The sequence below is a fragment of the Elaeis guineensis genome, chromosome 10 (assembly GCF_000442705.2).
Source record: "Elaeis guineensis isolate ETL-2024a chromosome 10, EG11, whole genome shotgun sequence".
Classification (NCBI taxonomy): Eukaryota; Viridiplantae; Streptophyta; class Magnoliopsida; order Arecales; family Arecaceae; genus Elaeis; species Elaeis guineensis.
The window spans coordinates 25406013-25533103 of NC_026002.2; the positions used below are offsets into that span (position 1 = coordinate 25406013).

A 127091-nucleotide genomic window follows, 5' to 3' on the forward strand; every position below is an offset into this window, starting at 1 on the left:
TAACATGATGAGCAAGGGGCTCCTAGTGGCTGCAAAAAAAACCAGAAAAGGATATTATATACTGTACTTCACCAGTGTTGCCATTAATCAGTTTCCAGGAATCACTTTAACCTTGCAACATCTATTTCTGTTAAGATCTAAAGCAGCCTCAAATTAATGAAATATGCTCATATTCAAAATGAAAGTATATTTTTTGTAATCAGAAAGAAAGGGAATGCAATTTGTTGGAAAGTAAAGAATCACAAAGGAAATTCCAATGAAGGTTCCTTGGAACCAACCAAGGTTAAGTACCATCATCATGAATCCCATAAGTTACCTCAGCGGAGCATGTAAGTAAAAACAAAATGATCATCAAGTATACAACTGGTGTAGCAGTCATACTAACTTAGATGGTATGGGCTTGTAAAATGAAAATCTGAAAGGCTCCAGAAAGGAAAAGTGCTTGAAATTTTTTTGCTTGATCCTGTGTTGAATGATGTAGGAAGAACAGATATAAGGATTCAAATTGCTTTGGGTTCCTGAGCACCAAAACCTATTGAATCTTGGTTTCTATATCTGCTTGGAAATGTATCAATCATGATCAATAATACTGTGCAACCCAGTTTACTCAGTAATGTCCATCATACAAGCTCTCAAAAGAATATATAAGAAACCATCCCTTTTTATAGACAGATGAATCGGCTCAATAAGCAATACTCCCCTTTTCATCATGATCTTCTTCTTCCTTTTTTTTTTTTTTTTTTTTGAATCTGAAAAGGAGGCTGTAATAACAGCCACCTGGCATTTATTCAGGAGTAAGATATTTACAAGAGTTGGCATGGGGAGAGATTAAGGAGGGATCTCACCGCCCGGACAATAGGGAAAACGGGAATAAAATATAGAGATGGGTTTCATCCACAGGATCATGCAGTAACAATCAAAAAACAGAGGACAGAGGTGAGCTTCAGAACTTGTTTGACACTTCTCAAAAGGACGTAAGACCTTGGGTTGCAGAACCATGATGGGTGCTCTTTTTGATGCGGTCATATTCCATTCAGAGCTTCCAGGAACGCCTTCATATGTCACCAAATTTTTCCATGCTCAACCATCATATTTGCATGACAGAGGATAGAACATTGATTGAAGAGCTGAATTTCTTCCGGAAGAGATGGAGGCTCGTTTGTTGAGAAATATTCTTACATCCCTCTGCTTCCAACGGGACCACGTTAACACTCCTATTAGCATAAGGATCACAGGTCCTGTGCTCTTCATGAAGTCCCTTTTTGTCCAATCCAAACACAATCCCTCAAAACATGCATGTAAATTTAGAACTCCCATCATAGAACAGGCTGTCTTCCAAATGGTGCCAAAGAATCTGCACTCTTAGAACAAGTGATCAACATTTTTGTTCAACTTCCGAGACTATATATCCCAGGTATCACTTGACTTTCAGCGAGATGCAGAGTCCCCACAAAAGATTGGCAACCTGCATTTGATTCCTCTAGTGTTAAGAAAACTATACATGGAGGAGCAAGTGAAGCGCGGCTACTCTTAGCCACTTTCCACGCCACCCTGCCTTCCACTCTGTCAAATGAAACCAAGGTAAGCAAGGAGAGCAGCTGGTTCAGTTGTTCCCTAGTTTCAGCGAGTGCCTCCAAGAAGGTCTCAATTTCCATTGTATCGTACGTTGCATCACGAGCAGTAGTGATATGCAAGAAAAAAGATCAGGGGCGTACGTTGCATCATTCTTCCCACTCCCTAAGCAACCGATCGAGCACCTCCACGGCGCCACCAAACCCATTTCCCTCCTCCTCAATGCACTTCAAAGCAGCATCCAGCTTCCGGGCCTCGTCGATCCGGGCCTCCCGCAGCATTCCCCGATACACCGCCTCCCTCAAATCGGCCCCCGGAGAGACCCCATCCCCCACCATCTCCTTCACCGCCCGCAGAGCCTCCGCCATCCTCCCGAGCCGACAAAACCCTCTGATCGTAATCCGGTAGACCTCGGGATCCGGCCGGCAGGGGGAGTCGGGCCGGCAGAGCCAAGAAAAGACCTTGGCGGCTTCCTTCGGGCGGCGCTTCTCGAAGAAGACGGAGAGGAGAGGGGAGCAGAAGGGGAGGGGGGAGGGGCGTCGGGGGTGATGCTTGAGGGCGGTGAGGAGGGCCATGGTGGGGGTGAGGTCGGGGTGGGAGGCGAGGCGGTCGACGAGGGCGGGGATGGGGAGGGCGGCGAGGGGAGGGCTTGCGAGGAGGCAGGCGTCGAGGAGGCGGACGGCGTCGGCGTGGCGGCCGGCGTCGCAGAGGCGGGGTACGAGCCGGTGGACCTCGGCGAGCTCCTTCTCGGTGAGGGAAGCCGAAGGGTTCTGAGGGGGAGGACAGGAAGCAGTGGAGAGGTAAAAAGGGAATGGTTTGGAGAAGGGGGATCGGAGGAAGAGGGGAGGCGCCAACGCTCTTCTCATTTTTATTTCTTTGATTCCAGAGAGAGGAGAGAGTGAGGGAGCGGACTATCGGCAACCATGGGCAGGAAAAAGGGTTAAAAAGAGCGGATTTCGATCCTGTCTGGATGGGTCGAGCCAGAAAATTTTTTGTATTGGGGCTTTGGCCCCTCGACTGGAGTTTTCCGCTTAGGATCAAGACCGGGTCGTATTGTTTAGCCTAGATTTTAAATTAGGGTGGCAATTATAACCGATCCATCGGAATATTAATCCGATCTAATCCAAATAAAATAAATTTTATCCAACCTATATAAACTTCAAATTAAATATAAATTTTAAATAAAATTATTCAAAATAAATTTGAACCAGATATTGATAATGCTATACCTCACTGTAAATTCAATCCGACATAATTTTAATTTTATTCTGTCATTCAAAATTATAATTATTTTATAATATTTGCATCATGAATTCCTACCCAACCCGTTCTGACCGCTCCAATTTATCTTGTCTGTCCAATTCAATTTGATCCAACTTGAAATGCATGCAAAATAAGTATGGATACGAGATTTTTAAATGATAGACTAGCACTTGTATTGGCCAAATAACCAAATTCAACCTATGACTATCCCTATTTTAAATTAAGTTAAGCATGGATCAGAACTTTGATTGGGCTTGGATCATGATGGTTAGGTTGAACTGAATCATTACTTCAGATAAGCATCTTATGAGTATTTGATTTTTTAATCATAATTTTCTAGTTTGCCTTAAGAATAATTTACTAAGAGTTGTAAAGCTTGAATTAGGTAGCCTAGGTCAAGTGGAGCAAGTATGGGGCCTTGTAAGTTAGCCCATGTTCTGTGTGAAATGACTCAATTAGTCATGAAGGTCAAGTCTGGTTGGAAATGGGTCTAGAGATGTCAACCCGATGTTGGATTGGTCAAATATGGATCATTAAGAGATAGAGAACAAGGCGAAGTAAGATAATTTTCTTTTTTTTTGTTAAAAAAGATGGAAACATATACCGGGAAGACATACTGAAGAATTTATCAAAGGCCAACTCTAAAAGTTTGCATCGTAACAATCATAGGGACACAAATGGGTCGAGTCAAGCCCATGAGTCAGCTGAGCTCCCGACTCAGTTAGATCCAACCCAATCTATAGTTGAAGACCCACACGAGCTGAGTCACGTTCAAAAATTGGACCCAAAGGTCAGTCTGTCCCCCTCTTTATTTTTTTTAATGCAACCCAGCCCATAAATCAGTTGGATCGAAAAGTAGCCTGATCCGACCCAAAACCTCATTGGACCAAACTCAAAAAAATCATATAAACCTTCTCCTCCTTCGCTCTCAATATGTTTCCCCATTCATTGAGTGAACTCAAATTTAAACTGATCAATTCATACAATTTAATTTCATCAAGATCTACTTAGAATTAAAGAAATGGTGACGCAGAAAGTTTGGAATAACAAGCACCACAACTGTGAGTAGATCTAGGTTGGTTTTACAGAGGTTTGTTGTTGATCTTTAAAAATTTCTAATGTTCAATGACTTTCGCGAGCAAACCGAAAGAAGAAAAAAACAACAGAATGTTCAAGCTGTCGCAGCCTCCTTCCGTTTCCGGCCCCACCTTGGTGTGGTCTCGATAAGCTGATGAGGAACAAGCTGCCTCTCCCGCCTCGTCAACTTCTTGAAGTTGCTGACCCTCAGCTTAGCAATCTTTGCCTCCTCTTCAGCTGTGATCTCCCTCACCACCACTGTCAGCCGGCATTTGGGTCTCACCATGATCCCACTCCTCCCTTTGGCATGGTATGACAGCCTCTTCAGATAAATCCCTTTTCCAACAAAGGCTTCATCTATAGAAGGAAAAGGTAATTACAAAAGAAAATTTTAATTGAAAGGCACGTAGCTATCCATTTTTGCCCCTCCACTGGTATAAGAACATTCGCTTACCAACAATGAGACGATCAGGGTCCAATCCATGATTATGTGCTGCATTGGCACGGGCTGAGTGGATTACCTGTAGTGGTTTAGATGGATGATTATAACTAGCTGAGATATCATATGCTTTCCCAGTTCAGTGGGAGAAACAAATTACAATCATAAACACTGGAGAAATATGAGTCAAAATCTTTCATGAACAAAATATTATGCAAGTACATAGCACCTGATAGACTGTCTTTGCAGCTCTTTTTACAGTTACTTGCAGCTGCAAAAGAGCATCTTCAACCTGCATTCCACGAACCAGTTTGGCCACCAGATTGACCTTCTTGGGACTCTGACACCGCCATGCATAAAAATATGTTAGAGATGGAAATGTAATAGAAAACCAATAGCCGAAGGCAGAACAGGATAGGCATGTAGTCTCAACCTCCAGAACTCATGACTGTGTCAATACTGTCATCATCTACACAAAAACTTCACCTTTCAATAGAGGCATGCATAAAGAAGCATCTGAAATTAACTAGCCGTGCAAGCAGGTTCAAAACAATCTTAAATATCGAGCTAGCTGTATGGGGTTAGCTTAATGGATCATGGTGATTTATCAAAGCTTGAGAATGATTTACAGCTGCCTCCTGAGTTGATGGCAACACAAAATGATTGATGCCAAATTCCTGACCAAGGCAACTCTGGGGAAAAGAGGAACCGACAAAGAAACCTAGGCGGCCGAGTGTGAATACGTACCTCCTTATTGGTCCTATAATTTTAGATCATGCACCCATGAGACTGACTTTCTAAGGTTACCCTAAACTGGAAATTGTCTCGATTTTTTCGCTTAAAAGCAAGGTCTTATGTAGGAATTGGCATCTACATTTGAGGTGCAAATTACAAGCTAACAAGATAACAAAAACACAACTCCCAATGGGCAAGTTCTAAGCAATCTCCAACAAAAAGGATGCATGACAAAGCAATTGATAGCATCCAAAACTGCAGCCATGGAATGGGACTTGACATGGTGCATATCAAGGCATACATCATGAGGCAAGCAAATGATGTCATGCGAAACTACAGCAGAACATAGGAACTGATATGGCATGCATCAAAACTCAACATTTAAAGGGCACTATATACTGACAATTTAAAACAACTGGCTTCTTAAAACAGTTATCCTTCATGCACTGCTCTGAGAATAACTCTAAGACAGCCTTCTGATTCAGTGAGGAAGCTAAAAATGACTGAGTAAAAATGGTATTGCTATATAATCATAGACTTTATTCTTCAAAACAGTCAGGTGTTTTTTCTCCCTATCCCAGAATAACAGCAAATGTCAGTCCCCACTCCCAGCAAACGCAAATAAGACTGGTTTATGAATAACAATTCTGCTTGGGAATATAAATATCTATTTCAGGTTTAGTGTCAGCCACCCAAATGGGACCTCAAAATCATAACTCATTTAACTACCTGGTAGCATGAAAACCGAGAGAGAGAGAGAGAGAGAGAGAGCAGGGTAAAAGGTGAAGATGAGGCTGAAGAAAGTGAAAGAGAATGATTATTCGGCCTGGCTTTGAAAAATAACTTGGAACACAAAACATTATGTTACGAAAATTGTCTATAGCTTACAACATCAAAGGCCACTGAAACTCTAATGGTGAAGCATTATATTTGTAAATACTAAGAAGATGGGGAAGAAAGAAGATGAAGGATATGATGAGAGAGAAAGATAGAGAGAGAGAGAATGGAAGAAGAGGAGAATTACCATGATAATAATAAAGAATCCCACTGATTTTGAGTGGGCATGGCTTTTGACAAGTCTTCTGTTAGGACTATTTTAGGTTATGCAAGCTTTGATATGAACTCTTCTGATTGGGAATGCTTTCTAGGTCATCTAAGTAGAACATTCAAATGAATATTTTAAAAAGCTGGAATTTAAATTAAAGAGTTATGCTAGAATTTTTGCTTCAACTAAAAGCTGGTCTTAAGGTGCTGCCTCCTATAAAATAAAAATAATAATAATAAAAAACTTATTGCTACAAACCCTTCCATCTTAGACCCTAGAACTTTGATACCATAACCTTCTTAACCATCCCAAAGCCATAAAATCTCAACAAATAGTCAGTCTTCCTCTCAAGTTAGAGTGAATCACAAAGAATTCTACCTAATATATGTGTGTCTGTGTGGGTGACACACACAGAGAGATAGATGGATAGAGAGATGAAGTCTCATATTCCAAAAACCTAAAAAGCATGATCCACCCACAGATCACATCAGAAACCATCAAGAATAGTTTTAAAAGCAAACCTTGCTATTCAAAGTAGTAATTCCAATTTTGGTGATTATTATAGACATCATCATGAGAGCATCTTAAGGGTGCAAGTGATCATCCATTATATGTGACTGAGCAAAAATTTTGCAAAAGAGCAAGATTTTTTTAAACAAATATTTTTGCTGCATTCAGTAAGACATGCTAACAATATGCTGTTAAGATGATGTCCACTAAATATGGAACTGATCTTTAACAGGCGAGGAAAATTGTTCCACCACAGCTAGGAAAGGAATAAAACACAAGCAAAAGACCAAAGAGTTAAAGCAAATTTCTTCAACAATTAAAGGATGAGAAAATGTAATATATTGTTAACATGAGGATATTCCTACTAGATCCTCATCAATTCGACAGGCATTTACTTTATCTGCTCCACACAATGAACAGAAAACAAATAATCCCAGTTTGCATAGTTGAAAATATCAACAATTGTGTAAATCATAGGGTGCCGTTTAAAAATTTTAGATGCTCAAGCATTTGCAGTACAAAGAGCAGAGTTGTTTACTGCACCCAAGTATTGTACTAAATTTGATCCTGGCCAAGTTTGAATCTTGAGATTGACTTGTTCCTTGCAATCAAGTAATGATTTCCACTCCAAACTTTACTCATGGACATGAAAAGAAATGACCAGAAGACCATTAAGACCATCAAGAATCTAAACGAATTTTTCACTGATCCACATCTTAAGCAAGAAAAGCGGACTCATGCAATACAGGTGTGCATCAATCACATCTCTGCAGCCTACAAATATGAGGTTTTTTTTTTTGTACTTGTTTTTTTATCAAACTCCTGTAATACTCCCAACCCCCTTTCTTGATGGTTTCTGATGCACTGACATGCAACTGTAAAACAATCCAAAATGCATTAACCTATGATATTAGTTCTTCAACTGAAAGATATTGCATCATCTAACAATTTCTTTAACCTCAAAGCAAAACACTTATAGTACAAACAATTAATTAGGCTAAACAGCACAAGCAATGAACCTCAAATGTATCACACTTTGTGTCAAATCAAACTGATGGAAAGTCAAGCTAGTATGCAGCAATTAATTCTTTTTTCTCCAGGCCAAAAATTCCATTAATTTTAAATTGCAAAGCACTTTAAAGATAAACACTAACAATCCCTGAAACTGCTATTGCACAATGTTACTTGGACACGTGACATGGATGTCAATTATCCAAGTGTCTAGAAGAATCCAATACATGAATCCTATAAATCATTCAAGTGGACACATCTGTATCTCATATATGTATGTGTAAATATGTATTGATGTATGCATCTAATGAATAATAAGCTAAACAGATTATTTAAGTAAATAAAATTTGATAAAATGATCAGTAATTGTTAGGTTAGAATTAACAGCTTTTGTATACAAGTGTGAAACGAAGACACATAATGATGACAATATCATAACTTGATAGAATGAAGTGTCAAGGAGTGTCATGAAATGTCGCAAGTGTCTCAAGTGTCCAAGTTCCTAACACATCAAAAAATCTAAAATTTGGAGTGTCCAGGCAACACTGCTCTTGGGCAGTAAGAAAGTTAGGTCCCATGCTCTCTAAAAGTAAATACAAAGCCAAGGCCTCCTGTACATAGTGCAAATTCCATGCATTCAGCAATAAATGGCTAAGGGATCATGATGAGAGTGCAAAAGACCACATTCCATGTTATGTTAGCACTGATCGCACCTGTCTGATATCCTTCTTAACAGCCTGTACCCTCAAGGGTTTAGAAGCCACAGTCTTTTTTTCTGTTTTCCCTCCATCTCCCATGACTGGTGTCAGAGGGGAGGAAATAGGCACCATGCTTGCATCTTCTTCAGCCAACAAATTCTTTGAACTGAATATTCCCTGCAAAAGCATAACATGAGACCAAACTTACAGGATTAATAATTATATTCCACACAACTATGATTTCTGAAAGTAAATGAGGGCACAACTACTGAGAGCACCTGGCAAGGCAACTGTATTGCAGAAGGAAAATAAAATCAAACACAATTTGTGTGATATGCAGGATTCTATAATAGCACTACCATCATAAGAAGGAGACACAAAAGAAAAAGACTAAAATTCCCATGCCAGATTAGTATGAAAAAGCCACAAGTCATGAGTCAATACTCAAAATTAGGAAACGTAAGGTATCATGGTTGATCTCCCAATGCATCCAAAGAGATGACGGACAAACTGAAAAAATCCCACATGGGTCTTGACTAAGTGTGGAAGGGCCATAACCCATGAATCATCCTCAAAATCAAGAAACATGTAGTGTAATTTATAATGCTTCTAAAGAGATGATTATGCAGACTAAAGGAAACCTATGCATAAGTAGGAAAGCACATTTGTATAATAATTAAATTCCCAAAATGTCAAAATGCCTGGGAAAAAAGTTTATGAGGTTCATTGGACGTGATAGATGAAAAATAACCAGGTCTTCTATTTGCCAATACCCAACTATATGCGTCAAACTGCCCCAACTATTTGGAAACTGAAAGCAGCATGTGAATTGTTTTGCACAAAGAATAATTAAAGGCATAAGATGATTACTGAGTGTTGCACAAATTGATAGAAAGGTGTGGTTCTTCTGGTAGAAAGATCAGATGCTCTCCACAGATGTTTACATTGGCCTGCAATGATTTTGTATGTCACATTTGGTAGAATTAATTCTCATCAGAATGAAATGCATCGGACAGAAAGCAGCTGCACTAAGAAACTATCTTTAAAAGCAGCTAAAAAAATAAAATAGGAAACAGAACAATACTATAAAACATCCTAAAAAGTATATCGGGTTAGTAGCAAAAAGTGTAGAACTATACATCCAAGCGTCAGTGCATGACAGAAAGATTTAGATAGATAGGAAAATGCGTACCTCTGAAACTAACTACTAGAACAGTAACTTAAATGTGGAAAGTAAAAAGGGCTATATATAGATACTGTTATAAGTGAATGCAAATTTGTCAGATTCAAAAAAAAAAAAAAAAAATGCTGCCCTCAATGTTAATGCTCCAGACTTCAGAACTGAGAGGTTCTTAGAAAGTTGAAATTGGCTGTCACAAATGAACTGTCTATCGAAAGGTCAATATATGTATTACTTCAGACTTTACTTATAGCTTCACCCTTTGGATGTGCAATGACAAAAAATTATACTAACAGAATCATTCGCTACAGCAGAAGCTTCGAAGACCCCTTCTTTTACTAATATTTCTTCAGAAAGATCAGAAAATGACAGGTCAAAATCATTCAATAAGATTAATTTTAGGATTATGGGATGAAAATAGGTGATTTATGAGGCAAGGTCAGAGGCCTGAAGCATTTTATATATTGCAGAATAAATGGCTTGGCTAAAAGTTAGCTTGAATTTCTAACCAAAAAAAAGTTAGTTCAAATTATTATAAATTATAATCATAATAATCAAATCTTGTCTTTGTACCTATGGAATAAAGAAAGTTTTAAAGATGAGTTAAAAGAAAATGCTATGCAGAATATCGAACATTACCCAGTAATGGAGAAGGCTTTGAACAGGTGCTATATAGAAAAGCAGATGATCCACGATTTTGCTCCACCATGGTGGCAGCATGGCGAAGGACAGAGCGCAGACACCTTTGCCATCCCACCATGACTACAAAACCTGGGCAGGTTTGTCCAATCAATTTTCTATAAGATTCACTTGCTCAATTGTATCAGCATACAAGATACAAGAAAAGAACCAATTGCAGCAGCCTATTTCACATATATTAATACCAAATATGCATCGGAAAACAACCACATGTTCATCCCCCAAAGATATCATATGACCTTAGGAGATCACATAAGATGTTAATATTCAAAATAAGATCAAATATGATCATTCAAATACTTTGGAGACTATAAGTGCTGGAATGTGAAGGGCATATTATTTTTACAACATATCCATCAAGTCCTAAGCCCTCAAGATAGTAATAGCATTAATAAACGTGCATAATTTTCACAAGTTATCTGTACTTTATGGTGATGATAAATCTATATACTTCAAAAATTCACAAAACAACATTATACATCAAATTCAAAAACTTGTTACCTAACCACGTAAAAATAACAGAAAATGCATTTGGATTTATGTAAACAAAAGTTACTTGTTTTAGTGGTACCAGCAGATATGCTCAGATTTATTCACAAAAAGACAACATCTTAAGAAGGAAAAAAAAAAAAAAACACAAAAACTCATTCCCAAAATTTAGAACATCACTACGAATGCATTTAAATTTGCGTAACTAAAGGTGCCTTACATGGACTGATTCACGTGAGAAAATCTTTTAAAAAACCGATGCTGATGTCTTTCCGAAATTACTTCAAAACTTTCACAAACTAAAGCAACTGAGTCGACAGTTGCAGCCGCAAAAAACCTCGAGATGTCATAATTCAAAAAATTTAAAAAAGTCGAGCTCCTCCGTCCATCTACATCATTACCGGTACAAGAAAACAATGTAAATCTATTATCTTTATGAATCCTATATATTGGATAATTTTCCCACCTACAAACCTCAACAGAGAGTATCTCGATCTCAAAATCCCAAATAGAAAATAAGGAGTAGAGAAAAACTCAAAAAAAAGTGTGCGCGCGTGACCCCAGAGAGGTGAACGAGAGATAAGGAGAAAGAGGGGGGAAGAGAGAGAACCACTCGGTGGCGAGCGGACGACGGACGGCGGCGCTTCCCAAGCCGGGCGGTGGCGGGTTAAGAAGAGGAGCCGGAGTTCTGCCCTCGGGTTGAGACCTAGGGGCGCGGTGAAGGATTTTGGTAATCGTGCCAGTTAGGCCGGGTTAACCCCAACCCAATCCACCCGAGCGGACCTGTAAATTTGGATGAGCTGAGCCTGTTGGGCCTTGACCCGAACTGAAGCCGGGGTGATCCTACCGAACCTGTGTCTCCCCATACTCCTGGGTTCTTTTTTATGGAATAAGAACTCATCATTTTACCATGTAATCTAATCTAGAATTGAGCTACAATATTATGAATATATTGCTACATACTACCACAGAAAGTACGCCAAAGTTGATGTTGCTTTTTCTCACATTTGTAATCATTCCATGATTCAAAATCAGCATTTGCCAAAGATCTCCCAAAGCTCATCTGGTGTCTCATGTCATCTTCATAACAATTGTCATCATTATTGTTATAGCAATTATGATAGCAATTATCATAACCAACAAAAGAATGATCACTGTTGTAGCATCGAAGGGGATACATTATACGATTGATTATCGCATAAAACAAAATAACATATGATTATTGAAAGGCGTGAGATGAAGAACTAATAGTATAATTAATTGCGAACACCTAAGTAAACTATAGAGTTAGTTAGACCTTCCCACTTGGGGGGAGAAATAAAATTGAAAGATACATAATCCTTTTCCATATCAATGTTGACATCGGCCGTCTGTGAGTGTAGAGTGTGTGAGAATCTGAATAAAATTTTCTTTTTTTTTTCTCCTTTTATGATCGAAAATAATATTTATTTACAGCAATAACTTTTGTTTTTTTGGATAGTTTGTTGCCATGAGAACCTCATCTTGATAGTTTCAAGCAATTCTCAGTATATCTATTTTTATAATTAATTATTTATATATAGCCGGTCATACGAGTGACAAGTGACCAATCACAATCTCTCTAATTGTCTATATGCAACTCAATAAATCTTGGTCAATGCATTTTATTTACCGTAGTTGTCACTAATTGGTAATTTTGGATAGAAGCACCTAAGCCCAATTCAATTCTAACTAATTTCTTGCGTACCTAACCCTACCCAAATTCGACGGTTTTGTTCCAACCACCCAATCGAGAGGATACCTAGCCAGTACGTTGCCTGTTTGATGCATGGGAAATTTTTGCAATGCTTTTATAAGCACCGGTAGCTAAAAAAACTTCTGAATCAAGTATGCTAAACTAAATCAAGCATAATCACATGTTTTATAGTGTTATAAAAGTTGATTTAATCTAACTAAATATTAACTACTTATTAATTCCAAACATGGCCTATCATCTAGTGGTTAAGCAGTTAAAAGAGTTCTTTACGTTCTAGTAAGAGTTGGCTACCTCCCTTTTGTAGCATCATATTTGTCTGTAAATATTATTCACAAAAAATTTATAGAAATCTCTCTCTCATACTACAAATATAAATAGAAAAAGAAAAAAAATCATCCCTTGCATCACTTATAGATAATTGTAGTTTATGAAGTTAGTTCTCCATGTGGTGGTCCACAAACATACAGTGCATGTCATGAATTATATGAGTATATAAAAGCATTTCTTATTTACATGTTAAATGCAAGATGTTTGATGCATGCACATAGACGTTCATATTTATTGTTTTGGTTCCTAAACCTAGAACAATGGAAGCAGAAGCATGGTATAGAGGGCAGTACTTGTTGTCAAGGATAAGTTGCAAGCATCAGAGAGCTAACAGTAGCTATGCATATTACTTCAAAATCTCAAAATTACATTGAACAAAGTAATTTTTTACAAAATTTTCATTTTTACGTTATTTATTTTCCACTAGTGCCATACTTGAGTTGAGAACTAAGTAATATAGTTCTGAACTTGTAATATATATTAGCTTTGACTAGATGCCATCATTGAAGTTCTTTAATGAGGATACCCAACAAATGGAAGATAGTTTTTCAAAGTAATAAAAGCTAGTTTGGAAAGAGCTTCATGCAAGCTTTACATGGGTAATGTTCCCAACGAAGCTTCTTGTTATAGTCATCTACTAGATTTCATTGCACCATTTATTCCAAATGTTAAGGTATGGATTTTCCATCCAACTTATTCATCTGATTTCAAATCTCCAGATTAGCATCAAGTCAATTGTAATTTCTTTTCTTTTTTTTTTTTACAAAAAAGTTGTATCCCAATCAAATTATGTAAGCCTATCTGCTAATTTAAGTAGCCCATCTAGATGGCGTAGGTTTACCAGTTACACTGCTTTTGACTGAACAAACCATGATCAGAGTAAAAACTTATGACTTTATCACTTTTCCTAGAGAAAATTGATTCTAGCATTTGTTTTATAAGATGGCTATGCAGTTGGAAATAAGCAGAAAGCTTTTCACCAGGCAGAACAGATTGATACTTTCATGTGTCATGACATTCTTTAAAGGCTATGATGCCTGTTCCTTCTTATTCTCAAAAAAAAAAAATTGATCACAAAAGAAGTTGGAACTTAGATTTTCTATTTCCTCCTAGAAGTCCCTTTTAACCTTTTGCGCTAGTACAAACACTTGTTAGACATTGGCCTAAGTTTTTCAATAAGCACTTTTTTGCTTTAAAGTAACAAAAATACTTTTAAGGCCCAATATATATATATTTTTTGGTGTTGTTTCCTAGATTTCATGGTTGTAGCTTAGCACATGTAAGATTATAATAGGTGCACATTGGGTGTGTGCGAGGATGCTTAATAGTAGTAGGTTCATGCAATGCATGATAGGAGATCTAAGAGTAACACCTTCTTGAGCATTCATCTCATCAAACTTTGGACATTGAGACCAAACTTTGGCTCCTAATTTTACTATTGAAGAGCTAAGCACAATAAGTGAATGTCAATTTAGAAATCAAACATTCTTGGTTCCACATTTATATCCTTGGCTGCCTTTCCTTGACCAAAATCCTCGTTCCACGGCTGCATTCAATTTTCAATATTTGAGTTTGGTGATTTCTTGGAGTAAATTTTTGGCAAGCCTTTGAAGCAAATTTAGGACCCCACTGTATACTTGGATTTCATGTATCAAAACAAAGTACCTATTATTCATATGCACACAACTTTTACATGAGACAAACAGCAATACGTCACATTTGTTCTAACGATGGTAATTTTACATCAAGCATGTTTTTCTCGTGTCGTTTGTAAATTTTCCAACCATATGACATTTTACAAGAAAAATCTTTCATGCATAAGGAAAGGATCTGTGACTACTTTGATTCTTGAAAACTTGTGGCCACAATCTAAACCACTCTCAAGAGAACTTCTATAATTCACATTTGAATTTACATCTAAATCTTTTCCCTGCAAAATAGATCAGCCTGTCAAAACCTAGGATTTTGAAAATGTAAAATAAAATGAACACCCGACGATTATCCGAAAAATTGAAGAATTTGCCTTATTATGCTGTTGAATCTGGTCTTAGAGGTTGGCTCTCATTGTGCTGATTGTCTAATGGCATGTACTGGGACATGATAGCCATGATCTCAGAATCCATGTAAGACTGCAAAAAAGGCAATAATCAGACAGTCAAAGAAATCATAAGGAACATTGTTATGATACATGATACCTCCATATTTTTCTTATAGAAATTTTATGGCCAATTTAGTTGTCGATTTTGAGATCAACAAACATACCCTGAGCCTGTATTTGTAGAATATGTAACCTGCTACTCCAGCACCAACCACACATGCTAGAACCAAAACCATCAAAAGCAAACCAAACCTTGACATATTCTTGGCTGCATTAGAATACAAATTATATTCAAGCTCATAATATATGGACAACACTATTCTGATGCATCAAAAGAGAATTATAAATTACATGGCAATGGCATTAAAAGTAAAAAGATTTTCATTTGTAATTTGGTTTCTAAAAATCTGGGGCAGCTGGAAAATATAGTTCATGCTTACACATCCTCATGCATCTACTTTTGTGTGATTGTAGTACTAAGCACCAATTATATTCTGAAACACCACAAGCAAAATTCAATCCTTATAAAGGTTCATTCCTAAAGTAAAAGTTGAATCCAACCATATAATAATTGACAACAGACTATATATATATTTTTTTGAAGATACAGGTGACATGGAACTCAGAGAAGGAATTTACTAATACATATTTATTGTGAATATTATGTCTCTCTCTTATTATTGATATAGTATCCTTACCAATGCATGTGTCCTCTGCTTTTATGTACAAAAGATTTCCCTTGCATTTGCAGTCATATCCTCCCCATGTGTTCTTGCAGGAGCAATCAGGACAGTTGCATACAAGCTTTTCCTTGCACTCATTAGTGTCTAACGCATTCATATAAAATTTATGGTCATCTTTTAACATGTAACAGTAGGACTCAAAACATAAATATAGGTCTAAGAAAAGTTTATTGATAATGAAATGTGATCAGAAATTATTACCTTCACATTTATAACCATCACCATGAAATCCAAATGGACAGCGACACCCTCTCAACTCTAATTCCTTGATGCAACAAGAAACATTTATTAGTACAAAATCATCTTCTAGAGAGGTAACATGAATATATATTCAATAGTAGAGAAAGTAACGTGACGGAACTGAGCAGGCGGAAAATGTTTTCCCGTTCCTTGTTTCTGACCAACAACCTCCATTGTTCACTGTACACCTTCCTGGTCCCACAGCTGCAAGCAATATAAAGTGTAAGAACTTAAAAACCTTCATTTTTTAGTACTTCAGGTTATCAAAAAGGCAATAGTGCGGAAAATTCAGATTAAATGGTACTACGACATTGGTGAATAAGCTTAAGAGAGTTTGCATATATTGTGAAAGTATGATGCTCGAAAAGTCCATCTAAACAAATTTGATATTGATTACATGAAGAATCATGGAAACATGAGTGGGATTTAAATCCAAGGCAAACAATAGAAGTAAATCTTGGAGCCCTTAGGCATCAGAGGTAATTAGAAATGGAGCATCATCATTTTGAGTATAGAGAAGCTTTGGAGTTCATGATCAAGTCGAAGTCATCTTTCATCATTTACGAGTTGTACTCATATGCTTTCCGAAAAAAATTATGGTTTCTCATTTTTCATATTATTAGACCACCACTTTTCTTGAAGCACAATAACTTAGGGGATTATGTGAGATCTTATTATGTAATCCTGATAGATGTTAACTAATCAAGGGAGGCTTGCATTTTAGGGGTTAATATGTTTTCCGCGCTTCAAAATTAAGAAGATGCACTTGCATAATGTATGAAAGAAAACATATGAATGCTGCATTCAAGGCTGAGAGTTGTAAAGCAGAGATATTCCTAAGCTATTCTTCGATAATGATGTATAATTAAAAAACAATGTAGCCATCCGGAAGCTTAAAAGAGGACAGGAAACAGAAAACTATGTCATGGCTTTTAAATGAAGATAAACTTGGATAACAAATCAGGCAAACCAATAGTAATAAGGACGACAATTTTCAAATTAACCCATATATAATGCAAATTTGTGCAATAGAGTAATTAAAATTTATGAAAACTAGATATTTATAGTTATCTAGACCGGAAAAGTTGTTTGATTATACTAGTCTAGATGGTTTTGCACTATTGAGAATGACATCAGCTCGAAAATGCCAAAAAACCTTACAACCATATATAAATATCACAAATTATCTTGCTTTTGTTAGATGAATTTAAATTATTTAATAATCATAAATAATTTTTTAGATTTTTAATGGTTTTAAAGGGTTTTTATTTGGTGTTTGCCACTTGGCAAAATATTGGATCTAATTGCAAAATCTCAAACGTTAAAGGGACTCAGGAATCTTCATTGATCTATTATTTGATCCTACATTGAATATGTTAATATAAGTCTAGTTGCATTCATGCCATCTCTAGCTAGTTGGGGTTGTGGATTTTTGGATAAACACCACATGTGCACTCGGCTCGGCTCAATGCGCACAACCATGCCATGCACATGCATGAATATAGTGCAAGCCAACAAGGTGTGCATGTACATGATGTGCTTGTGGTTTACTTTTGACCTAAATTCTATATTTAACATAATCGCCAAGCTTTAATAGGTATCCATATGTCTCCGACTAGCCATTGGAGCCTTAACTTCAAGGGGGGATTACTAGACCTAGGCATCTATAAATAAAGCCTAATACCCAAAGGTCTAGCATTACCTGAGATATCAAATATTCTCTAACCATTGTTCCCTTGCTCTCGTTCCTTTAAAGATTTCCTTTCTTCCGGTTTTCCCCATTTTCCTTACATATTTTTTTCACTATTTTAGAATCCGGTTCTCACTTTTTTCCATTAATTTATTTTAGGCATTGAAGAAGTCATCAAGACTCTACCTTCATATGCTCATACAATGCTTGGAGGCTATTTAGATGAAGCCAAGATTTATTGTACCTTGAGAGCATCCTCACTGATCACTCGCATGAGAGGAGAGATCTTCCTCTTAGAATAGTGCCCAGCACACCTCTCACCTAGGCATGTCTACTATTCTTACTAATTTCTAGTTTTTCAGGAATTTCAAAAGGTATATATTAATTTTCAAACACAATTTCAAAGAGATTTCATGTTCATGGGAATTTGCTGCCGAAAATTAAAAGCAAGACCAGATTTTAATTTTCAAAACCATATATCTGGTTTTTGAAAAAGAGTGTTAGCATTTGTTGTCTTGAATTAGATGCAATTCTTATTGGTTTCTAGTCTTTCAAGAATTTCAAAGGTCTTTATATCATTTTTCAAGCACAATTTTCGAAGGTTTTTTTGGATTAATGGTAGTTTTCCACCAACAGATTTTATTGTTTAATTATGGATAATATTAGAAGAATCAAAACTTGAGATTTTTTTTTTTTTAATTTACTTTGACAAGATTGGTGGAATTATTCAATTTATCCTCCAAACTTAGTAACATGGCTGCAACTATTAGTGTACCCGAATTAATCTACTATGTCTTTCAACACCATTAAACTATTAGTGATGGCCTTGGGATTTATGCCTCCACCAACTGGTTGTCTTATGCCCCTTCACACACGACCCCCACCTCCATCACCACCAAAAGTTAAAAAAAGGAATGAAACGTGATTTTATTAATGTTGTCAGACTGTATGTTAAGCAAATTTATTTGAATAACCTACTAAATACTCTAACATGAACCAAGAGTATTCTATGGACTTCATTAAATCTCTAGTACCATTGTGCATTAGCTTACACTTGATTAAATCTGGAAATGTAAAACTAATGGCAGGTGATACAATCATCTTAAATGAAATTGATCGAGTCAAATTCATCCACTTAGCCAAGGAACTGTTGGTTTTAAAGTAAAAATCCAACAAAAGCTCCTGATCGTCATCTCATGTTATTCTCAAAGCACCATTGATTGTTTTAGTATAATCATTTGGGAGCCAACCAAACTTATAACCATTACGTTGGGCATGAACCTGTGCACCAACCATCCTAATGTCAGCTTTGTAAATCTTTATTTATGAACATTCTTATTGATGCAAGCTATTTTATATTCCTTCTTACATTACCCATCATTTTTCTTTCCTCCTTCCTCTTTGTTGGCTTATCCTCTTTCATAATTCTTTAATACAAAATTGACAACCTATGGTTGCCATCTAAAACATAAAAGTTGGCTTTTATCACTTTAGCCTCAATTGGGACCTCTCCTACTACTTTATTAGGCCTTGCTAGCTTTACCTGATGTCTTTCTCAATATTCTCATCTCTATAATACTCATCTTGTTTGCTTAGGTTGTGTTCATGTCCAACATTTAGAGCCATGTAGTGCCACGCTCTGTCATTTTTGCACTTCATTCTCCGGGGCATGTACCGGTCACCATGTGACAAAGCACTTCTCATATGTAGTTAGTAACTAAAATCCAAGAAATAATCAAGATATTCATAAATTGTATAATCTTCTCAAATGATTGCTCTTCATGTTAGCTGTTCATTCTCTCAAGGACAACAAAATAGCGAATCTACGTGATTAAAAATGAAAATACACTTAAAAATATGATTCAACTAATTAGTATGTGAGGACTCTTATAGTTGTGTCTATCCTATATCGATTATGCACTAAATAGACTTTGGATATCTATATAGACCAAGAAATCCACGTAACACTTTCCAGCTAATCTTTTTGAATGAGATTCCGAATTATTATAAATGATATCAAAGCAGACCTAGCTTGTAACTTATATGAACTATGGGACACTATAGCACAGGCCTATTTAGGTTGATCATGGGCTAATTGTGGTATTTATGATTGAATTTGAATAGATTTAGACCCTTAGCCTAACAAAGACGCTAAGGCTTAGAGGAGAGAATATGTAAGGATCGTGCTAGGATGTTTTTAGTCTCATTTCAACTATTCATTGGATAGATCTTGGACACTAGTACAGGACCAAAGAACCTAAGTACATTGTTACATGGTAAGTCTGCCTTTTTTTTCCATAACATATATTGGTGCTCGATGATCTTGGGTACATTGTTGGAATGACCAGGCCTTCTTTATTTTGTGTCAACATGCTCATAACAAAAAATTCGTTATGTTCTAGTAAAAAACAAAAGCAGAGTGCTTATTTCCTCTGGTTGTTTTATGGGTCAATCAGCACAATATTCTATTTCTACATATGAACAAATAGGCAAGGATGGTTAGATAAAGTTGCCCTTTAAGATACGAGAGGTTTTGATGGCTTTATCAGTGTATTGGTTGCACTAACGTTCACATTCAATTAACTCTCGGCCATTGCTTCATTGAAACACACCTGGTCGTAAATTAAGTCTCATATTTATATTCATAAAGGTGTATTTTTTCAGATGAAGAAATTCAATGGTATTTACAGTAAAATGAAAAAAAGTTCATATGTTGTATTTTGGAGATGGCCATGTCATATATCGCTTTCCATATATTTCTCCAACGTATAGCTAATATGTTGCTTAATGCTTTTCCAGTACGTATGAAGTTTCAGAGTTTGTAACAACAAACATCACTGAACCATGTAAATTATGAAAATTCATCCTTTTCTTGTTCCTTGACATGGAAGTCATAGAAATATATACACTAGAAAAGGCTCATCAAGTTCACTTGAAAACTAATAGACTCTTATTTGATTCTTTACGAAGACTACAACATCTGATGTTTTAAAGACTACAAAAAAATGATAAATAATGGTCTGCTAAAACTAAAGAATGATAGTAACAGAAGATTGTGGAGGAACAGATAAGAAGTACCTTGACAGGAAGTGTAGCCATCACCCTCGTACCGAACACCATTGACTGTAGGACATTTACAGATCCTGCCTCTAAAAGTGTCCTATAGACAGAGAAAGAGACATTATTACAGCTTAATCAAAGGCTTAACAAATTGCTTATTGATAGATACTCGTCATGTATATGTGGACTAGTTACAGGGTAGTTACTCATAAAGCATTGAATGCTGTACAAGTAAGCACAAGAAAATACCTTGCAAGAAGTTATGTTTAATCGTAAGTCCTGCCAACATCCACCATTGGATTCAAGGCACTCATTGGTCTCAATATCTGGGGGAAGAAGTAAACAAGAAACAGGCTTATAAGTATACCAGGGTAAAGATTTGCTTAGACAATGTTCACTAGAAGGACAGTAGGCCTAATGTTAACCTCCACTCAAGCAAACAGGAGGCTCCGTCGACTCTTTAAAACCTGCACATATTGCCTTCAGAACAGCAGTTCTCTCCAATATTCCTTCAGCAGAAGGGAAAAAAAAATACCATGAGGAGAAGATGAGAGTTCTTAATATGAAGCAGACTGCCGAAACACATGAAGTAGCTGACTGTGAAAGAAAGTTGAAAAAAAACTAGAAACAGAAACAGAAAATTACAGTATAATTTGGAGATAGTTAATTGCAACTTTTTCTTTTGCATGATTGCACATTCAAGTCATATATATCTGCCACTAGATTATATAAGGGGAAAAAATGGAGGAAACCATTTATCGGCTATCAATGATAAGTAATCCAATTTCGCAGAACTTATGCATGTACCAAACACTTTATGCTTTGTTTGATTTAAGAATAGAATTTCCATAAAAAGCTGCATTGTTATTCTCTTTTTAACATATTGGTGAGAAAACATAAAACATTAAGTGGACTGTATAGCCACAGTACTTGAACCTTGACAGAGTCATAGTAGACTGAACAATGGATTTTGTAACAAACCTCGATACTGAACATTGTTTATAACCAGAGTAGGCAAGATGGTCACATCTCCACGAGTGCCACGACCGACCTAGAACAAAAAATTGTTTAGAATTGCAGCAATGCTTGCAGATATTTCAATCATGATCATATAATAAGTTCTAAGTTCTGAACACCTCTTATTGCTAGAAATATATACTAATAAAATTTTCAATTTAAAGTACCTGGACTTCTTGTTCTCTCTTGAGGAATTCATTCTCAGCATCGGCTTCAGGATCACCCATGCATTTTGAAATCTTGTCCAGAGGCAATCCTGATGCATCACAATGAAACCATATAGAATAAGGAAAAATATCCATAGAAGGATCAATGGCCTTTTTGATCAATGCTTACCAAGAGATTTAACAACTTTCTCGCCACAGTCCCTGCTATATTTCTTCTCCTTCATCGAACATCTGACATGATAATCTGTCACAAAATCCCACCAAACCCATGGCCGACCACTCTCATTCGCTACTCTATGAACACAAAGCTGCCTCAAGTTCTCAATCACAACATCCTTGCCATCATATCCCTCACCAAAGTCTTGCTCTGGGTCAGGAGCACAATACCTCCCATTGTTTATGCACTGAGACTTGCATTGCTTGCTAAGTATGAAGGCCTCAGGGCAAAACCACGTTATGTAGTGAGGTGTAAACTGAGTGAAGCCTCCCTTCTCAAGGAGCTGAGCATGACCCTTGAAGTTTTTAACAAAGTCCATCTGTTCTTCGCAGCGAGGGCCACACTCATCATTGCTGTTAGTCCAAAACTCATATTCCACCCTGTTGTCAGGGTGAGGCATGGACTCTCTCCAGTCCAGCTTAACCACGACCTCCTCATTCCCCTTCGCCAAGGCCTTCTTAAGGGTCTCACCGAAGGCTCGGTTGACAAGGGCAGAGGGAATGGTGATCTTTTCGACATACTCGGAGTCTCGGCTCTCTTCGGGGTTGTCCATGGTTATCAGAGGCTCATCAATGTTGTCGGCAACAAGGACAGCAGCAGCACCAGCATTCTGCCCATTCCATGCCTTCAAAGCAAAGTAGCAATCTAGAGAAGGTGACAAGGGTGTTAAGGCCCACTTCTCAATGCTTGAAATAGAAGGAAATTTGGCTTGTTAATCAAACTATGAGTTCCATCAAGGAAAAGGAAAGAAGAGCTACCCCATCTAATCCAGTTCATCTCCATTGATATAGCTAAAATGACACAAAGCACTGCACAACATTGGTGAAAGATTTCTTTCCTCCCGTAGATTTAGGGGGAAAAAAAATCTATATAGTTAAATTGAAAGATGAAACATGATACTCTTATTTGTATTTCTGAAATCAAGCCAAAGAAGAAAGCATTCAGTTATCGAGATTTAACAATTTAGAGACACATATTCCAAATTTCACAGATTTTAATCCTATGCATAACTTCTTCTTGTTCCATTTACATGCAACCATTAAAAAAGTGAACGCTAACAATGAATACTAGATCTAAACTACCCAATATGACGTATTTGTCATCTTCTTCTTTAAAACTGAGCTATTATAAGAGCAAAACTATTATATGAAAAGGAGAGAGAAGAATAGTACAAATCATATCAACCAACAACCATTAAAACTAAGACTGCCAAATATTAGATGCGCTCCTAATTCATCTACTAAATATTAAATAGAGCTCCTATAAAAGAAATAGACAGAGAGAAAGAAAGAAGAACAATTTGATTACCACCACGGTCAAGGAGGAGAAACACTGGCCTTCTAGTCCGGGACTTGAAGGGTCCACTGTTGAAGGGCTCGCAGCCTGTTGTCCCCTTGTCGGGGTAGGCGATAACGCCGGTCATGGTTCCACCATAGTCTGGCACGCCGAAGTTGGCGATGGCGGCATCGTGGTGGCTCCGGATATGCTCTGGCGACAGCACTCTGATATTGCTCCTCTCGACAATGAATCGGCTTGATACCGATCCTATTGCCGTAGCCAAGAGGACTAAAAAGGTGGCGAGCTGGAGGCTCGCCATTTTTTCTGCCAGTGTTTTTTGCTTCTTTGGCTATGGAAGAAGGTGAAAGAGAGGGAGACTTAGATGAGATGGTAGAAGAAGAGGTTGAGGAGAAGACCCAACGCAGGTTGGGTTGTTAAAAAATAGTCTTCCCAACGGTCTACTGGTGGAATCACAGAGAGAGATTGCTTAGTTTCTACAATTTGCTGTTATATATTCGTTCCTTGCCACATGATGATCTTATTATATGCTGATTCTTTATCTAACGTAAAATAGACGATAACAATGAGAGGCGCGAGGAACCAGACGGAAGGGTGCAAGAAAGAGGTTGGAGGATGAAAGGGACCGTTAAAAAGTCTACGGTTGGACTAATTTGGCCTTGCTCTTTCCACTAACACCATACATATCCTTTCTTGTTTGTTGGATGCAACCTCGCGGACTCTGGATTTTTTTTTTTTTTGGATAAATTTAGAGAGAAACATTGCGATCCCGTGAGGTGCAGCACTATGACAAAAACATGCTCAAACTATTGGATACATGAGTGCTGGTCTTTTGTTATCCCCTTATTTCTCTCTCGAGTGAGAGCCAAATTATTGGAATATATTTTTATTTAAGAAAATATATACTTATAAAATATTTTGTGGATGGATAAATGCTGGTGTTTTAGTATCAATATGGTTCCAGGAACCATGCAAAAGACTAAGTACTTTGCATTATAAAAATCAGGATATTAAGTTACTGATTTGAAAAATATCAAACAAAAATTAGCAATTCAGCTTCGACACCGTTTACTAAGTTTTCAAATATCTCTGTTAAGTCATCCTATAACATCACCCATATAGGATATATTCTTAATTTATAAACTTATTCTCTATTTGAATAGCAATGTTCTATCCTATGACATTGAAAGTGCTCGTAATTGATAATTTTTCTTGTTGAGAAAATCATTAGGCAAAATCTTTAACACATCTTTGTTAAGGTACAATGATTACTATTATATGTATGAAAACCATTATCCAAACCACCACAATTTGTTGCGAAAAAAAATGTAATAAAACCATGTTGACTTAAATAGTTTAAAAACCCTTCCAGAGTTATATTATGAGTTGATAGTAGTTGTCCCTTTAGTTGCTAGAGTGATATATTTGATTAATATATATTTGAGCAATTTTATTCCATATCTAATATTAAACATATAAATTTTGTCTATAAATATAAAGCTAGAGATAATGAAAATGTCAAATAGTGTATGTTATAGCCAGCTGTGTTATTATATTTACAATGCATAATAAACATGTACTTATATGGGCTACAGCCTAATTATCTCTATTGTATATATACTATGACAAATGTTAGTATTAGTTATTTCTAATTACTTTGATATGGTAAAGCATGTGTATTTCTTTGGTGTATGAAGTGATAAGGTGTCACTGTAAATGTTGCATTTACGGACTGATCAGCTATAGCAATTATGATATATTAATGGAAAAACCATGAAGTTGAAAAACAAATATAGTTATCTTTGAAAGAAAATATTATGAAATAAATAATTATAAATCTTGGAAGAACTTTCTTAAAAAAGTTTATAGCATTAGAGCTAGAAAATTTGGTGTTAACTAAACCAATTCGATTATTTTCTAAAGTTTAGTCAACCAGCTAAGTGATTGTTTAAACATATAAAGGATAAAAAATAGAGCAATTACTCATGGATATCCAGTTATACCTTTCGTACAAAAGAATTACACCTTTCAAAGCATGATGTGATTTATACCGCAACTGGAACGATGAGATTGAAGTGCTGTGAAAGCCATGCAATGCTTAATACAATGTTTGACATTCGGAGAGGAGATCAATCATTCTTTCATACCAAATATACAATCCAAATCCATTACTCATATATAACTCCTTAATTATCTAATTTAGGCTTGCATTAACGCAAAGAAACATCAGCTGAGTTGGCCTTTCAATTTTAGGAGTGAATGACCAAGAGGAATCCAAACGGGTCCACCAATAAGATTATGAATAATAACTCTTTTTAGGTATAATAATAAATATACCATCGAGTATGTGGTTATTTTGGTCATTTTGAGACCCGCCGATCTTCCTGCGGAGAAGGTAAGCAGCTACACCCGTTTCTTTCAAACGTTGACGGTAGGATGCTCCGAGGAGCATTGTAAAGTTTTATTTATTTATTTATTTTGTTTGGTAGAAAGAGCATTGTAAAGTTGTAACAACAATCTGTGCCCTACTGCGGTCCACAAGCATGACAAACGATCCGAACCGTCCACTGCATGGAGAATGTCATCCAATTTATTAAGAAGCTTTACCGCTTTGGATGATCACTCGTATTCCATTCGTATCGACCATCAATCAACCATCCAAATTCATAAAAAACGGTATCAGGCGATTTAATAGATATGGTGGCAGGATATCCAAAAAAAAAAAAAGGGGAAATGGGCACTGTATATTTTTTTTAAAAAAAAAATCCAAGGCTTGATGGCACAAATGATGGTTACTACATAAGTCATTATAATGATATAGTGGTGTTATTTAAACCATGTTTTTTGTCGCTCTCATCATTTTCTCATCTGATCATATGATCGAGAAAAATAGGTTGAGATAACATAAACCAGTTGGTGGGAATATAATATAAGCATAGTTATAAAGTTATATAGGCTCACCAAAAAGGGTGGTAGGAGCAGGTAACAAATGAATATTTTAGCTTTTCTTTTGATTAATGCAACCACTAGGTCAAACAAAATGCTAATTATTTCTTAAATACTGTCCCAGCTCATATGGATGTAATCCCAATTATAAAAATATAATTATTGCTAATCTTGCTGAGAGGACGGATTAGTTCATAGTTCATGGATACAAGAGCCATCAAATTATGCCATGCCACCAAAGAAGTAGACTTGTATATATTTTATGGAGATGGTGTATATTTATTTCTTTCTTTAAGCAATGCTCTACTGGATTACAGACTGTAAAAGTCAACTGAAGAGGAGCAATTCTTAGGTAGAGGTAGCAGTGGTTGAACTTTAAGGTTCAATTTATTATTTTATCAACCATATTATGACTCGTTGGGTTTTCTAGTCAAGATCTGATACCTAATTAATTTTATAGATGGTTATTCTAGTTTTTTTTTTTTTGGTAGAAAAATGATTATTCTAGTTATCAGCAAAGTTGGCACAGCAACATCGGTCCATGGAATTAAAATCATTAAAATACTAATACACAAAAAAGGGAATACTAATACTAAACCCATTAATAATTTGGACTTTGTGCGGTAAGTAAATTATAGCATCTAAATGCATGATCCGCAAACATGGAGAAAAAAATATGTTCATAAAGAATTCGAAACATTCTGACCATTTCTAAATGGATTGATACACAATAATCTAAAACTAATAAATCCCAAGAGTGCCGATAAAAACGTCCAATGGTTATATATTTAGTTAAAATATGACAAACATGACAGCCGCTTTAATACAACAAAAAACATATCAGTATTATCATCAATGGATGAAGGATTAGAAGCAAATTTGGAATCTAAAGCTGCACGCTGGCTGTAAGAGTATAGCTCATATTTGTGGCCTTTCCATGCCTACTCAACACATTAGGAGTCGCACAATCCAGGCTCCCACATTCTTTTTGTTCCCCTTTTTTTTCTCTTATGGCACAAGTTCTTTTTCTCTATCAGCACCGATAGATATACTGAACCATAAAATACAGATGTTCCCTCCCAACCAAGTATGCAGTTTTTTTTTTTTTTCTTGCTTTCTTTTTTTATTTGTTTTCATGATCATTAGCATAATCTAATTCTTTCTTTCTTTCTTTCTTTATTTGTTTTCATGATCATTAGCATAATCTAACGAAATGGATCGAGAAAAATATTGTTGCTGCATGAAAGCTATCCTACATGACTTTTACTAACATCAACTTATTCTTGCTTAGTTAATTAAATTAGATAAACTATGTTTAATTAGAACTCAAACTAATTCAGGCATCTCTTATTTTTCAAGCATTTAGTAGGCAAGGCATGTAACGGTATATTACGAATGTAAATTAGATGCAGCAATCATGTCATATAAATACTTCGATAGACACTAATTTATTATGTAAATTTTAGACTTAAACCAGATAATGCTAAGATAGGAATAGAATGGCACCAGAAGAGACACTCCATGAACTGAGAAATAAAAATAGTGAACTTCTGCCGCCTCCTAAAATGTTCAATCGTGAGATAAAAAATACTTACATCCAATCACAAATCAGGACATGAGCTATAGTGCTCAGGCCCACCATATTAAAAAATTTCAGGCTAATTTAGACAACATTAACCTAGACTTAGCACATAGCAGTTGGGAAGTAAATTGGCTAATGGAAGTATTATAATATGCAATGGGGTTTTAATATGTTCAGCTTTAAATCTCAGATGAGATTGTCCATATTTTTTGTTAGATAACATAAGATTCTTCTAGTTGGACCCTCATGCTGTTGTCTTCACCCTTTTTTTTAGATAAAACAGCATAATTATACAACACTGAAATAAACACAACAACCAACATCTGCATGTAATCGAACTTGTGTATAGATCTTTCCTCCTTCCCTACAGGCCAGGACTAACAAATTATTTCTGCCTCATATATCAACCACGGGACTGCCATATATATATCTAAACAGTAAAAATGATATAAAGAAAACACATCAAGGAGACTAAAAACAACAGAGAGAACATCCGAAAAGAAAGCTACAAATAAACTGGAAAATGCTGTAGGAAGTCTACTTCAACATGGGTACTGATTACTCAAGTTCACTGAAATGGTATTTAAAAAAGCACCATCTTTTGCTCCCCAAGGCTAATAAAAGGATCATTAAATTAACAGACGAGCCAAAAATCGCTAACCACATAATAAAGGATTCCCCTTTCACCATCAGAAGTTCTATTTATATATTGCGTTTCCTGATCTTTCCTTTCCCTTTACCACGTTTCTTCCCTTTCTTCAGTTTTAATTTCTTCTTTATCTTATTCTTACTTATACCACCAACAGGCTTCAAGAGTGATTTGGATTGATCACCTTGAGAACTTCCTCCATCAGCCATTTCCACATCTGTTTAGAAACAATGGAAAAAGGTACATCAAAGACAAACAATCAGTGAAATATGAAACTATACAAGACTACATATAAATAGAGAGAAAGGTAATCACAGGTATTCTTATTAGAGGTATATTAGCAAAGTTTTTTCACATCTAATTTAGCTTGGAAGGCGATCACTGAATACAAACTGGTGAAAAGGGAAATTTTTTATGGGAGCCTGAATGTAGCTAGAGCCAGGTTGAAAGGCCAATCTCAGCCTCCAAATCGGATGAGGGTACACAAAAAACCAACTAGCAGAAAGGATAACTCCCATATTGACGCTAGTAATTGTTCAGCCTTCAAAAGAAATACTTGAATACACAGACCATGTAAATGCTAGAGTCAATCAAATTTCAAATTATTCAAATTTAAACTGTCAGATTCTCGGACATAAATACCATGTATTTGTTCACTTGTTCTTATTGTTTGTCATGCACAGAATATTCATTGTAGCCTTCGACTATGCCCCGCTGGAAGAATTCACCTTCATGGGATACGCTATACAGGATACGCTTACATATGGCAAAAAGAAGAGACAAGCTTCACCTAGTTCATTGAGGAACTGCAAGTGTACAAAGGACTAAGCACAAGGCTTAGGAGTTTTTTCTGGACCACCTCTTAATACAATTTTGTCGCAACTAATACTGGTGCTCTCATATTACCTACCACCAACCACTAGCACAATCAAGAAGGCAGTGAGATTCTTATTTGGTTTCATGATCTCATCCAAGTCTCCGTAGGTTTTAGATGTCCAAAGACTCCAACTTTCCTATAGTTTTCCATACTTCCTCGAACGTGCTCATTTCTTACTCTATACTTTCAAATATGTAACTCAACACATTCACCTAAAAATCTTTACTTTGCCATGATCGGCTTCCCACTAATTCTATATCGCTGCTGGTTTTCTGAATTAAGCTTCCTTTTTTCATAATTAATTCTATCGAGTCCTTGTTAACAGCCCATCCTTCAACAATATTTAACAATAAAAATTCAATGTTTACAACTAATTTCTCACATGCAGTTCCCAATCTTTTTTACAATCAATTTGGGGATATGGATGTTACTTTTGTTGCCTGAGCTCAAGAATCCACACCGCTGGGGTTAAGCAAAGAGCTCATTCAAAGACATATAAGCGCGAACAGCCATGGAATCGACGAAAGGAATTCTAAATTCAGAAACATATGAGCTAACGAAGAGAAACAGAGGGAGAGGGAGAGGGATCGCTCACCCATGGCGATGGAGGACTCGGTGGCGGCGGGAGGGCCGCGGACGGCAAGCTTGGGGGCGGCGAGGGCGGCCTCCTGGGCGGCGAGCTTGGCTGCCTCCTTCTTGTCGTAGAAAGGCTCGGCGATCTCCCTCCTTAGCGTCCTGAGCCTCTTCTTCTTCTTCGACCGCAGCGACTTCGCCATCCCTCGAGCTCTCTCTGGCTCTCTTCGAGCGCCTGATACAGAAGCTTGGGGTCTAGGGTTTGGGAGAAGAATCCCATGCGAAGTCAATGAGGGCTGCTTTATGTAGTCGGATGGTCCGATTCAACCGGGTCCGTTACTGGGCAGGGGTTCGGTGATCCAACGGTTGAGATAACCTGATTTATTTTGACCGGTTAGGATTAAAATCAAATCGAATACAGATCAGATATTTGTATATCCATATCTATATTTATTTTATTTGATAAATATAAATATAAATATAAATATAAAAAATTATATCTATATTTATTTTAATGGTTATAAGTATAAATTGAATATTAAAAATATAGATACAGATATAAATATAAGTCGGATAATTAAATTTTATGAGTATAGTATCAATGATATTATTAAGTGAATGTTAAGTTAAATTAGTAGCATATTAATATAGTTATATTTTTTAAAAAAAATTAATGAATAATATATAAATTTAGATAGTATTATAAATAGAATCAAATATTCAGATACAAATCAGATAGTTGTCTATCCATATTTATATCTATTTTTTTTTAAATATAAACATGAAAATGAATATTAGTTCGATGCTCAAAATCTCTATTCATATCAAAGATGCATTTGGATATGAAAACAGACCTAGATGGATATTATTTGATCGACTTTCACCCTTACGATAAGTGCAAGGAGCAAAAAGTATTGTGGATGGCCATTAATTTTTTTCATGATTTTTTTTTTTGATAAAACAAAGAATTCATGCATATCTAGTATGAATATAACTAAAAAGATTCGCAAACAAAATATCATAGAGAGGCATCAGAACTGCCCCCATGTTAGTCCACAAAACATCGTCTGAGTGGTCAACGTCAAAGAAGATGATCCAATTGGTAACACTATTCATCTCACAATAAATAAGCTTAATATTTAGGACATTGCACCCTTACAGCAATCTTCGGATGTCACGGATGAGCAAGAGATTCCCACTTTATTTTAGATTGATAAATGCTTCCCACTTTTGACTATCTTGAAGATTTACTTGATAAAATATTACGTATTTAGGACCTATTGGCATCACATATTTTTGCTTTTACTTTTGAAAAAAAAATAAAAATAAGAAAACCCATGAAATAACCACTAGGTGCAACTTCTTTTATTTTTGCTTTTAAACCTCTTATTATATATTAAAAAGGTAAAAGCAAGAAAATTCTACTTTCATATTTTAAGAAATAAAAAGTTTAAGTTTTTAAGTAGAAATCCCTCTCCATCTCCTTGATATCCTTTTTACTACTGCCAACACTTATCTCGTTACTTGCAAGATTACCAATGCCTCTATTGACAGAGCCACCACCACTACCATCATTATGATATAGAGCTCAAAACAAGCTAGGTTAGGTCTGACTTACCCCTTGCCCAAGTCCAGTTTAAGAAAATATTTCCAACTTTGAGTCGAGCTTAAGCATAAAGAGTCAAAATTTGGCTCAAATTTGGGTGAAAGCCCAAATAAGCTTGAACGAATCTAAAAAAAGCCTACCTAGGGGGTGTATATGGGAGAGAAGGAAGGGAGGAGGAAGCGGGGGTGGGGGGTTATGGGGTGGAGAGATCTTCGATGGTGACAAAAAAAAGATGAGGATGATTGGGCATCCATGTTGAGTGGGTGGATGGGTGGGGTGGGGGAGAAGTGGGTGAGGAGGAGGATCAAGTTGCAATGATGGCAACTGATAAGGATGCTATAAGAAGAGGATCTAGCAATGGAGGGATCATCATGGAGATTGGGAGTGGGGATGCCAACATATTGCTATGGGAGGAAATGAGGGGCTCATTTGAATCCACATCCTGACCTACACCTCACTCAAGTATAATAGGACAGTATTCGAAGAGCCATAGTCTAGATATTTGGTTTTGGCATAGGGCTTCAAGCTTGAAGGTAAGCCCAAGATTTTGATCAAATTTTGATGGGATCAAAACCTAAAATTTAGTTGATGTTTGTTTTACAATCCTAAGCTTAAAACGAGACATTCTCAGATTAGGCACTATACGTAAGAGTCAACTCGGTTTGATAAATTTTGAGCTAATCTAAACCTATTTCTAGTCCTATTGTCATTACCACCATTGCATCCATCATGGTCATCATCATTACTGCTATCCTAACCACCATTACCAATATCAATGCCACCACTGCCATCATTAAGAAATGCTAGAAGATAGGTTGTTTTTCTTCATTTTCGTAAAAATTAAAATAATTGACTATAACAAATATATAGATATTCTTTAAAAGTTAAAAAATATGTAAAAAAAATATTTTTTATTTTGAAATACAAGTGAAGTGATGCCAAACACAAGCTTATTTACTATTTTGCATCTAATGATTATTCTAAAAAAGCACCACATACTCATAATTGATCTTATTATAGTAGTAGATTGATATTATCATGTTGATCCAAGTGATTTAAAGCCAGCAATACAAGAATAACATAGAGTTATCAAAATTAAGATCGAAATTTATCGGTTAATGATTGGATATCAATATATTTATATCCACATTAATTTTGTTTGATAAATATATATATGGATATGGTAAAACTTCATATCCATATTTATTTTAAACGGATATGAATACAAATCAGATACTAAAAGTATGGATACAAATATAAACATAAGTTAGCTAATTAAATTTTATGAGCATGGAATAAAAAATATTACTAAGTAGATGTTGAGTAAAATGAATAGCATGTTAATATGGTTATATTTTTCTTAAAACCTCTTAAGTGATATACTTAAGTGATATATAAATTTAAATAGAATTACAAATAGAATTGGATATTTGGATACAGATCGAATAATTATTTTTTCATATCTATATCTATTTTTCTTTGATAAATATAGATATGGTATTAGTCGAATGTTCAAATTTCTATATATATCTAGATAGATCCAGATATATAATGGATCCAGATGGATATTATTCTGTTCATTTTCACCCTTAATCAAAATTATAGATCACAAAAGTCAGAGCATTAAAAGATACACAAAATATATAATTTTATGAAAATCTGTATGACTTTGTTCCAAATGTTAGTAATTAAAGAATTACATAAATCTATTCTTGTATTTTTTTTTCTTCTTTTGTACCAATAATTGGATATTGACACGAGTCTTAATATTCTTTTGGAGAAAATGCATAAATTTGAATATTCAAGAATTTTTACAAATTTTACCATGACAATTTCAAAAATAAATAAATTATTCATCTTGGCAAGATCATTGGCTATTTATATTTTATCAAATTTTCAAAAATATATTAAATATTTATCAAACTCAAGCTAAGTTTCAAGTCAAATAATATAATATTTAATATATTGCTAGGAATTATTCACAAGCAGTAAAATTTTATATGATTTGATTTGAAACGTAGGTTGAGTCTGATTTGGTAAGGAAATTGAGCTAAAGCAAGGTTTATCCCATATAAGCTTGACACAATTTAAGTTGGAATATAAATATTCAAATTACACACTTCTTCTAAAATAATATATATTAAAAAAAAATTATATTTATTTATTAAAAATTAATATAATTTATAAATAATAGAGTATATTTTAACTATAAAATAAAATATAATTGAAAAATCAGTCCAAGAGGTATGAGTGAAAGTCTTCAAAGCCTTGAAGCTTTCATTAAACCCTTAAATGACCTATTCGAGAATCCCTTGCTTCCAACTTGAAGCTAAACAAATGGCTTAAGCTCAAATTGATTGTAAAAAAAAAAAAAAAAAAAAAAGTTAAATTTGGGCAAGGCCTTTCCCTCATGATTGGCTCGCCTACAATATATAATAAGGTAATAAGACAATAATAATGTACAGATTACCAGTATATTTAAAGGTCTTATATGAATTTTGCAGGCACACTTTTCCAAACAAATGAATTTGATTCGACAAGATATTGACCATCAATAATTTTCAAAGAAATCAAATATTATATTTATAGCACTTCTGAAAAAAAAAAAAAAAATTAGGGGTTTATTTACCAACTACAGAGTCATATCCACCAATGTTTATTGCATAAAGCAAAACTCGTCTTGGCAGAACTGTGTGCTGTGCCTCTGCCTCCCCGTCCTATCACGTTTCCATCGCACGGAAATGGGCAGTACCATCGCCACCATTCCTACCCCATCCGCCCTCGCTCAATAGCCTCAGCGATGCAATCCTCCTTCCTCCTCCCAACCCCCATCGCGAATTCGAATTCCCCGCCATCTCTCTCCCTCCGTTTACCGCCACCGAGCACCCGGACCTTCTCCTTCCCTACCGGCCTTGGTCTCTTCTCTGTCGGTGGCCGAACGAGGAGGCAGCTCTCCTCCCTGAGGGCCAAACCCAAGATGGATTTATCGGGCGGCAGAGGCCACCGGACCCTTTTGGAGTACGCCGGGAAGGGAGGAGCCGACGTGGGCGACGACCTCGCCGTCCTCCTCGCCCACATCCAGCACGCCTGCAAGCGGATCGCCGCAGTGGTCGCTTCTCCCTTCAATGCTGAGCTCGGCCGGCACGGCGGCGGCGGCGGAGATGGGTCGTTGTCTTCAGGGAGGGACGCTCCCAAGCCTCTCGATATAGTTTCGGTACTTTGATTCTGATATCCTTTTTCTATAATTTTGCAGAAATCGGTCTCTCAAGCTGCTCCATATAGTTTTTTTTTTGGTAATTCCAATTCTTATCTTTTCGTCAATGTTTTGTCTATCGAGTTTCTTATTTTTTGGCGGTGTTTTTGTTGATTTTTCTTTCCCGGGTTCTTGTTCTCAGACAATTTTAGGACGTGGGCATGTTTCATGTCAGTATTTTTGGGTAGATGGAGTTGTGCTTTGTGAGCTTTAGTTGGCGTCCATAGAGAATTTCTGCTAAAAGAGGTGGTCCTGAGGACCGACTTAAAATTCTGTTTTAGTTGGCATTTATGATGCTTGATAAAAGCAAGGTTATTTGATGGAATCATTGCCTGAGACACCTGATATAGTTTTGGCATTTCAATTCTTAACATTATGGGTTCTTTTTTGAATAATTCTACGAAATGGTTTGTTGTGATTAGTTTCTTTAAGCAGCTAAAGTCTCATAGTTTGTAAATTTCATATATTTCTTCAGTAATAACTGTTATGCTAGTTCTTTGAACAAGAAAATTGCTAAGCAATGATCTCAGTTTCTAAGGATGTAGTTATTGCATTGTAAATGAGGGGCAGAGGGAGAGGATGCATCACTTAGAAAGATGGAATATTGGGAAATTCAGGAGTTGGAAGAGGTGGATGTGTCATTTAGAGAAGTGGCTACCGGGACTGTGGGTGGGAAAGTTGGTTTGTGGATGAGGGTAGTCATAGGATACATTATAAAGGCCAAATTTTGGGATTTGAGGTGAAGAACGTAGTAGAGAGAAGGGCTTTTTAAGTAACATGATGAGTTCACAAGAGTCTAGAATTTACCTTTTGAAAGTGTGTGGATCATTAAGGGCTACTTGTTCCTTTGTTTTCTGTTATAACTTGATGCTGCCTCTAACTCGATGACATGGTTACAACTGTAGGAGGTGGGTGTTAGGGATGGATCTTTGGGCAAGTTATAAGAACAGACTTGTTCTACAGAGAAAATGAAGAAATGTCTTTCTTTCCCCTTTTTTCCAATTCTTGTTGTGGTTAAGAGGAGTGATGATTACCATCCTTTGGGTTGGGATCTATTTGGTTCCTGTCATCTTAGAATTCTATATCGGCCTTTTAAATCGTTGAACATACTGTGGTAGGCATGGTAGGGGTGGTGGAATCTACTTTCTTCAAACCAAATTTTTGGTGGTGTGGTTATTTTGCTTCTGACAACATAGTTTGGAGTGTACTAACACAATCCAAGGATGAGAACAGTATCACAGGCTCTTGAAGTTTACACGTGCTGCCAAGATCTGAATATGGAAAATTTGAAAGGTTTTATAGAAATTAGAAAATGGGAAAGAGGAATTTTCGGGTTATGAGGCTTGGAGAAAGACTAAGAAGCCGATGATAATGATGGATTTTGAACTCACCTTAATGCGACAGTTAAAAGTTTTTTTTTTTTTGTAAAAAAAAAAAATCATATTCAAAGTCAGACCTTTATGTTGTGGTTGGTTTGGAATTTTCTTTTTTTAATATCTGAATTTCATGAGGAGTAGGCTACAAAGCCATTGCTATTTGAGTTGTGCTGACAAACTGAATCTGCAACCTGGACCACTTTTTTACATCTTGGAGAAGAAAAGAAGATAAGAAAATTTTCTATTAATTGTCATAAAGTTTTTCTTTTGTTGTGCAATAGTATTAAGAATACTCGAAATATAGGCCATTTGAAATTAAGTCTGGGCAAGTTGCTCACATTTGGCACATAATTTTGCAATCATAGTCTTTTTTTTTTTCTTTTTTATCTAAAATGAGTAAAAATTGTTGATAGACCTCAATAAGATGGAATTTAACACTCTAGGGCCTGTTTGGGTGTCTAGGCCCAAAATCCCATGAGATTCGTGGGTTGGGTCAAGACAACCAATTAAGTCAGACTAGATTTGGCGTATATTTACAAGAACCCACAAAACTAGTGGAGTGGGCCGGCCTGAATCCCATAGAGAGAAAAAAAAGACCTCAACAGGTCATTTTTTTCTCCCTTTGGGAATCGGATTGGCTTGCTCTAATGGTTCTTATAAGAATAGTCCTAGTCCAATCAAATTTAGCTGGTTGTCTTGGCTCAACCCATAAATCCTATGGGATTTTGGGCCCAGACATCCAAACAGGCCCGTAGTAGGGATTAACCTTGGAGGATGATTGTTGAATTTACAAAAGAAACATAGTATGTTATTGATTTTTTTGAGATATGGAACTATCATGGAATTCATTGACTGGCTGACTATTCTGTTGACAAAAATGCAATCAACCATTGTGATATGCAGATGAATCATTAATTAATATATGACTATATCATGCCATTGGATTATGTTTCCCTTGGTTAGTCTCGTGCCTTACATGCTCTTTCTTAATGACGATTAAGTTTGCACCTCATTTGGATATATACTTCCATTGAAATAGATTAACACCTGCCTCAAATTGTTTGACCTCAATACTCCATGAATCAAAGCTTGCCCAAATGTTTTAGGGTTTATTGATGAGGATAAAGGTTTTGGTTGGGATCTTGAGGTTTTCCTATTATTCTATAATCATAACTAGGATTGGTTTTTTGGTTGGGTTAAGATTTTGCTCGCTTCCACCACAAGTAACGGTGTATTTGTCTTCATGGAGAGCTGCGTATTAAAATTTATATGATATAAAACAAAGATTTAACTGTATTTTCCAAATTATTTTCTCCTATTGCCCCTGTTTTTCCCTTCTTCCTCTTCTTCAGGCAATCTATGACCTCTTTTACATAACTACATTTTCGTCTATGCTTTCTGAGTTCCAAACATCCAAGATACTAACAAGCTGGATTTGAGTCCAGATGGCGTTTGAATATATTGTACTTGTAGCCAACCTTATTTCCACCCAAAATAAGCAAAAAAAATTACAAACAAAGTAATTATTTTCAAATGGATTTATGACTCCAGACAGCATGTGGATCAAGTGCACTTGCAGATGACCTTATTTCCATCCCAAATTGATAAAACATTTTGCAAAATCAGTAATTTCTTTACACGAGAGTTGTAAATTTCGAGCATTTTGAATTTTACACTTAGGAAATTTCTCCTGTGATGTAGGATGCTAGGTTTAGGGCTGCCTACATGTGAGGGTGGACTTTGAGGCAAAGGATTAGGTTTCTGAAGGACTTTGTTGTGCACTGTCAAGATTCTGAGGTTAGGACTGTCAGTAAGAAAACTTGAAATTTCGGGCACTATCTGTTCAAAAAAATATATATATATATCTGGGTGTCCTATAATGGGAGGATAAATCAATTCACAATCTGAAGCTCGCTTAAACAGTCAAATATGAATCTTTAATAAGATTACGTCTGATAATGCACACATTATATATGCAGCAATGGATTTGGTTTCTTTTTGAAAAATCAAAATACAGAAGTAATTTCAGACCCTTGATGATATATATAATAGAGAACTTAGCGCATCAAAGCAATAGATTAATGTAGCAAATAAATCTTAATAAAACTATTTAAAGAAACCGATATCTGTTGATAATCCAGTATTGCAAGCAGCAAACAGTAAGTAGAATAAGATGTAAAGAGAATTGGACTAGTAGAGAAAGAAAAGAGAACAATAAAGATAGGAAGAAGTACGCATGCACGCACAAGAGAGAGAGACTGCTGAACATGCCTTTCTTTTTTCTTCAAAATCCAGGATCCATGATCCTTGGATTGCTGGCTGTAGGGCTTTATTTAAAGCCCTTTTGATTTCCTTTCCAAGTAAGGTTCTAGCTATTTTAGGACTCGAACCAATTTGGAAATAAATCCCCTACAATTACACTAATTAACTAACTGGTTTAAACTCTGGAACTCTTAATAATCTATGATACTGTAGCATGTACTGTCCACACTACAATGGTGTGAAGGGTAACTGACCTCTAATTTTAAGCCAAAACAAATCTATAAACTTGACTAAACAAATAAAAAATCAATCATTGATAAATTGGATGCCGTTGGATTTTTGTTGACCACTCTATGGACCCAAAGGATGCTCCTGCATCATATGCTTCTGTTGCATGTATCTCATGTGCAAGACTTCATGATGTCACTTATAAGCTTGATCTCCTGCTGAATCTCCAAGAGCTGATGATGAAGGCCCACATAAATTTTTTTTGCAGTCACACCATCGATTGGTTGAGAACCAGCAAGCTGTGGATTTTTTGTTGGTGACAATTTTGGTTGAATCCAGCCAATCAATGAGGAAGGAATCTTCATATTGCTCAATCTCCATCATTGCCTCCAGGACTATGACTTGGTCTTGTGATGCATGCTCTATGTGTGGATCTTGTTTCTTTGATTTTCTACCTTGAATGCTAAATGAACCATTCTCTACAAGGTTCTCAGCTGGTTGATCTTCAATGATAGCTTATTTGCATGATGGTTTCCAATTTTTTCCCTCCTCACATGGGAAAGATTTAATCTCAGGCTCTTCCTGAAATAGTTCTTTAGCTTCTTCATAGTTAAGATCCTTGATTTGTAGTTCGACAAAAAAAAAAAAAAAATGCCAAAGGCTCCTGCAATTGCTTTCAGTGTAGCATTGATTGACATCACATCATTGTTGATAGATGTCAGTTTGGTGCCATATTGATCAAAGTTCTCATATTTGACTTGATGAAGATCACTGATCTTGAACTCAGCTCGCTGTTTAATAGCATGGTAAAAGGGGAAAAGAAACAAAAATAACAGAAGGAATCAAGAAAGGAATGAAAAATAGAATAGGATCCTTTAGCTTTGATACTATGCATTCATGCGGGCATTGCTTAATTTTCTTTTTTCTGGTTGTTTATTGACTAGTTATTGGTTGTAAGATGTTTTAAACCACAGTAGATCATACCTTGATCTTTGGAGCCAACTGTTTATTTTTGGGATAAGGCATGCTGATTATTATTATTATTTTTTTTGAGTTGTTTGACACTTAAAATTCATTAATAATGTATTGGAGAATAATCTGCACCAACAGGGACCTATATTTGAATTTACTATAAAAAATATATGATGGTAGCATATAATCTGTTTCAAAAAAAAAAAAAAAAAAAAAAGCAAATGCTTCATGAATTAACTGTCGCTGCACTCTATTTCAGCCACTGATGCACACTGGAGTCTACATTAATCCTTTGCAAGCTACAATAAGCTTATTTGAACCATCATATAACATCTGGCCTTATGCAAACCAGAAGACCTTGGAAAAAGAGTTATGGAAAAAGAGTTTGCTTGTGTACTTTGGCTGCATCCTCCAGGGGTTTTACACCATCAGTCCTCTAAACCAACTTTGTGATCCTAATACCATACTCTATGAGCCAAAATTAATCAGTTCTGTGTGGGCAACTGACTTAAGATACTGATGCTTCGGTTTGATCATAGGCCAGTTATTGCATTTCTTATGGGCTACAATTTCTTACCATGCAGAATGACATTTTATTCTCCTCACTCCAAAGCTCTGGAAAAGTTGCAGTTATGGCATCGGAAGAAGATGATGTTCCCATTTGGATAACTGATGGTGGCCCATTTGTCGTTGTTACTGATCCTCTAGATGGTTCCCGAAATATCGATGTCTCCATTCCAACCGGAACCATTTTTGGGATCTATAATAGGCTTGCAGAATTGGACCATCTGCCTGTGGAAGAGAAGGCACAGCTCAATTCTCTTCAAAGTGGTAATCGGCTTGTTGCTGCTGGCTATGTGTTATATTCATCTGCTACAGTATTATGCATTAGCTTTGGGTCTGGGACTCATGCATTCACCTTGGATCGCTCAACTGGAGAATTTGTTCTTACACATCCCAGCATACAAATTCCTCGTCGGGGTAAGAGATAATCTCCTTGTATGGGTTTGTAGTCTTACCTGATCATAAACATCATGCTTTTCAGGTGGAGAATGCAGTTTCTGGTATGGGGTAAACTAGCCCAATCTTGATTAGATGAATTATTTTCTTTAAAGCTTTACCTAGAAAAGGTCAACTGTGTCTTTAACTTCATCTAATTATTCTTATTCTGCTCTGCCAATGTCAGGACAGATATATTCTGTAAATGATGCACGATACTTCGACTGGCCAGATGGTTTAAGGCAATATATTGATACTATCAGACAAGGCAAGGGACAGTTCCCAAAGAAATATTCGGCTCGCTATGTCTGTTCGCTGGTTGCTGATTTTCACCGGACTCTTATTTATGGTGGGGTGGTAATGAATCCAAGAGATCATCTTCGCCTAGTTTATGAGGCGAATCCTCTTAGTTTCCTCGTGGAGCATGCTGGAGGCAGAGGTTCTGATGGTAAATCTAGGATTCTTTCAATCCAGCCAGTTGAGCTGCATCAAAGGCTGCCCCTGTTTTTGGGAAGTCTGGAGGATATGCAAGAATTAGAGAGCTATGACAATGTCCAACAGAAGATTAATCCTGGATATGAAGTCTGATGCTGATAAATCCGTTGTGACCATTACAAGTGATGTTTGTTACATGAGGTGGCTTGCTTACTTTTGCTATCTTCAAAAGATTATGAGTGAAAACTCCTAAAGTTATAAGTATCTGTAGTCTGCAATTCAACATTTGTTTCTTCATTATTCTCGATTTCGTAGCTTTCCAGTTTATGCAAATGTATGATTGTACATATGTCAGATTAAATTTTAACCTCCTTATGATAAGTGTGTTCGGAAAATTTTGAGTAGCTGTTTCTTAATACCCTGCCTTCTGTTTTTAAGTCATATAATCAGGGTCTGCTGATTTGTTGGTTCTCGTAACTGTGAACATCCACCATGTTGGAACAGTTGGAACATCAAACAAACAATTCAAAGCAATGATTATTCTTCCCTGTTACTAGCGTGAACGACAAATACCCACCTCATTGTTCATAAAGGATTAACTATACTTAAAGAAATGAGTGTGAGAAGAAAGTTGCAAGGTAATTACAGTCGTTTGCTTCATAGTTCTGGTATGTGCTGAATGTTGGGAAAAAGCAAGTAAATATTCCTTGGAAAAGAGAGGTATCCAGTCGTAAGTTGCATGCTTCCACTGCTTTGTGAAATCATCTGGCTTACCTGGGCATTTTACTTTTTCTTTGGTATATTATGAATAACATTGAATTTAATTTGAAGCATCACTGACTTTTCTTTAGATACAGCCTGCCTGTTTTGATGCTCAGAGGTGCTAGTTACTGTTAATGTACAACTCAAGGAAAATTTTCTCCATAATTACTCGATGATTAGATATCACATTTGCTTATGTGGGTTTAATTATCAACCAATTCTGTCACCAAGCATACTTCTTTGGCTTTGCAAAGGGCAACTTTATAACTTATTTGGACATTCAAAAGAGCAACTTTGTTGCTAATTGTATTTTAGAATCATTATGGAAGAGGGTAGGTACTTCAGAGATGATTTCTTTTTCGTTTTTATGATGTATATCTAACGTACTTATTGGAAGAAAAACCTCCTTTGTTTCTAAACAAATGTATGGTATTAACAAATTGTCTGCATTATACTTTTTCGAGTGAGAACCTCATATATTCTGAAACAAGTCCTCATGTTGTAATGCTTCTTAAGAAGAAAATCCACACCTTCTTATGTTACATGTAGCAATGTAGATTTGCAAAAATTTAGAAGTATAGGAAGTACCTGATCACTTGCTAAAGTTGTCTTGATAGAATTATTGTATTAACTTGGTGCATGATATTCTGAGATTAGGTCCTAGAAGCTGCATTTGTGGTCATCCAGATGCGCTTGGTTTATGATAAACCAATATCGATGAGCTGTTGCCTGATGAGTCACCAATCGAAGAATAACATTAATTTTGGAGTGTCTTTTTGCATATTAGTAGCTTAAATACTAGATATTTTGTTCATCTCATATGTACTTTAAATTAAATTATAAGATATGCATCTTTACAGCTTATGTTTGTAGTTGTTCATTTGATAATTGGTAGATTTGTTTTCTGCATTAGCATGCCTGAAATCGAGCTCAGTTTTATAGAAATATTATTTTTTAAGGTTAACATTTTTGTTTTGGAGCGAACTTGAGGTAAACATGTTATGTGTTATGATATAGGCTCTCGAATAAGTGCGAAATTTTGTATCTGCATTTTTCTTTATTTTCCCCTGAATTTTACTTATTTACTTAGTTTTATCTATTTTAAGCATTTTTAAAAAAAAAAAAAAATTTAAATCACAATTGTATATGTCCCTGCATATTGATACGCACTATGCAGTATATCAGCTGCTTACAGGCAACAGTTGCATTTTAGAGCCTTGATTATGTAGACTGGTAATATTTAGAACTATAAATGCCAAAATGGAAGTTCATCAATACTCATAAAATAATTCACAGAGTTGTCTTCATGGAATTATATTTAACATTTTGCTTCTAGAGAAAGAGGAGTTCCAGAAAATATATTTAAGCATGGGATAGAACTTGGGACTGGCTGTAGCATCTTAAAGAGAAGTGGGGCTACAATGCAGCTAAGGCGCAGATCAAGTTTGATTCCATTTTCTACCAACCAATGAAAATCCTAATATTGTAACTCATTTTTCTCGTGTAGAACATATAAAAGTTCCAGAAATTTTACTTGGATTTATTGATTCACTCCTACTGTAATATGCTACCCTAGAAATATACATAGCACTCTTTATTTCGCTATCTGAGAGAGGGTGGATGGTGTGATGGCGTTCTCACTATGGCATGTTTAATATTGTACCAGTGTAGCAAATTCTGTGAATCGTTTCTGGAGGCTTGCGGCTGCCAATCAAAGAAGACAAGTAAATTGGAAGCTTGAAGCAAGAAACTAAAAGCAGGTAGCAGTTGTGGCATTAGTGGCAATTTAAGCAGATGTTTGCTGGAAGCAGGGAGATAAACTTCCACCTAAGCTTGATGGTTTATTAATGGCAGATGCTTATGGGTCTCAGGGTCTGGTTTTGTAGGGGCTTGAGTTTTTGAGTTTTTTCCCTTTGAATGTACCAAAAGAAAAAAAGGTAGGTAGCACTCATAAGCTTCATAATGCTTGGTTTAACACCTTTCAATTTATCTAGATGGGTATATAAATCTGTTATTAACTTGTTGCAACATTTGTTTTATTATGACAAATGGGTTCTAATGCTAAATCATTGGATGTACAAAACATGATTTTCTGATGATACTCTAGCAAAATTTTAGGACCACATTTTCTGATGGCCAACATCCCTTTATCGAAGCTTCACAACATAACAAAATCCAATACATAACTTGAAAACTGTTATTGCTACAAAATAAACCCTAATGATTCATCCAACATGCTTGGATAATTAATATCTGGCATTCTATTATATCTTTTTTTATGATAATTCTTTCATGTCTTTCACTTCCCTATCTTGTCTTTTTCTTTTCTTTGACAAGAAAAAGGGCAGAAGCTGTATTAAAAGGAAGTTAAACAATGCTTAATAGAGGAAGACAAAAAACCCAAAATGGAGTTACAGTCGACCAGTGAAACAAAATGAAGCCCAAACCTAAAGATACAAGAAAGGAATACACACCAGTTAGTATGAAAATAACAAAAGATAAAGTAACAAAGGGCCAGGAAACATAACTCAACAATAATAGGCAATAGAGTCAATAATACATATATGAACCAAAAAACAGCCTGCAGTCAAAGATTCCCTGGATATGGACCTAATCTACCTTGCACAGAAACATGTGATCATATGACATAGAAATAATGAGCCGCCTTGACTTCAGTATAACAGAAGATCCTAAAAAAGGTGGCTTTGCAGTATTAAGCAGAAAAGAGATGCTATGAAGAAAGAAGTAAATACACTGGAACAACCACAACCATTGTATATTCCACAGGAGCCATATTTGAGGTAGAGCTGTGATGCTTTGACCTTGGAACATTATAGTAATAATGCTCTAGAAATAGAATATAGGTGAATGAAGATTAACTCCCTTAGCAATAAGTATGAGAGAAACCATCAGTAGGATATATAAGAAGCAGAGAACTGGACCGCATATATAAAGCGGAGAATAAGCAGTAGCCTCATTAAGCTGAAGAAGTAGCCATTTGTAAATCAGCTAATAAGCATTGTGCCTGACATCTTCATATTGTAGGAGAGCTTAAGAAGAGCTCTTTGTTGAGAAATAGTTATGAGAGCTGGTGAACCAATGATGGTGAACTGAAGAAGAAGGCCATTAAAGAACATTGAGATCTCTACTTGGAGGATGGCCATTGAAGAGGTTGCGAATCCCCTAAGGAAACAGTTACATAACCTTGAGAAATACCTCTATATACAGATATTGAGCAGCTTAACATTGAACAGATAGCTTGAACAGACCGCAGTGCAGCAAACGGATAGAACCAGGTAGTTGAATCCCTTATAAAATGTGAGAAGAGAATATATAAAAGTGGAACAATTCAATAACAAGGCTAATGAAAGAAATAATGGACAAAAGAGAGAACCATTTTAAAGAAGAAGAAATAGAAAAAAATAAAGGGGACAAACAAGACAGAGACGTTTACGGAAATAGAGGGAAAAGGAAATAAGAATCTGAGAAGGAAACTCCAAAAGCAGCAGCAACTCTTCGTCACGTAGGAACGGCAGGGTTCCCTATATTGCCTTTAACATCGAGAATTAATACATATTCTTCATGGATGTTTGTAGAGGGTGATCACTGGTGCAACGAAAGGTCAATGATCCAACATATAGAAACAACATCTTTGTACCTGCGGATAAGGCTGCATATAACTGACGCTTCCTAGATCCTACTGATAGAAATCTGATGCAATGGGATACCCTTTTTCTTGACAGATATTCATAGAGAAAAGTCCCATGTTTGCTGAAGCTATGCCCCATTTACTCTCCATTACCTCCCGAAGTAAGGGTATTTGATCTTCGGGTAGGATGAGGAAAATTGTTTTCCCACTATTTCTACCATAAGCATTATTTTTCTGGGTCTTGAAGCACTAGTACGATTCATCACTATGCCATCAATACTGCAGTTTGAATATGGGATTCTGTCCTTAGTTTTAATTCATACAACAAAATCCCTTCCATGTCAATAAAAGACAATTGTGCATCACTAACAATAAACTGGTTTTTCACTCTGTGTCCACCGGATCTTCCATCATCTTAGTTTCAACATTCGAGCTCTAAGATGGCAACCTTGGAAGTAGAGGAGTTTGACACAGCCATGCTTATCTTTTTGCTCATTGCTCAAAAAACCGCTTTTATTTGTAGATTGTCATTCCCAGAGATCATTACCAATGTGATCCTTATCGTCTCCGGTCTTCATTAGGCAGTATTTCAATATTTCTGCGATGTACGCTTTGGTTCGAATTTTTCATATGAATGTGTATTGAGGAATGTATATTTTGACAAATAGAGTCTGAAGTAAAGCATCTTTGCCAAGGGGGTGTAGCTCATATGGTAGAGCGCTCGCTTCGCATGCGAGAGGCACGGGGTTCGATTCCCCGCACCTCCAATTGCTTATTTTACAATTAATAATCCAGACCCATTTAATTAAATTAAATAATTTAATAACTATACTTTACTTTTCTTCCGGTCCCCTATAATTAATTAATTATTTCTTTATTTTCCCACTCCCAGGTAATTAATGAATTGTTTCTTTAATATATATTCCCCGTCCATGAGATTAATTAATTATTTTATAGGTGGTAAAAAACTGCCTCTCGGGGAAAGAACGGAAAGGCCCTGCACTCCCACCAACCCATCTTATCCCGTACCGCTCCGTTGCCGTTTCCAGTAACTCCAATTAATGTAGCAATTTTCCACCCCTTTCTTCTCAGCTTTTCCCTCTCTCTCTCTCTCTCTCTGTGTGATGATACCCCTTCTGGCCTTGGAGTCTTTGCCTGTCCATCCTTCTCCAGTCTCTTTTTTTGGGACCACTCAGCTTTGAGGCCTCGCAAAGAGAGCCTCTCTTTCTCCCCCCCCCCTCTACTGGGTTTTCTCATAGAAAACCCGGTTGGGAGGGCTTCGAGCCATGGAATCCATCTTCTCAGGTCTGTTCCCACCTAATCCCTCTCTTCCGCTGACAATGCCGCTGATTTCTCTCCCACATTCTTCCATTCCGCTCTATATTCCGCACATTTCCCTCTTTCTAGCTTCAAGACATGATTTTTGTTGCACGAAAGATGGTACATTGCTGCTTTTGTTTGCGTTGTTTTGATGAAAAAGAGGCAGCTTTGTGCTTTTTGTGCGCCTTTCAATTTTAGTACCTTTTGGTTAAGAATGGGTACGATTTCCCGATTTTTTTTTTTTTTTGAACAGCGTAATGCATGTAATATATTGCAGAGTTTGTGTACTGTTCTTTAATGGGGGCATGAAGATCTGCATTTTTTGGGTGTGATTTTGGTCTGAATGATTACCTACTCTCAAGAGTACTAATTTTGTTTATAAAGTTGAGTTGAAGGTTGCTAGAGAAATTTAAAAGAGAAGCCTGCCTTGCCGGTCCTTTGAAGTAAGCATAAAATTCCAACAATGCTGTTGGATCTGCATGAGAAATTTTCAAACACGACAATGCTATTACAACGTTTTCAGCTCTGAGTCTGGTTATAGAAATTTTGGCTTCTTTGGCTCTGGTGAAGAATCCATATGCAAGTTTTTGCGATGGAACGATAGATGCTTGAATATGGGTAATGAAAATCAAAGCTTTCCGGACAAAAAAAGGGATATTCAGTAAGTTAAATATTTTAAAACTTCTTAGCTAGTTTGGTAGGCCATGTTCTTCGATTGGCTAATTTAATCAGCAGAAATATGTCTTATTGGTCATGGCTGCCTGTGAGAGTTCCTTATATTCCGTAGTCATTAATAGAGGAGCCCCAATAGAGCCCATGTGTTGGGTGGTGCTAAGTGAATGTATTGGTGCGTTGGCACAGTGAATGTCAATAGTTTAGGGTGTTAATTTGGGATTTTTAATTTTCCAGTTACCATTTCAGAAGAGCTTATTCGTGGAAATATGATTTCTTATCTATATAATGATATGGGTCTAGTTTACATCTTAGAAGGGTTAGTGCTAAATGGATAAGAAAAGATTTTAAATAGCACATTTTCTTTATGGTGGGTGATCAAGATCCCCTTATGTCAGTTTAAAGTTTATATGCTTAAAAGTATGCTTTGGTATGCAAAGATTTTGGCCTAGTGTACATTTGAGAAAGCTGAGTCTTGAAAACAAAATTCTAATCTTGAGCGACTTTTTTTTCAAAGGTGGACGAGCAAGATCCCTCATAATTACTGTTACCTGAAAGCATGTTGAAGTGACATCCCAAAGTGAGTGAATTGGGAAGCCCAGGCCATTTGAGGTTTAGAGAGGCTGTTAGAAATCATTACTGGTAAATTGCTATTCCATTGGCTGTAAAACTTCACAGAAACAGAAGCCAGATGAAGCTATTTTCCAGTGAACAGCCATGATCATTTCGTTACAGCTTTGTGATGAATTAATTGACTATGCTTATCTGTTATTTGGTCTAAACTCTAATGAAGAAGGTGATTTGATGAAACACACAGTTTATTTGAAAATGAAAAATCTCATCTCCACTTTAACCAAAAATGCTTTATTCATTTAATTCAGTAAAGCCAATCTTGGTTCTTTCTCAAAGAAAGACCTTAATTTGAACCGATCAATGTTGTGTATCACAATATCCAAAGTGTTTCCATGTGTTTATATCTGAAGCAAATTAAGGACAAAGCAACATATTGACATAACATATGGGCATAAAAGAGACTAAGAATCATTAATAAGAATGGACGTTACAGTGCACATGTTGGAGTGCTATGTAGGTTATGTGAGCATTATAACCTCCACCATCTTTCTTAATGGTGCCTAAACACTTAGTTGCAGCATACACGTTTAACTAATTCTTGACTAGTTGTTTCTTTTATCCGTGTTAGCTTTACCATCTGGTAGAATGGCATGTTGCATTAATTGAATCATTGAGTATCCTTTTTGGAAGAACAATTTTTATTATTGTATAGCTTGGGGGTAGTTGCAGTTTTACTTCTTAACATGTCATGTTAACTAGGTCCTCAGGTTCATGAGAAAGTGCAAGTGGCATGTTGCATTAATTTGAATCATTGAGCATCCTTTTTGGAAGAACAATTTTTTTATTGTATAGCTTGGGGGAAGTTGCAGTTATTACTTCTTAACATGTTTTGTTAACTAGGTCCTCAGGTTAATGACAAAGTGTTTTGTAATTACATTTTTTTTCTTTCGTTTTCTTCTAGTTATTTTATAACTTTCAAGTTAATGTTAACTATTTGCAAGTTTTAATTAATTCATTTGACGATGAGCACAATTCATCTAGGTGTTTGCTTAAGTGCTCACCTGTCTTCCAAGGTGATGCGCAGTCCTCGACAACCTGTATACTACAATCACATCTTAACCCACTACTAAATTAACCACATTTGCTTCTTCTGATCAAGGTTGTAAATCCCGTGGGACGGAGGTGTCTTGATATCTCCATATAACAGGATGCCCCACTGTCCCGTCCTGTCCCGGTCGTGCATCCCGATAGATATTCTCCATCTCTCTTCCTTCTTTTTTTTTTCTTTATTTTTTTATTTCCTTTCTTCTTTTCTTTCTTTTTCTTCTACCTTCATTTCATTCCTTTTTTCCTTTCTTTTTGCCATCGCTTCCTTTCTTTCTTTCATTTTTTTTTCTTTTTTCTTCTTTCTCTTTCCTTCTTCTTCCTTTCCTTCTTTTCTTTTTATTCACCCTTGCCTTCTTTTTTCTTTCGTTCTTCTTCTTCTTCTTTTCTTTCACTTTTTTCTTTTTTCATCTTCCTTTCTTTTTTTCTTCTTTCTTCTTCTTTCTTTGTATGGATGGGTTTCGGAGTTCCGACCCCATCTTGATTCTGTTTTCTTATAGGAACGGGATGGGATGGCCAGGACGCCTAGGATGCCTCCTGCCCCGTTGGGATGTAAAACCTTGCTCCTGATATATATAGACTCAACTGTCTATTATCCTAGCATGCCTCTGTTGCTACTAGAACTGCTTAGCCATCACCAATACCTTTTATACTTCATCTCCACTAATGGTTTGCTATTTTATGTTATGCATTAAGCTTACCTTTTGTGCCCTAAATGTTTTAATGTTTTGAAAAGTTTTTGGTGGATGATAATTTGTAAACCAATTTACATATCTTCATTATATAATAAAATTATTTCTTTTTGTGAAGTGCATTCAATATTTCTAAACTCATTGAAAGTGGTCATCCTTTATTACGTGAACCATCTTAATTTCTTAAACTTCAATTCTATTTGTCCATATTAGGAGTGCCTTCTTCTTTATGTTCTTCCTTTGCCTTCCAAGCTTTCCTAGACTTGATTGTCTAACATTGCTAAAGTTTCACTCATTCCTCCTCTTTAACTCTTTGCACAGGATGTAAACTAGTAGCCTTTTGATTCTCATACTATTGTCCCATATGTTTATTTTAGCTGAATAGAATTCTCTTATTTTCTTACTTTGGTTTGTGTTGAATCTGGTAAGAAAAGGAGGGGAAGACCCAAGGTGCCATCAATGGAGGTTGTGATAAAGGATATGGATAAATGTGGAATAATATCAAAGTTAGCCCCAAATAGGAATATTTGGTGAATGAAAAGATCCATAAAATTGACCTTAATAGTTGAGAAAAGGCTAGATGGTTGTGGTTTCTTCATGTATATTTCAGTTTGGATCAACTCAAAGAGAATTTTATTTGAGGGCCATTTACTTCACATACATGGGAACTTGTTGGTGGGGGCCATTTGCCTTTTGTTGGGTAAGTTGCATTTATTAGGAGGAGAAACTTCAACACAATTGTAGTGTTGAAATTTACTCAGCCCTATTGGGTACCCGACGTAGCCTGACCTTAATGGGGCAAGTTCTACCCAGCCTTCAACAGATTTGGGATGGGTACTAGTAATGATAAAATCTGCCCTGAACCTGACTTGGATATATATAGCTCTTCATAAATGTCCTCCTTGAGGCAAAAAATAAATTGATTCGTATGCAAAAAATTGATTTTAATATTTTTACTTGACCTAATTTGTTCAACCCACCTTAACTCTACCTGCCCTGCCCCACCTCGAGAGTTTACCTACCTTGCCTTAGCTGGAGGCAAGTATGGGGTAGGTATGGATAATGGTCTACTTGACCCATACTTGACCTATTGCCATCTCTAAATGATAATAGACTCCGTAGAAATTTGACATGTGAAAATCTTTGATTAGACATTTACGTAAGTCCAGACCACCCAAAAATTTCTCATTTGCAACCAATATTTGTATAGGCATGCTTGGGTGCAGTACATATCTAGGTGCAACCCGAGTGACTTGCCTCCTTCAACGTGAGGCAACTTTGTTGAGGTGTTTCAAAAATAGGCCTTACATATGCCTCATTAATATGCTGAGGTGCAAAAAACACACATTTGAGGCTATGTGTGCTTTGTATGTGAATGTGCGTGGCTGAACGCAAATGTCTGCTATGATGATTGTGTGTCCATTTCTTTGTGAGTTTGTTGTATATATGTGCATTGTGATTTGTGTGTGGTAATTCTAGGTGTGGCTGAAATTATTCAGGTGTTGTGTTTCTTGTGCTAATTTTATTGTCATATATGTTTAACTTCATGAATATGTCATCTATATTATATGCATAGACAAATGCACATCATTATGTATGTATATGTGTACACACATACACACATACACACACGTATGTATGTGTCACACACATACATACATACAAATGCACACACCAAGGGTTCTAATCTCATGCTTACAAGCCTTGTATTGCTTGCATGGGATATACTACCCATGAACATGAACTGGTAGGATAAGGGCTGGTATGTATTGGTATTTGCCAAACTAGGCCCTTGTTGCACCATGTTGGGGGATCCAACCCAGTACTAATGTGCTACCACTTGGTGCACTTTCTTGTATTTTTTTATTGGGACAATATCACCCTTAGATTGAGGATTGCGTCATACCATCAGAGTATCAGACCATGAGATATGGTACCGATCCTAGATATCTGGATCCTCGATATATATGCATATATGTATTTATTCTTGTACATGTATATATGTATATGCACATATATGTTTGTGTATGTGTACACACATAGACACTTGTATATGTACGTATAGCAACTTTTTTCCAAATGCCACTTCCTTTCTCCTTCATCATTCTAAGTTGTTCAAGAGTTACGTCATCCATTGTTCTTGATTTTCCTTTACATGCACGGTTAAAAATAGTAGGATTTTATGTTCATCTGGCTCATCTGTAGCCATGCACCCGAGTGAAGCAAATGGAAACCTAGGCTATTGTAACATATGATAGGATTGTTCATACCCTAGGCTACAATCAAGGATTTAGGTCCTGGCGGGATGTCCCGTGGGACACCGAGACGGGGTGCCATCCCATGTGTTGGGACAGGGCATCCCACTAATGTCCTAGCATCCCAATCGGGACATCTTGGGACATCTCCTGTCCCAAGTATCGGAACGTGATGGGATGGCCGCTTATCTCATTCCATGAAAAAATTGAGATAGCCTTATCCTATGAGATTTAAAACTTTGGCTACAATCTCGTTACTTCTTCTAGGACAACATTTTACTTGTTTTAGTGTAAGGAATGAGGATTCATTCATTACTTTTTTTAACTCTTCCACTTATATATTTTAAAATTCTAGCGTTGCTTGTGTAGTCTAATTTACTCTAATATGTACATCTCTCCATTCCCTCCTAAAATGGTGGTTATGTCATATATATTGATGAGTTGTCATGCTTTATGTCACAATCTCATTTGCTACAAGTTTCCTTGATATTTAGAGTTTTGTGAGCATGGCCATTTTTACATACACATCAATAGATTTGCTAAGTGCAAGCATTGCCATATTCATGAGATGTCTTGTCTTGTCCTAAACTCTTATTTAATAATGGTTTACATTGTCAGCTGTTCACTCTCCAACGTCACTGAAAAGTTGTCCAACAACATTGTTCTTGGCTTCTTTATGTAGAAATTCAGGTTTTGATTGTCTACTTTGTCCTTCCACATATAGAGCGAATTAAATATAAGATGTGCCTGGTATCCTACTACCAGGTAACCATGAGTCTTGTTTGAACTTTTTTTTTGGAGTTGACATAGTCGGGATGGGTTTGACATACTGCACAGATATCAAAGTGATTTCGGATCTCTTTGAAAATATCATCTCAAGTTCACACTGGATCCATGGAAGATAGAGAGAGAGAAACCCTAGAGAGAGAACCCTTCTTACTCTTTTTCTTTTTATGTTTGCCATTTGTGTGGGGTTTTAAGCTGTCTTCGTGATGCGTTGGTTCAATGGGCTAGGCCATCACAGGCTGGTTCGGCACCAAACTATTTGGAACAATTCGGTTCGGAGCAGTTCAGGCCCTGTTTCGATTTTCAGGGCCGAACCAACCCGATTCTGTGCCGGTTTGGCTTGGTATAAGCCGGATTGGGTGGTTTGGTCTGGTTCGATGAATCATGATTATACTTTATCTTGCCACATAGCACTCACGAATATCTGAAATAGGTCTGCTTTATTCTTGATAAAACTATCAACTGTAATATATTGCATGGCAAAGTGGGTGATTGTTGGCCTCATTATCTCACCCCTAATGTGCTTTCTCTTCAAAGCCAAGACACTTGCATGGTTATATATCTTTAATAGTAGCCTAGGTTGTCTCTACCACCTACTTCACCCTCTGGATTCTACCAATGTTTATCAGTATTAGGTCCATGTAGTGGATGGCACATGGGATCCTGGAAATATACAACCTCTTGATCATCAAAATATAGCCAAAATCAAGATCAGGATGTACTGGGCATCATGCACCTTGTTAAAAGCATTAACCGACTTATGAAAGAATGCTTTCTTATCATAATATATTAAAAAATTGATGATGCTTCAATTTTTGGACCTTGTCAAACCATCACACATCAAGATCACACCATAAATGTCCCACTTGCTCTGGTATGAGGCTATCTATCTCTCTGGCTCTTTCTTATTATCATCAAGCAACTCATCATAGATATTTGTCAGTCCAAGAGGATCAACACCCTGATTGCCTTTTAGGATGGAGCTGATAGCAGAAAGATAGTAGGTGTTATTTGCGATATTTGCATGGATGTGATTGTAGTAGAATCGTGAAGTAATAGTTCTTCACATGTATATTTTCCTCTCCTTGAAAAGCATCGAATCAATCTTTTACTACTTTGAGTCTTTACTGGGCTATAAAGCACGGGTACTCCTATTCCAGGCATGTACCAGCATCGGGTATGTTTTTCAATGTGGATACGTTTTTGGTACGGCACCGGTACTCCTATCTCTGTATTCTTGAGATTGCAATTTTGTCCCTTGATGAACCAGATGTGGAGAAGAAGCTTTTTGCTGATGATGCAGAGAATGAAGTAGCTGAAACTATTATCACTTGATTATCAAGACTTACTATTTTGATTTCTTCTACTTATTTAGATTGCTAGTTTTTTTCTTTTCATTAATTGTAAGTGTTTGTTTATTTTTTATGATGATACTTATAAATTTAATTGCGATTTGAGAATTTAATTTTATTAATATTTGAATATTATATATATGATTCAATTTTTTTATATATTTTTATTAATATTAAAATATTATATATATTCAAATATTAATAAAAATATAAAATATCTAACCGTATCCATATCGTGATTTTTTCAATTTTTGCCATATCGGCATATCCATACCACATATCGATATCTATGCTTTCTAGTTACTGGGGCAGGCACGTGAATCCAAGACATGAATGATGGCCCTCGTTATATCTTTGGGCTTCTTTCCCTTCTTACCAACAAAAACTCCAAATATAGATGCTATCTGGCTGCGAACTTTTACCTAACAACCTCTCTCACTAACTAGCTGCTCTTGTAGCTTAGATCTGTCTTGGCGGATCCAAAATCGGATCACCCCTCGTACTTTGAGGACACAAATTATGCCCCATTTTTGGCAAACTTCTCCCTTTGCCATTGATCATTCAAACTATCCTTTATGCCAGCTTGCATCTAAGCCTCCTCCATGTTATCTAAATCTAATGCCTTAAAGTCCTGTAGATTCTTGTGGTCTATGGTGGATTATTTGCTTGAAGATTAATCTTTGCTTAATTTTTAACACTTTTTATTGCTCTCTCTAAAATCATGGAAGTGCTCTTCATTAACTGTCCCACCTCTTATAGATATCTTTTACGTATAGCCATATGAGGATAATTGTCAGCCAAATGCTGCTTCAATCTTGTCAACCCACTCTCTCCACTCCACATCGTACCCTTGCACCTCCAATGGTACTAGTCCAAAGTTATTACACCATTTTCTCAATCTACATCAATATCTTGATCCTTCTTTCTTTTTGAATCCATTTCCGCAAACTACAAGTTTTACAAGTACATGTCATACATCATCTTATTCATCACCATAAATTACATAAAGTGGATCTATAGTTTTGAGACATAAATTAAGTTTTAAATATTTTTGGATGAATTGGTGGTTTTTATGATTTAATTTGAATAATATATGTGATAATTTATAAAATTATGTAAAAGATATGCATGTTGTCTTAGAAAAACTGCCCTAACTAGTGACGCACATTACCGTATTTTTAATGATTTTTAGTTGAATTAATAGTTATTTAAATAATTAAATACTTAAAATTAGATAATTTATATTGTAGTGCAAAAATGACTCAATTACTTCAGAAAGTACTTCTACATTATCTATATAGAATACTAACTTTTCATAATTTATGATTTTTAAATATTTGTCATTAATATTTAAATAAAAATAAAATCTATTAAAAAATTGATTTCATTTTGGATTAAAGTAAAACCCTACCATGTACAATATATCTTAATCCACACTCTTGAAGTTGTTTGAACTTGGTTTTGGTAGCCATAACTATGCCCAATTTAAATAAATTGCTGTCAGTATAAGCTAGCAAGTAGTGTGCATACCCTAAATATGCTACCATTTTTTTAAATATTATTTTATTTAATAATAATTTAACTAAAATATATTTTAATCTAAAAAAATTGCATGATAAATGAAAAGTCATGATTTCTTCTTCAATGCTTTATCACTCTTAGATCTTTAACATTCATGAAATCATGCTAAATTACAAAAAATTTGCCATTATTTTCATTGCTTTTACCAATTTTTGGTCTATTTTAGTCATTAAAAAAAAGAGAAGAATGAAGAGGGAGTGGCAGGGGATTATACCTAATTTGGCTCGGATTTGGGCTCAAATGACAAACCATCTGCTTCCCCTATTTTTCCTCACAAAACCTATCATTAGAAACTCCCTTTTTGCAGAAAAGAGATGAGTCATGAGGTGGCCGAAACAGCTCTGAACTGAGCAAAATCATGCGGTTATGCTCGGTTCAGAGTAGTTAGAGCCAATTTGGGTCACTTACTGACTAGAACGGCCATAGCAACTTGGTTCAACATTGGTTTGGGTCTGTGTGCGCCAAACTATGTTGTTCCGGTTGGTTCGGATACCATGTTATTTTACATTGTCTATACATCTTACAAGATTGCACGAGATTCCTTTATGTCAATGTTGTTCCGCCTCTTTCTAGAGAATTTTTCATCAAACCCATGATGAGATCTATGATATATGTCAGGTACTAATTGAGAGTTACTTTCTTTCTCCACTGCTTTCTTAGTGTTTGCTTTCCCATCAGTCTGTCCTTCTTGCCCATGGTCTCTTTCTAAGTCAAGGACCTTTCTGGTGTTCTATATCTTGATGTACTTTGGATCCCTTCTCTTCTCAGTTTATCACATAACTAGATGCCTAGCATGCTGTATCTGTTGCATCAGTTAATCAGTTTACCTTTTATTTGCCAAATAATAGAAGTGTCATTTGACACCAATCAAATGCTTAATGGCCATACGCACAATAGTTGGACCACATGTTATTTTCCCAGTGATAATCCACTATAATATCCCCCATCATCTACAACGAAAATATTGCATGCAGCGTTTTCACAGCATTTTCGAGTTCAACCAGTTAGTTGAAAATCTTGAATCTCCCACTCATGGGTCACGTTTGCTGACATAGACTTGAACTGTGTCTTATAACAAGATTTTCAACACTGTTTCTCTGACATACTATAAAATTTCTCCTCACAAATTGATGGTTCATAAATATTTTGGTGTCTTGCTCAACAGTGATAACTCTATTATTGTTAACAATTGGTACATTTTGTTGGTCTTCTCCTTCTAATTGTAGTCTGCGATAAACAATTCCTGTTTAATTCTTGTGGTACCTCATCACCAAAGTGTTGCTAACTACTTTTAGGGATACAAGATTGCAAAGTTAAGAATTATATTTGCAGATATTACAATTTCTCATATACATTAGTGGAATGAAATTTATGTATTTATTTTTCCTGGAACTCATGCTTCTTCAATTCTTACAGGTTTTGTGATTGATCCTGCAAAATGCAGTGACTTGAGTTTAGAGGAGAAGAGAGAGCTAGTGCATGAAATTTCAAAGTGGGCAGACAATGCCCCTGAAATTCTTCAGTCCTGGAGTCGTAGAGAGCTTCTTCAACTCATCTGTGCTGAGATGGGCAAGGAGAGGAAATATACTGGGGTCACAAAACCTAAAATGATCGAGCATCTGCTTAGGCTGGTGTCACAGAAGAATGGAAGAAAGAATGATGATAAACCAAGCATTTCATCAGCCACACTAGACAACCCAAATGGATTAAAGAAGAAGAGAAAAAAAGAACAACCATTAGAACTTGAAACTGATGTAACTCATGATCCTTTGAAGAGAAAGGAAGAGCAAGTTGACACATTGATCTGTCAAAATCTTGCTTGCCGAGCCGCTCTGAGCTTAGTGGATGGATACTGTAAGCGGTGTTCTTGCTGCATCTGTTATCGCTATGATGACAACAAGGACCCTACTCTATGGTTGGTTTGCAATTCTGATCCTCCTTACCAGAGTACTTCATGTGGTATATCCTACCACCTGAAATGTGCTCTTAAACATGAGAGGGCTGGCATTTTGAAGACTGGGTGTTATCCAAAGTTGGATGGCAGTTTTTATTGTGTTTTCTGTGGAAAAATCAATTGGCTGATACGGTAAACAATTATTCTATTCACTTTACCATTACAATGAAATTTTTTGCGGTTACATTCCTTGATCATGGGTCTCATAATATAGTCAATTACTGCATGAGCAATATAATGCGGAGATAAGTAGATAATAAATAAGATGATTGGTAGCAATAATTCAAAAGGGGAATTAATTTACCATCTAAAGAAAATGGAAGGTAGAGTTTCTCTTTATCTTATATTCGGAGCATTCTCAGAGGGGTTGGACCATTTGTTTCTTTGTGAACTTAGTGCATGAATGTATGCTTATTATTATATTATTAAAGACAATATTTGTACTGCATTTATGATCTAATTAATGACTATCTGCACTGAGCATGAGGATATTAAATTTAGTTTCTACCTTGCTCATTGAGCTTGCTTATTCCTTGTATTGCTTTCTTTCCTAGTGCTATTTCTTGCTGAGTGGCGATTCCTCATGCATGCACACATGTGCCCGAATGCCTGCACGCATGCACATGTTCATGGACACATGCGCGCACACACACACACCCATGCCCCCGCCTGCTTGCATCCATGTTCACACCCACACCTGCGTGCCTGATTCACAGCTGCACACATCTGTGCACACAGGTAGGGAGAGATATATGGTGTTTTGTTGTTAAGTTGTTTTGCATTATGAAAGTTATTGCTCAAGTATGAAACATGTGTGGAACTTGTTGGTTGACAATTTTAACTGGGTTATAAATCTTTATGAACCTATCAACATTTTATTGGATGAAAATATCAATGATCAAAAGCATATGATTAGTTAAATTTTACAACTTGTAGCTTCTGTAGTGCATGATGTTGCACTCTGTAATCATGACATCATGTCATTTCCATATTCCAAGAGCTTCTTGTGGTGATTCAGATATTCTGTATAATCAAATTAGCTATCTTGTACTGATTATTATGTTTTTGTGGTTCCTTCTGAAGGTTACATATTATTTTTGTAGACTATGTTTTGTAAAATATAATGTACTTGAATTTGAACCAACATGTTTTTGAATGCGCCTCTGCACAAGATAAAGCTAAAGGCTTTATAAGATTTTTGAAGAGAGATCTATTTCTGATATTGATCCCTTAAGATAACAATTATAAGCAGTGAAAGGGCAGTTTTGTGGTTTGTCGGAGGTGAGATTTTATTCAGATCTGTGGTGGTATGAGGAAGGACAGAACTTGAAATAAGCATATAAGAGGAATTAATATGTGGAACTAACTTAGGGTCAAGCAAGTAAAATCATTTGAAGTTTTTAAATCATGTTTTGGTATATACTCTGAAAATGGCCTTCTGAGAAGGGGTCTTAAAATTCAGTTTGAAGGTTCAGGGAAAAAGAAATATTTTTAATTATACAACTGTTTAATTGCTTTTTGGTACAATTGCTTCTTTAACTGTTGTCTTTAGGTCTGATATACTGATCATTGATACCATGTAATTGCATAGTACAAAGAATTGATGGTTAAGAAAGATGAAATAGTATTTGATGATATGTATGTTATTCAAAGTTTATTTATTGAACAAGGATGGAATGATTTAAATTGGTCTTGTTTTACTACATAATAAAATGTTTTAGTTAATTTGCATATGCGTGAGACTAAAGATAAAAAATGCATAGGAGAATCAAGTTTTTAAATCCTGTGGGATAGAGGTGGCCTGGTCTTCCTATAGAATGGGATGGTCAACTATCCTGTCCCGTCTCAACAGCTGCCTCAGTTATGCATCTCAGTAGATATCCTCCGTCTCTCTCCCATCTTATTTTCTTTCTTTCTTTTTTCTTTCATTCCTTTTCTTTTCTTTTTTTTTACCTTTTTTCTTTTCATTTCCTTTTTCTTATCCATTCCCTTCTTTTTTCCTTTTTTTTCTTCTTTCTCTTTCGTTTCTTCCTTCTTTTCTTTTTCTTCTTTCTTCTGTTCTTTCATTTTTTTTCTTCTTTCCTTACACTTTTAACCTTTCATCTTCCTTTCTTTCTTTCCTCTTTCTTTTTCTCTCCCCACATGGATGACTTTCCGATTCCTAACCCTGTCTCGATCTCGTTTTCCCACAGGAACGAGACGGGATGGTTGGGACGCCTCTTGCCCTACTGGGACATAAAATCTTGATGAGAACTATATTCTGCTTTTCCACAAATAATTTATATGAGAAAATGATTCCCTTGGAATCTGTCTTTTTACTGCAGCTTTATATTTCTAAGATGTAAGAAGTCATAAACTATGAATTTTTGATATTCTCTTTCTTGCTACAATTCTTGATCTTTTAGTAGTAACCATTTACTACAGCTTTATATTTCTAAAATGCAAGGTGTCATAAACTATGAATTTTTGATATTCTCTTTCTTGTTACAGTTCTTGATCTTTTAATAGTCACCTTAATTGAACCATAAAACTATAAAAATTTAAACTTGAGCACCAATCTTGGTGGGCAATCGTAACTATATTTGTTTCAAAACAATCTGTCCAATCATAAAAATGTGTTCTTTTACAAGCTGTTTTGTCATCTTGAACTCTGATCGTAGACAAGTGCTGTTAGTGCTAACTTGTTCTGGTGCTTGGGAGAAGAATACCACAATAGCATCCTAGCTGATCTTCTCTTTCATTTGTATGAGGTTACTTATCCAGCCTTTGTTTTTATTTTTCCTCTTCTTGATATTTTTAGATGAAAAGGACATCATATAAGGGTAAGGAAATTATTTTGTTTTATTTATCATCTTGAAGATGTTTGTGATATAACTTATAGGCATTCTTGTGCATCTCGCATTCCACAGAAGCTGGCAAAAACAACTATTGATTGCCAAGGATGCAAGAAGAGTTGACATATTATGTGATCGATTATCCTTGAGCCACAAAATGCTTAAAGGAACTGAGCGTTATAAAGAAATGCAAAATATTGTGAATACAGCTGTGAAGAAACTCAAGAAAGAAGTTGGACCTCTCGACAAAGTTTCCACAGTCATGGCAAGGGGCATTGTCAACAGGCTTAATTGTGGTGCAGAGGTTCAGAAACTATGTGCTTCTGCAGTGGAAGCAGCAGATTCCATACTTTCTAGCTCAACAGGCCTCTTGGCTGATAAAGACCTAAAAGCCCCAGGTAAATTTCTTTTTTTCCTCAACTCTGAGAGTTGACACTGTTCCAAATTTAAACTTGGATTCCTATAAGCTTAACCTACTGCTGCTCATTTATTCATAGGATCAGTTATCACAGGTTCCCTGGCTTTCCAAATCCATTTTGAAGACATCTCTCCATTTTCTGTGGTTGTTTCCCTTCACTCCAGAGACAATATGTTTGAAGAAAATATCATTGGTTGCACTCTGTGGCATCGAAACTCTGATGCCATGGATTATCCTGAAGAACCCACCTGCCTTATCCTAAGGCCAGATACAAAGATCATGATATCAGGACTGAGCCCGTCAACTGAATATTATTTCAAGGTGTCTCCTTTCAGCAGCACCAAGGAATTAGGGAAGTGGGAGGCTAAGTGTGTGACGCAGAACCTTAATGGGAACAGCGGCCATTGCTCCACTCCATACTCAGATAGCACTTATATTGATGATGATCTTATTTCAGCTTTAAAAAAGCAACAGGACATGAGTGAGCCACCTGTGATCATTCAATCAGATTCACAGAGAGGTTCAACAAACTCGAGTGATAACAACCAGGCTCCACAACTCCCAAAGTGCAACCACAGTAACCATCCTAAGGTTGTCCCATCAGAGGGCATCAGTGACAACAATGACAGAAATCTGCGGCCATCTTCAGAGACTCTACCTTTTGTCAGCTCTAAATCTGTTCCCTTGGAAATGCCTCGCAAATCTGATAGGCTTAACAGTACACCAGATTCTGCCAATAAGAAGGAATCAGCAGAAAGGGAGTATGAGTACTGTGTAAAGGTGATCAGATGGTTGGAATGCGAGGGACACATGGAGAAGGAGTTCCGCGTGAAATTCCTCACATGGTTCAGTTTGAAAGCAACAGCACAAGAAAGAAGGGTGGTGAGTGCATTCATAGATGTTCTTATAGATGAACCTGCGAGTCTGGTAGCTCAGCTGGTCGATGCTTTCATGGATGGTATATGTAATAAGGAGAAGCCGGTCATTCGGAAAGGTTTCTGCACCAGGTTATGGCATTAGGCTTGGGGTCCTACAGGTGGCCATTTATTTTGTGGATCTTTAGGAGCCACAAAGCAACTTCACTTGGAAAATGCAATGCTTCTGTGGAACTCCATTAAGATTCCAAAACAAAAAATTTCATTTTATTAAATTGTTGATGATCATTTTGCCTTCTTAGGAGAAGCATGTTACTGGAAAAGGGGTCTACAGTTGGAGGCCCCATTGGCTGTTAGGTTCTTCAGGATCTATTTTCCTGTTTCACACTAGCTGCCCATTGTGGCTATTTGATCCCATTTTGGAATTTGATTTAGATGTTGGATGTGGTACTCTACAATGCTAATTCATGAACCATCTATTCAATCTTTTCAGACATTATTGTTTGCTTGTGGATTTGTGATGCTTGATTTGAAATCACAGGAAACATATTATGATGCACATCTGCATTTCCATCTCATTTGATCTTTCTCCGTCTTTTTTTGTGTGTGTGTGTGTGTGTGTGTGTGTGTGTGTCTAAGTTATCTTGTTTGATTTCAATTGTCTTCATTGCAACATCAGATATGTTGGTTAGGCAGTTTGGCCTGCTTAATTAACGTCAATAGCTAATCACATCATTAGTTTTCTTGTCACCTTTTAAGCATGAAGAAAATTTGAACTTACCGGTATACTGTTGCACAAACCAAACTCTGTGACTAACAAGATCACAATGATCATTTGGCTGCGCCCGCGCCCAACTTTCTAAATCTATATCATCTCTGCGCACGCGGTTGTTATATTTCATTGATGTTGCTTGTAACAAAATTTTGTTCTTCAGCAATCATTCACAAAGAATGTACTTGGCTTTCTGTTAATGTGTTCTGATCCCTACCTCACCGATTTCAATCTCCATTCATTAAACTCTAGTCATTCGCTGATTTTAGACTCAATTCTACCACTAAAGCTTGGTAAACTTTTCTCAGTTTCTGGAGGAGCCAGAAAGTGGTCAAAACTTCTCATCAAACACCTCAAAATTATTCAAAACAGCTTGTGACGTTCTAGAAGTGTCGAAAAAAAAAAAATCCTAATCGACGATAATACCATCTTTGCATGTACAAATAGAAATTTCCATGATGGGTACCGGCCCTCGTATGCGTGCCGATATTGCACCTTCTAAAATGTTTTGTGATGTATTGCATTTTTATAGTAATTATTATTATTAGTTTTTAATGATTTTGATAAAATTGATATAATAATTAACTAAATAAATGTAAGAACCTGATATGTTTTATGTCAATTGCAGGTAATTGAGCCAGGTCACACCTAAATGGGCTTAACCATGTTTTAAAGGTCAAATTAAGTGAAATTGGTTGAGTCCGATTCAGCAGGGTTTGTCATCCGGAGTCATCAGGTCTTGCATCAAAATCAGAGTCCATCTCAAAGCAGAATAACCAAATCAAGATATCAATGGACCCCACACCTTATCCTTTTTAGCATCATCATCCAGAAAAGAAACTAGAGGTGCAGGAAATAAATCAAGCAGTTAATCTCTCCCATCTAGTCAACCAATCTAAATTCTAGATATTTTGGTATGAGGACCCCTAAAAGGTAAGCTACAGGACTCCAAATTGAGCAAGATTAGATCCTACAGAATTTTGAGAGAAGCAAGAAAGGAACATAATTTACAGAATTGAATTTGGATTCCAAATGAGGTGGCTACAATAGGTTGAAGTTGGTAACAATGTTGGACACAACAAGAAACACCCGATACACCCAGATTCTTCTTAGTATTTCTTGGCACAAAGATCTGATATGGCAACTAATATTGGGTGGCAAAGAGCTATCTTGGAAAGAATTAAATGGAAGAAAATCAGAGTCCAAACTAATTCTGCATGAAGAGCAAACTGAGAAAGAATTGAAACTAATTCTTGAAAAACTTGATTTGGGCAGCCGAAACCTTACCTTGTTTTGCAGATTTTGTGGACCCAGAAAGGAAGAAATTCTTCTCCTCTAATTAACCATGCCTCCTTTCCTTCTTTTACTATGGAAATCATAATAAAATCAGAAAATTTGGGCAGCATAAGGAGTAGATGGCTGGTGGTTGCTTAAAACCTATCCAAAGGAGGAGAGATTCTATACCAAATAAAAAGAATGATATATAGAATAAAATCATGAGAAAAATACCACCTTAACCCTAGCCCTAGCCCTATTTAAGGATCCTAAAACACCAGCAGGAAGGGAGGAGAATCATCTTTGAAAGCTAGAAATCAAGCAAGGAGAGTTTGGAGTATCTGGAAGATTTGAAGAGAAGATTCATTCGGCTCTGCAATTCCTTCAGAGTTTTTTCTTTCTCTTGTTTACTTTGAATTTATTTTCTAGAACTCATTGTTAGGATGATTTTGGAGTTTTATTCAAGTAAACTTGAGTTTGATTTTGTTATGATGAAAAGCTAAATTTCTAGCTAGGGTACCTGATGTAGTTTGAATTAAATTTCAATTCCAGAATCTTGTATTAATTTTCTTTGTTAATGCAATTGTTTGTTATTTGCGCTTAATGCTTTTAAGTATTATTATCTTTGGTACTTGATTGATTTCGATTTATAATTGGTACTGGGAAGGAAGATTATAAATTGGAGTTAATAACAAACATCATAGGAATAATAATTGGAGCGGGAGCAGAAGATTTGACCTGTGGGATCTTGAAAATAATCACTGTGCTTGTTGAACTAATTGAAATCTATTTTACTATTGGAAGATAGATTATAGGTTTTAATTAGTATATTTAATAAGACTCGGGAGAGATTATTAAATAATTTAGGATTATTTATCCTTGCATTAATAATTAAATTTAGATTATTAATCGGAATAGCTGGAATTGATAATTGGTCCAAGTGAAATCAGATATACCCTAGTGCTTTATCAATCGAATTTTGATTCAGCTTTCATTGAGTTCTTTAGAGTTAATTTTATTTTCCATTATCATTCAGTTTCGATCAGTTAGATATTAGTAAAATTAGCGTTCATTTTTGGTAATTAAACTCAGTCCTCGTGGGAACGATCTCTTATTTATCATTATATTACTTGAGCGATTTCGTGCACTTGCGAAATAGGCTATCAAGTTTTTGGCGCCGTTGTCGGGGACTGGTGCTTTAATATCAAGAATAGTTGATTTTACTGGTAATCTAGATATTTTATTTCTTAAATATTTAAAAAAAAAAAAATCACTGACATTTCATAACGCTTAACTAATATAGTATAACCAAATATATATAAAAAAAAAAAATCAAACTTGATTGGACATCTTGTTTCTTTGCATTGCATCTCCATAATTAACTTTAAGGGCACTTAACCCATTAATCAGATAAGGTGGGGATTTGATCACCCTTTCTTAGCCCAAAAACCACATCCTTCATTCTGCATAACCTAGACCTTAATCTAAAATCAATTAAATGTTGGCCCTAGGATATTCGAGCTCAATAGGACAAGAAAGCCCTAAAGTTAGACCGGGTTCAAATTGATTAATTGCTCGGTGTCTAAGGCAAGTGGTTTAAGAAGGTGGTTTTCAATTGGTTCCATTGTCTGACCTGGCCAACTCAGTTGGTGTCTAAGGAAAGCAACAAGCAGGGGACCTCCCACATCTTACACTTACCTGGCCGAGACAGTTAGTCAGTTTTGGGCTTGGAGTGCTTGAAGGCGATCTTGGAACAGTTAGGAGCTGTCTAGATCTAGGTTAACCCTAGGATAGAAAGTCCATTTTGTGCTAACTTGTTTGCCATTAAAATTTAAACCTAATTAAAACACTCTTCTCTTTCATCTCTAGATTTAGGACTCCTTAGGACTCATCTCTAGAACTCTTTTCTCTCTCTTTCCTCTTCTCTCTTCTCTTAAAAAACTTGATAGCCTATTTTGCAAGTGCACGAAATCGCTCAAGTAATATAATGATAAATAAGAGATCGTTCCCACGAGGACTGAGTTTAATTACCAAAAATGAACGCTAATTTTACTAATATCTAAACGATCGAAACTGAATGATAATGGAAAATAAAATTAACTCTAAAGAACTCAATGAAAGCTGAATCAAAATTTGATTGATAAAGCACTAGGGTATATCTGATTTCACTTGGACCAATTATCAATTCCAGCTATTCCGATTAATAATCTAAATTTAATTATTAATGCAAGGATAAATAATCCTAAATTATTTAATAATCTCTCTCGAGTCTTATTAAATATACTAATTAAAACCTATAATCTATCTTCCAATAGTAAAATAGATTTCAATTAGTTCAACAAGCACAGTGATTATTTTCAAGATCCCACAGGTCAAATCTTCTGCTCCCGCTCCAATTATTATTCCTATGATGTTTGTTATTAACTCCAATTTATAATCTTCCTTCCCAGTACCAATTATAAATCGAAATCAATCAAGTACCAAAGATAATAATACTTAAAAGCATTAAGCGCAAATAACATACAATTGCATTAACAAAGAAAATTAATACAAGATTCTGGAATTGAAATTTAATTCAAGCTACATCAGGTACCCTAGCTAGAAATTTAGCTTTTCATCATAACAAAATCAAACTCAAGTTTACTTGAATAAAACTCCAAAATCATCCTAACAATGAGTTCTAGAAAATAAATTCAAAGTAAACAAGAGAAAGAAAAAACTCTGAAGGAATTGCAGAGCCGAATGAATCTTCTCTTCAAATCTTCCAGATACTTCAAACTCTCCTTGCTTGATTTCTAGCTTTCAAAGATGATTCTCCTCCCTTCCTGCTGGTGTTTTAGGATCCTTAAATAGGGCTAGGGCTAGGGTTAAGGTGGTATTTTTCTCATGATTTTATTCTATATATCATTCTTTTTATTTGGTATAGAATCTCTCCTCCTTTGGATAGGTTTTAAGCAACCACCAGCCATCTACTCCTTATGCTGCCCAAATTTTCTGATTTTATTATGATTTCCATAGTAAAAGAAGGAAAGGAGGCATGGTTAATTAGAGGAGAAGAATTTCTTCCTTTTTGGGTCCACAAAATCTGCAAAACAAGGTAAGGTTTCGGCTGCCCAAATCAAGTTTTTCAAGAATTAGTTTCAATTCTTTCTCAGTTTGCTCTTCATGCAGAATTAGTTTGGACTCTGATTTTCTTCCATTTAATTCTTTCCAAGATAGCTCTTTGCCATCCAAAATTAGTTGCCATATCAGATCTTTGTGCCAAGAAATACTAAGAAGAATCTGGGTGTATCGGGTGTTTCTTGTTGTGTCCAACATTGTTACCAACTTCAACCTATTGTAGCCACCTCATTTGGAATCCAAATTCAATTCTGTAAATTATGTTCCTTTCTTGCTTCTCTCAAAATTCTGTAGGATCTAATCTTGCTCAATTTGGAGTCCTGTAGCTTACCTTTTAGGGGTCCTCACACCAAAATATCTAGAATTTAGATTGGTTGACTAGATGGGAGAGATTAACTGCTTGATTTATTTTCTGCACCTCTAGTTTCTTTTCTGGATGATGATGCCAAAAAGGATAAGGTGTGGGGTCCATTGATATCTTGATTTGGTTATTCTGCTTTGAGATGGACTCTGATTTTGATGCAAGACCTGATGACTCCGGATGACAAACCCTGCTGAATCGGACTCAACCAATTTCACTTAATTTGACCTTTAAAACATGGTTACGCCCATTTAGGTGTGACCTGGCTCAATTACCTGCAATTGACATAAAACATATCAGGTTCTTACATTTATTTAGTTAATTATTATACCAATTTCATCAAAATCATTAAAAACTAATAATAATAATTACTATAAAAATGCAATACATCAAATACCCCCAAACCTAAGTTTTTGGTTGTCCCCAAGCAAAAGAAAAGTCCAAATCAAAAATGGAGAATCTCAAAAAAAATTAATGCTAAAAACTTTATTTAACATTAATATACTCAAAATCCATCTAGACACAAGGGAGTAATACCCAAATGCCATGGCTTAACCACCCCAACTCAAAATTGAAAAGCAAACCCACAAGCTAGCTATTCCAAACTCATTCATACTCAAACAAAATTACGCACAATCAATAGCTACCCTGCTTCCTTTAGGTTTTAATAAAATAATTCGGTTCAAACATCCAATCCTGAATGCAAAATCCTATCAGCCCATCTCCACTAGTGCAAACAACGTACTCAAGAGATCAATAGAACTTTTTCGGATAAAAAAAATGGAAAGCAAGCAACAAGAATGATGGTTATGGTCACATAAGTGAAAATAAATTAACCACAATAAATCAGAGCATACTCAATTACTTATGCTTTACATCCCTTCCTTTATTTGTTTTATTTTATACTTTTAGAACAGCCTATACACTTTGGCACTCTTCCTTAAGTCATCATTTGCCTTTTTACGCGAATACCGACATTGGTGATGAAGGCACCCGGTTACTCAGCAAGTCATATACTCAAAGTGCTTTGCATACTCATAATTCAAGTCACTGTTTGACGTAAAAGCAAACATGGGGCTCATGAATGCTCCTAGTTACTAGGCAACTTGAAACAGCGGAGTAGATTGTGCTTTTTTTTTTTTCTTCTTCTTCTTCTTTTTTTTTTTTTTTTTTGAAGGGAAGGAAAACTAAAAATTCAGTATGCTCTAACCATTATAATCAATTTATTCTCAAAAAATATGAACAGTAGATATGAGATAGGATGAAAAGAAAATACAAGGGGTCAAAAAGATATGCCAAAGGAATGCCTATATCATTTCTCCCAAGTAAATTGTCTACATTTTATTGCAACAAAGCTCACAAATAGGATTGGTGAAGCAAAGTAACTATCTCCTATACGAGATTTTATTTAAGTATTTACAAGTTTAAAACAGTCAATCCCTGAATTTGACTTCCAAATTTAAAGCTAAGATAGCCAAACAATAACACAAAAGTAAAATTGTCCCCCTCTATATCCTTACAAGTGATCAATGAATCAACATTCCAAATTTTTTTTTTTTTAAAATTTTATTAAAAAATAAAGATAAAGATGCAAACATAATGGCAATCCTATATTATTAACACGAAATGCTCATGCAAATGCACCCCCAAATCTGAATTGGACATTGTGCTCAATGACAAGATCATCATCACAATACATATTATAGTAAGGCATTCTTAAAGGTTAGGGGTACTCCCCTTTGTAGCATGCCTATGCGCTTGTGCGAGTTTGCAACTCGTCCTCAGTCATTTCATCTCTCTTGTCTTCTTCAATGTGCCTACAAAAAGTGAACAACGTCCATTCAAACCTTGAAAATATAGTGAGGATTAAAATTGACTCAAAAAATAAAGAAAATAAAAAGAATTTTTGCTTGGGTTGCCTCCCAAGAAGCGCTAGTTTATAGTCGTTAGCTTGACTATCCCAATGCATTATGTCAGTGCTATGGAGGTTTTTGGTTGCTCAAATCCTCCATCTATGTATTCCTTCAACCTTTGCCCATTGACTTTGAAGGTCCTATCACCACTCTTCAGCTCAACAGCTCCATGTGGAAAAACTTGTATAATCTCAAATGGACCTGACCACCTAGACCGGAGCTTGCCTGAAAATAGCTTTAGGCGAGAGTTATACAGCAACACCTTTTGTCCTGGTTGGAATTCACGCCTCACAATATGTTTGTCATGCCATCTTTTCGTTCTCTCCTTATAAATTCTTGCATTTTCATATGCATGGAGGCGGAACTCATCAAGTTCATTAAGCTGCAATAACCTTTTCTCCCCAGCAGCTTCCATATTGAAATTTAGCAACCTAGTTGCCCAGTAAGCTCGATGCTCTAGCTCCACAGGTAAATGGCATGCTTTTCCATAAACTAGACGATACGGGGACATCCCAATTGGCGTTTTGAATGCTGTTCTATATGCCCATAACGCATCATCTAATTTTAGGGACCAGTCCTTTCTTGATGAGTTGACAGTAGTCTCCAATATTCTTTTAATTTCACGGTTGGAGATCTCTACTTGTCCACTTGTTTGAGGATGATATGGTGTTCCTACACGATGAGTAACACCGTATTTTATCAATAGAGAATCCAAATAACGATTACAAAAATGCTTACCTCCATCCGTGATGATAGCTCTTGGAATACCAAAGTGTGTGAATATGTATTTCTTTAAGAACTTGAGCACACTCTTGGCATCATTAGAGGGAAGTGCTACTGCCTCAATCCATTTGGATACATAATCCACCGCCACCAGGATGTATTGATTTGAATGAGAAGGTGGAAAAGGCCCCATAAAATCTAATCCCCACACATCGAACAGTTCTACTTCAAGGATATTGGTTAGTGGCATTTCCTGTCTAAAAGAAATATTTCCAGTTCTTTGACATCGGTCACAAGAAGAAACAAAAGCAATAGCATCTTTAAACATGTTAGGCCAATAAAAACCACACTGTAATACTTTAGCAGCTGTTTTGTTGGGTCCAAAATGGCCTCCACACTCTAATGAATGGCAGTGTTTTAAAATATTTTTCATTTCATCATCAGGCACACATTTCCTAATAAGCTGATCTGGACAATACTTATATAAATATGGATCCTCCCAAAAATAATATTTTGCATCATGTAAAAATTTCTTTTTTTGCTGGTAATTAAATTCCGGAGGAATAATATCACATGCCTTAAAATTAACAATATCAGCATACCAGGGTGTACTAGATATGAGTAATGCAAATAATTGCTCATCAGGGAATGACTCATTAATGGGTACCTCAGTGTTCTCAATTTCTTTACTTAACTCTAACCGAGACAAGTGATCTGCTACAAGATTTTCTGCTCCTTTCTTATCCCTAATCTCCAAGTCAAATTCCTGCAATAAGAGCACCCAACGAATTAGTCTCGGTTTCGCATCCTTCTTTTCAAGTAAATATTTAATTGCTGAGTGATCAGTATAAACTATTGTTTTTGCTCCTATAAGATATGGCCTAAATTTATCAAAAGCAAAAACAATGGCGAGCAACTCTTTTTCTGTGGTGGCATAGTTCAACTGTGCATTATTCAGTGTTCGACTCGCATAGTACACCACATGAAGTCTATTCTCCTTTCTTTGTCCCAAGACTGCTCCTATAGCATAGTCGCTTGCATCACACATGAGTTCAAATGGTAGATTCCAGTCAGGTGCAGTGATGATAGGAGCTGAGATTAATTCTCTCTTTAACCTGTTAAAAGCAACCAAACACTCATCAGTAATTTTAAAAGGTGCATCCTTGATCAATAAATTACAAAGAGGTTTGGTAATTTTAGAGAAGTCTTTTATAAATCTTCTATAGAAGCCAGCATGCCCTAAGAAACTCCTCACTCCTTTAACAGATGTTGGTGGTGGTAATTTCTCAATGACCTCCACCTTTGCTTTGTCTACTTCTATCCCTCTAGATGAAATCTTATGGCCTAAAACTACTCCTTCCTGCACCATAAAATGACATTTCTCCCAGTTCAACACAAGATTAGTTTCTTCACAACGCTGTAGAACTTGGGAGAGGTTAGTCAAACACATATCAAAAGAAGGACCAAAAACTGAAAAATCATCCATAAAGATTTCAATGAATTTTTCAACCATATCAGAGAATATAGACATCATACATCTTTGAAAAGTTGCAGGTGCATTACATAACCCAAATGGCATTCTCCTATATGCAAATGTTCCATATGGACAAGTAAATGTAGTTTTCTCTTGATCCTCAGGTACAATAGGAATTTGAAAATATCCTGAATAACCATCTAAAAAATAGTAGAAGGGATATCCGGACAATCTCTCAAGCATCTGGTCAATAAAAGGCAAAGGAAAATGGTCCTTTCGTGTGGCTTTGTTTAACTTCCTATAATCAATACACACACGCCAACCAGTGACTGTTCTAGTGGGTATCAGCTCATTTTTATTATTTGTAATAACAGTCATCCCCCCTTTCTTAGGAACTACTTGAACAGGACTCACCCAATTACTATCAGAAATAGGGTAGATAATTCCTGCATCAAGTAACTTCATTACTTCAGCTCTAACTACTTCCTTCATATTAGGATTTAACCTACGTTGATGCTCAATTGAAGGTTTGTAGTTTTCTTCCATTAAAATTTTATGCATGCATATACTGGGACTAATTCCCTTAATATCATCAATAGACCAGCCTAATGCTCTCTTATGCTTTTTCAACACATGCAACAATTTTTTTTCTTGTTCCGTAGACAAATGAGCAGATATAATGACAGGAAAAATAGATGAGTCTCCCAAGAATGCATATCTTAAGTGAGAAGGGAGCTGCTTAAGCTCAAGCTTGGGGTTTGGCTTAGCCTCTACTGAATCCTGTATTTTCTCAACATCATTTAATACATCAACATGCTGTTTATTTTTAACACCATCAATCAAGTCATATTCAGAATTGTCAATTATTTCACTAACAAATTTATTAATCACATCTAATCTAAAACATTCATCATTCTCAAGAGGATATTTAGAAGAATTAAGCACGTTAAAAATTACCTCTTCTTGTCCCACTCTTAAAGTAAGCTTACCCTCATGGACATCTATAAGTGCCTTGCCAGTTGCAAGGAATGGACGCCCCAATATCAAAGGAACCTCTCTATCTTCCTCCATATCCAAGACAATGAAATCCACTGGGAAGATAAATTTGTCCACCTTGACTAATACATCCTCCACTATGCCTTTAGGATATGTCACCGATCGATCAGCTAGTTGTAATGAGACACTGGTTTGTTTCACATCCCCTAGTCCAAGCTTCCTGAAAACAGATAAAGGCATTAAGTTAATGCTAGCACCTAAATCGCACAATGCTTTAGTGAATTCGATATTGCCAATATTGCATGAAATTGTAAAACTCCCTGGATCTTTTAATTTTGATGGCAACTTGTTCTGAATGATCGCACTGCACTCTTCGGTGAGCATGACTGTCTCATGGTCCTCTAGCCTTCTCTTTTTGGAAAGGATGTCCTTCAAGAATTTGGCATAGCTAGGCATCTGAGCTAATGCCTCCGCAAATGGAATATTTATGTGTAGTTTCTTAAAGACCTCTAAAAACTTCAGAAAGTTTTTGTCATCCATAAGATGTGGGAGGTCCCCTGCTTGTTGCTTTCCTTAGACACCAACTGAGTTGGCCAGGTCAGACAACGGAACCAATTGAAAACCACCTTCTTAAACCACTTGCCTTAGACACCGAGCAATTAATCAATTCGAACCCGGTCTAACTTTAGGGCTTTCTTGTCCTATTGAGCTCGAATATCCTAGGGCCAACGTTTAATTGATTTTAGATTAAGGTCTAGGTTATGCAGAATGAAGGATGTGATTTTTGGGCTAAGGAAGGGTGATCAAATCCCCACCTTATCTGATTAATGGGTTAAGTGCCCTTAAAGTTAATTATGGAGATGCAATGCAAAGAAACAAGATATCCAATCAAGTTTGATTTTTTTTTTTTTTTTATATTTTTGGTTATACTATATTAGTTAAGCGTTATGAAATGTCAGTGATTTTTTTTTTTTTTTTTTAATATCTAAGAAATAAAATATCTAGATTACTAGTAAAATCAACTATTCTTGATATTAAAGCACCAGTCCCCGGCAACGGCGCCAAAAAACTTGATAGCCTATTTCGCAAGTGCACGAAATCGCTCAAGTAATATAATGATAAATAAGAGATCGTTCCCACGAGGACTGAGTTTAATTACCAAAAATGAACGCTAATTTTACTAATATCTAAATGATCGAAACTGAATGATAATGGAAAATAAAATTAACTCTAAATAACTCAATGAAAGCTGAATCAAAATTCGATTGATAAAGCACTAGGGTATATCTGATTTCACTTGGACCAATTATCAATTCCAGCTATTCTGATTAATAATCTAAATTTAATTATTAATGCAAGGATAAATAATCCTAAATTATTTAATAATCTCTCTCGAGTCTTATTAAATATACTAATTAAAACCTATTATCTATCTTCCAATAGTAAAATAGATTTCAATTAGTTCAACAAGCACAGTGATTATTTTCAAGATCCCACAGGTCAAATCTTCTGCTCCCGCTCCAATTATTATTCCTATGATGTTTGTTATTAACTCCAATTTATAATCTTCCTTCCCAGTACCAATCATAAATCGAAATCAATCAAGTACCAAAGATAATAATACTTAAAAGCATTAAGCGCAAATAATATACAATTGCATTAACAAAGAAAATTAATACAAGATTCTGGAATTGAAATTTAATTCAAGCTACATCAGGTACCCTAGCTAGAAATTTAGCTTTTCATCATAACAAAATCAAACTCAAGTTTACTTGAATAAAACTCCAAAATCATCCTAACAATGAGTTCTAGAAAATAAATTCAAAGTAAACAAGAGAAAGAAAAAATTCTGAAGGAATTGCAGAGCCGAATGAATCTTCTCTTCAAATCTTTCAGATACTTCAAACTCTCCTTGCTTGATTTCTAGCTTTCAAAGATGATTCTCCCCATCAATGAACCTCCAGCAGCAGCATCAATATTAATTCTGGTATGGTTGTTCAGCCCATTGTAGAAGGTTTGCACAACCAACCATTTAGGCAGTCCGTGGTGTGGACACCTCCTAAGTAGATCCTTAAATGGCTGAAGATCCAAGGAGAGAAGTAATCCTAGTAGGGAATAATGAGGTTGCTAGAGAGGCAAACCCCAGGGCACTGCGGGATTATGCCATGCCTACCGTGAATGGAGCTTCATCTAGCATCACAAGACCACCTGTGCAAGCAAACAACTTTGAGATCAAGCCTGCTTTGATCCAGACATGCTTGATCTCAAAGTTGTTTGCTTACACAGGTGGTCTTGTGATGCTAGATGAAGCTCCATTCACGGTAGGCATGGCATAATCCCGCAATGCCCTGGGGTTTGCCTCTCTAGCAACCTCATTATTCCCTACTAGGATTACTTCTCTCCTTGGATCTTCAGCCATTTTTGGATCTACTTTTGCCTCAGATTTCTTCCTTTCTCTGACTGCTTTAATGTTTTGTTTACAAGTGCGTTCAATTTCTTGACTTGAAATGGGATTTGATTCAATTCTTACCAGTCGACCCGATTCTCTTTTCCAAGTTGTAATTTTGAAAGATTATTATCTTTTTTTTTTTTTTTTTTTGGTTATACTATATTAGTTAAGCGTTATGAAATGTCAGTGATTTTTTTTTTTTTGAAGGGAAGAAAAACTAAAAATTCAGTATGCTCTAACCATTATAATCAATTTATTCTCAAAAAATATGAACAGTAGATATGAGATAGTCAAGGAGAGTTTGGAGTATCTGGAAGATTTGAAGAGAAGATTCATTCGGCTCTGCAATTCCTTCAGAGTTTTTTCTTTCTCTTGTTTACTTTGAATTTATTTTCTAGAACTCATTGTTAGGATGATTTTGGAGTTTTATTCAAGTAAACTTGAGTTTGATTTTGTTATGATGAAAAGCTAAATTTCTAGCTAGGGTACCTGATGTAGCTTGAATTAAATTTCAATTCCAGAATCTTGTATTAATTTTCTTTGTTAATGCAATTGTTTGTTATTTGCGCTTAATGCTTTTAAGTATTATTATCTTTGGTACTTGATTGATTTTGATTTATAATTGGTACTGGGAAGGAAGATTATAAATTGGAGTTAATAACAAACATCATAGGAATAATAATTGGAGCGGGAGCAGAAGATTTGACCTGTGGGATCTTGAAAATAATCACTGTGCTTGTTGAACTAATTGAAATCTATTTTACTATTGGAAGATAGATTATAGGTTTTAATTAGTATATTTAATAAGACTCGGGAGAGATTATTAAATAATTTAGGATTATTTATCCTTGCATTAATAATTAAATTTAGATTATTAATCAGAATAGCTGGAATTGATAATTGATCCAAGTGAAATCAGATATACCCTAATGCTTTATCAATCGAATTTTGATTCAGCTTTCATTGAGTTCTTTAGAGTTAATTTTATTTTCCATTATCATTCAGTTTCGATCATTTAGATATTAGTAAAATTAGCATTCATTTTTGATAATTAAACTCAGTCCTCGTGGGAACGATCTCTTATTTATCATTATATTACTTGAGCGATTTCGTGCACTTGCGAAATAGGCTATCATTTTGGAAGGCAGGCAGATTCGAACATAAAAATATCTGCCCGAAGCTTAAGAAGCTTTTAGATTATTCATTATTTTAGCTATGACATACAATTGTATAGCAAGACAAATCAGTTAGATCTTCCAATTGGATAGCAATCTTAAAGCCAAATAGATATAGGAACATCATGTGTCTACATTTTTAGACACGGTAGCTACTATCCACACAAATTACTTATGCTCAAGCAAAAGCCACAGACAACCTTCCAACCACAAACATATAAAATTTCTGAAAGGCAGAAAAATACAATACTATTGCTAAATTAGAAGATTGTCCTGATCTTTGATCTTTGGGTCCCCCATTACAGGGTCTCTTGAGTCTGAAAGAGTTGAGCACCACTCATGGAGGTTGTGATCAATTTCATTTTTTAATGCTAATCAAGAGCTCTTAATGTGGAATCTTCTGGATGTCCTCCAACCACCAAAACATTTCAAAATGAGTGCATCCGTTATACTATACTAGGATGCTTAGCTTTCTGCATCTCCTTTAGTTCAACTAATATGATGTTCATAAGGAGCATGAATCTTACTCGAAGCTGACTGTACCCAGCAAGTCTAACCAAAGGGAATGAGACACGTTAGAGCAGATCCAACTCTTCAAGTCTTAGATTTGGAACAACTACAAGAGGTAGTTGGTGAGCATAGTCCCTCCATCGATGCATACATTTGGGACCATGAAAGGATCTTAATATACAAAAAGAGAAGAACCCTTTAGGTTGCATGCTAATTCATTGCTCCAAAGCAAGTTGCTTGTGCCGATGGAGATCGTTGAGATACCTCGAGCAAGTGTAGTCCTCTGAATCACAGGCATCAAATAGTGGTGGCCGAGCAATTTTAGGCCTCAATTCTTGACCCATAAGTTCTGCATATCCTTCCTCGCCCTTCAAAAGCCTGACCACCTGCACTCATATGACATTCCGCATTTAGCTGAATAGGTCCAATTCAAGGTTAAGGATGAGCAACTTCAACAATTTGCTTACCCAATTCATACTAGGCCGTGAGGTTGAGAGGTGGTGAATGCACATAGAAGCAACTAATAAAGAACGTCTCATTTCTTCAGGGTCATAAGCATCTCCAAGAGTAGGGTCGGCAAGTTCTTTTACGTTGTTTGCATTGAGGAGTGGCTTTGCCTATGGGAAGAATAGAAGCATCATATGTTAAAAAATGAAAAATTGCCCCATAATGCTGATACTAGCTTTGCAAGACTACGATTCTTTGAAACTTTAGCAACTTTTCATAGAGTAGTAACTTTCAGTTTCAAATTTAAATATCAGAATAGCTGATATGGTCATCATTCAGCAGGTGATTTATAAATTTATAGTGAGTTTGATAAGAACAATAAAGAAGGAAGAATACTTCGGTTGGGTTGTTAATAATAGGGATTGGATACCTAGAATATTCTAGCATACTTCTACCATATCCCAGGACCAAAAGTTTGAATAAGGGTACATGAAGAGGACTATCTTGTAGCTTCTGCAAAAAAGCAGAGTCATTTAGTTTGTATTTAAACAAAAATTGAATGATTAGAATGGGGCATTTAAATTGATTTAGGATGAAGTGGCGTTTACAATCATGATGTCTATGTCGTAGCATGATGAACTATCTGGTACTCTAATCACAAGCAAAACTTTTCAGAATCTGTCTTTTACCCTCATCAACCTTTCCAGAATCTGAACAGATGGTGTCGGATTTGGATCTAGCCAATCTACTCCAAGACAATATCTTAGGGGTTCTTAAACCTAAAGACGTGCCCTGGACAAGCCAATTGATTGATAGACCTTGTGGAACCTAAATTATATTGGATCTGAATTTAAGTGTGATCATGATGTCTCAAGGAAAAGACTCCTGCCCCACATTGATATGCAACGTTAAAAACATACTAAAGTAAAATAAAACAAAATAAAAGATTTCATAATGCATCAAAGTGCAACATCAAGCTAAATGTTCCAAGTGAAGTCTAATAATTACCCATATCACTAGGCTCTGTCGAGAAAAGTCAACTGCCCGCCGCCCTGTTATCAGCTCAAGCAGCAACACCCCGAAAGCAAACACGTCACTCTTCTCATTCACTACCCCATGCATGAAGTATTCAGGCGCCAAATATCTAAATAATAAGCATATTGCCAGATATATAACAAGCATCCTTGATTAGCTTCAAAAATGGAAGGAATGGATTTATTTGAGCTTACCCGAATGTCCCTTCAATGGGGAACACAATGTGGTGCGTCCAGTTGTCTGGCAGCCACTTTGCAAGTCCAAAATCGGATATCTATGCAAAGAGAACTGCATGGTTACGAAATAGTCCAACAATGAAAGGGAGGAAGAGTTGCTAAGAATACCTGAGGCTCAAAGTCTTCAGTCAATAGTATGTTGGACGCCTTGATGTCTCTATGGATTATGCGCCGCTGGCATCCTTCATGGAGATAGAGTAGCCCTTCTGCTATGCCTAAAGCAATCTTAAACCTTACCTTCCATTCAAGCCCTTCCTTTGAACCTGAACAAATGAATTCCTCTTCATTACATAGTGATGCAAGCTTGTTATGTCCAATTCTTTTGTAATAGCAGTTAAGGAATGCTACCTTTATCATTACTGGAAGCATCATTAGAGTTCCTAGATAATTATTCAAGGCTCTGACAGCATCGCCTTCATTCTAGAAATGTTCTTAATTTGTTATCCTGAATCCTTGATTTGATTCCTATCATGTCTCTATTTCTTAAAAAATTGAACCACTTAATGGTGAGATCGGATGCTCCAATGATGAGATTTGATCAGCATCCTGATGAGATCATACTAAGTATGAATCTTCCATCAGTAATTACACTGTTTATTCAAGCAATCCTAGATAGTGCCTGGAATTCACATGGAATTTTCATAAGAAGTTGGAATCACTAGGTCCAGATCCACCTCTATAATGAATTTTAGAATGGGCAAGGAACTACTGATCTCTCATTTCAGTCCACCCCATCATACTTCTGAATGTCTAATATCTTCCAAATGTATGATGTTAATAAATTATCGATAAACTTCATTGCTTTACACGTTAAGATCCAAAACCTATAAGCGTTGGACTAGAATTAATATTGTAAATTACAACGATTAAACAAATCAAGAAGGAATTGATGAACCAGATCAAAATACAATGAACTTTATTTCAGCTATGAAAAATAATTTTCTTGTACTAATATCAGTAATAATAATTGAAAATTTTATTTCTATTATTATGACTTATCTTCCTTGTCCTGAGCACATGTAGTTTACAAATTATCACAAATTCAATTACTTAACATCTCAAGCTACACAAAACACAAATCCCCTGGTGAACAGGCTAGTCCGCATGACCATATTATTAGGTGAAGCATATATTCTTATCATCCTATATCAGTTTGAGTCCAACATCTAACTTATAAGTCCACTATCCGCTCCTAGAGCTCATGTTCCTGAACATGCATACAGCCCGAGCTTAGTTCTTGGCTCCTTAATCATGTATTACTCATGTATTCCTGCATGTGAAACAGAATTATGCTCAGCCCATGTTTTTTCTCGCTTTTGCTCTCTAAGCCAGCCTTCAATTACCATGGGTCCACTGAGATTCTGAAGTTTAGCCAATAGTGCCAGGTGCTAAATCTTGTGCTATTAGTGCTATTTCAGTTTATTCTTTATATAGGTTTAATCATTGCATGGATTTTCTGGTTTGAGCTTGCCTAAGCTAGCTACCTATTGTAAATAAAATGTTAATAAGATGTCTAAGAAAAGAAAGATATACCATGAAGCACAGAAGCCAAGCTTCCATGTGGAGAAAACTTGAGAACAAGGTGCAAGCCCCCATCTACGCTGAACCCCACCAGTTGTGCCGCATTCGGGTGATTGACATGGGCAATTATTCCAAGTTCTGATAAGAAATCTCCAACTCTCTCCTCCTCATTGACTTTCTTTGTCAACCTCTTCACTGCCACAACCTGTCCATCAGCAAGGCATCCCTTATACACCTTCGCATGTCCTCCTTTCCCAATCAATTTATCTGTTAACACGGAACATAGAACAAAAAGGTAGTTCAATACTAGGTTTATTAATTGTAAGAAGAAGTTTGAAGCGTATCTTATATATGGGGGCAGTTAATCTTCTCAAGATGAGACTTTAAAACTTGAAGCTGTACTAATTACAATGGAACTAAAATATTTGGGCAAAAATATACTAAATTGTACTTTCAGGATGCATCCATTTGTCTCCTTAAATATAAGCAAATGACTGGGCCGTCCTAATATTCTATAAGAACGGATGAGTAGCTTCAAGCTATGCCACTTGCATACAAGTTATGTGTAAGTTTAGGAAATTGAGTAGAGCTTCAGTAACAGCCTCATGTGCTAAGCATGAACAGGAAGTTTTTGCAAGTACTGCCCAAACAAGTTGCCCCTCTAAAGCCTGCATGTCTTTTTTTTAACCTTGAACCATCACAGCTTGCTTATATTAGGTGATGTCTATTCAACAATGTCAAGAGATAAAGTACTGTTTATAAATCAGTGCCCCAAGTGGTGTATTTCCACAATACAGTTCTAGGATTTTAGCAACTATTATGCTCTTTTATGAGGCTACATTCAATATGGACTATTAATGGTAATGTTCAAAGATTTCTTTAATGGATTGAGCTAGGTATAACACCTCCTGGCAAAAATTCAGCATCTCACATGTAAGAAAGATCATTTGATGTATGACATGAAAGATGCCACATAATGACAACTTAAGTAACAAAAAGAATATTGGCTATCGTGGTTTGCTTGACATTCAGCATAGTTAAAATATAAATAGCCAAGGTTGATACATTATTACTAGATTAAGACTCCTCGTGGCCAGTGCATGGAGACTTCTAGAATTTTTTTTGCTTGACATTCAACATAGTTAACATAAAAAATAGCAAAGGTTGAAACTACACCGCTAGATTAAGATTCCACTTCACTATTGCACAGAGAATTCCGAAATTTGTTTGTCTATATTGAAAATCAAAGAAATGATTAGAAATTATGCAAAGGAAAGAAGGACAAGTTGTGACAGACAGAAAAGGGATTGAAACACCTGGACTGAAAACTTCATGAAAGATCCAAAATTCCAGAGTTGTGAACAATTGAACATTACCATGACGATGACTAAGTTATGCACTTAACAAGGATTAGATCAAGATAGCATTAGAGATGAATTTGGTAATTCAGTCAGGATAGAACAAACAGAAAATAAAATAACAAAAACCAATATTTAGATAGATTGCAGAAAAGCATGTAAAACAGTATAGAGAAGAAGGAACTAAAGAAGATTTAAGTAGAGGTGGTGGAAAGTGGTTTAAAACACTCTGCAATCAAGTTGATTGTTTACTGGAAAATTGACTCATTGAATGAGTAAACGATTAAATCAGATTTTTGGTTGGGTGGTACCAACTAATTAATACCAACTCCCAATTTTTTCCTCATTGAATTAACCGATCAACTTGCTATCATACATTTATTTTCAGTTTGACATGGCTTTGTTCTAAGGAAAAAAAATTCAATATCGCTTTATTATAATTATGAGAATCAATCCTACTTCTTTTAGTCCTGTGGCTTCAACACTTGAAGAAATGAAAACCAATGGCATATTGCTCAAATTACTGGTCCAATACTTTGCATCATTTTTCCCTGAGGCAAGATGCCTTAAAACACTTAGGGAGTTAAGGGTCGAGATACTGTCTGTAAGCAAATTAATGTGACTTGTGAGGTACAACAATTATTAGGAAATAATCGAGTTAGAGTTGTAGCTACGAGTCCTACAAACGGGCTGATGAGAGGAATCAAATTGATTTTCATGCTCCTATGAGGAGAAGACTGTGTTTGCATGTGCACTAAGTTGCTATTTGTTAGTCAAAACAATCACCCAATGAAGGATTTGTACCACATCTAGGGAGATATGAAATATCTGGCCCCTCATCGTAATTCATTGAAGGATACTTTGACTGTGCCATCTGTCCCTGAATTTCTTTACGAGACTGCCTCATTTGTATAACTATTCTTATTTAAGCACCATCAGACCTAGCCAATAAACTCCAGGATCTTAGCTTTTACGTACACAAATTCTTTTTGACAAAATTTTACGTACACAATATCTGATAATAAAACTGCATAACCTAGCGAATAACAGTTATTCTGTGACTAAAATATTTTGCACAAGAGAAAATAGGTTGTAGTCCATGGGATGTTGTTAACAGATTACTAAACAAAATAGATGCAAATAGCTTTTCCTGGAAGTGGCTTCAGAAATTTTTTTTTCAAAGACATATTTCAACAAATGTATATGCCAATTGTTAGATAACATCACATCATATTTCATCTCCAATCTTAGTGGAAACAAAAGCTCTTAAGAGCCCAAATTGTGTGTCAGTCAGGGCCTAACTCATTGGCATAAGGTTGATTGCTATCTAAAATTACAGGAGTAATTTAGACCATTGGTTCTGATTTCATTGAAAAAATAGCAGTCCAAATTTCACTAAATAAGAAGTGGTCTTTGCTGGAAGCTAGTAACAGACAATATAAATGGCATGCTATCTCATTGACATGACATCAGAAAATAATTTTGAGTCGATGACAAGCATTGTTAGACCCATAGACATTACAGATTTCATATCAGTTTTTTCCCCCGAATTGTGAGGCCCTCAGGAACTATTATGTTGAAAAGAGGGATGACCATGGAACTCACATACAATATCATTTTATAGCCTTGCTAAACAAACATCCACCCTCACAAACCCTGAACAGGATTAGGGTCCCAAATCATTGAGGCTTCATGTTATTTCAGCATTTTTTTTTCATTATTTACAGTTTATCACCATAATAAGTTTCAAAAACAATGTCTAGAGAGGCTCAAGTATGTGAGCCAAAGTGATTCCATATGCTCGAAACTTCTCAAGATTGCAAGGACAGAGGAGCATAGTTCTAGAATTTTTTCTTAATTCTTAAAAAAGGTAAAAGATGCTGTCTACGAATTCTCAAGAAAATTGGTTTTGTTAGAGTTCATCCCTTTAGATGGCAAAAAATCATTTTTGTTGGCCGACATATGATTCCTCTCAAAATAAAGCAATTAAGAGTGGAATGAAGAAACCAAGATATTTATGCTGTCTTTACATATCATGCGACCTGTTTTTTTCATCACCTTATCCTAGACAAACTTATTGCTCATATATAAATGTAAACTTAGTAATTAGTATTTAAGTTCTATCTCTTTCTCAACCCACCCCACACACCACAACCCCCCTCTCCCAACAAGTTTGTGCTACAAAGTGGAAATTAGATGGAGCTGTAATCCAGTCATCGGTTAATCTCAGGATGATAAAATCTTACCTGGACTGAAGTTATCAGTAGCAGCTGCAAGCTCCTGGTAGTCAAAGCTCCTCCAAGAGGGCCTTCCCCTTCCAATCTCTGCTGTGATTTCCCCACTCTCCATCCTATACTTCTCACTCTGAGTCCCCTGCAAGCCCAAGCCTCTTGTCGCCGGAGGAAATGTCGATAGCCTCATCATGCACCTCTTCTTTCTCAGTATCAAGCCACCAATCAAAGTCCTCCACTGCAAGCTGTGGGACTCCAACACTGTTCCATCTGGAGCAATTGATCGGTCCCCCGACAAAATATCGCTGCTGTTGCTGCTGCTGCTGCCACCATCAGAATCTGCACTAGATATTGGGATCTGTAGCACACCTCGAGGCGAGTTCTGATAGGAGCTATTGCTGATATTGTCATGAGGCTTTGCTTCTGAGCTTTTTATGTTTTCCCTTATTTCTGATTGATGGAAAAAATGATTGCAAATTATTTGCAAAAAGGGGGAGAAACTAATAAAAATTTGGTTTTTGCTTAACTCTTTTCTCCACTAGACTAAATTTTGTTTCTTGTTTTTCTTTGTTTACAAGACTTCACCATGGAATATTGAATAGTGTAAAAGAATTATAGAATCAATCACTATGTTTCCTGTGCTCCTAAAAAATTATAAGGTAACATAACAGTTCTCAAAAGAGAAGCAAGAGGGACCAAAAATTCTTTGATTGGTTCAACTTTATTATTGCATTATTTTTTAATTTACATCTGTTTCTGTCCCTCTTTTTCTTTCTCCTACTAATTATAATTAGATGGCTCAAATATCTGAAGGAACTCCTTTTTTTTTTAGAGAGAAAGAGAGAGAGAGAGAAGCTAAAGAAAGACCTCCCCGCTCCCCCGCCCCCCTTCGAAGAAAAAAAAGAACTAAAGAACAACAACTCCCCTTCTACTAAGTAATGGAAAGGAGAAGGCTTGATTAGAATCAACTGTACCCGATCTAAAAGCAAATTCTCTTAAGTATTATCATTTTCCTTTTTCTGAAACATGCTTTATGTATCATCTTTTAGAGTTGTGTTTCCTTAATAGAAGATTTAATTTTTTGAAATAAATAAAGAAAGGAATGGAAAAAACACAATACTAACCAACATCACATCAAGCTTACCTTCTCTAGCATTCGGCGAATCCTTCGGGTTGTCCTCAGGATGAAGCTCTGGAGATTGGAACAAATAATCTTTTAGTTTCATTAGTTGATCAAGTTAATGGTTTTCTCCCTATTCACCAAGAGAGTTATCCATTAGAATCAATTGAAAGCTTACCTTCCTTAGAAGTCATTGGCTTTCTGAAGTTTCCTTCCCTCCCCTCTTCCTTTTTTTGAACAATTCAAACTTCACTATCAGGAAACTTTGGCTGGTGCTCTGTTTTTCAAAGAAGGAAGGCAGAGGGGTCAAGGAATAAAAGTTGGAGTTTGATATGGTCTTAATTGAATTAGAAAGAAAAGAAGGAAACGGTTCTTTTCAAAATTAGGAGGGCATTTCTTGGACGGCGGTTATCCTCGAAGGGAAGAAGCAAAGGAGGGCAGCCACTTGGGCGACTCTTAAAAGGGCATGGTGGTGCGTCAAAGGTTTTGGGATCGGCATGGTGTCAGCTTTCTACTTGGGCTTGGTGAACCCTTGATGCTTACCGATGGAGGCTTGGTGCCACACAAAGGGGCCCACAAGGGCGAAGAGTTTGATAGAATTGGATATCTTCCTTGATTAGGGGTGGAAGGAGTGATGGTCAAAGATGTTTTCTCCAATTTCCCTATAAGTTTTCTTTTTTTGATATTAAAAGATAAAGTTGGGATTAATTCATGCAAAAAGTAAATTATTAAAAATTATGACTGTCTGTTGCCATTTTCTTGGATAATGGTTTATATTAGGAACTTCCAAGGATAGGACTGCAAGGAAGCACAATAAAATTTTTGGAAACCATATACAAAATTACAAATATATCACAAACAAAATCTATTTATATCCCACAACATTAAAGCAGGATTTGATTTTCATGCCATATTTGGAGCGAAACAATCAGCAAATGTACATTAACCAAATGTAAGTATGCATTTATCAATGTACATAAATGAGAAAAACCCATTGCCTGGAAATCTAATAACTACATATATCCATCATGTCCTTCTGTATCTCGAATTTGTCCATGTTTAAGACCCGCAAAAATTGATAAAATTACATTTCGATGTTCAGGGCTTGTGGTAATTACCACCATTAGACCGATTACATAAGTTTGTCATCAATGTGAACTCAACTCAATTGACACATTATCTCTTTGACAAATTTGATTTAGCTTTCCTCGTCCATGGTTGCTTGACAATCTATTTGTTACGTGGCTAAGGATACATAATGATGAATGACATGCTTTAGCAATTTCCATCAAGGAAAGTAATCCTTCATAATTCAAGTTATGAGAATAAAACTGTTGTAATGTAGAAAAGAGAGCAACATTAGTCTCACATTGATTATGAGTCAAAAAAAAAAAAATATTGACTTATGTAGAAAGAGATCATCATTCACATATAAGACATCTTTTGGATTGAAATTGTGAGGGATAAAATCGTGAGATCTATGAATCAGAGTAGACAATATCTCACGTACGAGCTACGAGTTCTTGGCCACAACTATGGCACCCAGGTAAGAGACATCTTTTACAAGTTATGCCAAATGAATAAGGAAATTGTTAGCCCGCCGCATTATGCTTAGGTAATGCTAACATTCAGTATGCAACTAGTAATTTGCAGCACTTCAAGGGAAAATGAGATTAAGTCTTTACTGCACATAGTGCTGCGACGCCAGATGCTAGTTAACATTTCGTAAGTCTTCTACTTGAATTAATCTTTGTACAGGCAAATTAGGTCCTCATTCATCGCCTTATTCTGTTTTCTTATTTATATACAAAGCCATCACCATGCTGAGGCAGCACCGACTACTCCATTTACTTACACTAAGCTTTATTCTATGTTCTACGGGACACTGACATGTGAGTGGGTGGGTAAACCTACCTCACCAATGTAGATTCGGCTAGAAACGTCAGCTAACTGAACCTCATAAGTCTATGCCATCCAATAAGTTTCAAAGTCACGAAAAGATTTGTATTTAAAGTATATCAAATACAAGTCAAGATAAGAACCTCAAAACCAGATGTTTTGTACGACTCTTCCTCAAACTCTATTAAAATATAGGAGATGACCCACACCAAGTCTACATCTTAGCAGACACAGCAAATCAACAAAAGGCAGTAAACCAGACCCAACATTTAGTGAGTCAAGACATAAAACTAAATGAGGGCCCTGGCAAGTGTACCACTACTATAGTTGGTGGTTTGGGGACCCTACAAAGTCAAGCAAGTTTGGTATTCCTAACTTTTCTCACTCCCTTGTATGATTGTGGAGGGAAAGAGGGATACTGAAAGCATAAAAACAAAGTTGGCCAAGGTACTGAATGTTTATCTGAGCTTTGAGAGTAGGTGCATCGCCTAGTTTAACTTCCAAAACTTCTTTAAGATCAAGGATTTGCTTGGTTGAACTAGAAACCTCTTATAGCCACCTTGGATCCTTGCCGTGGTCCAAGTCTTGTTCAAGTCAGCATCCAGGCATCAGTGCTCAAGGGACGAGGATTGCTCTTCTTGGTGAAGCAAGGTGCTGGTTCTCCGGGCATGCCGGTGGACCATATTGGGGACACAGTTCTACTTCTGTTTCATCCCAAAGAACATTATATAGTCTCGGCAAGAATACTAGAGAGTCCACTAATTAAGAACTTCTCATCATCTCCTAGTTTATTTGTTATCAATTTTATCTGGTGAATCATCTACCAAGCCTACAATGGTAAATCACTATGCAGTACAGTGTATCACCCATTTCGTGAATGCAAGGAGTTCTCGACGCCATATGGTAATATCTCTGTGTTTAATTGATTTTTCAAAAGTTTCACTTAAGAATATTTCCATACCAATCCCGATTTCCACCGTTAACCAGATGCATCGAGAAACATAGCTATTTCTGATTTTCATTCCAATCTATTCTAATTTTGATTCTGACTCTTGTAGCGAACCAAAAATATCCTAAATTATCAATCAAGTATTCCAACGTTCCTTGGATCAGTACTTAACAGGCACACAAAAACAAATTTTCGAAATCTGAAATCTTCCTAAATAGTTTGCAATTGGTAAGACATTAAGCCAGGAGGAATCAATCTCATTATAAGGTCCAAGATTATCATTCTTATGCAAGAAAGTTTCTTTTTTTTTCTTTTCCACCATATTGTTTTGGTTGGGAGGGGAAGGTCAATGATGCCAAGATCGGGTTATATCTTTTGCACCAAAAAATGATTCTATGATTCTCCTTATTTCATGATGTCAACAATTAGATTACATAATATCCACTTCAAGATCTATACAAATAAATATTGAAGTACTTTGAAATCTGTGCAAAATGCAATCCAGTAGTTGATGTCATGAAAAAAAAAAAAATCAGCCATTCTTTTGTGGGAAGATACAACCCAAACCCATGACACAATGCACCATTTGCAAAACAAAATACTTTCATCAAATTAATCATTAACATGTCAACGTAAATATGGTTTATTACATATTGTTTGGTAACATGTCATACATGCCAAGTAGGCCAAAGTTTCCTTCTTGAATCTAAATCGCATCCCCTGGCGTACAAGGTTGCTTTCTGCGAGTTACAGCGGCAGCGGTCTTCAGGTCAAATTTGGGGTCCAACAAGCAAAGGATTCTGGAGCCCAGTTTCCGCCGTAAGTGGAGGAATGACTCCCTCCGGGGTTTCGGTGTGTCAATGATGGCTTCCGACCAACCAAGAGTCAACATGGGCGAGGATCACGTGACCTCTGGGAACGCAATCGCCACGTTGGCCCAGGCTCAATTCCTTCTCCCATGGATGGGATTGGGAGGGAATACTCCCCGTCAATTTCTCCGCACCGCCGGTCCGGTTCATTCCACGGATAACCGCCGCGCGAGTCCAAGCCCGTTTGGTTGCCCAGATTATCATATTTGATTAAAAAATTTATAAATAAATAAAATAAATAGTAAATTCTATACTTATTTTTCTGAAAAAAATAAATACCATCAAAAAATAAATATTTATTTTTCTATGCTAGATTAGCAAGCAGACGTATTCTACGAATATATATTTTGATGGAGATAGCCTCACTTATATTATATTAAAATTATATTAAGTATATTATAATATAATAATATATTTATATTAATATATAATAATATATTATAGGTTTATTAATAAATATCAATTATTGATAAATTAATTTATAAATATTTATTAATTATGAATAAATCTAATATAGAATTTATTAATATTAATATATTTACAAAAACATACTAAATTTATTTATGATAAAAAATATATTTTCTAATATCTACGTAACTAATTTACAAACATTTAAATTAAATATTTTTATATAACTATATGTATAACCCATGTAAATATATTTTAATATTCAAAATAGCCAATTTTAATGGCATTGATGCAAGTGTGTCATGAATAGCCAACAAATTGGCTAAAAAAAATATTATTTCTTGAATTATTTATTCAGATACGTTGTTCAAAATTTAACAATATTTTTATATAAAATTACCTTCAATCAAATATAATAATATTTTCTAATGATATTTTTTAAAGTAACTTTTTCATTGATCAAACATGATAAAATTTAATTTTCTTCATAAACCTTTTTTCTGAATAATAATTTCAAAAATTATCATATTATCCGATAATATGATATATCCCCATCAAATGAACCCTCGACGAGCATAACTAATTTAGAAGTAGGATAAAAAAATTCAGTTATCCTCAATGAGTATAACTAATTATAGAATAAGACAAGATAAGATAGGATTTTTTTTTTTTGATTTAAGTAAATTATTTTTATGCCCATCTGACAATTATACTATACTGCAATATAGGGGTGAACATGGTTCGAAGTCGATCTGTGAATAGAACTGAAATGATTGAATCTCTTTGGTTCGGAGTTTAGAACATATTTATTTGGTTTCAACCCTTTGTTTGAAAAACCTGATTGTATTTGTTCCATTTCAAGTTAAGAGTTTGGGCAACAAAAAAAAGAAAAAAAATACAAATTGATCTATAATATTATATAAATTATAGTATAATGTATAGAGTTTATAGTTTACATTAGTTCTTGTTTTGCGGGACGATAGATTTTCTCCTTGGTTTGACATATCATGTCCTTGTAGTTTTTATTTTTTAGAGCAATACACGTTATTGAATCCTGATCTCCTAGGGAGCAAGCCTTTGGGGCAGTCCAAGATTTGTAGTTTATTTATGGGATTCGCCCTTATGCTATTTGTTTAATTATCTTTTAGTTTATGTCATTTACTATTTTTTCAAAATATTTCTTCTCAAATAGAACCAACAATTTGTTACAACAAAATTTATTTAAATTTCTAGGACCCAAGGGCCAATGCAAACTAGACTGATCATATTTTGGCTAGTTTAGTTTGATTAGAATAGAGAACTAACTGCAATTAAATTGTTTCCAGATTAACCATAACTCAAGCCAACCTGACCTATATAAACCCCAATGTATAACTAATATAATTAATCGAACTAACATTTTTAGTGATTACTTTTGAACTAAAAGACTAACGTGCCTGTCTATTTTTAGTTCTTTTTTGCTGAAAAATGGTTCATTTTGGTCGTTTTCGGCATATGGATGAGACAAAGATAGGGATAACCCAGTTCCACATCAGCAAAGAAACCATTGATTCTCGGTTATCCTTTGTTTGACCACATTATTGTGAATAGGACTAAGATTGGGCCTAAAGCCTAACTTGAGAGAGTCCTGGTTGGATTTGGCATTGAAATCTAAGACTTGACCAATTTGGGGCTAGGTTTAGCTCAAGTCTTGGCTTGGCCCAAAGCGGTGCCTGACTTTGACCTAAAGTTATTGCAAGAATCAAGTTTATCAAAATAATTATTCTCCTTTCCTACATCTTAAAATATATTTGATGCAAATAAGACTTATTCCAAGTTTTATTCCGATTTTACTTCTGAAGAAAAGTTTACCTATCTTATTCACAATTATGACCTAGTTTATTCCTAAATCATGTGATTGAACATTCCAGCCTTCTCCTCTTATAAATCTCTCTCCCCCTTTCTCCCTCGATGATTATTTTATAGCATCTTTTCATTTGAAACCATCCTAGACTTCTCTAGTTAATAAGTCCTTCCTGTCTTCTGATATATTATGTAGGTATGTGCATACATGTATGTTTTTATATATGGAAAATTTTAAAACAATAACTAGATATCCAAATCGAAGATCAAATGTATTGAATAGGATGTATGCTATAAAAGATATAAACTAAAATTTATATATTTTGGCGGTCTTTAACCTATGCATTAAGTTTGTACAAAATAATAGCATCAAATATGCTAGTATCATAAAATATATGTTAAGACACATAAACTGAAAAACTACATAATAGATTATGATCTACATATGTTAAAATATAAATAGATCTGAATTCATTAGATTTTGATGATTATATTATAGTACAAGATAGTATCGTGCTTTTAAAATCGTTAATTTTGTACCCTACTTGATGCGTAGGTTAGAGATCCATAAAATACAAAATAATATAGATTATTTTTAATCTTAAATTTGGGAAGCTAATTATTGATTTTGAATCATTTAGTCCTTTATGTGTGTATGTATGTGTTTACATATAAATACACACATATGTATGCATGTATATATATGTATGGTTCATCCATGCTCACTCTCATTGAATTTGCAATATGAAACTACTTATACAAATATCTCAAGCACAATGTGCATTCACCTCTATCCAAACCTCATGAATGTTCAATAAACACAAGAATGAGAGCTAACGATCAATAAATAGAGTCCCCAACTCATATGCTTTTGAGTGCAGTCAACATCTTTTGAAGGTCATTCACCTCCAAGCTACAAATCAAGAAAAATCTAGATATGTTTGTTGAGGAAGTTCTCCATCATCCGATCCGATATTCTCTCCTCGGATTATGACCGAGCAATCTAACATAACTATGATAATATTGGAGCAAGTTGAGGGTGTTGTTGACTCAATTGATAAAGTCAATAGCTATTTACACCAAAAATAACTTGGACTAGAATCCTGCCCTCACCTAATTCGAGCGAGGCTTTCATCCATCTTTTAAAAAGAAAAAGAAAAAAAAAAATCGGGCCAGGTGACTGGATTCATTGGAGGCCCAAATTGCGAATTTTCCAAGCCCGCCCATTTTGAACTCTTTCCGTTCCTTGCGAGCCGTTATAGCGCCGATGGCCGGCAAAGGCTTATCCAGTCTCAAGTACGTAATTTGGTTGGAGTTTGGAGCCATGGTCGCCTCCTCCTCCTCCTCCCCACCAGCCCTTCTACTTCTCCGTCCCGGCACCGCCACCAAACACCCCCACTCCCTCTCCATCACCAGCACTTCAACCCCATTTCCACCCACCACCAATCCCAACCCCTCCCTCATCGCAGTCCGCCGACGAGAGGCCTCCGCCGCCCTCGCCGGCTTCCTCCTCTCCCGACTAATTCTTGATCCCACCGCCCTCCTCCTTGCCCCTCCCGCAGTCGCCGCCGCCGAAGTTCCTCCCGTCTCTCCCCCGTGCTCGCTCACCGTCGCCCCCTCCGGCCTCGCCTTCTGCGACCGCGTCGTCGGCACCGGCGCCGAGGCCACCAAAGGCCAGCTCATCAAGGTATCTCTTCTTCCTATAAAAACGAAATTGTGGGAAAATTTTGATGCAAACTCTCGATTGTTTCGAAGGCGCATTATGTGGGGAGATTGGAGAACGGGAAGGTGTTCGACAGCAGCTATGACCGCGGCCGGCCGCTTACGTTTCGCGTCGGTGTTGGGGAGGTAAGGTTTTGATCCATTTTAGCACTAGAACTATATATATGCTGCTATATGTGCATAGTGAAACAGCCAATTGGCTCTTCCTTTCCAGATAGAATAAAAGGCCATTACTCTGTTAGGTTCCGGCAATCTGGGGTCCTGGGAGGAGCAAACTAGGATAGAGATAGAATAAAAGGCCATTACTCTGTTAGGTTCCGGCAATCTGGGTCCTGGGAGGAGCAAACTAGGATAGATCTAACATAACATTTGACCGGACTCGAACCTGCACGATTGCACTTGCGAACCCAAGCCTTTTGCCATTGCACCAAACAATGGCCCCTCCATTATAGATACAATCCAATGAGAAAATAAATGGGAATGCTAATTGGAGTGATAACAGGTTTCTATTGATGTGGTTTTCTACACAAGGATTGCCTAACTGAAGTAGGATGGACCGAGCGTCCTGCATCATCTTGTGTCCTCTTTTTCCTTGTGGCAAGGGGAAAATGGGGATATCATGTTGGTGAAAGATAAGCCGTACTAAGAAAAAGAAGAAGATGGTAGAATTTGCCATGATTCTGTTCTATATTTATGACCTCAAATTTGCTTATGGCCTTCACTTGGCAAAGATCCGGCTTAAGAAGATTCCAAACTTTGCTCAAGAGTCTTAAAAGACACCACGTTCGCATAAAATGCCTCTGGATAAATTATTTAAATCCATAATTATCAATGCAACCTGCATCCATATTTCATTGGTGAAGAATGTTCCATACCACCTGGACATATTCAGGAAGAAATAAAAAATTCAGCAAGTATAGCATTATGAGATCTGATGTCCAGTTGTTGTGTATGCCCTCTAAAAGGCATATTTCAGACCAAAAGTACTGAAATATCAACCATCATATATAAACTAGCTGACAAGTACTACTTGACTTGAGTGTGACTTCTTGAACATGGTGAGATTCATCAAGGCCTATTTGAAGATGAGCTAGTTTATTGGTTTATATCAGCTTTTGTTACAGTAGTGCTTGCTCATGAAAATTTTCAAAATAGTCTTAAGGTCCTTGAATTGTCTCCCCCTCACCCCCCCCCCCCCCCCTCCCCACTCTCCCCTCCCCCCACCACACCCCACCCCCACCCCCACCCCCACCTATATACATATACAAACACGTCTAATTATATAAACATACATCATATAGAATATATACTTATGCACTTGTATGTGATTTGTATGAATGTATTCATGATTGTTAGATATTTTCAAAATAATATAATTTTTAGTGTTTTGTTTTATATCTCAACTAGCCAACCATTGTGGTGGCTGGTTGTTTGGCGCTTTTTCTAAAACATCTTGAGTTCAGAACCTATGGTCAATGTTTTATCTTGAAGGACACAGAATTCTGTATAAATAGCCGATTATTCTCCCATAACAGAACACACAACACAACTACAGCCCCAACTCTATCACATCAATGTACTGGTGAAGGCTCATTGGTTTAACTTGTTAGTGCAAAACATGATCAAATATTGGGATTTATTGTATCCTAAAGGCTTATCGCATATTCCTCCTGCATATCAGATTGGTGAAGGCAAATCATGCCTTAAGAAAAGTGACAGTGCTACATGCCTTGAAGCTATCATTCTTTTAAACTTTCCATCCTTTTTCCCCCTTTGCTCCAACAATGATCTCAATATACACATGCTTGCGCACGTGCACACTCACATATATGTGTATGTATTCATGTATTTAAAAGCTAATATTCTTACTCTTCTTTAACAGTGACTGACATCTTAGGCTCCTCTAGTGTGCAAGCCAAGTTGATGCCTTGGATAGACAAACATTACATTCTGAAATTACTACTACACCTTGTTTGCCTTGGACACAAAAAATATGCAGATAGCTGAAACTTTGACTTATAAAATAGATGCCATCAGAGAATTAAGCATTTTTGGGTGAAAGCCAAGGCAGCCTTTTATGGGTTAGATATACAAAGGCTGTTAATAGATATTATTAATACCATGTTAATTCTTTATGTTATGAGCACCAAACATATCCACGTTTTATCAGATTTCTGCATGGTATAAAATTCAGTTAGCCTGATTTTGTAATTAAATAAGTAGCATGACTTCTGACAATATGATTGGAAAATGAACTATATCTTGTTTAAATGGTCCATGTAATGGAAGTGTTGTCTTGTTCATGTTTTCCTTTTCTGGCCTTATTGCACTCTTCCCACTGATAGATGTATGTTACCATTTGTAACAACATATGTAGGTCATTAAAGGCTGGGATCAGGGTATTTTAGGTGGTGATGGGATTCCACCTATGCTTGCTGGTATGAGGAAAGTGCACTTTCTTATTCTTTCTTTGGCATTCATATTGTAATATGTGATACTAGAGTCTTTGGCTCCTGACACTAGGTGGTAAGCGCACATTAAAGCTTCCTCCAGAGCTAGCTTATGGTATGAGAGGTGCAGGTTGTAAAGGAGGTAATGTTTCTTTTGTTTTCACCTTTAAATTAGTCTTTGCCATTTTTCTGCTCTAATTCTATTGTTGCATTCAGTTGCAAGTCTTTTTTTTTTTTTAAAAAAAAAATTATTGCAAGCAAAAGTAATTTTGTAATCGGTGTATCACAATCTTTCAGAACTCTTCCATGTAAGTTGAAGATAGTTGCTACTATGAAGATGTATCTTGTTCCTTGAAACTGGATTAAATTTAATGTTTGGGTTTTTCTTTTTTTTTTGGCTTTCTACCTGAATCAACCTCCACCATTTTGTCTAGGCTAGAGATTGACTCTGGAGCCTTTCGATAAGCACTCTAGAGTTGGAAACTAGTGAATATTGAAATGCATTAAAGTCAGAATTATTCATGTTTGTCTGACGTGAGCTAGATTAACAAGTACAATGATACATCAAGGATTCATCATTGTCAAAGTTTAATGCATGTTTGATGTGTGCATCCACTGTGTGTGTAATCATGAATTTGCAAGCAGGTAAATGATCAACATTGATGATTTTCATTTTCTGAGAGGTCTTTCATTTTTCTTTTTTTTATTAGAAAAATATTTGGAGCCAAATGCTTTCAAAAGCATCCAGGTATATATTTGTATGCATGTTTATATATGTATGCATAGGCATTTGAACTTGTCTTGCAAGAAAGGTATAGATAATATTTTTTATTTTTGAAGTTTGAGGACAATTTAATTTTTTGATTTCTAATAAAAAAGATTTTAGAAATACTAGGAAGCGCGATTGTGTTTTCAAAAGAACTGCTGTGAAGCAGCATCTTTTTAACCACCTAGTCCATTTAGGGTGCATTTGGTTACACTTTTTGATTTTTGATTTTTCTTTCTAAAAAGTATTTTTTATTTTTTTTTATTTTTGCTACAGAACAAAAGCAAAAAAGCAAAAAGTATATTTGGTAACTAGTTGCTGTGGCTGATTATCTAACTTTTAAAAAAATTATCTAACTTTAAAAAAAAAATGAGTGATTGATTAACTGCATACCTCGTTGTCGGATATTGCTTTGGCTGTTACCATACTCTGCATTCCCACTGACTTTTTGAACCGCCACTCAGACGTTGTCAACAGCTGAACCAGACTCCTCCTCCGATGACGGTTCCACTCCCAGCTGCCCTCTTTCCAATCTCTGCCGATGCATGAGCCGCATCCCGAGAGGGAACCTGTGCTTGAATCCAAACCTGAACTCCATCTCATCTGCCTTGGATCCCTCTCTGGTCATCTTCCGGTGCCGTCACTCCACCACCGGTGTGAAATTAGGGCTAGGGTTCCCCTCAACAAGCTTCAACAGATGGGTGTTGGGCTCCCGTGGGTTATCCCGGAGCGAGAAAATAGTAGGATTCCAGACGATGATCGAACCCTCGAAGTCGTCGGGAAGGTCGAGTTCCTTCCACATTTGAAAGATAACGCGGAGGGGAAGGGGTCGGGAGGGGGACATGGAGAGGAGGCGGGAGAGGTGATCCACGGTGGCAGGGGCGGCGGCGGAGGTGGCGGAGGACTCCTAGAGGGCGATCTGCGCGGCGAAGGGGGCGAGGCGGACGAGCGCTTGGGAGGAGGAGGGGTCATAGTAAAGGGAGAAGACACGGGATTTTTCACTCATTTTTTTAAAGCAAAAGCAAATTTTAAAAAGCAAAAAAATTTTGCTTTTTACAAAAAGCAATTATTTTTGCTTTTTTTATTTTTACTTTTTACTTTTTGTGGTGTTACCAAACATTGCTTTTTGATTTTTGAAAAGCCAAAATCAAAAAGCAAAAAAATTATTTTTTTTGTGGTTAACCAAATGCACCCTTAATTATCTATTTGAAATGTGGTGCCCCATGAATAAGTCAATGTATGTGAAAACCTTGACCCTTTTGTTCCAAAGGACAGTTAAAAAGAGGGAGAGATATGATGGGAGAGGAGTGATCTAATTATATAATAGACTTACCACTCATTTTTTCCAGGTTCTGTGCATGTTTATGTGAGAGAGAGAGAGAGAGAGAGAGAGAGAGAGAGAGAGAGGGAGGGAGAGGGAGAGGAAAGGGCATGGAGATGAGGATGTTGGGAGGCAGGATCTTTACTGACTAGAACCCTCTCCTTTATATATTCCTTCCCTTTTTAGTTTCTGTAACCTCCTTTCACTACAAGGAGGTGTGTGGTTTAGTGCTTTTGTCCGGTTGGTAAGCTGGACCAGGACAGTGGACCGTTTATCTTGGATACATGCAATCAAAATGTGCAAAACATTGCTCCATGATATGTCCATCGTGGGTCACAAGACACAGCTATCCACTGTGTCATATAATTTCCTAGTGTGGATACAACAAGAAACCACATATAGTCATGTTTGGGTAAAACTGGTATCATGTAGTCTCAAAAAGAGTGGTACAAATAGAGTTTATTTCCCCTAATGCATCATGAGCTACATGAATTAAGAGTCCAAACTATTAGTTCTGATCCAGACATAGACTCATGTAAACCATGTTTCAACTATTTTGGATGTTTCTAACCTATAAAATAAATAAACCATCGTATTATGTTATCTAACTATCCGTTTTGCAAGAACTTGATGCACTAGCGAGGAGCTCCCAAAACAGTTGATTTTTCAGTTGCAGGTGGTAACATGCAGAACTTTGCATTCTGTATTTTTATATTGTCATCATGTCATTTGTCTTGGCTAATCATGGCTTCATGTGTAACTTTGTCTCTAGAAGCTCAGGAAGTCATCACAGTGTGTCATTGAGATCAGCTTTGCTCACAGGCTATATTTGTGTGGCTCAGGTTCTTGCATTATTCCACCGGATTCTACTCTTCTTTTTGATGTCGAATTCATTGGCAAGGGATAAGCTGCTGCATGCTGCCATCCTTTAAATGGAAAGGAACTCTCGCATAAGCTCACATGCATATGGGAAGAGAGTTCATCTGAAAAAATAACCTTACATCCAGCATCTACTCCTTTTTACAACAGATATTATGACAACAGATGGAGCTGCTAGCAAAATATATATTACTACTTTGTAAAGAAATGGTTTTAGAGAAGGCAAATTGTGAAGGCTGGCAGGCCACCAACAGAGTCATATTCTTCTGTCACTGAATTCCAAGTATTTTTTGAGTGAATGTTTCCTAAGTATTAATATACTCTTTGCATGATTATTACATGGAATGTGTAGCAGTCCACCTAACCCTTGCATAAATTAGTTAAAAGAATCAAATAAACCATGAGAACTTGTTAATAATTTTCAATTTTATTAGTAACCATGATCACCAATATGATATTTTGTCCAAGCACATAAATTTTTTCAATGTTGTACATGTTGCTGCATCGCATTTGGTGGTTCTCATAATGTCATTATGCCTTTATAGTAGCCATTGATTAAAATAATTATAGAATGTTAATGTGGCTGTTCCTTGTGTGAATGACAATTGAAATGTTACTTTAAATACTTATTCCTAAATAATAATAATGATTATTAGTTGTTATAATGGGGTATAGCAACTTTCAAGAATGAAAAGAAATAAAAGCATCATATTTATATTATAATTATTTATTTATTAGTTCTATCATATATTTGGAATGCTATTAAATTGTGTGAACTGGGAAATTGTGAAACGAAGGTTAACATGAGGATTATATCATGGTGCAGCCGAGATGTCGGCCACCATTACGGCTGTTTTAACTGTTATAGCAACTCTCATAAGACCTTGTAACCATTTCTTCTACTTCACTGCTTTAAGCTTTTTTCTTTTTGGTCATGATCAAGTGTAAAATGTTTAAGTGTCCAAAAGATTTTAATATTTCTGGTACTACTGTGCCTGAAGCAAGAGGCAAGTATAAGTATGCATTATTTTTTCTTTGCCATTCCCTCCACGTGTGCTCTTCATTTGTCTCCTTTAAGAAAAATTCCAAGAGTCACTTTCTTTCCTCCCCTCGTACTTAGTTCCAAGTGAACAAAGAATTGGAGGCTATCATATTCTCAAATAGTAGGCTCATTTAGGGTTCGTTGTCTCGATATCGAATCCATTGCCTTTACCATTCTATGACAATCTCTTTATGTGATACAACATATGATGGCAAGAAATACCAAATATTGGTTTGGTATGAAAATACATACCTATGATACTGATACGATATGGTATATCCTATATAATTCGGTATTGATCAGTACAATAAACTTTGGGCCATCTATAGTAGCTCCATGAACCTCCTTACCATCATTGCCCCATCACATATACCTCTTAAAACAACCTACACCTATGCAGTAACTTAAATATGATAGCACTCTTAAAAATATCATGATTGATGAGTGAGAGAGAGAAAGGAAAAGCACGGATTAGGGCATCATCGGAACACTTCATGGAGGGGAAAAGGGGGGTGCCTGGGGTCAAAATGAAGGCTAAGATACAGCAGGTGGAGGGGGTATCTTTTCTTGACTCATCCTCCATGGCAAGAATAGGAGACTGCTACTGCAACTCGACCTTCTCTGGCTAGATCTATGGCTAGAGGAGGCACAATTGTGGATGCTAGGTTTTCATGGGCTCAAGTTATCCAGGGCTCTCGTGGATTTAGGTGGGAAATGTATTGGGTGATGGCGGATGATATTGCCATATTGGAAGAGTGGTTTACCAAGGTGATTGCTTTTTCAAAGGAAGACATTAGCCATGCTTGTGCAAAGTTGAAGATAGATTTGTTGGATAAATTCATGAGGGATTTTTTCCCTTAGTTTCAAGTATCCTGTTTGTTGTAGGATATTTTGGTTTTCCGACTATCCTCAAAAAAGAATAAGAATAGAATCTTGAAAAAAGAACCTTGATCCTCGACCAGTTAGCTACTGGCTTTAGAGTGGAGGGCCTAATTTCAAACGTACGTGACCGTGATTCTATCAAGCAGCCTAGGGTTGAGATTAGATTGCCCGATTTGCCTATATAGCTCTGGGAGAGGGATAAAATACTTAGGATTGTGGCTACAATTAGCAAACCATTGTTCTTAGATGAATGAATGGAGTTATTTATACGGATGAGATTTGCTAGAGCCTACATCCTCTTAGATACCTCTCAATTTATTTGCCCTGGTGCACAGGCGATGGTCAATGAGGAAGTCATATGGCAAGAATTCATATATGAAGGTTTGCCTGTTATATCTATGGTTGGATTGCCAATTTGAGACCTATAGGTGTTTGGAGATATCAGAGTATGAACGGGCTAAACCACTTTATGGGCTATGGATTAGAACTTCGAGGGTGCAGGTTCCTAATTAGATGATGGGGGGATCAAGGGCTTCTCCGATCTCATCTTAATTAGGGGTTTAGAGTTCTACGATATGGATGCAGCAAAGGAGACAATTTAAAAGAAAATCTTTGATTAACCCAAAGTCCCTTGAAACTGCAAAAATATAATCGGGCAGGACATGGGCTCTCGGTTTGCCCCCTAATAAATGAGAAGCAGTCATTACTACAGCCAATGGATTTCAGCTCTTCTTCTTCAGCAAAAGTGGAATCCTCAGGAGTCGGGTCTTTGAAAGAGAAATGTAAGAGGTCTCCACCAAAGAACTCGACTAAAAGGAGATCGTAGACCACCACAATCAAAGATGATTGTGTAGGAGGAAGGTTCATTGACTACTGATGTTGGGAAACAATTGGTTGTTTATTCTCCAACAAAATCCTGTGATAAGAATGCATCCCATGTTAAATTAAAGGTCATCTAGGTACTCATGATCTTTACATCTCTAAATTAAAGGTTGCTCTAGGACACTCTAAAGGTAGAGGGAGTAACAGGATGCCGAGGATGGATCTTCTCTCAGTGTTTATCATGTAAGTCCTACAATATAGAAGTTTGTCCATGAGTCTAGAAAGGCCGGGGCCAATCCTTATGTTATGTAATTTTTTGATGAAAATACTGGCATGGAATTACAAAGGAGCTGCAAAGCCCTCCTTTATCAATTACACCAACAATATGTTGAGGGAGTTTAATTATGATATATGCTGATTTCTTGAGATCAGGTTGTTTGAGAAGGCTTTTGGCAGAATACAAAGAATGATGGATCCTACCTAGGGCGTGTATGTGACTCCTCTATAAGGGACTCTCCGAGGGGATTGTGCTCACTTGAAAGCATGGGCCGGAAAAGGTAGATGTTTTACATGCAAACGATTAGGTAATATTTGGAATTATTTCTCCCACTAGTAGTCCAAGATGGTTGTTGGAGGTAGTATATGCTAGTACTTGTCACGTGAAGGAGCGACAGTTATAGGATCAGGTGATGTCAATTTAGACATTAGGGTTCCCCTTTTTACTCATTGGTGATTTTCATTGCATTCTAAATGCTCAAGATAACAAAGGAAGAAAGCTTTTGCATGTGGATCGAGGGATTAGAGAGCATCGGGCTTTCCTCCAGCAATCTGGTCGGATTATGGGCTACCAAGGGCCGTCTTTACAAGGTGTAATAATAGACTGGGAACTGCAAGGTCTGGGAAAGATTGGATAGGGCATTTGCATCTAACAACTGGGTAGACTTATTTCTTGAATCAAAGCTTTGTCACTTGACCAAATTTACATCTGACTGTTGCCCCTTCTTTCTATCTTTGATGACCGGAGGTGGAGGAGGGTGCTATTCCAGTTCGAGAAAATGTGGCTCTGCTGTGATGGGATTCAAGAACTCGCAGCTCAAGCTTGGAAGTGTCATGGAAGTTATTCTTCTGGTGTTAGATTATCTAAACTATTGTAGAATTCTAAGAAGGTGCTTTGTAACTAGAAAAGGCATCTTGGCAATATTTTTAAGAAAGGGTAGGAGTTAAAGGATGATATTCTTATGCTTCAAAAGAAAGAAGAACAACCGAGCCCTTTTGTTGTAGGATGTGGAGTTGCTATCTTTGGTGCGGCAATACTACAAAAACATCCATCTCTAAGATGTGTTTCGGAGACGGAAATCAAGATTAACCTGACTTAAGGATGACGATGTACAAAATACTTTCACTGATCAACTATTCTAAGGAGAAGATATGATCGAGTATCTTATATCTCAGATTCTTCTGGCACACAATTATTGGAGGAGGAAAGTATCAGAAACAGTTTTTTCACTCAATTTCAGCAAAGATGGCAGGTTTAGTTGGATGTGCTGGATGTTGAGTTACCAACAGCGGAGAATATTTTATCTGTGGAGCAGAATGAAACATTACTTAGAGCACTAACAGAGGAGGAGCTTGAAGAAGTGGTCAAGGAGATGACACCGGACAAAACGTCATGACTCGAGCTTTCTTCTTCCAATACTTTTGGCACATAGTCCGTCTGCAAGTCATAGCTGCCATCAAGTATGCCCGGGTGGTGGAAACAAACCTTCATTGCTTTGGTCCCAAAGAAGAATAATCCGAAAGTTGTTAGTGATTACGAAGAACATTATCATAGATAATGGAAAGCAAAACCAGGGAATGGTAAATAAACCATTATAAGAATTAAGTCATGTAACAAGAAATTGATGATGAAGCTTCATTTCTTCTCTACACAGCATATATTATTACCTTGGCCATGCCAGATCCAAGTAAAAGGGCATCTTAAAAGGAGATTGGTAAAAAAAAAACAAAGAAAGAAAGAAAAAAGAAAAAGCACAGCACACAGCTTAAATAGGATGATATTAGCGTAGAAGCTCGGCCCATCCTTGGTCTGCACCACTAGAACCTAGGAGAGTTTGTTTGGATTCTCATAGCTCCAACTCCTGGCATGACTATAGTACGTTTTTGCCTTAAATATACAACCGACCCGCTGATAAGTAACAGCCCTACCATAATCACCTGTTACAGTAGAAGAGGATGATTAGGTCTGCAAGAGTCCAATTTCAAAGCAAGAGTAGCATGAAACTTTGTAGCATGATCCAATGCAAACAAACTTTTTCCATATTAGTATTAGATTTTAAGGGAGTGTGTTCACATCCAGCTGAGACAGCGGAGAAATTCAAACAGGACAGAAGAAACAGGGGGAACATTATTTTGGAGAATGGAAGGGTTACAAAATTTTAGGTTGGATTTGGATGCTTCAACATCTGTATAGAGCATATAGTGCATATATGTTTTCTGGGGGGAAAGAGCATAGGTACTACAATTGAAGGTGCCTCAAAAATCTGGGGACTTGGGGGGTCAACAGGCCTCAAATCCCCCAACTTCTCTCCCTTCAATCCTCTCAACGGATTGAATGGTTCCAGTTATAATTCTCAGTCACTGGAGACAGCAGATGGAAAGAGTAGCTGAGCATCCAAATAGTCCAGGCAGATTTAGAAAGATGACGAGCATGATTACTAATGGAAGATTTACCACAAAATTTGACAGCATGATTACTAATGGAAGAACCGAGAAGCAGGACAACGTATGTTCTTGTCCAATATTGAAGATTTGATGAAAGCACAAGAGCCCTTAGCAAGATAATATTTTTCACTATTTTCATGAATAGGTCTAATGCAGCCTCAAGAAAAAATATACAAATCAGTACGCTCAACAAATTTCAATTCAGAGCAACATAAACCATTATGACAAAAACCATCAATGCTCTGAATTGAAATTTCAATTCAGTTGATGGTTGTGCACATCAACTGACAAAAACCATGGTTTCAGAAATGGTGTTATGGTCAAAGCCACAACCATCACAAGATTGCTATACCGGTGGGATTGAAACCATGGTACAATCACAATCAAGAATGTCTATATCATGTTTACATCTATTTGATAGTATAGCATAACAACGGTCATTGGCATTATGTTCCATCTCTTTTTAGATTTTAGAATTGTCATAGTACTCATTATTGTAGCTTTATTATCTTTGCTTAACAGGGCTATTCCTCACTTTATGAATCCTTTGATTACTGCTCATGACAACTCCAATAGAGAAACATGAGACATGAAAGCAACTGAACTTGGATACAGACAAGAAGAAAGTTCAATAGGAACAAGGTGCATAAATGAGCAATTCCCAGAACCTAAACGCATGCAAGAAAGGACATGCAGGCACAGATGCCTAATAATCATTAAGTTTTGAGTGCACTGTAATTCGCATACCTCAAAACCAAGGACTGACAACTTTTCTTCATCATCAGCTGGAACACAACTCCTATAGGTGATGTAACTCTGTTTCCCACCTTCTGATGTGGATGAATCATCCAACAACTTTCTCCATTTGTAATTACTTATGGCAGTAAGCAACTTTTTTTGCACTGCTTTGCTATGCTCTTGAAGAGAGGACAGCCTTCTTTGGATTCTATTAGTTTCATCCTTCCCACTATCTTGTATTTCTACACATTTTAATGGCACACGATAGCCAGTTTCACTGCAACGATACTTCTCATCATTCTGCATCGAAACAATGCAAAATACATGTAAGGAAAATAAATTAAGAAATCTGAAGGAACTACATGTCACAAAGCAATTAAAGAACATATCAATAAAAACATTCTTTAAAGTTAACTTGCATAGAAGTTCGAACAACATTCATAACTCTTCACTGGAATCAAAGATATTTCTAGTTTCAATCCAAAAGTAGTTAGAAATTTCAATTATCAGGATTTTTTTTTCTTTTTTAGTTTTCCAAATGTGAGAAAAAAAAAATCAGCATTCCTATCACACAATTATGAGAAATATATAATTTATGGAATGGCTTTCGTCTGTAATTGATCAACTCAACTTGATCCATCTCTGTCTTAGCACTTGTCAAATCAGCCTGAAGCTTACACAAAGATGGCATACGTATATTAACATCAAGCAGGATGTCATGAATTTGTGAGTAGGCATGAATGCTAGTCATCATCAAAATAACGTGAATAGGCAGTCTGATGCTCCATAATGAAATGAAAAGTGTTGTCTGCCAGTAAGAGAGCATATTAGTCAGAACTGAAATTTCTGCAACCTTCATCAGTAGAACTGATATTTAATAAGTTTAGCACTCCCATGCATCAGAAGCGAAGTCCAATCTAGAATTATAATAACAATCTATCATACACTAACAAGAAATGGTCATCGTGGAAACAGAAAGTTCATCTTGAAACCAATACCTAATGTTAATGATAACTATTTCGAACATTTTAATAATTTAGCATGCTAATTACAATAACTTGGTACAAAAGAAATGGGGAAAAAAGAAAACCTTCCCCGCTGACATGTTCTGCATAATGAAGACATGTGCAAGCTATGTACATCCTCCAACATCACAGTACACAAAAAGTATGAGCTAGCTACAGCCTTTTATAAATCTATTAAAAATGTTTATATTTCTTACCTTTATAAATCTATTAAGAATGTATATTTTTTCCTATCCCTATGCAAAAATGTCAATTTTTTCATAATCCCTTTTGGTTCTGTCTGCTCTATTCGTTAAAAATTCCCCATCTTCACAGAAAGTATGAATTTTCACCCTCTATGTCATAACTCATGCTAAAAATTCTTAATTTATTTCGAATAACCTTATACTTAGCACTTTCTGTAGTATTTCATATCAAAAGAGTAGTTATGAGTTTTTAGCTGCTGAAACCATATTGATCCAGGAATAGTAAAACTGGGTTAGTTGGGTTGAGCTGTACAAGCTTCAGGCAAATAGTAAGGGATAAACCAGAATAAACTTATCCTACCTTTTTAACCAGGTAGTTTTACCCAGCTTTATCCAGTTAACTAGACTAAGCAGGTACAAAGCAAGGCAATCTGACAACTCTTTTGGAGCCCCTTTCCCCTTCCTTTATCCCAGATGAAAAAATGATCCAGCAGAACAAACTGAGTTAATTGGGTTTATTCCACATTAACCCTGACCAGACAAGACCAAGAGAGGAAGGTTGGCTAAACAATGGATCAAAGTGATCCCCCTTCCTTTTGCTGCCACTAGGGAATTGAGACTAAGGTTGATGTTGAGCGATCATACATTGGATTCAGTTTTCCCCATCTGTTTAGTGTTTCATTATTTAGTCAAATTAAATGGTTGATAGGCCTAGCCATCCACAAGTCCCTAGTGTACAAAACTGCGGCACATAGCCATGTTCCAGGGATATAGAAACAAAGAAATAAATGGACTGAAACTGTTGGAACATATGGAAAGGATTGCCATATAGACAAGCAGTATATGCATTGCATGTGAAGGCATGTATTACAAATGAATGAAGATATCTAACACTAAAAAATAACCAAAAGAATTGCTAGATAATAGGTTGAAGAGATTATATTAGTCATCAGGCACAAAAAAAAAAAAAGTTCCTCAAACATTTCTAGATATTCAATATTGGTTTATAATGTATTAATACTTAATGGATAGCCTATTTGGTATAGTGCTATAAATCAAAAATAAAACAAAAGGAAACTCTAGCAACAGAAACTAAGAATCCAAAAACAAATCAAGGTTTATGTGACATTATGTTTGTGCTTGATCTAATTCCTTTATATCAATATAAATAGAAAAAGAGTTCAAAAAAACCAACTCAACTAGAAATAATCAATTAACATCCAAAAAGCAAAAGAAAGAACCACATGGAAACTGAAAGCCTCAGCATCCATCCATGCATTGATACATCTACTAACGAAAAAGCTCTCCCTCCATACATCTTCTCTAAAAATCCTATCTAGCCTGGCATCGACATCCCTCCTGGCATGCCCTATAAATCTTCGTAACATTGCAGGCCACAGGAAATCTTTTGAATCCATCCAACCAACCACATTGTTTAAGTTCCCCTTCAACCTCAATCCTAATTTGACACCAGTGTGGTCTTCATAAGAGAACCTTATATTTGTTAAATTTAGATCAGGAGCACCAAGATGACAAAAGAGACCACCATAGCAGATAGTAAGCCATAAATCATGCTTCATCTATGGTGAGAAACAATCCAAGGAAAACTCAATTAGACCAATAAATCCCCCACAATCTTCATCAAAATTATGCTGTAGACTGAACAATACATCCCCCGCCCCCCACAAAAAAAAAAAAAAAAAAATAGTAGCATTCTATGTTCTTGGGCTCACTCAGCCCTTTCCATTTCAGCCATGTTTAACCAAAGATCATGCTTTCGAAGTATCCTCTGCCAGTTTTTCTAGAAGAATACATCATTCTTTTGGAAACTGAGCACTGTTCCCCCACAGACATCAGTGCGCAACCATAATCAGAATGTCGTATGTTAGGCGACAGTTGATAGAGATGATGTCAAAGATTACAGCACTAAAGAATGAACTCCTAGATCTTAAGAATTTAAGCATATGCCATATCTGAAAAACATAATCAGCAATGCATTGCAAATAAAGAATTAAAGTGCCACAAAATGAAAACTTTGTTTAAGAAGAAGGAACTTTTTTTAATTAATATGAAAGTTTGCTGTACCAGAATGGACTTTGTAAAGGACATAAGGAAGCTGATACAGGAGTTACAACATCAGCATTTTAGAAGGCATTTCCATGTCTTGCATTACGATGGCATTCTCTCCCACCTTTAAATATAAGGTGGACTTTAAAGTCCCTTCCAAGTATACTGGTGCTCCAGTGTCTAAAAAAAGTTGCAATATAAAACCAGCAAAGAGAGGGATCATTGGATATCCACCTACTCTACTGGTAAAAACTTCCTTATTCTTTTTTGAATTATAAATTAACCTTTATCCTCCTTAATTTTCTAATTCAGTAAGTTGTCTAGAATGTTGAACTTTTCTATCATGGATGCTTCATGACGATCTCTGGATATTGTTTATTTATGTTAACAACAAGCTCCAGGCTCTAGCAAATTTCTCTTTTGTCAACCAAATCCTACTGAAATGATAATGGAGCTTAATCTGTTTTTTTTCTGACTGCAGAATCTTGGATTCTTGGTCAAAGCTATTGCAAATATGCTTTTACAATGTATATTTAGAGGTTAATTGAAAATGAATGATGATATTCATGGCATCCAAAATGTTTTTATTATATCTATCTATTGTTAGAAGAAGAAGAAGAGAAGAAACAAAAAGCAAGTTTGGACAAAGAATATAAAAGTCTAAATAGCTAGGAAGCTATTTCCACACTCAAAGTCAATGAAAAGACAAAAAAGTATAATTAGGAAGCTATTGCCGTACTGGTATGGGGCGTACCATGCCGTATTGTATCACTGGTATAATGCCATACCATACCACACCAACACTCTTGTGCCATACTGAATTGTGTACCGATACTATAATAAGATAGTACCAGTACGGGCTCTGGTCCCGATATGGTGAACCTTAGGTAGAACTTAGAACCATGTAATAACACAAGAACTTAACTATCGTAAAGATGGCATAAGGATACTAAAAGAAAAACTTCCTAAAGAAATTCTAGGTGGAAACAATGAACAATATGGTTTTTATCTTGGATCGGTATCCTAGAAAAGCTTCTCTTTGTACAAGTTCAATATTGAATATTTAAAATTTGAAGCCATCTAGCTACATAATTCATTACAAATCAAATTTATCTGTAAGAACTACTCATAGAAGACAGGAAGCTTAATAACATACTCAAAAATCTTACTAGAAATGACTAGGAATCTTCCACATTCAACAAGGATAATAAATGGCATGGGAGAATGTTAGAAATTCTAATTCACATTTATGAGGTTAGTATCAATGGGTGTTGGAAAGTTGCTAGGAATATGGAAGCTCTTCCAGCATATGTTAAGGCCTATAGGAAGTGTTTTCAGTAAACATGTGGATGATCCGCCATTGACAGTAAGTCTTCATGAATCTTCTAAGATTTTATATATGGAGGCTTATGGTGTCAATTTCAACTCAACTCAACTTAAGGAACTATATGTTCAAAAAATCATAAATCTGTAAGTTTCTTATTTCAAATAGAGATATATATGGCTCTTTAACCATAGATCTCTTTATTTTATGCTTTACCTTTTTCTCTTTTACTTAATCATCTCCATCCACACACTCATGTATTTTCGATGACTAGTAGATTTAAATTTTGCATCCCAACTGATTCCTGTCTGTGAAAACCAAAAGAGTTATATGTCATCTTTTCTCTTCCTTTCCTCATAGAACATGCTCAATCAACATGTTTTCTACTACATTAGGTCCTTGGGCTGGAGCAGCCACCCCCAATTTCAATCTCAGAATCTATTAGAAACACATAATTGCCTATTTTCTAAAATTTGATCCTAAAATTAAATCCACGCATCTTTAAGATGCAATTCAAAAAGCCTCGATTCTCATCAGTATCCACAACAATGCTTTGGCAAAAACTGCATTTGCTGCCTATGAGTTCAACTTGCTAATTTGATCAAACAGTCGTCCGGTCATCCACTCTTTTGCATAAAGGAATCTGGGCCCTAATGCGACTGCATCAATGAGTAATACGTAGAACCATGTAGCTATCACTAAACTGCCAAACCGATGGGTCCATTTTCCTCCAGAAGATGCCACGGGTAAATTGAGCACAAACTTCAAGAACCTTTTCCAGAATTCCAAGCTTGAGGCCAAACCATAAAAATTCGGAAGAACACAGATATCCAAACGACAGAACTTGACACTATTTCTTGCCATTGTGAGACATTGCCATTTACCATAATTGCAGTAGAAAGCATCTATCTACTCTCTCTCAAGGACTCATGTTGTAGATGTGCAATCAACTCGAAGCAGTTGATAATTATTTCCTTGTAACTTTGGTGACTAACCTCCAAATTTCAAGACAAATTGTCAAACATTTTTTTTTCTAATTTTGATTTGTAACATCGAAAACCTGATAAAAAAAAAAGAAGAAGGAAAGAAATGTTCGCATGAATTCGTCTAATGAGAAGGATTTGTGTCTACCTTTTCGGAGTACTGGCAGGGGAGGCAGGGGCCGGAGGGAGAGCACTGAAAGGACGAGTTCCCCTGCGTCTCCTTGAAGCTCAGCAGCAACCGCCCTTTCGCCCCTCCTCCTCCTCCTCCTCCTCCTCCATCCGCTTCCGCGGCAAGACACCACGACGCCGACGCCAGCGCCAGCCCTAACACCCACCACCCCACGCCTACCGCCGTGGGATGAGATCCCATCTCTCTCTCGAGCCGCAAAGCGAAGCCGGAGTTCGAGCCTGGCAATCGAAAAATGAGAACAGAGAGGAACGTACAGTAAGACCTGTATCCGACGCGACAGAGCTTTGGACCTAAGTAGGTTATTATAATATAATCATTATATAATAATTAATGTAAACATAGGCATATTATTATTACCGCAAAGTATACTGACAATCACATAATAATTATTGTATTAACATACGTTAATCGTAACAATGGTGGTTAAAGCATTATGATATTATTATAGTAATTATTATAAAATATATTCTTATAAAAACTAATCAAAATAAATAATATATATATATATATATGATAATGATTAATTGATATTTAACATATTAATTTTATGGTATTAAGGTGTTTTAAGTCAAGCGAACAAATATAATTGCATAAGATTTGTCAAATAAAAATCATACATGGCGAGCACGATAGAAAAAAATTATGAGACAAACATTATAGTTTTATATATTTTTTTAATATTAATTTTTAAAAATAAATTTAAAAATTAAAAATATTTTTTATTTATGGAGTATTTATCACTTTCATGATTTAAAAAAAATATATAGTATTTTCTTTCTTCCTCATTTTCAACATACACATACCGCTAGCAATATAATATACATTAAATAAATTAATTATAAAAAAAAGCCAATACATACCTCTAAATAAATTGATATATAATTTTTAAAATATGAAAGTTACAAATATACAGTATGCAACCAGATGATATGCACTTAGCAAATTGATCTTCTAGTAATCCAATACATATCTTTAAATAAATTGATACATAGTTTCTAGAGCATTTATGTTTACCGATACATATTATATAGCTTGGTGATATATACATTGACTTTCTGATATATACTATAAGCTTATTTAATACACATCTAATAGTGATCTAATATATACCTTCACAAAAATGGATACATGATTTTTAAGTGTATATCTTACAATATGTGATGTCAATTGATAAGTATCACCAAACCATATGGTATGTACCAGTGAATATAGTATTTAAATATTACATATTAGTTTGTATGGAGATGTGTATTGGTTTGCTAAACAACTAATTTACTCAATATATATTACCTAACTGTGTACTATGTATTGGTGAATTTCATATTCTGAAAAATATATATCGATTTATCTAGAAATGTATATTGAATAGTTGCTAGGGTTATATCAAAAAAGTTTGCAGTATATAGTAAGAAGCCAATAAATGTGTATCCATATAGTAAGAAGCCGATAAGTGTGTATCACCGTACCATGTAATGCTTAATAGTAAATATACTATGTCTCCATTTGCTTGGAGATGTGTGTTGGATTACTAGATAACTAATTTACTAAGTATATATTACCTAACCTTGTACTATATATTGATGAATTTCATATTTCGAAAACTATGTATCGATTTATCTAGATGTATGTATGGACTTATATAATGATTAATTTAATTGATATATATCACTTGACCATATATATATATTGATAAAAAAATATTATAAAAATAAAGATAAAAAAAAATATCATATTTTTTTATTTTAAATTACCAAATTAACGATCTCGTTGATAGAAGTCTTTCACTTTTAAGTTTATTTTTTAAAATTAGTATTAAGAGAAATATGACACAATTGAAAGCCCGTCTCATAATTTTTTTCTAGAGCCTAACCCATATAATTTTTGTTCGGGTTTCCAATTTAGGTTGCAATTGAAATTGCAAACATTTTAACTACAATGCTTCCATGTTCTTCTATTCTGTTTTTGCTTTTGTTTTTCTTGTTCACCTTCTCGATTTAGTCAATGTGTCTTCTTCTTTGGAAGGCACTGGCTAAGCATCTCTTTCAAGGATCACCGGTCATTCTTTCTAAGCAAGCATAACCCTTTATAATTCATACCAACTCATGCCCAACCACACATTCAAATCATCCATACCAAATTCCAACAATGGAATATTGGTCCCAATAATGACACCTTTTGCCACTTTAGGTAAGAGACGAGGGTTCTATTCTGCAGGTTATTGACCCTTGCTTCGACCATCAATCGAAAATGGCCCAAACTGCACAAGCTTGACTTGATCTAGGTCGGAAAACGGTTGAAATCTCCTTTCTAGTTGGGGTGGGCTTAAATCACTCCAAAAGGAGAGAGAGAAAAAAAAAAAAAAAAACAGACAATTGCTTAAAAGGTTACCACCATACATAAGAGGTTGCCACCACAACCAGAATAGACAATCTCATGATCTCATATCCAAGACAACACCACAACAAGTGACTTATCAAATTTATTAAAGAACTGAATTGAACTCAGATAAACCGTGATGTTTACCGCACTTTCTGCAAAGAACTTGCAGTAACTTTTATTTGGTATTACATACAAGAAATCTGGATGGGCAGATTCCTAAATACAAAACAGGAAGCAGTCAGCTCCTACTAAAGCAATACTCTGACTTCTTATTTAGTCATATCCATTCTTTTGGATTGATGCATGCATCTAAAAGTTTCCATTCTTCACTTCCTTCTTCCGGTTGCTGCAGAGTAACACATTCAATCAGGTTTCCAACATTGGAAGAAAATAATTAAAATGAAAGGTCGGTAGAATAATCAAAATGAAAGGTTGATAGAAGCTTACATGATCATATTCCCATCGAGCTGTTAGTGGAAGAGAGACAAGAATACTCTCAATCCGTCCTCCTGTTTTTAGTCCAAATGTTGTTCCACGATCATAGACCTTCATGATTAAGTAAAATATTCAGTCAAATCAAAATCTCACAGAGAGAGAGAGAGAGAATCTAAATTTCTTAACTTCCTAAGCTTACCAGATTGAATTCCACATAGCGTCCCCTTCGTAACTGTTGCCATGCCTTGTGTTGCTCAGTAAAAGGCATGTCCTTTCTCCGTTCTATAATTGGTATATATGCTGGAACGACAGATTTTGTGCACTCTGGAAAGGATAAGCAAATACATGATAAGCAGAAAAACTGTTTTTTTTTTTTTTTTTTGGTGTGAAACTACACAAATGGAAAATTATCACCATGCCTTTAAATTCGACATAATCTAGAAAGCAACATATTTCATTGCAGAGCTCCTTGGCACAATGATGCCTTGAGTTTGTTCTGCATGGTTCTTTTGACTTTGTATTTGAGCTTGACAACAGAGGTTTTTAAGCATATTCTAGTTTTGCAGTCGAGCTGTTCTTGTTTTCAGTAGGGAAAAGCTGTCACTGAGTGCAACCCGGTCCAGACCAAACCAGTCCTCAACCTCTTTAAGCATATTCGAGTTTGTAAGAAAATTCTAGTTTTGCATTTGAGCTGTTCTTGTTTTCAGTAGGGAAAGGCCCTGAGTGCAACCTGGTCCAAACCAACAACTCAGCCTCTTCGCAGATGGGCCAAAGACCAGCTTAATTAAGGAGAACACCAGGCATATCCTGGACACAAGGCCTCTTTTATATTAAAGTTTGCTGAATATCTGATAGTTTAAGAAACAATACCTTAATTACATCTCCTCGGCATTTAAACACACAAGGCACATAATCATCTATGCTAAGAATTACCGGTAGAGAAGGTGAGAAGCATCTCTTGATCATAGTCATTAAGGTCATCAAAAAATATTCCACCAAGCCCACGCCGCTCACCACGATGCTGCAGAGAGCATCAAACAATGATTAGAAGAAAGACTTCCGACACAGCGTGCTCAACCAATCTGTCTTTTTCTTTTTTTTTTTCTTTTTTTTTTAATTTCTTCCTTTAAAACAAGAGCCCTGAAAAGTGTCGCACATCTCCCCACTTAAGAGGAAACCGTAACCCACTAGCTGGTTATGTTACTCTTCAGCTGACTATATATTTTTTCAAACAGGCAGAAAGCCAAGAAATAAAATCACGATATTTGGACAATTTAAGGCAGTTTTAAAGCTTGGGCAACCTTAACACTAGTGTATCATTGGAACAATTATCCTTCAACAAAAACAACCTTATAATATGATAGCAAACAGAATAATTGTATAAAGTGATGTTATGCAACATCCAATCTTACGATATATTAATTCATTCAAACCATTACTATCAATTGATCAAAAATGCCCGTTACAACATTTCCAGAATGCTGTTAAGATAGAAATTTGAGGAAGAAGAAGATAAAAGTGGCTATTGGCACATCAACTATTAATTTTATTTTATCAATCAACATACAGAACCTGGACAATAATTAATAGAGTCTGGCCCAGCAATAAGTCTTACTTCATTGGGAACCTCAAAGTTGCCCTATTTCATTATATTCCATTTATATCCTAATTCCACGCATTTAATATCCATTTGGTGTCATTGACATAAGAGATGCCATTTATAGTCCACCTAGTTCTATATGGAAAGTTAAGAAATCATCATATCATAATTGGGAAATTAAAATTCAAAATGTGCTAAATTATTTTTATTCAGCCATTACTTTACCAAAAACAAATAATCTCTGTTCAGAGAAAGAAGACAGAAAAAAGGCACCCATTAATTACATATCAAGTTTCACACAGGGAAAACATGAGAAATCATTAAGAACATTGATTTTATCAATCAAACAAGTTGGACTAGAAAAAAGTAGAAACAAGCATATTTCTGAATGAAAATTTGAGAGGATGAACATACCTTGATAAAGAAGTAATCATCACACCACTTTTTGAACCTGGGATAGAAACTTGGATCAAATTTATCACATGCTTGCTTTTGAATCTACAAGGAGAAAAAACAATATAATGTCAAACTTTCTTGATCATAAAATTGAGATCATCAACCTTATATAATTCAATGGTATTTGCTGGCAGCATTTTCTCAGAAAAGGTCAAAAATCTTGGATCAGACAATGGAGGGAGAGGGAAGATGGAAGGGTGAGGACACTGAAGGACCACTTCCAGGGAGATTATAACACAAATTAGCTCAAGCATGTAACATAACTTTGTTACATATCCTGAACCTGAGAAAGATGGGAGAATAATAACCTCTACATAATTAGCTCATGAAGTACTAATACAAAGGAAAGGAAGCTGGAGATCTGGAGGTGAGCCTCCTGCGTTTCCAACACAATCTTGCAAACATAGAAAAATCGGTATCTTATTTGATAATAACAATCAGTAAAATATGACTCATCTATGATCAAATTGACTCAAAAATTATGGAAATTTAATGCCAGTGACATGCCTAGGTTCAAAATTGATCTCAAGATCGAAATTCATGAGCAACTTGAATACCAGAAATCAAATATAAAATTTGGGAGATAAAAGGAGGGACAATCAATTGAAAAGATTTTTCATCAAATAAGTTAATCATGAGTCCTGCCTCCTTTTCTCTTGCTCAACAGATCTTAGAAATGACAACTACCAGAAACTACAGACTAATGGGAAAAGAATAGGAAACCAAGCTGGCCTGCAAACTCCATCTAATTAACCACTTAAAAGAGGAGCAAAACTAAACCTAAAGTCAATTATCTTCCAAAATTTTACAGAACACACATGTTAAATAGGTTAAATGAAAAGGAGGCAAGCATATAATATAGCCTATTTTTCTCTTCTAAATTGGGACCTCAGAGAAAACTATCATGCAAAGTCCAAGAGAAATTTAAATTGCCTGCTTTCTTACACATACCATATGAAAATGCTTAACATCTTCCTCAAAGATATAGGCAGGAGTCAAATCAGTGCCACCACCAAACCACCATTGCCTAGGTGCACCGGGAGCATCTGCTGCCACATGTCACAATTCATGAACTGCCCACAACATAATAATTTTAAATCACTGTGAGAGAAAATTTATATCAATTTGAATTTAGTGGATGAAAGCTGGTCAATTCTGTTGTCCATTGTTCTACATTTTGCATATCTTAAGCTCATACTTTACTACATGCATGCTGTTTTGCAGTTTCCTAGAGCTTCCTGTCTTCTTAATTGCTCATTTACTGTCTATAGTAATGGTTGCATGTTACAGTATAACCTGATTTTGAATTGGTATCATACATCACCTTTTTTAGTCGCTTTTCAGGAAAAAAAAAAAAGCAAAAAGGTAGGAAATAGAGAACATAATGTAACTTGCAATCGAACCCCACATCAGTAAGTTCGCGACCTGGTTTAATGGAAGTGTCTATAAATATTTAGACCGGAAAGGCTTGTATTTTTCAGACATCAAAATTTCTCAATGAAGTAAAGCAGCATAATCCATTTCAACAACAGATTGTAGGCCTTGAATAAAGAGAAAAATTGAAGCCATGGCAGTTTCGTTATGGACAAAAGCCCAGTTGTTTCAATTTTGTGGGATCGGCCTAATACCGACAGGATCTCACAGATAATACTTTTCTATCACATCGCATTCCTGTTTTATTTTAAAAAATAAAGAAAAAAAGAAGTCAATGAAATGCCTGCACAAACGTTGTTTCAAAAGAAGAATAAATGCAACTGGTCAAATTGAAAAAAATATGGTTAGAATAGAAAAGATATGTTTCAAATATTTACCTTTAGGTGTGTCAGTCTCAAAGTATCGATAGTTGAAATGCAAAGTCGGGGCAAATGGATTCTTTGGATGTAAGACCTACAAAAACAACAAAGCAGCTATGGTGAGTTAGTGACAACTACGAAAAAATATCCATTGCATGACCAACTTACATTCTGCAAAGGCCAAAGATGCAAATGCTTTTGTGCAAACTCTTTTGAGCCTTTTACAGGATATCCAGCTACATGGATAAAATATGACCATAAAACCAGTACAGTGTTTTTCTGCATGTATATTATGTTATATGCCTTGAATCTTTAAACATCATATTACTTTGAAAAGGAGTGGAAATCTTAGAAATAAAAGCAAAAAGAAATTTCAATACAAGCAGAACAAAAGCCTGGTGTTTATGACCAGGGTTTTAAATCCCTTAGGACAAGGCTGTCCCGGTTTCTCTATGGAATGAGATGCCTTGCTGTCCCACCCCATCCTGGTGGCAGTCCCAATCATGTCTCCCAATTGAAATCCCACATCTCTCTCCCCTTCTTCTCTCTTCTTTCTTTCTTTCTTTTTCTTCTTTCCTTCTTTTTTTTCTATACCTTCCTTTCCTTTATTTCTTTTTCTTTTTTCTTCTTATTTCTCTATTCTTTCAAATTCTCTCCTTCCTTCCTTTCTTTCCTTCTCCTTCCTTTCTTTCTTTACTTTTTCTTCTTCTTCTTCTTTCCTTTCATTTTTTTTCTTTTCTTCATCTTTCCTTCCTTTTTTTTCCTCTTTCTTCTTCTCTCCCCAGATGGACAAGTTTCGGAGTCCGACCCCATCCCAATCCCATTTTCCCACAAGAATGGGACAGGTCAACTCGGACACCCCTGCCTTGTTGAGATTTAAAACTTCTGTCCCTACATGGACGGGTTTTGAAGTCTCAACTCCATCCCAATCCCATTTTTTCATAGGAATGGGATAGGACAGCTCGGACACCCCCCATCCTGCTAAGACTTCAAATCTTGCTTCTAACACATTTATTAAATCTCTTTTCGAAGTAAAAGCACTACTCCACATAAAATAAGTTTATTAACTAAAAGGTGGACATGTTAAAATTATTGGTCTAATATTTATTTACCATATCTAGATTAGCAAAAGAGCAAAGATTAGAAGATCTGGAATTGTGTTACCGCATGTAGGTATGGAATTTTTATTCAGATTACAAAAAGGGCTGGAAACTCAATTTTGGTTTTACTTTCTGCTTGGCCAAATGAGTTTTAGTTTGGATGCTTTAAATGATTTTGATAGTTCCACTCTAGTTTCAATCAACAACTTTGGTTAAAAAATAAAACTTAAATTATGAAAAAACAAAAAAAATAAAGAAAATAGACTGGAAATCCTTTTATTAAGACCTTGGTGTTTTCTTCATTGACTTCATGCTGAGACACTCTCTCTCTCTCTCTCTCTCTCTCTATATATATATATATATATATATGTTGTTTTTTGACAGTGCAATACTTAAGATCATTCTTTGATGAGAATCCAACAAATGAAAGTCAAAATGATTGAGATTTGACACTAGAATAGCTGAATCATGAAAATTAGTTACTTCTCTGAATTTCTTAAGAAATAAACATCACGTTGCTTCCAAATCTTCTCAGAAAAGGAAAAATTCAGACTTTAATTTTGATATGATGATTCTTGAAATAAAAAGAAAAAGAAGAGAAAATATCCCAAACAAGTACAAGTTGCCAACATATGCTATATTTTACCCATAAACCCATTTGGACTAAATCTCCAAAGTTTTAGATTGAATCAGACTGACCTTTCAGTTTTGGTTATAGATTTCTGGCTGAAACTTAAAAACCATGTCACAGATGTTAATTAAGAAACTTAAGAACCAGTTTTGGTTCTTATTAGAGGCAGCTTTATGGATCTAAAGAACATATGAGATGAAGATATACTTCGACGCTAAAACTAAAGACAAACAAGGACAGATGGAAGGGTGCAGGAGGGGGCATGCACGGACGTATGCCCTAGCAGTCTTTGGAGAAATATATATATACACCAGGTTCTTGACCCTAGCACTACCTCTCTATCTGTAGGTGAGTGGCCCCTCTCCATACGAAGCCGTATGCCCAATGTCACCTACCAAGCTGCACTTGAAACTTGATTTTGGCAACCTCATGAATAAAAAAGTAAATGTACTCTATAAATTTTGCATTTTTGAGTCACATACCATCCTACTTCTGTAGGTTTTCTTCCGCAGGCACTAAACAGAAGGTAATCTATGGCTCATATTTGGCTTCCTTCCATATATTTGTTCTAGAGGTCGAACTTCAAATCGCTTTAGTGTTGCATCTCTTGCCACCCTAAAAACATGCTGTAGCACCAAACCTTCCAGCCCAATCCCTCATATTTAAATAAAAAAAAGTCCAATCAATCAACTCTCTCTTCAACTCTTCAACTTCTCCCTCTGTCTCTCTGTGTGCGCGTGCATGTGTGTGAATGCTTCTCCTTGAATCTTCCAAAAGATGGCTTACAACCATGTTAAAGGTTAGCTATTCTGTCTTTTTGAGATAAAGACTAGTAATTTAATGAGTAAATATAACAAAATTGCACCTTGTAATACTTTTTCTTCTTATTTCTTTTCACTTTCAAAAGGTAAATATCTCTATAGCGAATAAAGATCAATTGTTCTCCATTGCAATTTATTATTTCCAAAGAGGACTTTACAAAGCTACGATTGTTTGGATCAAAGATTGATGTGCAAGATACAAAAGTTGAGAGACAGCAATTTCCGAGAAGTAGAAGTATGTCTGAACTATGCCAGATAGAATCAAAAATAAAGTCCAATACATGAATATACTGATCTTGGGATCTAAGAAACAGAATTAGAAGAATTATTAGCAATTATAGTTGATACTTTCACAATATTTTATGGTTAATTCGTTGAATAAAAGATTGAATATATTTATATTTTGAGGCTTGTATAACTATGCCTTTTTGTCGATACATCCTCTTTTCTTGTTCTTTGAGTCCACTGACCTTTACAGCCCTGATAATGCTCTCCCATAATGATTTGAAGAAAACGACCTCACACAATAAATGCAAATTTATTTACAATGATTGACATTTTTTATATATTGATTACATTTTGAATTTAATAGTTTTGTAACTTTACCTATTAAGAGAGGCATATAGTGTTGTTAAATTCAATCAGAAGTAGATAAAGCTATTTCAAAACACATTACTCTATGTCAGTTATTTCACAAAATATAAACAATTATTGCAAGGTGATCCACAAGGATCATTTGAGCCATCATTGACCAACTTGGCCACTTCGGTAATTCTAGACAAGCTTCAGCAGATCCGCTTCATCTAAGACTCAATTAAGTACCAAAATTTCAAGAAGCCATGACTTTTAATCTGCGAAGAATTTCAAAACACATCAGGTGATGTAGGGATCAAGATCTAGCTTTTGAATAAGTTTGAAAATTTTAAAATATTTTTATTATTTTCTAATTTGTATCCTCTTTTAATTAAGAGAGGAATCCAATCCAATTTTGATTGGACCTCATTAGCATAAAAAAAGGGAAGTTTCATCCTCATCTAATTGGGAGAGGAATTCAACTCGAATAAAGAGAGTGCATCTCTATAGAATAGTAGAGAATTTGTACCTTCTCCTCTTTTAGTTAAAAGAAGAATCCGACTCAGATAAGGACTTCACTAGTATAAATAAAGGGCATATGTCATGATTTGGAGAAGGAGAATAAAAGAACGACTCAGATAAGGACTTCACTAGTATAAATAAAGGGCATATGTCATGATTTGGAGAAGGGGAATATAAGACAAAAAATAGAAGGTGTAAAAGGAAAAAGCATAAACTCTACTTTCTATCCACTAGAACCCCCACAAAGGGGGTGAAATTAGAAAGCAAAGATTCTACTTTTTTCCACCTATAATATGTACCATAATTTGTTGATCATCAAAAATTAACGACAATAAAGAGCTTAGAGCCTCATTTTTTAAAATTTTATTGTTTATTATTTTATTAAGAGCTTTGAGTGGAGTAGGTTGAAGGAATTTCTTCCTTGTCGTGATCAGATCAAGTTGGTATTAAATACTATGACTCTTGAGTCCTAATATAAAGTCTAGACACACGAGCAATATAAGCAAATGGGAGCAAAGCATTGGTACTTAAAGTACATGAAAGGATAATGGGGAGGATGACTTTAGCTTGATGGATAATGATGTGAAGTATTAGCTCATTCAATTGAGGAGAAAATTGTATCTCACTGAAAATGTGCCTCAACTGATGCCTACAACTTCAATACTTGCAACTCTTGTCACAAATTATCTCCAACATTTGGGGGCAACAAGAAGTTTATTCTATCAAAGCTGAAAGAGGTGGATTCTTTATGGTAGAGCAAGAACTCAAACTAGCAAACTAAAATGCTAAGTTGTGGGATGGAAAAGCAAGCATTTCTTCAACTCCGGTTTTAATTTAGCAGGACCTAAAATTTCTTAAACAGGAGGAGCTCCAATCTAGGAGGATCATCTTACTCGTCTGGGCTAATCTAGCCACTTTGGATGAGTCGAGACAAGCTGCGGGAGATCTGCCTCATCCATGGAAGTTGATGTAGGAGCAAAGACCTAACTTCTGCCAAATTTTAAAATCTTTAAAATATTTTTATTATTTTTTATAATTTGTATCCTCTTTTAATTAGAAAAGGAATTCCTATGAATTTGGACTAGACCTCACTAACACAAAAAGAGGGAATTTTCATCCTCTTCTAACTAGGAGAGAATCCAACTTAAATAAAGAGAGTGCAATTCTATAGAATAATAGAAAACTTGTACTTTCTACTCTTTTAGCTGGAAGAAGAATTCAATTCAACAAATGATTATCTCATGGGTATAGATAGAGTGTATATGCCATGATTTTGAAAGAGGAAAATAGAAGAACTAGAATAGAGGGAGTGAAAGCAAAGAGCATAGATTCTATATTCCGCCTATGACATGTACTGTAATTTGAGGATCATGAAAGCGTAGTGTAAGATTTGTCATACCGTACCGATCCGGTATGGTATGCAATATCGGGAGATGTATTGACACTTGGTATGCCAAATCGACTCCGTGCGGACATAGTAACAGATTAGCACCGATATGGGGCTCGGTACTGATATGACGAACCTTGGCATGGAGCCCCGCTTTTTCTAGAAATCATCTTATTTATAACTTTATTTTAGAGATTCGAGTTGAGCAAATAGATTTCCCCTTTTCCATAATCATATCACAAAGTTAGAGGAATATCTAACTAGACTTCCCCTTCAATAAGAAGATGACAAGAATAGGCAAATCATAAGAAAATTCAGGGATAACCTAGATTTATGTTCAGAAGTTATTCGTTAAATAATAATGATGATGCCTTGTCCAAAAATCCTAGCTCCACCCTTGATGAAAAGACTTGTACTAACTATTTAAGTTGGAATTTTATGGATCCCCCTTGTCATTATTCCTAATATGGTCTATGTCCTTTGTCCAATTAAAAAAAAAAAGCTTTTCTCAAAGCATTCCTTGCAGCTTTCATGCAGATTATATCCAATTTACCCACTAGATTCCATACCCTTTGATACCAAACCAAGCCCCTCTTTGATAAGCTGCCTCCTTAAATCTTAGGTGCAAATGCCACAGCATGCTGGTCAATACTTCAATGCTTTAATCACTTCTTCTATTATAGTCATTTCAAACCTTAGCCTTCCTGATTGCATCAGACAGCCACCACCACATTAACATTTTCATTGCTTTAACCATCTTTATATATGAAAGGAATCCCATCAATGCCAAATATTCCAATCCCTAAAACAATGCATTACCATTGCTTAAAAAAAAAAAAAAAAAATCCTCGAGCCTTACAAGCTTTCTCTCACAACAAATTCAACATGACAAAGATACCAGATTTCTGTTGGCTATCAATTTTGAGTCGTGTTGTTATTAATTTCACTGCTATTGCATTCACAAATCCCCCAAATTTCCCTTTGTAATTCAATCTAACAATTAAACTTATTAGTGTCTCTTCAAGTAAAATAATTTCATCCATGAATAAGGAATTCTTGGGATAAAAATAGACACTGTCCATCGAATATCGATGCAAAAATAATAAAAGACAAAGATAAATATAATGACAATAGCATTTCAAATGTATCAAGAAATTTGACAAGAGCTTAAAATTAGGAGAGTGTAGAAGCAAGAATCTGCAAGGAAATGAAGCTAAATGAAAGGAAACAGGTTTCCTATAAGCCATGTTTTTCTTTGGTAGTCACCACATATGACTAGAAGAAGAACAGATTAATCCCAACTGGATAGAGTAAAAAAAAAAAAAAAATGATTGCAGAGGTATTATATGCTAAAGTGCCATATCTAATTATTAGTTTAGAGACTGAAATCAACTTAATATTTCTTTGGTAGAATGGGCAAGTGTTCCGCAAAATGGTACAATACATAAAAATCAAATAAAACAACAGAAGAGTTTCGTTAGACTGGATTTTGAGTCGTGTGTACAAAATAAGAATGAGCATTGGTGCTCTGAAGATAATTAAAAAAGTAAAGAAATAAGACCTATAAATTTTAACGACTCATGTAACAGATAGCCAGAAATTTGGATTTTTTTCATTTTTCCACTGAATTGTATAAAGGTCCAAATCCCAAAAACCTGAACCAAAATGCCTTTCAACACATTAAACAGCTCCAAAATAAAAAATTTAGTACCTCAGCATTTATATTATGACAAGAAATCTCCTTTTAAGTGTTAAAACATACTTTTACAACAATGTCACTAAAAAAGGAGATAAATTTATGGATTTCCGAGCACAGACCGAACTAATTCCAGCAGCAAAGAATGGGACTGGCCCGGCCTTCACCGAGGAATCCCCACCACCAGCACCGGGCTCCCCCTTGGCAGCTCTGTAGGCCTCCGGAGGCATGACACCATACACCACCGACACATTAACCCCAGCCTTCTCCCGAACCCCACCATCCTGCAGCACCCGGCTGATGCCGCCGCCCCCTCCCGACCTCGACCACACGTCCTCCTTGAACCTCCCTCCGCCGTCGGCCGCCTCGATGGCGGCGCAAACATCGTCCTGTGCCTCCCGGATCATCCTCTCAAAGCGGGCCCGGACAGAGGGCGGGGCAGCGGAGGCCGAGGAGAAGGGATCATCGGCCGCCCGGAGGAAGCTCTCCGGCCGCTCGTTTTCCGGGATCTCCTTCTCGATGGCGACAGCGGCGCGGACGGAGAGGCCCAGAGCGAGCCGCGGATGGGGCGGCGCCCAGAGAGAGACGGAACGGCGAGTGATTAGGGTTTGGAAGGGGAGAAGGGGTCGGGGTTTTAGGGTTTGAGGGGCCGAGGAGGGAGTGAAGAGAAGTAGGGCGGAGGCCGCGGCCGGCATTGCCGTGGGAAGAGAGAGAGAGAGAGAGAGAGAGGAGTAGATTGGGAAACAGGGGTGAGATTATAACGGTTCCGGTCAGCGGTGGCGTCCCCTGGTTTTGGACGGGGGTAGGGGAGGGTTAGCCGGGATTTGTTATTCCGGATAAGTCCGGATAAGGAGATGGATATGCAAGCCTGATACCCGCTCCGAACGAATTCGATGATAATTCTAAAAATTTAAATATATATATATATATATATATATATATATATATATATATATATATATATATATATATATATTTGGTTCCATTTCCGGTTTTTGTGAATTTTCCGATCCGAGACCCACATCAAATACAAAATTGAACATATGCGATAATTGATACCCCAAATATCTTTTACATTTGGTGTAAATCCAAATTAGGAACTCCAAAAGATGGTAGTAAAGATGACTCTTATGTTGATGAGATAATTTATAATTTCTTTTTTGGTATTAATAAATTGTAGACTTCAAATAGATGGTTGTAAATTATATTATACATTATCAGTTTATTTTTTATATTTTTTCTTTCTGATATAATATATTCATGGATTGGTGAAGGCAAAATAAAGAATTAAATTATTCAAAAAAAAATTATTTTGAAAAAATTGTCATTATATTTTCTTTGATATAGTTTGACTTGTTTTTAACTTAGATTATGGTGTTTGTTAGATGGTTATATTATTATTTTTGAATTATTAAGTTTGTTTGATGATGATGTTATTTGTTTTGGATATATTCATTAGTTGAATTGATATGAATTATATTATAAAAATTGTAGATAGTATCTTTGACTTGATTATTTATATGTAAAAATTTTGAAATAAATAAAAAAATTTAAATGGATTCGATTTTTTCGATTTTAGTTTTGTCTTTTTTAGTTACAGTTATGGATTTTTTTTATTTCAAAAATCATTCAATTTTAATTTTGATTTCGTGGAGCGGTTATGGATTTTCTATTTAGTTTTAGTTTTTTTCACTAACCAAATTGAATTCACCCATATAATAGATGTTACAATAAATTTAGAGAGGACCTTAAAATTCATATTGGACTTGATTGATCGATGTAATTATAAAAGTTAATAAGTCAACCAAGGTTGCTTTCTCTAATCCCACAACTTCATCATTGCTTGTGGAAGGTCTTTATGGTTCACGAGCTAGAATTAAACAAATAATATTTTTAATTCTAACCTTATGATTTTTTCTTTGATATTTATATTTTCTAAGATTTTGATTTATTTTTATTCTTTTCTTAAATATCGATTATAATTTTATATTAAAGATTTTATTGGATTTATATCATTTGTTCTTTTTGATAAAATTGCTCAATAATTAATAGATAAATTTGCCAAAAAATTATGCTGGAATAAGTTATAAATAGCATATATTTTATATTTTTTTTATTATATTAATTAGTTAATGGTACAAAATTATGTATTTTTTCTTCATATAAAAAGATGATGATCATACCATTCTCTTAGAAATTGAAAAAGTTGTAAAAAAAAATTATATATTTCTAATTAAAGTTGATAAATACAATCTCAAAAAGAAAGGGTGACTTTATAGTATTCTTAAAGTAGTTTTTTATGATGCATATGATGAACTACTAAAAGACAATAAAAATCGAGGAAAGTATAACAAGAGTCATATATTTCTGTTTTTTTGGTTATAAATGATTATATTTATGTATTTTAGTATAGTACTTGATAACTAAACACTTTTTATAAATTGAATATAATAAAGATAAAATTATCGTGGATAGGATTATGAAGAAAAGAGATATACAAGGGAAGCAAATAAGTGGTTATGTTTTGTTGAATGATGAGCATTTTCAAAAATTGATGATGAAGATATTGTTTAAAAGTATACAAATCAAATTGTAGACAAGTCCAAGATTAAAAAAAAAAAGAAAACATCTAATTGATTTTTTTATCACAAAAATAGAAATGATTATGTCAATTTCTATTATCATGCTATTTAAACAATTTTACTTTATGGTCTAATTGAGAATACTTGGTAATAATTATGTTTTATTTTCTTATTTAAGTAAAATTTGTAATTTTTATGTCATGTACCTTGAACAATCTTTTTATGTCATGTTGTCTTTTAACCTATAAATTATTTGACATGAGATGCATGTGACCTTAAACAACCAACTTCTAGGATATACATTTTATTTGAAAAGTACTTGATTCAAAATGATCCATATCCGATGAAATTAGAATAGAAATACCTTAGGCATTAAGCTGATAATATGCTAGTTCCTTTAAAATTACATCCACCAGATAGGAGTAGTTTTGTACTATTTAATCATTATTTTTTTACTATTTAAGAAATATAGCAACCTATTCTATCAAAAAAAAAAAAAGATAACTTATCGAAACATTCTTTCAACTTTAGCTCAATTTCACTTATATTCTTTATACTTTAACAAATGTCAAACAGTTTTTTTTAGTTATCAAAATATTGTAATATAGTCTCTACATCTATCTCCATTTAGAGAGAGATTTTTTTGCTTAGATAACGGTAGGAACATTTCAATAATTAGAAGAATTAGTTTGACAATTTTTAAAGTATAAGAGACGTAAGTAAAATCGAGCTAAAGTTAAGGAGTGTTCTTGTAATATATCTAAAACAAATAAAAGCATGGCAACCTAAGCAGTAGGTCTTGACAGCCGCTATTTTCTCAGTGGATGGGAGAGGATAGTCATGTAAATCTCTTATCCCTTCATGTAATATGCTAAGGATTCTCCTACTAAAGAAAAAAGACATGGCCTACTAATTCCGCAATCTCCTTTCTCACTTGAAGGTTGTCCCCTAACCTTTTTGTGGCTAGCAATTCGGGGATATTGATTTCTTGAGGGCACTTGGAGGTTGGCTTCTACTTTTGGGTCAGACATTGAAGCATGCATGAAAACAAATGGTGGCTCAAGAAGAACAGTTGCATGTTGTTTGGGTTCCTTCTCTTATTTTGCTTATTTCTCTTGGCTCACCCATTAGCGACGCTAAATATCTACATGGCCTCATTCTTTACTCGGTGACTTCTCTCTACTTCGAGATCTTGATCAATGGAATTACATCCATAGGCCCCTAGGCTTAGCCAATTCGAACTCATTTGGTTTGCATAAAGAATTTTTCTTCCTTGAAATATTAGTTTTGGGAAGCTGATTTCTAAAAATATGATGCTTAGGATAGTGCTATTCGTATGTTTGGTTGACCATGCTTTTCCTCTACTTCCCGTGAACCAAATGAGTCTTATAAAGAAAGCAAACATGAAGTCCTCGATGGCACC

At 35.9% G+C, this 127091-nt stretch overlaps 10 protein-coding genes and 1 non-coding gene across 18 annotated transcripts; 4 read left to right on the plus strand and 7 right to left on the minus strand.

The window, feature by feature from the left end:
* Window positions 1-661: 661 nt before the first annotated feature.
* LOC105059905 (uncharacterized) lies at window positions 662-2526 on the minus strand. The gene has a single exon (XM_010943411.4). The coding sequence runs from the start codon at window positions 2436-2438 to the stop codon at window positions 1722-1724; it is 717 nt and encodes a 238-aa protein (XP_010941713.1). The 5' UTR covers window positions 2439-2526; the 3' UTR covers window positions 662-1721.
* Window positions 2527-3756: 1230 nt separating this feature from the next.
* LOC109506755 (uncharacterized) lies at window positions 3757-11459 on the minus strand. 2 transcript variants are annotated; one of them, XM_019855536.3, is made up of 7 exons: window positions 11329-11459; window positions 10170-10301; window positions 9221-9300; window positions 8366-8527; window positions 4581-4691; window positions 4367-4433; window positions 3757-4269 (listed from the first exon to the last, which is right to left on the minus strand). In XM_019855536.3, the coding sequence occupies exons 2-7, from the start codon at window positions 10288-10290 to the stop codon at window positions 4007-4009; spliced, it is 804 nt and encodes a 267-aa protein (XP_019711095.1). In that variant the 5' UTR covers window positions 10291-10301; window positions 11329-11459; the 3' UTR covers window positions 3757-4006. The 2 variants fall into 2 exon arrangements, with proteins under 2 accessions (XP_019711095.1, XP_073100585.1); XM_073244484.1 differs by having other exon boundaries at window positions 11332-11451.
* Window positions 11460-14399: 2940 nt separating this feature from the next.
* LOC105059906 (vacuolar-sorting receptor 6) lies at window positions 14400-23755 on the minus strand. Of its 2 annotated transcripts, XM_010943413.4 has the most exons (13): window positions 23321-23751; window positions 21965-22657; window positions 21796-21884; window positions 21593-21662; window positions 21037-21120; window positions 20861-20937; window positions 20630-20711; window positions 15983-16065; window positions 15823-15886; window positions 15577-15705; window positions 15043-15146; window positions 14804-14909; window positions 14402-14710 (listed from the first exon to the last, which is right to left on the minus strand). In XM_010943413.4, the coding sequence occupies exons 1-12, from the start codon at window positions 23607-23609 to the stop codon at window positions 14808-14810; spliced, it is 1866 nt and encodes a 621-aa protein (XP_010941715.1). In that variant the 5' UTR covers window positions 23610-23751; the 3' UTR covers window positions 14402-14710; window positions 14804-14807. The 2 variants fall into 2 exon arrangements, with proteins under 2 accessions (XP_010941716.1, XP_010941715.1); XM_010943414.4 differs by lacking the exon at window positions 15577-15705 and having other exon boundaries at window positions 14400-14710; window positions 23321-23755.
* A 4572-nt stretch (window positions 23756-28327) lies between these two features.
* LOC105059907 (uncharacterized) lies at window positions 28328-30207 on the minus strand. Its single transcript, XM_010943415.3, has 2 exons — window positions 29958-30207; window positions 28328-28702 (listed from the first exon to the last, which is right to left on the minus strand). The coding sequence occupies exons 1-2, from the start codon at window positions 30136-30138 to the stop codon at window positions 28539-28541; spliced, it is 345 nt and encodes a 114-aa protein (XP_010941717.1). The 5' UTR covers window positions 30139-30207; the 3' UTR covers window positions 28328-28538.
* A 4001-nt stretch (window positions 30208-34208) lies between these two features.
* On the plus strand, window positions 34209-43894 carry LOC105059908 (fructose-1,6-bisphosphatase, cytosolic). 3 transcript variants are annotated; one of them, XM_010943416.3, is made up of 4 exons: window positions 34209-34755; window positions 40217-40613; window positions 40819-41267; window positions 43495-43894. In XM_010943416.3, exons 1-3 carry the CDS (start codon window positions 34342-34344, stop codon window positions 41217-41219), a joined length of 1212 nt encoding a protein of 403 aa, XP_010941718.1. In that variant the 5' UTR covers window positions 34209-34341; the 3' UTR covers window positions 41220-41267; window positions 43495-43894. The 3 variants fall into 3 exon arrangements, with proteins under 3 accessions (XP_010941718.1, XP_073100496.1, XP_029116239.1); XM_073244395.1 differs by lacking the exon at window positions 43495-43894 and adding an exon at window positions 43165-43433; XM_029260406.2 differs by lacking the exon at window positions 43495-43894 and having other exon boundaries at window positions 40819-41461.
* Window positions 43895-46171: 2277 nt separating this feature from the next.
* TRNAA-CGC (transfer RNA alanine (anticodon CGC)) lies at window positions 46172-46244 on the plus strand. Its single transcript has one exon. It is a non-coding gene; the product is annotated as a tRNA-Ala (tRNA).
* Window positions 46245-46486: 242 nt separating this feature from the next.
* On the plus strand, window positions 46487-62389 carry LOC105059909 (VIN3-like protein 2). Of its 2 annotated transcripts, none has more exons than XM_073245062.1 (4): window positions 46487-46782; window positions 57229-57898; window positions 60676-60998; window positions 61104-62389. In XM_073245062.1, the coding sequence occupies exons 1-4, from the start codon at window positions 46764-46766 to the stop codon at window positions 62036-62038; spliced, it is 1947 nt and encodes a 648-aa protein (XP_073101163.1). In that variant the 5' UTR covers window positions 46487-46763; the 3' UTR covers window positions 62039-62389. The 2 variants fall into 2 exon arrangements, with proteins under 2 accessions (XP_073101163.1, XP_010941720.1); XM_010943418.4 differs by having other exon boundaries at window positions 46490-46782; window positions 61098-62389.
* Window positions 62390-76731: 14342 nt separating this feature from the next.
* On the minus strand, window positions 76732-85001 carry LOC105059910 (receptor-like cytosolic serine/threonine-protein kinase RBK1). 2 transcript variants are annotated; one of them, XM_010943422.4, is made up of 9 exons: window positions 84788-85001; window positions 84634-84681; window positions 83505-83939; window positions 79913-80167; window positions 78488-78642; window positions 78338-78417; window positions 78117-78252; window positions 77129-77278; window positions 76732-77047 (listed from the first exon to the last, which is right to left on the minus strand). In XM_010943422.4, the coding sequence occupies exons 1-9, from the start codon at window positions 84801-84803 to the stop codon at window positions 76877-76879; spliced, it is 1446 nt and encodes a 481-aa protein (XP_010941724.1). In that variant the 5' UTR covers window positions 84804-85001; the 3' UTR covers window positions 76732-76876. The 2 variants fall into 2 exon arrangements, with proteins under 2 accessions (XP_010941724.1, XP_010941723.1); XM_010943421.3 differs by lacking the exon at window positions 84788-85001 and having other exon boundaries at window positions 84634-84781.
* A 6827-nt stretch (window positions 85002-91828) lies between these two features.
* On the plus strand, window positions 91829-98030 carry LOC105059911 (peptidyl-prolyl cis-trans isomerase FKBP13, chloroplastic). The gene is made up of 5 exons (XM_029260410.2): window positions 91829-92263; window positions 92332-92424; window positions 94676-94736; window positions 94822-94890; window positions 97678-98030. The coding sequence occupies exons 1-5, from the start codon at window positions 91844-91846 to the stop codon at window positions 97740-97742; spliced, it is 708 nt and encodes a 235-aa protein (XP_029116243.1). The 5' UTR covers window positions 91829-91843; the 3' UTR covers window positions 97743-98030.
* A 4267-nt stretch (window positions 98031-102297) lies between these two features.
* LOC105059912 (uncharacterized) lies at window positions 102298-109970 on the minus strand. Its single transcript, XM_010943424.3, has 3 exons — window positions 109652-109970; window positions 103929-104219; window positions 102298-102674 (listed from the first exon to the last, which is right to left on the minus strand). Exons 1-3 carry the CDS (start codon window positions 109871-109873, stop codon window positions 102555-102557), a joined length of 633 nt encoding a protein of 210 aa, XP_010941726.1. The 5' UTR covers window positions 109874-109970; the 3' UTR covers window positions 102298-102554.
* Window positions 109971-112137: 2167 nt separating this feature from the next.
* LOC105059913 (oxygen-dependent coproporphyrinogen-III oxidase, chloroplastic) lies at window positions 112138-123972 on the minus strand. 2 transcript variants are annotated; one of them, XM_010943425.3, is made up of 8 exons: window positions 123209-123972; window positions 116375-116450; window positions 115515-115609; window positions 114522-114605; window positions 113441-113528; window positions 112707-112831; window positions 112520-112618; window positions 112138-112418 (listed from the first exon to the last, which is right to left on the minus strand). In XM_010943425.3, the coding sequence occupies exons 1-8, from the start codon at window positions 123779-123781 to the stop codon at window positions 112350-112352; spliced, it is 1209 nt and encodes a 402-aa protein (XP_010941727.1). In that variant the 5' UTR covers window positions 123782-123972; the 3' UTR covers window positions 112138-112349. The 2 variants fall into 2 exon arrangements, with proteins under 2 accessions (XP_010941727.1, XP_029116244.1); XM_029260411.2 differs by having other exon boundaries at window positions 115515-115612.
* Between the last annotated feature and the right edge of the window lie 3119 nt (window positions 123973-127091).

What these genes read in the sequence shown, in the direction of transcription:
- LOC105059905 (XM_010943411.4), bottom strand. Translation starts at nt 2,438, where the DNA reads ATGAGAAGAGCGTTGGCGCCTCCCCTCTTCCTCCGATCCCCCTTCTCC.
- LOC109506755 (XM_019855536.3), bottom strand. Translation starts at nt 10,290, where the DNA reads ATGGTGGGATGGCAAAGGTGTCTGCGCTCTGTCCTTCGCCATGCTGCC. An exon ending in AAAGCCTTCTCCATTACTGG is followed by an intron (nt 9,301 to 10,169) that starts GTAATGTTCGAT and finishes AAATCATTGCAG; the next exon opens with GCCAATGTAAACATCTGTGG. An exon ending in CTGCAAAGACAGTCTATCAG is followed by an intron (nt 4,434 to 4,580) that starts GTGCTATGTACT and finishes AAACCACTACAG; the next exon opens with GTAATCCACTCAGCCCGTGC.
- LOC105059906 (XM_010943413.4), bottom strand. Translation starts at nt 23,609, where the DNA reads ATGGCGAGCCTCCAGCTCGCCACCTTTTTAGTCCTCTTGGCTACGGCA. An exon ending in TCCTGTTTGCTTGAGTGGAG is followed by an intron (nt 20,938 to 21,036) that starts GTTAACATTAGG and finishes TTCTTCCCCCAG; the next exon opens with ATATTGAGACCAATGAGTGC. An exon ending in AAACATTTTCCGCCTGCTCA is followed by an intron (nt 15,887 to 15,982) that starts GTTCCGTCACGT and finishes TGTTGCATCAAG; the next exon opens with GAATTAGAGTTGAGAGGGTG.
- LOC105059907 (XM_010943415.3), bottom strand. Translation starts at nt 30,138, where the DNA reads ATGGCGAAGTCGCTGCGGTCGAAGAAGAAGAAGAGGCTCAGGACGCTA. An exon ending in CGAGTCCTCCATCGCCATGG is followed by an intron (nt 28,703 to 29,957) that starts GTGAGCGATCCC and finishes GTTTCTAAACAG; the next exon opens with ATGTGGAAATGGCTGATGGA.
- LOC105059908 (XM_010943416.3), top strand. Translation starts at nt 34,342, where the DNA reads ATGCAATCCTCCTTCCTCCTCCCAACCCCCATCGCGAATTCGAATTCC. An exon ending in AGCCTCTCGATATAGTTTCG is followed by an intron (nt 34,756 to 40,216) that starts GTACTTTGATTC and finishes CTTACCATGCAG; the next exon opens with AATGACATTTTATTCTCCTC. An exon ending in CATACAAATTCCTCGTCGGG is followed by an intron (nt 40,614 to 40,818) that starts GTAAGAGATAAT and finishes TGCCAATGTCAG; the next exon opens with GACAGATATATTCTGTAAAT.
- LOC105059909 (XM_010943418.4), top strand. An exon ending in AAAATCAATTGGCTGATACG is followed by an intron (nt 57,899 to 60,675) that starts GTAAACAATTAT and finishes CGCATTCCACAG; the next exon opens with AAGCTGGCAAAAACAACTAT. An exon ending in TAAAGACCTAAAAGCCCCAG is followed by an intron (nt 60,999 to 61,097) that starts GTAAATTTCTTT and finishes ATTTATTCATAG; the next exon opens with GATCAGTTATCACAGGTTCC.
- LOC105059910 (XM_010943421.3), bottom strand. Translation starts at nt 84,715, where the DNA reads ATGAAACTAAAAGATTATTTGTTCCAATCTCCAGAGCTTCATCCTGAG. An exon ending in CTTGGCTTCTGTGCTTCATG is followed by an intron (nt 78,643 to 79,912) that starts GTATATCTTTCT and finishes TCATTTGTTCAG; the next exon opens with GTTCAAAGGAAGGGCTTGAA. An exon ending in CACGGCCTAGTATGAATTGG is followed by an intron (nt 77,048 to 77,128) that starts GTAAGCAAATTG and finishes ATATGAGTGCAG; the next exon opens with GTGGTCAGGCTTTTGAAGGG.
- LOC105059911 (XM_029260410.2), top strand. Translation starts at nt 91,844, where the DNA reads ATGGCCGGCAAAGGCTTATCCAGTCTCAAGTACGTAATTTGGTTGGAG. An exon ending in TTCGCGTCGGTGTTGGGGAG is followed by an intron (nt 92,425 to 94,675) that starts GTAAGGTTTTGA and finishes CAACATATGTAG; the next exon opens with GTCATTAAAGGCTGGGATCA. An exon ending in AGGTGCAGGTTGTAAAGGAG is followed by an intron (nt 94,891 to 97,677) that starts GTAATGTTTCTT and finishes TGTGTGGCTCAG; the next exon opens with GTTCTTGCATTATTCCACCG.
- LOC105059912 (XM_010943424.3), bottom strand. Translation starts at nt 109,873, where the DNA reads ATGGGATCTCATCCCACGGCGGTAGGCGTGGGGTGGTGGGTGTTAGGG. An exon ending in CCTGCCAGTACTCCGAAAAG is followed by an intron (nt 104,220 to 109,651) that starts GTAGACACAAAT and finishes GTTTCGATGCAG; the next exon opens with AATGATGAGAAGTATCGTTG. An exon ending in TGTCAGTCCTTGGTTTTGAG is followed by an intron (nt 102,675 to 103,928) that starts GTATGCGAATTA and finishes CTACTGTAACAG; the next exon opens with GTGATTATGGTAGGGCTGTT.
- LOC105059913 (XM_029260411.2), bottom strand. Translation starts at nt 123,781, where the DNA reads ATGCCGGCCGCGGCCTCCGCCCTACTTCTCTTCACTCCCTCCTCGGCC. An exon ending in TGAGACTGACACACCTAAAG is followed by an intron (nt 115,613 to 116,374) that starts GTAAATATTTGA and finishes GACATGTGGCAG; the next exon opens with CAGATGCTCCCGGTGCACCT. An exon ending in GCTTCTCACCTTCTCTACCG is followed by an intron (nt 112,832 to 113,440) that starts GTAATTCTTAGC and finishes TATCCTTTCCAG; the next exon opens with AGTGCACAAAATCTGTCGTT.